The sequence below is a fragment of the Mangifera indica genome, chromosome 3, assembly GCF_011075055.1.
Source record: "Mangifera indica cultivar Alphonso chromosome 3, CATAS_Mindica_2.1, whole genome shotgun sequence".
NCBI classification, from domain to species: domain Eukaryota; kingdom Viridiplantae; phylum Streptophyta; class Magnoliopsida; order Sapindales; family Anacardiaceae; genus Mangifera; species Mangifera indica.
The window spans coordinates 15,199,043-15,343,221 of NC_058139.1; the positions used below are offsets into that span (position 1 = coordinate 15,199,043).

Consider the following 144,179-nt stretch of genomic DNA (forward strand, 5'->3'; position numbering starts at 1 on the left):
AGCTTTTACTTAATTTAGCTAACTCTTGCTTCCACCTAATAGTATATCTTATGTCACACTATGACTTAACTCTTAGGCATGTGGGTTACTATTGTGCACCTGAAATCTTTGTATTGTTACTTGGGACGACCCTTAAATCTCTAGCCTAATTCCTTTGCTCTTTTCTTTCTTCCACCTTATACATATGAGCATGTACTTTTTAGCACATGAGAGTGTGTTTATTTACTTTACTCATACATGATTGTTTCCTCATGGCTTTTACCTTTATTTCACTATGTGCTCAATTTAACACAGGTGTGTACTTTATTTAACAGAGACATATGCCCTTTCAAATATTTACTTCACTTTCCTTCTTAATTCCTTTCTTGATTGTACTACTTCTCAAAGGTATTCTGTTCATTTCATCCCACACACGGTGGTGCTAAAATTACATATGGAAAGTCCATGTGTCTTAGTTGACCACTAACTGGTCAACGATGTTTGACAATTATCAAAGTGCTAAAAACTCTCCCCAAATTATAGAGATCGCATCAACAAATGTGTGTCTTATACCATCCTAAGCATGCAGAATGTGTTTCTAATATACTCATATCATTTTTTAAGCATTCACTCAATGCAAATCAAAATCATTACATCACAACTCAAAGTAAAGCAACTTAGGGCACTAAAACATCAACACAAGGAACCCTCACTCTATTTAAGTCATTCAATCAATAAACATATTTCCATCCTAACACGGGCTATCAAATTAATTAAAATGGCATAATATAATAATGTATATGTGTATATGTATATATATAATCATGTTAAGGCATTTAGCATCAATTATTAGGGTTTAATCATCCCATATTCATCAAATAAACATTTAAACCTCAGCTATCATAACAGAACATAAAATTCCCATTTAATCATTCTAAAATACCATTATCAACATTCATGTACGCTTATGAATTCAACAAATCCATCTCAATAAAAATGGTAAAGGAAAACAGGTCCTACTTACCTCTGAATGTAGCAGCTATAATGGTTCCTAAGGGAGGCCTCTTTTCTCTCCTTTTTCTTTCACCACATCACTAGACAAAAGTTGTCAGAAGTTATCCATGGAAAGTCAGGAGATTAGACATCAAACTTTCTCTTTTTTGGGGAGTTTTCATGGCTTATATAAAAACTGAAATTGCATTCAGCAACACACAGGCCTGTGTCTAAGGCACACAATCGTATGTCACTTAAATTTGAAATTTACGCGGAATCAATCTAATCCAGCTAATGTGGCATGACACACAGACATGACCTCTCCACACTTGGTTGTGTGTCTCTCAAAACTTGCACTTTGATTTAGAAATCACTTTTAATTATGCTTATATCATATACTCATTAATAAAGACTATTTTACCCTCACGATGTACCTGTGGGTGTTACAAAAATGTTAGAGATTATATACGTAAAATCTATATTCTTCTACCTCTAAAAAATTCTCTCGAAAGCTTATAACTCATACATTTAAGAGAAAAATTGTACCTCATTTTTGTATCATCCTTTGTAGAGACATTTTCTTTTTAATCTTGTGTAATCAACTTGTTAGGTGAAATATTACATCACTATTGTTAGACATAATCTCGATTAAATTAGCATAATTAGGCAAAATTCTGGAGAACTATTGTAAAATAGAGTTATCTTTGCAAGTGGAATTTCAAGCCAATTGTTTGAAGAAATAAATGTAAGAGGTTTGGGTCGAAGAATTCCAAATCACTATAAATCTTGAGCATTCCCTTTCTCTCATTTTTTTTAAGTTCATTATTTGTGTTGATTATATTTGACTACTCATGTAGTTTGATTCTGATCAATTATATTTGTGCGAAAAGTTTTTAATTTATGTTAAGTTTTAATAATGTTATGTGTACACTTTTTTTTTACACAATTTAAATATATAAATAATATGTTATTATGTGATTAAGTGTTATTTTAACTTTAATTTAAAATTATCTAATTATATGATCACACATCACCTATATATCCAAATTGTGTAAAAAATATGTGTACATATAGTTTTATTATAATTTTATTCATCCCCTCTAGGATTGCATTAACCATTAAGGTGTTTTCCATTAATAGATTCAATAAGTTTTATTAAGGAGTTATGTTAGGAAAACATTTCTAGACATTTTTGAAATTGATTACAATTTCAAGTTGAAGTTATTTTAAAAAGATTTAATTGCTATTTAATGAAACGAAATAGTTCTAAAGATTTTGAATGCTTCACACTTTGATTTTTATATTAATTTTAAGTTATGTACATTTTCAAATACAAATTTCTAGGTGTAAATCTACTAAGTTCTCTTTTGGGAATACTTAGATGGTATCTGATTGGAGAAGAGTTTTACATAGTCCAAGTCTCAAAATGAGGAACCATGTTCTTTTAATTTTAAGCAAAAGACTCAAAACCAAAATTGGATGTCTTTGGATAGGATAAGATTGCTAAATTGAGTAATATTAAAATGGGAAGGTTTCCTCATAGCAAAAATTGTTCTAGGGGCCAATGATTTTGTTGCTTTAACATTATTAGATCCGATCCACCCATGATGGATTGATCCGATCCACCCATAATGGGTTGACCCTATCCATTAGGGCTACAAAAGACAAAATTAACCTTTATAAGTGATAATGACCTTTTTGTCTTTGATAATTATTGAAGTTAATTATCATTCTCCCTTTTAATAAAAAGTAGCGTAACTTCTATTGGAACTGTCTCTTACATTAAACTCACAGAATGCTCTCTCCTCCAATATTCTCTTGATCTGTAAGAAATTTTTTTAGAAAATAAGAAAGCAAATCCAGCAAAATATGTTGTGGATTCCAATAGAAGTGCATTAGATCACCAATCATCATCAAAGTTTCCGATTTCTAAACCGGGTATGTTTTTCTATGATCTTGAACCTTTTTAATTTCCGCTAACATTAGTATTAGACCTTGCTTTATCTGTGCAATTGTGATATTGGTGACATAAACATGATTTAGAAGCATGTTTAGAAATTAATTGACATGAACAGTATATTATTTTTTATTTAAATGCGTACGGATGTATTTTATTTTTTAATGAATCATTGTGATTTTGCAAAATTGATGCGTAGAATCATGTTAGGATGCATTCTGGATATGAGAAGCATGTTAAGTTATGAAAAATTGCATCAAAATTACATGAAATTGAACGATTTCAGTAGCAAATTTTTCACCCAAAACCAGGATGTTCATGCATCTAATTTGTCGAAATCTGATGACTTTTGCATCGGAACTTTCATGAATCTAAATCTGTGAGTCACGGGCTTCAAAAGCCCTATGCAATCATCGTCGTTCGATGGTTGAAAGATGGCCAATTTCATCATTGAAAACCTAAGGTTTATAATGCTATCGTGGGTTACAATTGGGTTGGAAAAATCTGATTGTCTGATAGATTGGTCAATGGATTAGTCAAGCCCATCAGTAAACAAGTCAAACCATTTAGTCAATTAGGTTGACCCATAGATAGACCAGTCAATAGTCAACGGTCAAACAATTGACCAGTCAACAGTCAATAATTGACTGGCACGTGAGGATAGTTCCCAATGCTTAATAGTGCGTGATGACTTTTGCTGGCGCATGACAGCGCGTGAGTGATGTTCTCTAGTGTGTGGTAGTGCGTGAGCTAGTTTTTCAACACGTGGGAGGACGTGCGCTAATTTTTCAATGCGTGGGAGGACGTGCATGCTTTCGTTTATGTCTGGTTTCTTGTACAAACTCAAATTCTATTCTGTGTAATCCGTTTTTGCATGAATTGAACACTTATAAGTGTTAATTGGATCATGGTTTTGAATTATACATTCCTAAATATGTGAACATGTGTTGTTTATATTATTATGCATGTGTAATTTATTATTGTTCGTTTGTTGGTCATATATAAGGTGAACATGTTGACTAAGGACTATTATCTGAACTATAAAATGAATCTAGTGCACAATCTTTTCACTCACCTTGGTGTCATAAATGTGAAATATTATGATTTAAAAGACAAAGGCATAAAATTAACTGAAATTGAGAGGATATCTGGACTACTATGGTCATTGTCAAATTATTAGACTACAATAATTTCTAAACTTGTCTAAGACAAGAAATTCAAGAAGTATTGGCAATGTGTGGATGAATTACAACTCGCTAAAGAACGTAGAATTGTAATGAACATAAGAAAATCAACATCTCTCTCCATTTTCCCAAATCAATGAAATGCGAGGCATATTGGCTATCACAAGCATTATAATAATTTTATCTTAAATAAAGTTACTCCAAATATTATCAAAAATAGAGAAAATGTCTTTTCTTAATCTGATTGGTAGAAATCAAATCCCTATAAATATGAAGAGCGTTTGATTGTCAAAATACCCTGTTTTAAATCATACAAATCTCAAGCCAAAGATAGTTTAGAAGTTGGTCGTAGTCATTGAAATGTTTGAATTTCATGTTCATATTTACTTTCATGTTTAATTGTTTATTTGTTAATATGTTATTGTATTGAACCTCTTTGAATTATGGATATATTGAACCATGTGTTGATTTAATATGTATTATAATTATTTATGAGAATTCTAAGACTGGTAAAATTTAATTATTTTCGTCTAGAATATACATTGACGCAATTGGATTAATTATTAAAATATGAAACATTTGTGTCATAGACGATGATTGGGAATATAGTGAATTTTTTACTTTATGTCTTATGTGAAATATTTTACTTTTTAATGCACAATCGCGGCAATAAAAATGTGTGTATATCTTATTGTTGGTGTTGTGTTGCATATCTCTATAGTTATATAGAAATGGCTTCGAAAAACATTATTGCCGATTTGAATAAGGGAGAAAGACTGAATGAAGACAATTATAAAATATGAAAAATGAGAATGCACTATATCTTAGATAAACATGATGCCTTAGAGGTTGTTAATCAGGTCATGGAAGAGCCTCAGCTAGCTTAGGGGCGAAATCCTAATAATGTCTAACATAAGCGTGACATAGACGTTTATAATGTCTAGAAAAAGAAAGATTCGACTGCTAGAGGTATTCTTATTAGCTCAAAGAATGATGATATTGCTTATTAATATGAGCAATTTGAAACTGCAAATGCTATATGGGTGGCATTGAAAGAGAAGTTTAGAAGAACGACCATCTCCAAACTAAGGCAATTGACTATCAAGTTTGATATATATAAGAAATTTCTAATAAACTAACGAAGCAACATCTAAGGGAAATGTCAAACACGATAACTGAGCTGAAGAAAGTTGGGCATAATTTGATTGAGGAACAACAAGTGTAGGTTGTTATACGATCTCTACCTGATAGTTGAGAGCACATGAAAGTGAATATAAATTATAATGACAACATTAGGACTTTTGATGACATTGCTCGCCATCTTGAAATGGAAGTTGAGCGCCTAGAGGTTGTGGGACCAAATGCTCATACATATGTTGCTAAGTCTAGTTCGAGGAAGTTTTTTGGCTATAAAAGAAAATGACGAAAATCCAAAAAAGGGAAAAAGGTCATCCAAGAACCTATGAACAAGAATAAACAGTTCGAACACAAAAGAGGCAAACACTCTAGGAAAAGAGATAAGACAAAACTGACTTGTTATAACTGTGGGAATAAGAGTCATTTCGCCCGTGAATGCATAAAGTCTAAGAAGGTATTACCTTATCTTGTCTCAAATTGTGAGATTTATTTTCCAGTACCGTTTGCTTAATTGAATCTCATCCTTTATGGACTATAGACTCAAGAGCCACAGACCATGTAGCTTGTAATAGAGACGCTTTCGTGACATTTCATTGAATCCCAAGGGAAACATGGTAGATTTATGTAGGTAATAATACTAAAGTTGAAATAAAAGGAATGGGCACATGAAAATTGGTTTTGCGCAGTGGTCAAACCTTATGCTTACATGATGTCTTGTATGCTCCAGAAATTTGACAAAATTTGGCCTCTGTAATGGTTTTGTTAAAACTAGGATATTGCTTAATTTTCTCTGGGAACTTGGTTAAACTTTATTATGATAATATGTTTTATGGATGTGGATTTCTATCTGAAGGTTTTATGGTGCTAGACACCTTATTTTGTAATAATGATAATTATTTTAGTTTTTTGTTATTTACAACTCTTAGTAGTCTAGATATAGATGTAAATAAATGGCATGTTAGATTAGCGCTTATTGGCCAAGAAAGAATGAATAGACTAGCCCATGAAGGTTTTTTAGGACCTGTCACAAAATTAAATCTGTCTATTTATGAGCATTGCTTAGTAGGAAGAACTACTAGAAAACCTTTTGACAAAGCTATTAAAGCTAAAATTCCTCTACAACTTGTACACTAAAATATTTATGGTCCTATGAATGTTAGAGCTAGAAAAGGAGCATTTTATTTTATCACTTTCATAAATGATTATTCACACTTTGAGTATGTCTATTTAATCTCTCATAAGTCAGAAGCAATAGATTGCTTTAAACATTATATAAATGAGGTTAAGAATCAGTTAGATAAAAAAATAAAAACCTTGAGAACTGATCGATGTCGTGAATATTTATTTATCGAATTTAAAGAATTATGTAGTGGAAAAGGAATTATGAGGCAATTAACGATTCTAAGAACTCTGCAACAAAATGGTGTAGCAAAGAGAAATAACTGAACTCTATTAGAAATGGTTAGGTCTATGATAGCGCAAGCGAATCTTTCAATTTCGTATTGGGGAGATGCCTTATTAATTGCCACTTATATACTTAACCAAGTGCCCATTAAGTCAGTAACTTCCACTACTTATGAGTTATAGACATGTAAGAAACCTGAATTAAATATGATACGACCTTGGGGGTCTGCTATATACATCTGTGACACATTCCATAAATTTGAAAAATTATGACCAAGAGGTAAGAAATGTATCTTTACAAGATACTCTAAACACTCTAAAAGGTACGTATTTATAGTAGAGGACTTTGATGGAAGAATGACTAAAATAGAATTTAAAGATGCGACATTCATAGAAGACGAATGTCCTAAAAAGGTTGATATTGATAAAAGTCTTCATCTGTATGAGATGAAAGAGGAATGTGGAGAAATTCATTTCAACGACCATTTGTTGTGTCATAAGAAATGATGTCTTTACCTATTCAAGATAGTGAGAGCAATGAGGTTAAGCTCCAACCTATTTCAGATAGTGGGGTGAAGATCTTCAATTGCGTAGGAGCGAACATCGTCGAATCCCTAAGAGACATTTCAAAATTGAAAATGAAGTTTTCATAATTGCTCCTCCTAAAGGTGATGAGACTAAAAATATCAAAGAAACTTTATCATCTCTCAATAAGGAAAAGTGGCAAAAAGTATTAGAGGAATAAATGAAATCCATGGAAATTAACTGAGTTTAGAGTCTGGTGGACTTATCACCGGGTCGAAAACCCATTGAAAATAAATGGATTCTCAAAATTAAATGGAAGGCAGATAACTTAATCGATAGATACAAAACTCACCTAATGGCAAAAGGCTACACCCAACAAGAAAGTATAGATTATGAAGAAATTTTTTCCCCTATTGTGAGGTTTACTTCAATCTGTATTATTCTAGCTATCGTAGTACATTTAGATCTAGAATTGTATCAAATGGATGTCAAGATAGTTTTTCTCAATAAAAAGCTTGACAAAGAAATCTAAATGAATCAACCTGCAAGTTTTGTGGTAAAAGGCCAAGAGCGCAAAGTATGCAAGCTCCAAAGATCAATATATGGCCTAAAACAGTCATCAAGATAATGGTACTTAAAATTGCATAAGGTAATACTGTCTTATAATTTTAATATGTTAGAACAAGACCATTGTGTCTATGTGAAAAAGTTTGATCACAAATTTGCAACTCTATCTCTTTATGTGGATGATGTGTTTATAGTTGGAAGTGATTTGGAGTATGTGATGATCATTAAAAATTGGTTATCCGTAAATTTTGACATGAAAGATATGGGTGAAGCATATTATATTTTAGGTATTAAAATCAAAAGAGATCGTTCTAAGAGACTTTTGGCTCTGTCACAAGAACATTATATCCAAAAGATTCTAAAACGATTCGATATGGCAAACTGCAAACCCGTAGATAATCCTATGCCAAAAAGTGATTTGTTGAGCCAAGATTTGTGTTCAAAGACTCAAAACGAAAGAAATGAAATGTCTCTAGTACTTTATTCAAGTGCGGTTAGAAGTCTCATATATACAATTATGTGTATTTGCACCAATATATGTTTCACTGTCGGGTTGGTTAGTCAATATCAATTGAATCTAGGAAGAAAATACTAAAAGGTTGTCAAGAGGATATTGAGATATCTAAAAGACATTGTGGATTACTGTTTATGCTATCAAGGAAAAGATTTGTGTATTGTTGGCTATTCGGATGCCAACTAGAGTAATGATTGAGGTCAACGCAAATCAACTTCTAGTTATGTTTTCTTACTCCAAAATGGTGTCATATATTGGAGCAGTAAAAAACATGCATAGTTTTATCCACAATGGAAGCAGAATTTATGACATGTTCTGCAATAGTACAAGAGGTTGTTTGGTTGAAAAGATTTTTTGAGAATTTGGGTGTACTGGACGAAACAGTTGGTCTTATAGTTGTGCATTATGATAATCAAGCTGTGATAGCTTTCACAAGAGATCCCAAATTTCATAATAGAATCAAACATATCAATACTAGATAAAACTTTGTCAGAAACATCATTTCGAAGAAGAAAGTGATGGTACAGTATATTTGTACATGTAATATGGTTGTTGATCTTTTAATCAAACCAATTTCAAGAAATGTATATCTTGCACATGTTAAGTCTCTTGGCTTGAGTATATATTACTTGTAACACAATGTTAGAACATCAAAGAATTTGAAATTATTTTATTTATGTGTTTAAATTCTTGGTGTTTATCCATATACACATTGTTTTTGAAAACTCAACAAAATGATAATGTCACACAAGTTTGATTGGCTCTCTCACACGAGCAATCGCCTTTGACGCTGAAAAGAGTGTGCAAAGATGAGACATATTTCTTGAGATTATACCGCTAAAAGAGTGCACTTAAAAGATGAGAGTTGTTCAAGAAATGAATTATTGGATATATCATCTTGATAATTAATCAAGATAAGGTCATGATTTAATGAATTTGAAAATGACTGATTTGAATTCCCCACGTCCAAATAACTTGTGAATGTCAGATGTGAGTTCTTAATATATAGTGATGCCTGCAAGATTAGAGAGATAATTAAGAACTCAGGTTAGGTGCTGAGTGCAGCAATTGAACTAAGATCTGTACAATGTTGTTAATGACATTTTAAAAAGATACATATTATAGCATATGATTCATACTATGTGTGCATAAGTAAAATGACTATTTGATGTAGTGGAAGGATGAATCCCTGCTCCTTCACTGTGTAAGACATTATGAGGATTACCTCAAATTAGTATCCTTTGACTCTTTACTGTTATTTGATGTTTATTCATAGTGTTACTATCTTAGCTTGAAACCTATGACCATGTATGATTTGGTCTATGAAATATGATTAGAAAAACAGCTAAGTTTAAATTGAGAATTTCGAGTAGAAGAGGAAGACATATATTACGTGTGTCCATTGGTCGGTCGATTATTTTACTCATATGGGAGATTGGACTTGATTATGGATACATAGAAATATAACATAATAATAAATGAGGAATTATATGGAGTTAGTGTTATCGAGCAAGTCTGAGGTACTGCGAGACTAACGCTTTATTATTTTTTGGGTTGAAGCGACTATGTTATTCCTAACAGATGCATAGTAAATTAGCTCCTAAGTGCAGATTGCTCGCAAGGCCGCATGACATATTTGCTAGTATAAATTGCTTTGTTTTGTAAGATTTTTATGGAAGAGTTTTGTGATTCGGATCACCCCATCATGTGTGAGTGGAAGATGAATTCGGTCTACCCATGATGGGGTTAACCCGATCCATTAGAGCTATGAAAGGCAAAATTAACCCATATAAGTAATAATGATCTTTTTGCCCTTGATAGTTATTAAAGTTAACTACCATTCTCCCTTTTAATAAAAAGTAGTGTGACTTCTATTGGAATTGATTCTTACGCTAAACTTACAGAACATTCTCTCCTCTAATATTCTCTTCATCTATAGGAAATTTTTATAGAAAATAAGAAAACAAATCAAATAAAGTGTATTGTTGATTCTGATAAAAGTGCATTAGATCACTAATCATCATCAAAGTTTCTGATTTTTAAATCGGATATGTTTTTCTATGATTTTGGATCATTTTAATTTTTGCTAACAAAAATGAAGTTTAAGTGGCAAAACCTACGCTAAGATTTGTGTTGTTTCTTTGATTAGGCCTATGTTGATGGCAATGCGCGCGATTGTTGTTGGTAAAAGAGAAGAGACTTGAAGACAAAATAGTAAAGAAATTGTTTGTGGGTTGCAGTAATAGTGAAGAACATTTTCGTCTTTTCCTTTAATAACAGTAATTTTGTCTTTTTCTTTGTATCGTGCTTAAATGTAATAAATTTTATTAACAGATGTTGATAAAAGGTGAAATTTGTCACTAATTAAGGTGAAGGATTCGAGTACTATACGTACACATAATTTAGGCAACCCTGATTGGAATAACACAAATTATCCATAACAAAAGACACTACTCCATTCCAGATGAAGGATTCGACTCATCCAACTACCAAACAACAAGGCGCGCGTGTAGTTGAAGTCAGGTTTAGACTCTATGAAGGTAGTCCTGTTGTTAGTAGTATATTCAGGGTTGAACAACCGTCAACCCTAATCATTTAAATACCCAGACACAGTTTCTTCATCTCTCTAGACTCCAAACCCTCCACTCCCATTCAGCTAAGGGTTTAGATCATTCTTCATTAGCATACTTCAATTCTCTCTTAAATAGCATCAACATGGATTTCCCTAGCCTTGCCCTCGTCCTCCAAGCTGCTCTCAGTCCCAACCCCGATGAACGCAAAGCCGCCGAGCAAAGTCTCAATCAGGTCCGTTCTTTTTCAATCTTTATTTTTTTATTGTCGTTTAGATTTGAATTTTGTTTCTTAATGTTTTTTTTTTCATCTGAATTGTTTGCGTAATTTGATTGATTGGATGAAATGGATTAAGATATTAACTTAAATTTCATAATTTGTGTTAAATTTCGTCAAGTGTGTTTTTTCTTTATGGGATTCAGAGATTGATAAGTTTTTTGTTTTGTGTTTGATTTGTTTGTTTTCAGTTTCAGTACATGCCTCAGCATCTGGTAAGGCTATTGCAGATCATAGTTGACAATAACTGTGACATGGCAGTGAGACAAGTGGCCAGCATTCATTTCAAGAATTTCATTGCTAAAAATTGGGCACCTTATGAGCCAAGTATATAGATACATATTATTTTGTTGGTACTATTATTTTAAATTATTTCAAAGATTGTTAGTATATGTTGCTTTGTTGTATATGTAAATATTTTATGTAGATGAGCAGCAGAAGATCTTGCAGAGTGATAAAAACATGGTGCGGGATCACATTCTCATATTTGTTGCTCAAGTTCCCCCATTGTTAAGGTGCCAATTGTTGTTTATTTATGGTTGGAAGATATGTTTTTGACTTACTAGATTCAGTTTTACATTTGGACTTGATTCATGATACTTTATAGGGTACAGCTAGGTGAGTGTCTGAAGACTATTATCCATGCTGATTACCCGGAGCAGTGGCCTCACCTTCTAGATTGGGTGAAGCATAACTTACAAGATCAGCAAGTTTATGGAGCTCTATTTGTGCTGCGGATTCTTTCTAGAGAATATGAGTTAGTACACACTTTTTCCCCTATATATATATATATATATATATATATATATATTTGTAAAAAAGAAAAAAAATTTGGGTGATATCTGGAGATCAGAACCTGATGTGATAGTTTATATCATCCCTAAATTTCAAAATAGTTAGTTGCTTTAATATTCTCAATAGTACATAATTCTATATGGAATAGATACAATTAGACATTCAACTGTTTTAAACAACTCCTATGCCTACTTAGGTACCATGCCTCAGCTATTGCTTCTATAAAAGTGTATAGAAACTATGGGTTAGTAGGGCTGTAATGCTCTGAATTAGGTTGAATTTTTCTCTTTGTTCATATATAGATAGATAATATGTTGACCATTTTTAATATAAATTTCAGTACTGTAATTTGCTTTAGTTCTCTATCATAAATGTACTTTTAGTTCAAGTTTGGTTTAGCAGCAGTTAAGCTGTGTAGAATGACATTAATCAGTCCATATTAAAAAGTATTGATTTGAGAGTTGTATATTGTCTATATGATCTTTCAATGAGGCAACCTGGGCACTTGCTTAATTTTTTTTATTGGGACGGGGTGGGCTTGAGACAAGACACCAAATAGATGCGTTGAAGGCTTCAAGGATAGGTAACCATTATGAGGAAATGGTTACTTAGCTGCCGTTGTTCGCAAAGCTAACAATTTTGAAGGAGCAAAATTCCAATCGATATACATTTTATTGTGATGTTCTGCTTCTTGATAAGAATAAATCTTATTGGGAGTGTTACGGCCAAAGTTACCAATTTTCTTGAAAATTTTTTGGAATTTGAGTTTCTTATCATCAATTCGAGATAAGGGTCTTTTTGGAAACTGAAATACCCTTTTGCTTGTTTGTTGCCCTAAGTTGTATCTTCTTTTTTGTCCTTTTCTGGTGTTTTAAGTATTTTTTTGGTTTCTGGAAAAAAAGATTGAGATACACTTTATTTATGTGTATATAAAAGGCATGAAGCTTGTTGTTTACAGTATTTTATTTATTTTTTTGTTGTTTTAGGTTTAAGTCGGATGAGGGGAGAACACCAATTCATCGAATTGTTGAGGAAACATTTTTTCATCTTCTTAACATATTCAACAGGCTTGTCCAAATTCCCAACCCCTCATTGGATATTGCTGACTTGATTAAGCTTATTTGTAAAATATTCTGGTCATCTATATATGTAAGTTCTGATACTTGGAGTTTTTCAGCCCATCTTTTGTCAGGATTATGCTGTTTACTATGTTTGATTGGGTGTTTTAAGTCCATAATCTTTAAATTCTTGTTGATACTTTTATCTGGGTCATATATTGCACATGATATATCAGTTCAATAAGTTTTCCATTTCTTTTTTGCTGCTTTTAAAGGTAAACCTGTAACAACTATGTGAAATCATGTGTTGCTCAACTATAGTTGTCATTGCATAAGACGTACTGAATCTTGCTTTTATTAGCTTTATAGACTGCTTCTTAAAAAAAAATTATTATTTTTCTTAGAAAATTGTTTAAAGAACTTAATTGGGTGCATATACTACTATCAGTCTACTTGCATTTGCTTTTATTCTTGTAACTTTATGAAGTTATAGATCTAATAATTGCCTTATTCAAGTTTATATGTTGTATTAAATATTTGGCCAGAACATTCTAGTGGTTGTAGTTGCTCTCACAGTGAGATAACTTTCATTTTTTTGCCTCTTAATGTAGACAGAGGCATACTGTTTTCCAGGAGTGATTTATTGGTACATTTTCTTGCATTGTTTTATGTGAGTGGCCGTTATCCATCTGTAATTCTGAGAAATTTTTAATGTTGTTTATGTGTTTTCAACAACCCTGATGTGCTTAACATTTTATTTGTATCAAATTGTGTTTTACTATCCTTATTGATTTCTATATCTATTTTCAGTTGGATATTCCAAAACAGCTTTTTGATCCAAATGCTTTCAATGCTTGGATGATTCTTTTCTTGAATGTTTTGGAGAGGCCTGTTCCCTCAGAAGGTGAGCCTGCTGATCCTGAGCTAAGAAAATCTTGGGGGTGGTGGAAAGTGAAGAAATGGACAGTTCATATATTGAACAGGCTGTACACTAGGTAATTTCTTAATCTTTGGAATGAATTTTTGAGTAAAACTTGTATAAGCCTTGTTGCTTAAAGGGATCTGCTGTCCATTGTACTTATCAGGTTTGGAGATCTCAAACTTCAAAATCCTGAAAACAAAGCTTTTGCTCAAATGTTTCTGAAGAATTATGCTGGGAAGATCTTGGAGTGCCACCTAAATCTGTTGAATAGGATCCGTGTAGGTGGCTATTTACCTGATAGAGTGACTAACCTTGTTCTTCAATATTTGAGCAACAGGTGCAATATGATTTCTCATTATATAAGTTTCTGTATTTTAATTTATTTTTCTTTTCTTGAATCCAATAATTCGTGGAAACAGCAAATTTCAATGAATATTGTTTCATGTGATGTTAACAGTTTCCAACAACACACATGATAATTTCATCAAAAAATTCAAATTTTGATTATATGAGTGCATTCTAGAGTGTGTGTGGATATGGTTCATTAATAAATCATAATTTTGTCTATTTATGGTTTTATCTTTTTGTCTTTAGGGAGAAGGGTTTTTTATCAATATCTAAAATATTATGTTTCAGGCAGCCAGTAGATGTTTCCTGATGCATTTTTGGTGGTTAAGCAAGTTGCCAATATGTAAAATAAACTTTTTGATATATTGAAAAATAAGTAATTATGTTGTAACTTAAGAAAGATCATAAAATTTATAGGTAATTCATTTTTGTTATAAAATAGACACTTAGACCAAATTGTTCTGCTCATGTATATCATCGCATCATTAAAATAATAGGATTTAGAGAAGCACAGAAAATCAGATTGAAAACAATGCCAGTGTTTTAGCTGCATCTTTATACAGTATTGAGGGCTTAACCACTGTTAAATGTAGGTTCTGGATTTTGGTTCATATATTTAAGATTTCATACAGTTTAGGAATTATTGCAGCACTTGTAATCATTTATTTCTACTTGTTGAACAAGCATTTTCTCATTTTGCGTCATTTGTCTTTTAATATTAGCATAGTTTTTCTCTTTACTGTTTCATTTTTGACTTATTAGGTTCTAGGGTTCTTTGTCCCAAAAGACTTTCAGTCTTTAATGAATGGGGATTGACAGGATTCACCATCATTTTTTGAAGTGGCTCAATTCTATGAATATATTTTCAATTATATTTGAATGATTGAAGTAAGTCCTTGCTATATAAGTAATTTGAAACATAATCTAACTTGGGAAATAAACAGAAATGTAGTCTTATTTATTAAGCTCTTATTCAAGATGTGGTTGTGAAATTCTTGCATATTTCTTATGTGCCTTTACATTTAATAACTCTGCTTACTGAATGATCTAATTTCATCATACATGTAGCATAAATAATATTTTACTGCTATATGAAAATTTTATGCTAATTTTATTTTGTCAACTTATGCAGTATCTCAAAGAATATTATGTATAATTTGCTGAAACCACGGCTTGATGTCCTTCTTTTCGAGATAGTTTTTCCTCTTATGTGCTTCAACAACAATGACCAAAAGCTTTGGGATGAAGACCCTCATGAGTATGTGAGAAAGGGCTACGGTGAGTTTTTGATATCTAGCTATTTTTCTTCAGAAGCTTGGGATCAGCAAACGTAGCTTATGTGGTTAATTGCCTTGATACAGATATTATTGAAGATCTGTATAGTCCCAGGACTGCATCTATGGATTTTATCAGTGAGTTGGTTAGAAAGTGTGGAAAAGATAATCTTCATAAGTTTATTCAATTCACTGTGGAAATATTTAAGAGGTATTCTTTCACATATGATGTTTACTATGTGACCTACTATGATTGTGTAAATGGATTCATTTAGACTATTTTCTTTGGTCCAGATACGATGAATCACCCATCGAATTTAAACCTTATCGCCAGAAAGATGGTGCACTGCTAGCTATTGGATCTCTTTGTGATAGACTGAGACAAATTGAACCCTACAAATCTGAACTGGAACGCATGCTAGTGCAACATGTTTTCCCTGAGTTCGGTAGTCCAATTGGTCACCTTAGAGCCAAGGTTGGCTGCTTTTGCAATTTCATTGCTTCAATTTCTGACTTTCATAATTCTTTTATCAATTTGATACGTCACATGTTATTCACCTTAGAGCCATTCAATTCACTGGAGTGCATGCTGCATATTTGATTGAGATTGAATTTCAAATATAAGTGTTGAAGTTTATTCCTATTGCAATATTTGACTACTGATAGATAATGACTTGTAATTTGATAATTGCAGAGATCCAATAGGGTGTCACCATGCACAGGTGATAATTATATTTTCTGTCATTTGTTGGACGGAGAGCCTGTGTGGGACTATTTTAATTATTAGATTGTTAAGATGTGTACAAAACGACCTAGCGTTTGAAGTAACTAATTTTTTGAATTGTAATTTTGATTTCGGTGAATAGTGTGATGAACTGTAATTTGTGTCTTGGAAGTTGGATTTATCATATCATATTCTTTGGGTTTAAAGATTACAATGCCTTTGGTGATAGTTCCTTGTCTACTTATAAACATGAATGTAAGTTTTTTTTTGTTTTGGGATGAGATTTGGGTATTTCTCATAATGTGGCCTTGATATTAGGCGGCATGGGTTGCTGGACAGTATGCTCATATTAACTTTTCAGATCAGAACAATTTTCGCAAAGCACTCCACAGTGTGGTTTCTGGATTGCGTGATCCAGAACTTCCTGTTCGTGTTGATTCATTATTTGCATTAAGATCTTTTGTTGAGGCTTGCAGAGGTATATAGTCTACCATTGTTTTTGTGTTTATTATGTGTGTTTTTGTATTATCCTTTTTTGTCTATTGAATTTTAAAGCTAAGGGGTTTGATAAACTATTTTGTTCACATTCAGATTTGAACGAGATTCGCCCAATTCTTCCTCAACTTCTTGATGGTAAGTAGTGTGTTAAATATTGAAATTTATCGGTAACATACTATTTTGCTTGTTAAATTTAAGATCCTTTTCTTAGTTGATCTCATTGTATCGTACATTTTATTCCTGCAGAATTTTTCAAACTTATGAATGAGGTTGAGAATGAGGACCTTGTCTTCACTTTGGAGACTATAGTTGACAAATTTGGAGAGGAAATGGCACCTTATGCCCTAGGATTATGCCAGAATTTGGTATTACATGCTTTTATTAAGGTCCCAATATACTGCTACACACTGCTTTGTTATGTCTTCTTGGGTTTCTCATTGTTGGCTACATTTTCAGGCTGCCGCATTTTGGAGGTGTATGAACACTGCTGAAGCTGATGAGGATGCTGATGATCCTGGTGCTTTAGCTGCAGTTGGTTGTCTGCGTGCTATAAGCACAATTCTTGAATCAGTTAGCAGGCTTCCACACCTTTTTGTCCAAATTGAGCCCACACTCCTTCCTATAATGCGCAGGATGCTGACAACTGATGGTCGGGGTATGCATACTTAATAGGCTATTTTTTAACTGCCTTTTTGGGTCTGCCCATAACTTGTTGCTTATGCACAGTGACAATCATTATTCTAAAACAGGACTATTTTGATCTTTTTAAATCTAAATTTAGGTTTTAGGTGTTCAAAGATTCCTGGTTTAGACTACTGCATAATTTTCAAACATTACAATTCTGTTCCCACATGCACAATTAACAGGGCACCAAAACTATTTCTCTATATTAAAAACTGATTCAACCCAATTATTTATGACTTAATCTTCAAAATCATCAAGATTGGATAATTTTTTTACATGCTTGTCTTGGTTAAGTTCTAAATATTTTTCAAGGATGAAAATTTGTGTTGGAGAATTTAAAATTTAAAAGAAATTCTGATTTCTCTTGGTCTGAGTTGCGGACTGATTGACTCAAAATCTGCAATTTCTTGTGATCAAGCTTCATGGGAGAAATGTTAGATTTGAAGATGTTTGAAGGAGAAAATTAAAAATTACTAAGGTGTGAAATTAAGACAAAATGTGGGAGGAAGCTATCAATATTTACCAAAATTTTTTTAACTGAGTTGTTGTCTAAACAACTAAGATCCTATATGTGTGATGGGAAAAAAGTAGTAAATTTCAGAAGAGGTCCTTAAAACCCTTCCAGCTTAGCCTAAGATATGTATGTAGATCCTGTAATGCCCTGCATCAGCTCATTTGCATGTTTGATTCAATAATTTCATCTCCATTCTATCTGTATCTCCACAATCTAATGATGGCATAAGCAATTATACCATTTAAAGTTTGCACTCATCAAAGCATTCTAGATGTTTACTGTTCTTAAAATATTCTCTATTTAAAGTTTTGCACTCATCAAAGCATTCAAATTGGATACTGTTCATTGTTAACTATTATTTATTTTATCCTACTTGAATGTTTAATGCTTTATTTCATATTTTTTTTTCTGGAAGACTTATGTAGAGCTCATGTTCTCAACATACTACACCATTCAGTTGCTTTATTTGCTTTAAATTCAGTATTTTATTTACCACAAGAAGTTTCTTGTCAAATGCACTTTTTTTATCCCAGGGAATATTAAGTAATTATTTCACTATTTCTATTAGACTTGTGCAAACTTCACGTTCTTCATCTAGGTCCATCACTTAATTCAATTCTAAAAATCATTAATTTATTCAGAACAAAATTTTCTGGTTCATTTATGCAGAGGTTTTTGAGGAAATTTTGGAAATTGTTTCGTATATGACTTTCTTTTCTCCAACAATATCTCTGGAAATGTGGAGCCTTTGGCCTTTGATGATTGAAGCATTGGCAGATTGGGCCATTGATTTCTTTCCAAGTAAGATTATGTTTCTTTGCATGATCTTTTAGTTATATAATTTATTAGGTTTGAGTATATATTATTAGTTGTTAATTATTGTTCTGTCCTTTGTTTTTGTCATCTCTGGCTGGATGTATTTCATAAATTTCTTTTTTGATTGTTGGATTAAAGATTTCTCTTTTTATTTCTGCTGTTTGTAGAATATCATTCACCTCTATGAGGTTGTGATAAACATAGCTGATTTTAACTGAAATGGAGATTGCACAAATTAATAGAATTTTCAAATTTTGCATTGGAGTTATTTAGGTAAATTGAGATTATTGTATCACAATGCAGATGTTTCTGGATACAAATCTGTTAGAGCATAGGTATATGCTCTGCTTCTCATAGCATTTTAGTAATGCTATTCATTGCAGTGAAGTTATTATTATGCATATCAATTTAGAAGCTTCTCTTAACAATTTTAGGGCTTTGTTAGTCATTATTTTTTTGTGTTTCTCTGTACTATTTTTTTACCTTTTCTTTCTCCATTGTTTTCTGGTTTACTAGATTGTATGCTGTACAGTTCTTTCTCTATTTGAAGAATTATTGTTTACTTATCAATTAAAAATAGTTTTCTTTTGCAATAACAGCAATTAATGACAAAATATATCCAGTTTATAAGCTTAGTCCAAGCTTCTTGATCCTGAATCATTTACACCTAACTTTGTAATGTTTTTTGCAAAATAATGCGTGTGCCTAAGATCTAGGGATCTGCACCATACAAATATTGGGTCCAAGTGGATCTTGTGATTCTCATGTAGAGGAGATGGTATAGATTCTTGCAAAATCTGAACAATATGCTGCATAGGACGTGTTCTCTCCATCTTTAATACTGAATTTGATGGAATCTTTGCAAAAGTTATATTGTAAACATGTGCCAATTTCGGTCCTCAAAGATTTTCATTTTCATGCAGATATTTTGGTTCCTTTGGACAACTATATTTCCAGGGGAACTGTGCATTTCCTTAACTGCAAGGAACCAGATTACAAGCAAAGCCTTTGGAATATGATTTCTTCTGTGAGTTCCTTTTTCTACTTACTACCACTTTTCGACTTCTTCATAGTTCAAGTGCAGCATTCTATATTTATATATAGGGTTGGGATGTTTTAACTTGAAAAATTGATACAAACGTTTGGCCGTTAATTCTGTTTAATCCTACAGTAGAGGACTATTACTTATTTACTTCATTGATGCAGTTGGGAAGCTTAGATGCCTAGGATTTTTGTGAAGATTTTGGAGTAGGGTTTTTGATGTTTTGCTTTGGTGATTTTGGAGTAGATGTGTTTTCCATCTTGTTTAGTCTGTGAGCATTTGGTTTCCTGGGACAGCTTATCCTCTTTTTGTTTACAACTCCACTCTAGTATATTTTGTATTCTAATATAGTATTTCTTTTCCCTGGAAAACTATAAATTGAATTTTAGCATTTGCCAACTCAGCGAAATTGCAAACCTTTGAATCAAGGGACACTAATGGTCGGAAATTTTTTGTCAATCTTTGAAGTCAAAATTTTAGGTTAAACGAACGTGTCTTACATATATTTTAAAGAAAAGGATTATTAGTGCTTTCTTTCATTTCATCTAATTCTTCCTCTATTGACATATCCATGTTTTTTATTAATGCAGATAATGGCAGACAAAAATTTGGAGGATGGTGATATTGAACCAGCTCCGAAGCTCATTGAAGTAGTTTTCCAGAACTGTAAAGGACAGGTGGATCAGTGGGTTGAACCATATCTGAGAATCACTGTTGAGCGGTTGCGTCGAACTGAGAAATCATATTTGAAATGTCTTCTGATGCAAGTGGTAGGTTTCTGGGAGTTTGTTAATTCTGCTTTGAGCATACTCTTCTTTTCCCCTAAAGTAATGTGTGAATAGTCTTTTGATTTTCTAAGGCTATTAGTAGATACCTCATTGAGTAAAAAATATGCTATATTTTGTTGGTCCTGTTCTGTACTTGTGTTTCATGGGAAATGGTACGTCAATTTTTGTAGTTCTCTCTTTATCTCAACATATGAGTAATCAACCATGGGATTTCCATGGGGATATCATTAGAAACCAGTATAAATTAATATCGGTCAATACCTTCCTAATTAGTAAAATTCTAAACAGATTAAAATAAAATTTGCTCTTCCTTTTGCTGTTATAGCCTTAAGCGATGGGATGAAGTTGTTAAAGCTCTCTAAATGAAGGTTGTTATCTCCTTTTATAAGAATTTTAGGTTGTTATTTTCTTTTAAATGAAGTTTAGGCTGTTATTTTCTTTCAAAAGAAGTCCCGGCTGTTATTTTCTTCTAAATAAAGTTTAGGCTGTTATTTTAAAAAAAAAATGTTTAGGTTGTTAGTTCTTACCTCTTAGGATATGTTCGAAATAAAATTTCTATTCTTATATAGTTGTTTTGACATTGAGTTATATTTTGAGTTGAAAGTTTTACCGGAGTATTTATGTGTGTCTATATGTATGTTTTTGCAGATTGCTGATGCCCTTTTCTACAACTCATCTTTGACACTTGGCATATTGCACAAGCTTGGTGTTGCAACAGAAGTTTTTAGTCTTTGGTTCCAGATGTTGCAACAAGTGAAAAAGAGCGGTATCCGGGCTAATTTTAAAAGGTGATTGTTAGATCTTTGTTGTCTTGCTTCCCATCTCACTCAAATATATATTCTTAGCTGCAAGTGATCTTGGTGATGCAGAGAACATGATAAGAAAGTTTGCTGCTTGGGGTTGACCTCACTACTTGGACTTCCTGCAGACCAATTGCCAATGGATGCTTTAGGACGCATTTTCCGCGCTACCCTTGATCTCCTAGTTGCATACAAGGATCAAGTTGCAGGTCTCCCTCTCTCTCTCTGTCACGTCTGTCTCATTCTATATGTTACTTTAACAGTTACTCATTATTTTTGTCTGTTGTGGACTTATTCACAGAAGCTTCGAAGGAAGAAGAGGCTGAAGATGATGATGATATGGATGGTTTCCAAACTGAAGATGAAGATGATGATGGTGATGGTTCAGACAAAGAAATGGGTTTGGATGCTGAGGATGGAGATGAAGCTGACAGCATCAGACTTAAAAAATTAGCTGCACAGGTGTGTACATTATTGTATAATTTTGAATGTGTTTTCTGGTTGAAAGGAATCATTTCTTGAATGCTTATAATATTTTTAAACTGTCCCAACCAAAAAAAAAAAGGGAGAGAGAGAGAGAATGGAATGGGATTGACCAAAGTGATTTAATAGCACTCTATTCCAATTTCTCTATCATAACCTCCCAATTGCCATGACACAATCCAGGTGAGGCATTCAGAGAGTAATGCTTGGATATGTATAGGATTCCATTTTATCTAGGACTTGATATGACCGATGGTATCACAACCTATTTCATCAGTCAGTGTATGTTATTTCAATCTCAATGTACATCACGGAGAAATAGTGAGCATCCCCTTCATATTTGAATTGACTAGGAAACTAACTTTTCTCAAGGGGCATGTTGTAATTTGATGAGTACCTGAAGCATTATCAATGGGAGCTGCTGCTGTCTGGAAGCCTTCCTCACTTAATAATGTGGTGAACTGCAGATTCTGGTGTGAACTGCAGTTGGATGTAATATAGTTTTTGTGTGAGTTGTTAAAGAGTTGATGATATTGATTGTAAATGCTGTAACACAGAGGATCAATGTAACATAGACGCCATGTATTGGAGATTTTACTGAAATGAAACAAAGAGATTTTACATCAAAAGGTTCCCTCAATAGTACTCTGTTACCATAATTCTCAACACACCAATTCAACAGAATTACAGAGCACAAAACCAAAATCGCAGAAAACCCTAAAAACAACTCCCAGCTTTAAAAAGGCTGGCTCTCTCCCTCATCCACATTCTACAATGTTTTTCCCTGCCCTCCTTTTCCACTCCAGGTCTCTATTTATTTCTCCCTTTCCACAGCATTCCCAATCCAGCATTGCCACCTCATCTTGGGCTATCTTTGTGGTCCCACATTCTAACTGCATGTCCTGATCTGTTGGCTTCTGCGGCACCGTGCTGCATGTTCCCTTGCAGGTTGAGTGTTTTTTTCTGCAAGTTGACTTGCTGGTTGAGTACCACCTGGTATCCTCCCAGCCTTGCCACTTGTGTTTCTCCTTTTCTTAACATAAACATAAGCTCTAACATAATTCCTCTTCATCTTGTACTTGTAGCTGAAATATGGAGGTTGATGTCTTAATAGAAATGCGTTGATAAAATGTGATAATTTTTCGGAAACAGTATTGTATGAATGGTTAGAAAATTCACTTTCCTGTGCCTCTAGAGTATCAGATTATATATAGATGTGGTGTGTGGTGGAATTAGGTATGAAGAGGATCTCTGTGACAGTGCAATATGCAGTTGGAGAGGAGCTATTCAGAGAATTATTAAAAGTTTTCTACTTAATTTATTGATTAAAGAATGGTTGTAGGAATACTTAATATTGTTTGTTGCTTTATTATTGTCTCATGCTTCTAGTAGATCATTTAATTTTATTGATGTTTTCAGACTCATAGATATCTTACCTAATGATTATTTTAGGCAAGGGCTTTCCGCCCCAATGATGAGGATGATGATGACTCAGATGACGACTACAGTGATGATGAAGAGTTGCAATCACCAATTGATGAGGTGGATCCATTTATTTTCTTTGTGGATACCATTAAAGGTAATAAATTGAACTTCAGCTTTCATTCTGTTTTGCTAAATTCTAGTTATTTTTAGTATTGTTAACTCGGTAACTTACCTTTGTTTGGTCCTTTCTCTAAAGCTATGCAAGCATCAGATCCCTTCAGATTCCAAAACCTTACGCAGACACTTGAGTTCCATTATCAAGCACTAGCGAATGGTGTTGCCCAGCATGCTGACCAGAGGAGAGTAGAGATTGAGAAGGAAAAAATTGAGAAAGCATCTGCTGCTACCACTTCATGACTTGAGCTTTGAATACCACTGTTGTTCAAATATTGGTTTGCATTTGCCATTCATTGCTTATTTAATTCATTTGGTAATGCGCAAACCCTGGGAGCATTTTGTTGGTTCAATTGTGAAGGATGCCTGTCAACCTGATGAGATTCTTATTTTCTGGATTGAAGCACTTGGAGCTTTGAATCCCCAATGATTGGTGAGGTCCTGGTAATCCCCAAGAAATTTTGTGGTTGATAAGTGCTTGGTGCTTTTTATGTCCAAGTTCCCACCTATAAGCATATGATGCAAGACAAGTCTGTAGCTGCCTGTTGTCTGGTTGCAGTTTATATCAGATGCCGGCCATTCTATAGCAGAAGATGCCTGTCTCTGCCAGTTTGTGTTGCCCTTTTTGTTCTTTTAGTCCAAGTCAGACAGTATTTCATTGGTCTTTTCTTGTTTGGTTCTAAATTTCTCTTTTTCTGGGTTATATTATTTGGAACCTGAGTCTGCCTCATAGGTTGACAGCAAGGAGGGTCTCGTGAGTAAATAGGTCGGTCTTTGATGTGAATTTTATGTCAATGTGGTAGTTGTTTATAATTTTTGGAGAGTACCGATACGTTTTATTTTTCCCTTTTACTGGTACAGCACGTATATAACATTGGTTTATATGGGTCTGGAGTTTTGGGTTGATTGCAGAGTGGCTTAAAGCGTAGCTCTGCTGGTGATTGTAAAACGGTTATATACTTATTCTTTGTACGATAAGTTTATGGGGAGAAATAGTTTTATTGATTCTGACTGTACTGATTTATTATTATTATTATTTTGTTTTGTATTATCTTACAGGAGAGACCACTTGAACATGATTTGATTCTGATTTGAAATTTTATTCATCTATTCCAAACTTCTACACTTTAGGATTGCGGTTTGAATGAATATCAGTGGGTATGTTGCGGTTTGAATGAATATCAGTGGGTATGTTGCGGTTTGAATATCAGTGGACTGTGCTGTCCAGTCTCGCTCTCTTTACTAGTGTCGCTGAATCATAAAATTTTGTTTTTAATATTTGCGGCGTTACCGGACAGAGCTTCAATAGATTATATTTGATGAAGGCTTTGCATGACAACCGACGTACATCTATCTCCATGAATTTTTACTTCCGTCGGTTATGGCTCGTTTTATCTTTTGGAAGACAAACATTTTGTAGCAGCAAATAGGAAAATGTTATTTGTAATTTATGTTTGATAGGGGAATTTTTTCCTGCATTTTGGCTGTCTTTTTTTCTTTAACTTTAATTCCTGTACGAGATCACAAAGATGTGGTAGGAGTACATTTGAACCGAAGAAAGTCTGAACATCGATTAGTCTAGGTTTGATTGGAATGATTTTATAGGTAGTTAGTGTTTGGTTTGAGTTTATTGAGTTAATCATAATGAAGGTTCAAGTTCGAGTTCGACGTAGGAGAAAATTTTAAGAATCGTAGCTCAATTCGAATTTGGTGTTCAAATTTGTGGCTTTAAGTTTTTAACTTGAGTTTGCTAGAAGATATTTAGCACCAAAAAACTTTGGTGCACCATCGGTAGTGACACAAAGAGGTGTAACTGGAGTTACAGCCAGAGAAAACAAATTCTTCATTGGCGAACCGAAGAGACAATAAGAAGAAAGGTTTGAAGAACGTATATGACAATTGATTTAAGCTTTTTGAACACTTTCGGTCTCAAAATGGATGCTTAAAGAGCAGAAACGATGAAGGATACTGGAGAGAGAAAGTTAGGGATATGAAAAATGGTTCTGTAACTGTATGTGTGAAGGAGAAAGACATAGAGAATGTGACAAAAGAGAAATGAGGAAAATGGTGGAGAAGAAAGTTCACAGAGAGAGAAATTTTGATATTTGATGGAGAGTCAAAGGAGAGTGGAGGAGTCAGAGAGTTAAAAGCTAGGGCAGCCAGAAATTGCAACGAAAATGGTGAAGATATTTGATGAGAGTGGCAACAATTTTTTAGGCAGTTGAGCCGGCTGGTACGGGCCATAACTCACTCCGTCTAAGCTGACTGGCAAGTTAAATTAAACTGAATTCAATTTGATTTAAGTTTAGTTCATTTTTTTTATGGCTCAGATTTGGTATAAGTTTGTTAAAATCAAATTTGGATCAGATATAGACCGACATAGAAGACATTTGATGCAGAGGATGAGAATTATTGTAGAATACCCTTAATCTGTTTTGATTATTTGTAATTTGTGATTTTGTTGAACTTTTTGTTTGCAAGAAGAAACTAGCCTAATATAGAAAAATCAGGTAGGATTGCGCAAGAGTGTTGGCATTGGCAGTGTATATGTGTGCTGTTACTGGCCCAACCAAATTTCAGTTTCTGTTTTTGAAACCATTTTGTGCCTTTCTCAAACCAAATTCACAAGGTTACAAAGTGTAATTTTTCAATGATTTATATATTCTTGAAACATACTGTTTGGTTTTCGTCAGTTGGTCCTATTATATCAGATGAATTTTCTTTTAGGATCTGTAAATTTCATGAACATGCGCCACTTGTTCGGTTGTAAGGGGAAACTAGCGTTATTATTGGGAATGCTCATTCCCCAAATATGGGGGAACCCAATTACTTCCAAAGTCTTGGAAGTGAAGGGCATCCCATGGGCATTGAACAATATTAAATTCCATCATTGCCTAAGTTTATGACTATTAGTAGCTACATGGTAAAGATAGGCCTAGTCATAGTTAGTTGTCTCACCCTACAGTTGCAGAGTAGCTACACATGGTCTTAGAGGTGGCCCCTAATAGTTGGTTTAACAAGCGTTTAATGTGCTATTCAATGACTTGAGATGGTAAAGACACCCAATGATTCAATAATGTTGCTTTGATAACACCTACAAGGATACATGTTCCCTTGCTAGCAATTGATGTGAAGTCACACACCTCATGTACAAACTTTCCAAATCCCCTAGAGGGAAGATAGTTGTCGTCTTGGAAATGAGATGAATGTCCCTTGTCGAACATGTAAAACATAACTTATGCATCAAACCTATCGTATCTCGTCATGATATTGATACCCCATGTTGATTCATGATATATAACCTTTAACTCACATCATGATTGGGAAAACTTTTGGTTTGTAGAGCATGTCACACGTGGGAAGTAACAACCTCTAGTTTATCCAAAATAACTCATGTCAATGCAATATCGATAAGCGAAGTACATGCTTACACCACTACAAAGCCAATTTGTGGCACGTGAACCTCGATCAACACCTTAATGACATTACCCAAAGACAAGAATGATAGTAGTTATATTATTAAAACTATTAGTATACATAGTGGAATGAGAATGGCTAATATTGATGTGACAACGATAACTTTAGCAATTAGATTGGAATTGATTATAGCAAAAGTTTGTGAAAGAAGGTAATTCCCAAGAAGAACTAGCATTCTTAACAAGGAATAGTCATTCCAAGCTTGAAGACCAAGTAAAGGCAGAATGATAACATTGATTTATGTTAATAGCTGAACAACTAAATTTTGTGTAATCTAATGTGTATGTGTTGATCTATGTTAATGTATCGTTGTTTGGTTTCAATTTAATCGATTAATTTGAATTATGTTAGTTGAAAAATAAATTATTTTTATGTTTATAAGTGTTTGACTATCATTTATATAAGTGAATTAAATAAATTAAAAGTTTAATTTTGATATGTCAAAAAAAAAAACCTTAAATTTATGTTTTTTTATAAATATTAAATAAAATTTAAACTTATATTCTTTTATGAATGATCTTAAGATATCACTAAAAAGATTTAAATTCAAATTTTTTTTTAGATAAAATTTTTTGTTTTATAACTTAAACTATCCTTTAATGCCCAATGCCAGTGTTCATGGCGACAGCATATTACATAAAAAAAAATTGCAAGTGGGCTGTTCTATGTGTGCCTGCCTGCCAACAGTCAGTCGTACGAAGACTTGCATTGCAGTATCACCACTCACCAAGTTGTAGCGAGTGAAAAAACCAAAAAAGCCCAAAGATTCTAATCATATATTCTTGAAAGACAATGAAACATTGAATCAACCAAATTTTTGTCAAAGATCGACTTTGCTACCGTGAGGGCCAATTCAATTGTGGCTTTCTTCTTTGAAGTTGCAAATACAGTGGCTCTTAAGTTATCCACGTGTCTGCCTCTGCCACCATCTCTGGCATCTGGCAGCTGAATTACTAACTGAACTGAAGATAATCAGCATTTAAAGAGATGTCAGATACGTAACTACTGTATGTATATAGATTATACTTTATTCAAAATATTGGTTTGGTTGGACCATCTGAATCAATTGACTTGGGGCTGGGGCTGCCTTTCTCTGTTAAATATGACTCACAATTTTGGTGAAGTTGTGAGTGGGTGCAATATCTATTCATCCACTGGATTAATTTATGTGGATTCATATGCTTCATCACTCTCTCCTGTACTCAATAGTAAGGTCTTTTTAAAACCAAATAAATGATCAAATCAATTATTTTACTGATTTATGATTCAATCTGTTTGATCAATTCAATTAATTGATTCAATTTTGGATTCAAATATGACAGAAGAGAGGATATTAGAGTGCTTTGGGTGAAAAATGCCACAAAATCAAATGTTAAGGACCAAACTGAATTTCTGGTTGTAAAATGTAAAAGGGCCAACAGAATTTTTCAGTATAGTACAAATAAGCAAAAATATTTTGACTTTTAATTAATTAAATCATTTTAATCAAATTCGTCTCTCCATTCTTCCAGAATAATCTTTTCTCTCTTCTCTCCTCCTTTGTTGCTTAATTCTCTTTTTTAATGGGAACAAACCCTGGAATCTAATCTAATATGATCCCGACCTTTAAACTTCTTGTCACCCGTGACACACAGAAACACCAACCCGTGAATTCCTACTTGACACGTGTCAAGTCTTCCTCAGTCTTCTTAAATGGCAGGCCCCATGACCATCAAGATCCAATCATAGAGCCATGTGGCCCACTGAAAACATTTAATCAGACATTTGTGGCGCATCCCACAGCCCAAATCCACGTGTCACGATGCAAACCACAAATACCAACACCGTCGGACAGAAAAGTGCACCAAAATCCTCCAACTTAGCCACCCGTGAGAGTACACACGTGACAGACTGAGACAAAATACATGCATGCGAATTGCCAAGGCAAAACCTCTATAAAAACCTCCTTAAACTTAGCGTATTCTAATATAAGCAAACCAGTCCAGCCAGCTCATTGCTTTCTCAATTTCCCAAGCTCCATAAACCCACCGCCGGCGAAGACAAGGTAAAAAGTGAACTTAATATATATACTTGTTTGCGTAATTTTTAGTTATAGTTGTGGTTGTTTTGATAGTGTTTGATGTGGGCAATCACATGAGAAATAAGAGTTGCTTTGGTTAGGTTGTTTTTCTTATGATTTGGTAAGAATTGAAAGTGGGTGTGTGATTGGTTTATGGACCCGTGAATAGTTTAATTCTATTGTCGAGAACCCACTACATGCTTCTTATAATGTGGTTTGTTTCTATGGCCACAAAGAGCTAAACAACAATAAAGAGTCACGAGATGGCTCTTTGCTGACATTTGATCAAACTAAGTTGAAGCATACTTGCAATATTCATTCATTCATTCATTTTCACTTGATGTCTTCATCAACATTACCAACATTCACCAAACGAGTGTGATCAGATCAGATTTAAGTGCAGGACCTCACATGGCTGGCTGGCTGGCTGGCTCGCTCCCTGGTTTTTATTACCATTTTGGTCTATGTTTTTCAGATGGCTGACTGGCTTTTAACTTATTGTGTAGAATTGCTAGAGGGAATTATTTTATAATATGATATACATCTGTCTGTATTTGAAAATACAAGCCACTTAGAGAAAGTTAAAAAGGAAGAGAGATCACTTTAATATTTACTTATATAGCTGGAGATCCCAAGTAAGTAAAGTAAAGTAAAGGGTAAAAAAATCAGCAATTTCTGTGTAGTCTCTTTGCCTTTTTTTAATTTTTTTTTTATGGGCTTTGAAATTTGGAATGATCAGTTCTTGGCATATCATTCTAGGAATCTCCTCTTAAAAGCAATTCACAAGAACTTTCTGTACACTGCAACTGTTTTTCAATAAAAATAAATGTAAAAATAAATAAATAGGTATACAAGAGTTATCTGGACATCAAATAGGAAATTGTCACATAGAACGAACCAAATAAAATAAAATAAAAAATGAGAGATTTTGATTAAAAAAACTTAATCAAAAGCTGCCAACAGTATTCCGAGAGGGAATGACTTTTGAGTCAACCAGAACTTGACACGTGTCGCTCTCTGTCGTGTTCATGCCAATAGTTTTTTATAATTTGAGCTCTCTCTCAAACTGCCTGACTACCTTCTTTGCTTGACCTCTTAAGGTTTAACTCTCTTTTTATTTCTTATTCTTTTCCTTCTTCATCTTCTTTATTAAAACACCCTTCCAAATTTTCAAGATTTTCTCAGATATTTGTTCATGGAGCTCGTTCGTTGGTTGTTGATCCTCATTTGCATTACGGTTACCCTTCTTTTGCAAATTTCAAGCAATGTAGAAGGAAGATATCATCACCACAAAAAACAGAAGGAAAAGAGCTCCCCTGTTTCACCTTCCCCTGTTTCTGACCCTGCTCCTCCTCCTGGGAAACCCATCACTTCGTCGCCATCGAATCCTCCGTCTGTTCCTTCCGAACCCTATCCCAATGATCCACCGAACTCCCCGGACTGCATTTTTGACGTCAGAGATTTCGGAGCAGTGGGCGATGGTTGTGCCGATGACACTGCCGCATTCAGGGAGGCATGGAAAGCAGCTTGTGCTGTAGAGTCAGGGGTTGTTCTGGCTCCAGCTGATTATTCTTTCAAAATTACTTCAACAATCTTCTCAGGACCATGCAAGCCAGGACTTGTATTCCAGGTAAGCTTTTCTCATAATTCTAGTTCATTTCTGCAAAGACGTTTGCACAAGTTACCTTAATAATATCAATAAATTAAAAATGCGGTATGATTTAACATTGATTTTTAGATTTCTGACGAGTGTGATTTTTGTAATTTTAAAGGTGGATGGTGTTCTAATGCCTCCAGATGGTCCTGATTCTTGGCCCAAAGCAGATAGCCCCAACCAATGGCTTGTGTTTTACAGACTTGATGATATGACTTTCACAGGGAAAGGAACCATTGAAGGGAATGGACAGCAATGGTGGGATCTTCCTTGTAAACCTCACAGGGTAATTAATTAATTTCCCTTTTGTATAATCTGCTTAAAAACAATTCAATCTTATCAGTCTTTAACTCTGTTTAACAAAATTTAATATTAGCAACTAAAATATGATTTCAGGGTCCCCAGGGATCAACTGCGAAAGGACCATGTGACAGTCCTGCTGTGAGTATAATCATCTTAAACTCAACTCAAAAATTGAATCATAAACTGAAATTTGTAACTAAGTTCATGTTGTTACTTGTTCAGTTGATTAGGTTCTTCATGAGCTCAAATTTGGTAGTGAGTGGCTTAAGAATCCAAAACAGCCCGCAGTTTCATATGAAATTCGATGGTTGTGAAGGTGTTCTAATAGAAAAGTTGTCCATTTCTTCCCCTAAACTTAGCCCCAACACAGACGGAATTCATATAGAGAACACAAAGTCTGTTGGCATTTACAATTCCATGATAAGCAATGGTAGGCCAAAAGGCCCTTGTCATTTACAGGATTTGACAGTTGTTTAACAACTCTTTCAATGAAAAAATAATTAATAATGCAAGTCACAATTTTAACAGGTGATGATTGCATCTCCATTGGAACTGGATGTGCAAATGTGGACATTGAAGGTGTCACTTGCGGGCCTAGTCACGGGATAAGGTACATACATATTCCCTTTTCAATATGATTGTATTATTACCTCTCAACTACTGCTAACCAACAACTAAGTAACTTTCTGAAAAATTCAGTCACATCTTATGATATTCAAAAACTTTCTGAACAAGAATTTTGAAAGTTTTTCATGTTAAACTATTGGTTGTGAGGCCAGCTACCAACATACCAGGTCCTTCATAAATTAATTGTCATTTCTTGCTCACGAAATACAAACCAAAATATCCTAATTTTTACCTTATTTTCTGCAGCATTGGGAGTCTAGGAGTGCACAATTCGGAAGCATGTGTTTTGAACATAACTGTGCGAAACACAAACATAAGAGAATCAGACAATGGGCTGAGGATCAAGACATGGCAAGGAGGATCAGGCTGTGTATCAGGAATATCATTTGAGAACATACAAATGGAGAACGTTTTAAACTGCATAATCATAGACCAATACTACTGCTTATCAAAAGAATGTCGAAACCAAACCTCAGCTGTGTATGTCACTGGTGTCACATACAGAAACATAAAGGGAACTTACGATGTTCGCCAACCGCCAATCCATTTTGCCTGCAGTGATACAGTGCCCTGCACAAATATAGTAATGGCTGAAGTTGAGCTTCTGCCGCAAGAAGGAGAATTACTGGATGATCCATTTTGTTGGAACGCTTATGGTACTCAGGAAACTGTGACTATTCCTCCCATTAATTGCTTGCAAGATGGGCAACCTCAGAAATTGGTAGAAGCCTCTGCATACGATTGCAGCAGCTGATTGATTAATAGCTTTGCTTCTATAAGTTCTACTTTATATTTATATAGACTTATATATTATTGCATAAATTACAAGACCTTGTATCATTAAGGGGTCTTGATTATTATTTGCTTAGGCTTCATCCCTTTTAGGGTATTTTTTCCCCTTATTGTGTGATGAAATATAGTGCAAAATGGGTCAAGTTTTATTGGCCTTGTATTATAATAGATTGGATGATGTCATCACGTTAGTACAAATATTCAATATAGTTCTAAATGACTTGATCTTTTTGATGGAGTATTTAGTTTATAACTGAGATGTCAATGTGTTGTTCCTGATGTTGCTTCAAGTTCCTCTTTCTTCAAACCCACGGTATGTGCCCATGGAAGTCTTAGTTTCTAATAGAATAATAAAAATCAAACACTTGACTGCACCATCGGTTCTAGGGCTGGACTCGAACCGAGCCTATTCGAGCCCGAAACGAGCTAGCCTTATAAAAGCTCGGTCAAGTTCAAGCTCAAGTTACTCGTCAAATTTTTTAATTAAAAATTTTAATACAAAACAACATCGTTTTGATCAATATGTATTAAAACGATGTCTTTTTAATAACAAAACAGTTAAAAACTCGAGCTCAAAAAAATTTGAATCGAATTCGAGCCGAGTTCCAGTTTGACTTCTACGAGCTCGAGCTCAAACTTGAGCTTTGCTATATATAAATTGAGCCGAGCTCGGCTCGGCTCGAATCCAACCCGAATCTGTTCTATGCTTATGATATTTCATTTTGTGGTTGTATAAGACTTATATTGGGTCTAGGTTTGCCCATGACGAGTCAACCCAACCTGGATGCCTACATTAACTGCCAAAGGTAGTTGGAGGGGGAGTCATTGGCAGTTGACACCTATATAAATGTTCAAAACACTGCATCCCCTCCTCTGATTAACGTAATTTATTTACAGAAGAAGAAAATCTTCTTCTCTCAGACACCAAAGCACACAAAAATGTCTCCTAAGGATTGTAATACTTACACAAATGGAATCATGAAAATGACTCACGTTAGACCCTCGAAGCGTAATTAAATGAACCTTGCAATCAGAAATCGAATCTGGGTACACTTTTTAGTTTACAGAATTTGATTTATGGCATGTTTTAATTTTCCAACATTGATATTAGAGCTTAGGTTATGAATATGTCTATTGATTCTATGAATTATAAAATCTGAATTTTGGTTTTTGTATGAATATTTATTAAAATTAAAATTTTTTTATTCAAATTCAATTTGTCCCATATGCATGAAATTAAGGATTGGAAATGTGTTTGAATGTTGCTTAGAGTTGTTTTACATGCACCAAATTAAAAAATGCCTAAAAACGACATCAGAATCTATGAAATTCGACCAAAGATTGAGACCTAAAACCATGTTTTTCTAATCATTTATCACCAGATTTCGACGAAGTTAAAGGATGACGTTGGTCTAAGTAGGACAGTCGGACTAGGAACTTTAAAAGCCCTATGGTCGAAAGATGGTCGAAAGATGATGAATTGAACGACCAAGATCTAGGGTTTTTCACTGATTTAGGTTCCATTGGGTTGGGAAAACTCGATTGTAGCGGGGTGTCCAAACTTACTAGTCAATTGGTCAACCCATGGTTAATTGGGTTGAACCTGAATTGGTCAACACCCATCGATGAGTGGCAGCGTATGTTGCTCATCCCCGATGCGTGAATGCACATACATATATTTTTTTCGGTGCATGAAAGCATGTAGGGTCATGTTTTGGTGTGTGAGAGCGTGTGAGACACTATTTTTGACACACTTAGGTGTGTGAAACCCATTTTTCATAGCATGACAACTGTGTGATGCTCTGATCTCTATGTAAACTGTATTCTATGGGTCCTATGATACATAAAGGCATGTAATACATCATTCCAATTCCTGAAAACACATATCGATATTTCAAAACATATATTTTTAATTCATGCAAATTTGTTGACTAGGAACCATCACATTAAGTATATGATGTGATCGTCTAATGATCTAATGGTGCATGTTGAAACTATATATGTACAATAAAGATTTAGACTTAAAAGAGAAGTCGTACTCTCTTAATTAAAAAAGAGATGGTACATAATCTAATCATATTCATACATGACCATTAGTCCCCATAATAAATGATCTTGTTCGAGATAAGAATACAAATTTTTTTAGGACTAAGTGGAAACATTATAGTTTGCTAAAGGGTGACACATAGTAATGTCTGTGAGAAAATTCACTGTTTTGACACTATTCCCAAAATTAATGAAATACAATGTATTTAACCTATCATAAATAGAGTGACTCTAAGAATAATATGAGTTGATGAAATGGTTATAGTCATAATAAGTGATTCAATTGTTGTATTACATATTATATATGTTAAATGTGAAAATTCTAAGATAGGTAGAATTTAGTGAAATTCTTATCTAGAATTAATATTGATGCAATTAAATTAAATTTTAAAATGTTAAGCATTTGAGTCATAAAAGATGATTGGGAACATAGTAAACTTTCAATTTTATGTCTTATGTGAGATATTTTAAATTTTAATACATAATTATGACAATTGATGTGTATTTTAGATTGCACTGATTTAGTTGTGTCTGATATATGTCTTCGTGATCTCATTAACCATAACAACATAAAACATAATGGTTGATTTGAATGAAGATGATATTGAATAGGGATAATTATGATGTATGATATTTAAAGATGAACAATATCTTAAATAAGCAAAAGGCTTTGGAGGCCGCAAAATTAGGTTATGATTGAGTTACAACTGACTAAGGGATGGAAACCTGAATGGTGTCTAACACAAATGTGATGCAGACACACATCACACATGTAAAAAGCAAAACTTACTACATAAGAATGGTTTTTGATAAAAAGTTTGGAGAAATTGTAGTCTCCAAATAAAGACAGTTGATTATTAAATTTGATAGAATATCAAATATGATTATGAAACTGAAGCCAACTAGGTGCAACCTAACAAATGAGCAACAAGTTTATATAGTAGAATGATCTCTTCTTAAGAGTGGAAGCGTATGAAAGTGCATATGGTCCAAAATGAGAATATAAGGACTTTTATTGATAGTTCTCACCACATAAAACTAGTAAACAAGTGCCCTTGAGATAGCTAGACTAGTTACTCATGCATACGTTACAGAGTCGAGTTTCAAAAATTGGTTATGATTTCAAAAGTAAATGACTTAAGTCTGAGTAAGATAAGGAGGTCCTACAAGGCTCAAAGAACAAGAATAAGGAATTAAAACAAGAGTGACAAATGTACTAGAAGAAGAGACAGAAACAAGAAGAATTATTGCAATAGAAGCAACGAGAGTTATTTCGCTCATGAATGTATATAGCTAAAAATAATATTATCTCATTCTACATAAAATGATGAAACTTTAGTTTCCAATATTGTGATATTAATTAAGTATTACCCTATGTGGATTATGGACTTAGAAGTCAATGACCAAATAGCTCATGACAGAGAAGCTTTAGTGGATTTCTATCTAATTCTGGAGAAAATGAGTTAGATTTATGTAGGCAACAACATAAGGGTTAAAGTAAGAGGGATAAACATGAGCAAATGAGTTTTACAAGGTAGTCGAATCTTATACCTATATGAAATTCAATATGTTCTAAATATTTGATAAATCTTGATCAAAGCACTTGTTATTTTTAAATTAGAATATAATTTGAATTTCTCTGAGTGTTCTATCAAAATATAGTAGAAGTGATTTTTATGGATTTGATTTGTTGTTGAATGGTTATATGGTGTTTGTCACCCTTTATTATGATAATTTTACTTTTTCATTATTTGCTTCTCTTATATGTATGGATGTGAATGCAAATATATGATATGCTAGATTAGGACAAGTTGGCCAAGATGGATTGAATAGATTGGCCTATGAGAGTTTGTTAGGGACTTTCATATAAATAGAACTACCTACATTTGAGCATTACCCAACTAGAAAAACTACTAGAAAACCATTTGACAAAGTTGTAAAAAGTTAACTTCTTTTGCAATTTATATACTTAAGTATATGTGTTTTTATGAATATAAATTTGAGAAGGTGTCTTATATTTCATTACTTGTGTTGATGACTACACTCGATTCGGTCCTGTCTACTTGATTTCCCATGAGTCAAAAGTAATAGAGTGCTTTAGACAATATATAATTGAGGTTGAGAATTAATTAGACAAAATGGATAAGAGTTTCAATAATTGACCAAAGTCTTTGGTATTTTTCTAAAAATTTTGAAGAACTGAATAATGAAAAAGGAATAGTATGGCAGTAATAATTCCAAGAACTTTGCAACAAAATGATGTAATGAAGAAAAGAATTGAATTCTATTGGAAATGATTAGGTTAAAAATGGCACATGTAAATATTTAACATCACTTTGTGATGATGTAACATTAACTATTGTCTATGTACTTAACCCAGTGTCTACTAAATTAGTTATTTTCACTCCTTATGAGTTATGGATAAGTAGAAAACCTAAGTTAATAGATTGCAACCTTAGTAGTTAGCAGTGTTTATCTATGACTTTTTCCCATGAGTTTAAAAAACTGGAACCGAGAAGAAAGGAATGTATCTTTATCAGATAGTTTCAACATTTCAAATGGTATGTGTTCATTAGAGAGAATTTCGTTGGAAGATTAACTGAAATTATATTAAGAGATGTTATATTCATAGAGAATATTTTTCTTAATATGAACGATATTGATAAAGGTTTCATCTACATGAGATGAAAGAAGAATGAGGATAGGTATACCTTAACGACCATTAATTGAGTCCTAAGACATAATACCTATGCTTATTCCAGATAATAGGAGCAAATGTAATTCAACTCCAACCTAATTTGGATAGTGGGAGCAATGATTCTCAATTGTTTGTTTCATCAAGCTTAACCTAGTGTGAGTATTGAGATTAAGCTTCAATCTATTTCAGATAGTAGGAGCGTTGATTCTCAATTATATAAAAGTGGATGGTTGAAAGTACTTTAGTGATGTTTTTTAAATTGAAAACAAGGTTTTCATAGCCACTTCTGATGATGATGAAGGACTTAAAATCTTAAAATGAGTTGTCTCATCCCCTGATAGGAAAAAATGATAAGATGCATTAGAAGAATAGATGAAATAGATAAAAACAAACCAAATTTAGAGTTTGGTTGACTTACCATCAGATCGAAAACCTATTGGAAACAAATTGACTCTTTTAATCAATTGTAAGGTGGATGACTCAATAAATAGATACAATTTTATCTTGTTGCGAATAGCTATACTCAATAAAAAGTATAGATTGTATAAAAAAAGGTTTCACCAATCACAAGATTTACTTCAATCAAGTTAGTTCTAGTTGTAGTAACATATTTGAATTTAAAATTACATAAGATGCATGTCGAGACAATTTTCCTTAGTGTAGAACTTGACAAAGAAATTTACATGAAACGACGTATAGATCTCATTGTTATATGTTAAAATCATAGAATGTGCAAGCTTTAAGAACGTTACATAAGATTATTATGTCTTATGACTTTAAGATGATTAATCAAGACCACTATGTCTATATTATGAAGTTTGATGACAAATTTATAATTTTGTCTCTGTATGTGTGATGCATAAATTACTACAAATGATTTGAAGTAAGTGATAATCATCAAATGATAGTTGTCCAACTTTTGACCTAAAGGATGTGGGTAAGTAGATTATATATTAGGAATTAAAATACAAAGAGATTGTTCAATGAAACTTTTGGCTTTGTCACAAGAGTATTATATTCAAAAGATTCTAGAATGATTTAATATGGTAAGTTATAAACCCGTTGATACTCTTATATCAAATGGTGAATTATTGAGCTATTAGACATGTTTCAAAACTCAAGATAAAAGCAGAGAAATGTCAATAGTTATTGGATGTATTATGTATGCTATAGTGCGTACATGCCTAAATATTTGCTTTTGTTTCGAGTTGGTTAGTCAATGAGTCAAATACTAAAAAGAGAACTAAAAGATTGTCAAGAGGATATTGATATATCTGAAAGGCTCTGTGGATTATTGTTTATATAATTAAAGATCGAGTTTGCGTTTGATTGACTATTGAGATGCCAATTAGGGTGGTGATTTAGACTAACGCAAATTAATTTCTAGCTATGTTTTCATACTCCAAAAGGGCTCATGTCTTAAAGCGATAAGAAATAAACATATATAGCCTTATCCATATTAGAGGTCGAGTATATAGTCTGTTTAGTAATTATGTAAGAAACTATTTGGTTAAGAAGATTCTTTATGAATTTGGGTCAACAAGATGATATTATTAGAGTAATAGTTGTCCATTGACATAATTTTGTCTCTGTATGTGATGATGCATAAATTACTAGAAATGATTTGAAGTAAGTGATAATCATCAAATGATAGTTGTCCAAGCTTTTGACCTAAAGGATATGGGTAAGTAGATTATATATTAGGAATTAAAATATAAAGAGATTGTTCAATGAAACTTTTGGCTTTGTCACAAAAGTATTATATTCAAAAGATTCTAAAACGATTTAATATGGTAAGTTATAAACCCGTTGATACTCTTATATCAAATGGTGAATTATTGAGCTATTAGACATGTTTCAAAACTCAAGATAAAAGCAGAGAAATGTCAATAGTTACCTATCCAAATGTCATCGGATGTATTATATATGTTATACTGTGTATATGCCTAAATATTTGTTTTTGTTTCGAGCTAGTTAGTCGATGAGTCAAATATTGAAAAGAGAATTGAAAGATTGTCAAGAGGATATTGATATATCTAAAAGGCTCAGTGGATTATCGTTTATGTAATTAAAAATCGAATTTGCGTTTGATTGACTATTGAGATGCCAATTAGGGTGGTGATTTAGACTAACGCAAATTAATTTCTGGCTATGTTTTCATGCTCCAAAAGGGCTCATATCTTAGACCAATAAGAAATAAACATATATAGCCTTATCCATATTAGAGGTCAAGTATATAGTCTGTTCAGTAATCATGCAAGAAACTATTTGGTTAAGAAGATTCTTTGTGAATTTGGGTCAACAGGATCATATTATTAGAGTAATAGTTGTCCATTTACAAAATTCTGTCTCTGCATATGATGATGCACAAATTACTAGAAATGATTTGAAGTAAGTGATAATCATCAAATGATAATTGTCCAAGCTTTTGACCTAAAGGATGTGGGTAAATAGATTATATATTAGGAATTAAAATATAAAGAGATTGTTCAATGAAACTTTTGGCTTTGGCACAAGAGTATTATATTCAAAAGATTCTAGAATGATTTAATATGGTAAGTTATAAACCCGTTGATACTCTTATATTAAATGGTGAATTATTGAGCTATTAGGCATGTTTCAAAACTCAAGATAAAAGCAGAAAAATGTCAATAGTTATTGGATGTATTATGTATGCTATAATGTGTACATGCCTAAATATTTGCTTTTCTTTCGAGCTGATTAGTCGATGAGTCAAATACTGAAAAGAGAACTGAAAGATTGTCAAGAGGATATTGATATATCTAAAAAGCTCTGTGGATTATTGTTTATGTAATTAAAAATCAAATTTGCGTTTGATTGACTATTGAGATGCCAATTTGGGTGGTGATTTAGACTAACGCAAATTAATTTCTGGCTATGTTTTCATACTTCAAAAGGGCTCATATCTTAGATCGATAAAAAATAAACATATATAGCCTTATCCATATTAGAGGTCAAGTATATAGTCTGTTTAGTAATTATGCAAGAAACTATTTGGTTAAGAAGATTCTTTGTGAATTTAGGTCAACAGGATGATATTATTAGAGTAATAGTTGTCCATTAACATAATCAAGATGAGATGACTTTTATAAAAGATCTCGAGTTTTGTAAAATAACCAAACATATTGACACTTGACTAATGTTTTATGAGACATCATTTTTAAGAGAGAAATGAATGTACAATATTGTTTTATGCATCGTCTGTCAACATGGGGCACCACCGAAAATGCTCTATCTCTTATGAGAAAGGTAAAGAGGAGGACTGGGGATCCAACATACTTGTGTACCTAACAGTGTTCATATACCATAGTATAGCCTTCTCAATCGGTGAAGGTTGGAACGAAAAAGTAACATCATCTTGCTCATTCAGATATATAATTAAACTTATTGTATTAATCAATAAATCAATTAACTATTACATACCTTATCACCGGTAAATACAGTTCCTATATGACTTCAACCAAGAACATCTCGCGTATGCCACCTAAACATCCATAAAGACGCATAGATATCAACCAAGTTCACTCAATTATACAAGGTGTCTATCGTTTCATATATCTAATACTACAATATAAACATTAATGGTTAAATTCAATTAATTTTTTTCATTGCCAATCAATGTATATAATCAACAAATATACACTCACCTAGAATGCAAAAGAGAATTTGTAAATTTCATATTTAAGCATGTTAGACATTTGGTTGGAGCATATCTTGTCATTTCCCACACTCGAACACCTCGTGAATAGAAATTTAACCTATCCAAGTGATCAACCAACTAAAGATACTCTGTAGATACCTCATTTCATCGGTCAATCCCTAGTAACACCATATTCAGACAATACAATAAGACCATTTTGATGGCGTCGATATCGTCATACCCTCATGGCCTAGTCAGAAAAACATGCTTTAAATCATGATATTGCATTTTCTGATATCTTTGAAAATAGGTATGCCAAATCCTATCTCTAAATCTGTGTGAAATATATGATGAAAGTGCAGTGATTTGATTGAATGGTATGTTGGTCATGAAAGCACACTTGAATGGATTGAATCTCACGTCAACCCTATTAATCTTGAACCAAAACTCATCTTTGCCTAAACCCTGATATAACTGTCATAGTAGAAATGAGTGCGCCAACATTCCAATGAACTTGGTATTTGGTAATTGAAAGAGATGCCCAAAGTAGGTCCTCTCAAACAACCGTAACTACTTCGGTGTTAATGTAGATCTAATATTTAATATGGTGGTTCACTGGATATGACATGCAACCTCTACTCAAAAGTATCGTGCCTCATCCAAAATTCTTAATTCACTATCATCACATTTTTCTTTTATGAGAAATATCTAGTAAAAAAAATTTAAAGTTTATGAAAATTTCATAGAAAAAAGATATAAAATCAGATACAAAAAAATGGTACATGAAATTTAAAACTACATGTTAAAATACTTTAGAGTAAAAAAGATAAAAAATTCGATTTGAAATTCGAAAATTACATGGTGAAATACCTTAGAATTCAAAAAAAATTGAAAAACTAAACTAAAATTTGAAAATTATACGTCCAAAAATCTTAAAATGAGAAATATCGAAAAAGAGGCCTGAAAATTATAAACTACACATTAAAATACTCTAAAATGACAAAAATAAAAAAATCAATCGAAAATTCAAAAATTACAAATAGAAATACTCTAAAATGACAAGAATAAAAAAAACAGACTTAAATTTCGAAAACTAAACGTTAAAATACTCTAAAATGATAAAAATCGATAAATTCATTTGAAATTAAAAAATTATATATCAAAATACCCTAGAATGACAAAAATAAAAAAACTGAACTAAAATTTGAAAACTACATGTTGTAATACCTTAGAATGACAAAAATAGAAAAATCAATCTGACATTGAAAAATTACATATCAAAATACCTTAGAATTCAACAAAATTGAAAAAGTGAATTAAAGTTTGAAAACTACATGTTCAAAAACCTTAAAATAACAAATGTTGAAAAACAGACCTGAAATTGGAAAGCTACAAGTTGAAATATCTTAGAATGATAAAAACAAAAAAGTCAATCAAAAATTCGAAAATGATAAGTCGAAATATCCTAAAATGATAAAGATAAAAAAATGGGCTTAAAATTTGAAAACTAAATATTGAAATACTCTAGAATGGCAAAAACCAATAAATTGATTTGAAATTCGGAAATTACATGTCAAAATAACCTAGAATGACAAAATTTGAAAAACTTAACTAAAATTTGCAAACAACATGTCCAAAAATTTTTAAATGACAAATATAAAAAACGAACATGAAATTTAAAAACTACACGTTACAATACTTTAGAATGATAAAAACAAAAAAATTATTCGAAAGCTAGAAAATTACAAGTTGAAATATCTTAAAATGACAAAAAAAAAAGACCTGAATTTTGAAAACTAAACGTTGAAATACCCTAGAATAATAAAAACTGATAAACTGATATGAAATTAAAAAATGACATATCAAAATACTCTAGAATGACAAAAATCAAAATACTAAACTAAAATTTAAAAACAAAATGTCCAAAAATCTTAAAATGACAATTATAAAAAAACAGACCTGAAATTTGAAAATTACACGTTGGAATACCCTAGAATGACAAAAGGTAAAAAATCGATCAAAAATTTGAAAATTACAAATCAAAATACTCTAAAATGACAAAAATTAAAAAATGGACCATAATTTTAAAATTTAAACATTGAAATAGTTTAGAATGATAAAAATTGAAAATCGATTTATAGTTCAAAAATTACATTTAAAAAAGCCTTAAAAAGCATAAAAATCAAGAAACAAACCTAAAATTCGAAAATTATTTGTTGAAGAACCCTAAAATAGGAAAAATGGATATAAAATTCGGAAATTAAATGTTAAAATAGTTTAGAATAACAAAAACTAAAAAATCGATTTGAAATTTGAAAATTACATCAAAAAAAAGGCCTAGAAAACACAAAAATCAAGGAACAGACCTGAAAATCGCATTCTTCCCTCTCTCATGTAGCGTCGTTCTAATTCAAGGGAGATTATTCACTCTAGGAAATCCCAAAGTCCCTCGGGGTTAGACATGTCAATAAGGCAAGCCAAATGGAGACCCGATCCTAAACACCAAAAAAAAGCTTGACATAAGAAAATCCAGTTCGGCATGTAGTGTGTGGGGCCAGGGCCATGGGCCTGTTGGGTCGGGTTAACGTTTTAATATTAAGTCTATGGGCTCTCTTGACCCGACCTAACACTGTGTAAAAAATAAAAATGAAAAAAATATTTTTTTTCTTTTGTCTTGGAGGAGCAAAGCTTTTGCCACTTAGCAGAAGTTGCTTTTGCCAGGGAGAAGCTGTTGGCCTTGTCAATGACTTTTTGCCAAGTTGCTTAATTTTTTTTAATTAATTTATTTTTTCTATATAAACCTATTCAATTTTTCTTTATTTTCATTTTCATTTACAAATTTCTTAATCTCAGTTATTTAATTATATTTTCAATCTCATTTTCTCTCATCAACTCTTTTTTAAAAAATATCTGAATTTACAAATAATAATTCTTTATGTTTATAATTTCACTTTTATTTTAATTTTATCATTACAAAATAATACAAATAGATCCAATATCAAATGAATTTAATCTATTTGAATATTATCATTACAAAATATTAAATGTTATATAATAGATATATTTTATTTATGTTTTGTAATTTATACTGTATGTAAATTAATTTATTTATACTATGCTATCAATTTATAATATTTTTCATCATGTAATTACGGTATTTCTCTATCACAAGTGATAGATTATAAATAAAATATTCAAAGTACTGTCTTTGGTTTTAATAATTAAAAAATAATTTGTGTTTAAAATTTTAATTAAAATTTTTTTAAAAAATATTGATTAAATGGGCAGGGCTGGCTCGGCCCGATAAGACCCATTATTATATGGGTTGAGCTTTGGACCTTTATATATCAATGGATTGGCCTGACCTGAAGGCCCATTACTGTTTGGGTTCGGGCCCGTAGCCCATTAACCCAATAGGCCGAGCTAAAGCCGACTCAACTCAGCACGACCCATTGACATCTGTACTCGGGGTGGATCTCAGACCAAAAATTGTCATTTTAACCTCAAATTTTAACAAAAATCAAATCTACACATCCTATAACATAACAGCCATAAAAAAATTCAATCAAAACAAGCAAGAATCAACATATTTTATACATTGTTTAAAACCAAAACCCTAAACATTCAATACTCAAAATCTTCATCAAATTGGAATAACCCTAATAATAAAATAATTCAAACAAAAGGAATGATATACTAATCTTCTTTGTTATTTTCGTTTTTAAAAAACATGAAAAATATTGAAAAATTTTTGAAGAAGTGGAACAAACAATGATCTCGTGGGAGACTCATGATTTTCTCTAAATTCCAACAATGAATTCGGGAGAAAATTTAGGAGGTATATGAAAATGTTTTGGTTTATATATAAGAATATTTTGATCATTGCGGTGAAATAGGATATTTTTACTTAATCTTAAATTTTTGGGATAATTTTGCTTGGCCGCTATTGATTAATTTCCCATTCAATTAAATGTTAAAAAGTATATAACTGTAATTTTATTCGGTTATATGATGTAAAGGCCAAAATATTAATAATCATGGAGAAATAAACATGTGTTTAAACTAAAATATTAAAAAAAAAAAAAAAACTACTCAATGAAAAGAACAAAGCAATTGATTAGAGTATTTTAATCATATTATTAAAAAATAAATGAAAATTTATAATGAAATTAACAAAAACACTAATAAAAATTGGTGGTAGACGCGTGTATGAATTTTTCTAAAATTATAAAATTTTGTAAATGGGCTAAAATTTGTGTCGCAAATAGTATTTTGGCCATGTTTTCATTAAACGAAGTTAAATTAAGGAAGGCAAAATCGTTGGAAAAATGGTATGTGAAAGTTCAGATGCTATCATGATAGCATAATTAATGACTTTTTATCTAAAATTAAAACTCTATTAATAAAATAATAATATTAAAAAATAAATTTATTATTTTATTTTTAAAATTATTATATATCCTAAACTAATAAAAATAAAAAATAACATTTTAAATATTCAAATTATATAAAGAGTTACCTTTTTTTTTTTTCATTCACTCTCATCTTTTCTTTGTATTTTTTTATAAATAGTGATCTCTTTATTGTATAATTATATATATTAAAAGAAAAATTATAATTTTTAAACATATCATGGGTTTTTATGAAAATTTAAAGGGGTTATTGAACATTGTAAAAAGGTTTGGGCTCTTTGAAAAATCTTGATATACCATTTTGCCCCCTAATAGTTTTAAAAAAGATAATTACATCCTCAAAAAATTGAATAAAATACATAAATGTTTTTAAATGTTAAATTATTATCTTTATAATGTTAGTTTAATAGAAATTTGTTGTTTTTTATTTTTAAAATTAATTTATATTAAAATTATTTTTTTATAATTTACTGTTAGGTTTTTTAAGCGTATTTAAGTTTGAGTGGAAAAATATTATTTATGAAAACTAAGAGGGATAAAGTGTTTTTAGACTAAACCTCGAGTGGGATGAGGGTGTTTACTCCTTTAAATATGATGCATTTCCCAACGTGGCCTCTAACACCAAAAGCACTCGAAATTTCTCCTACCTTCCATTCCATCGCTTTCTCCCCTTTTTTGTTCTCTTTTTTTTGACTTAACCGAACACTCTCCTGCAACCAACAGAGCTTCGCTGCGAGATTGTTAGTCGGTGCAACTGTGGCATAAGAACCCCATATGAAAAACGGATGGCTATGGAAGCCAAGGTCGCCGCTCCAGAGTTAGCACTTGCAGATACCGACATCAACTGGGACAGGTAAGCTTCCTTCTATATCTTTCTTGTTGAGTTGTTAAAATATCATTACACGTTTCGTTTTTCTTTTCTTTTTTGCTTTATTTGTTTCGTAATGGTTATTTAAACATTAAGATGATCATGATCATGCCTCTACTTGGTTAACGAAATTTTGTACGGCTTAGAAAATTCTCGAGACGATTTTTAAAGCAAAGTTCAAGACCGTGGTTGAGCTTAAATTCTTAATTATGGATTTTGAAGCATCATTATTGCAGGGTTGAGTTCCGTTATTGCATAAAGCTCTCGAACTTTGGATTTTTAATTTTTATCTTTAATTCCTGGGTTGTACTAAATGTATAAGCGGCAGCAGACATAGGATTTTTGTTGAGGGGGCCTTCACGATTCTACCAAAAACACCTATCATTGAACAATGTAAATAATATAAAAAGAATACAATAACATAAATAATTTTTTACGTGAAAAAATCTGTTTGATGTAAAGAGAGAAAAAGATCACGGGATCTAATAATCCACTTAAATTCAATATAATCAAAATTGTTTACATTAATTATAATCTACAAAAAATATTTCACAGAAATTTAGAGTTCAATCACAATTCTAACACAAGTAAAATACATAAAAAGTTTACAAAAAAATAAATTAAAATTATTAGAATTAGTCAATCTTCAGGATTTATAACTCCAAATCCAATTGTTAAAATCAAACTTAATAATCTAGATTAAAGATCCACACATCTTGTTATGCACTAATCAAATAATCAAGTTAAAATAATAAAAAAAGAAGATTTGAATATTTAAATATCAATAATTTAAAGATGAAAGCAAGTTAGAATGATATTTCTAAAAATCTTTAGTCTAACATGATTTTTTGCTTCAATATATTCTGAAAGCGTTTAACAATATCTTCATCGTTAATTATAGCAAAAACTTCCTTTTCAATGTAAACCATCAGACAAATGTTCATCCATTCATCACCCATTTGATTATACAAACAATTTTTCACAAGATTTATTATAGAAAACACTCTTTCAACTGTTGCAGTAGTCACAAGTACTTATAGTACCTGAAGAAGGTTATCTAAGGAGAAAAAAAGAAAAAAAGGTTTATGAATTCTAATGTTTTTTATTCAGAGCACAACTTCTATTATGTAAATATGTTAAGATGAGGTATGATAGAAATTGGGGTTACCTACATAAGCCAGGCTTTTAATTAGTTAGTGCAGGAGATTATACATTTTTATTTTAATTCCGTTTGTTGTTTAATTTCTCTATTCTTCTTTAAAGAAAGATCTCCTTGACTGTTGTTTCTGTAAGTTTTAGTGCGTAAAGGATAGTTAAGAGGAAGGTCCATGGTTTGTATTATGTGAAGGTGTCTTGGCTATGTATTTTCAGTTATGTCTTGTACAATAGTTGTGTAAAATCAGTATGCACTATTACAAATACAATTAAAACATGGAAAGAGATAAAGTGGCATGTTTTAAATGTTATTGTTGAGATAGAGACAAGGGCCTACTACAAATATGTTTGTCTCTTCTTTGTCTCAGACTTCTGAAAGTTACATTGCAATACTTTTTCTATTCTTTTAAGATATTTAGTGTTAATTAATATATTTCTTAAAGAAATCTAGACAAATTTCTATTGCAGAGTGTAAACTATAGGCAACAATTTGTTACTGTAAACTATATCTAATTGTCAAAGAAGAACTTTGCTTGGACCAAACAATTATAGAAAAACTTATGGCGAATTGGAGTGAATCCGAAACAACTCTGTATTGAGGCTTTCTACTAAATAGAAAATAGCAATTTACTCAGCCGATTAATCAGGTAAGTACTGCCTAACTGAGTAAATGATTCATAAACATTATGAAAATAAATGAGTGATAAAAGGACGGTAAGACAAAACATTTAGAACACATTAAACAACACAAATCAAAATAGAACATTTCAATATTTCAGAATTCATTCAATTATTCAGAATCAATATTCCATGAATTCAATCAATTATGCAAAATCAATTCGAAATCCCAAATGAGGAAAAAAAACCTAACAATGTATGTAGACAGAACAATTTGAATATATATTAGATACAATATTTATGAAAATGATGGTCTTTGTTGTGGGAATAATTAGAGATACCAATCGACACCTTTGATAGTCATCAATAGGCGCCAGAAGTCGCCACCCATTGTGATTATTGCAATCGTGGAAAATTTAGTCGTCAATAAAGTGGCTGGAAAAGCCGAAGAATGGAAGAACTTTTCTCTGGTGGAGTTGAACTTGAAGATGAGATCTTGTCTTGGTCGAGGAAGGAAGCAAGAGAAGAAATTTTCTTTGGCCTATTGTATTCACGTTTAGAGGACGAAAGTATTTTTTTTCTTAACATTTTCTATTAACTTAAAAAGTTATTGTTTTATGTCCAAATAAGTTTATTTAATTTTTTTTTTTAAGTAATTTGAGTTGGGAATCTATCAAAAATTAGATTTTATAGATATGTCTACAAATTTGGAAAAACATTATTGAAAAGTGTTTTACTTTTATTTTAGGCCCAATTTGAGAGTGGACCTTTATACCTTTTTTTTAAATTTTGAAATGGATTTAAACACCGACATTCATATTTTCTAAATCAGAGGGTTGGCCTGGGCCTTCCCTCACAAAGGCCTGGGTCCGCCCCTGTGTATAGGAATACTTGAAGTAACACTAGCATTTGCAGAAACTATAAAATTATATGTACCTATTTTGGATACATAAATGTATACATATTTATATATATAATCACAAGATTGAGTAATTTTGAATTAAAGATAAAAGAACATCCAATTATGTGATGACACATATAAGTGTGTAACTAAACTTTTGCATGATCTTTCAAAATAGGCTAGACAAGTCAAGATTTCATACTACTGGGGCAATCCTCTTTACGGCTCAGTCAGCCTTATTACATCCGACTGCAGTTGTGAAAACTAGAATGCAGGGTAGCTGGTTCTGGTTACTCTCAAATGGGGGGGATATCAGTATTTAGTAATATATTGAAGAATGATGGAATCCCTGGTATTTTTAGAGGTTTCGGCACATCTGCCATTGGGTCAATGCCTGGTAGGGTCCTGTGTTTGACATTGCTTGAAGTATCAAAGGATATGATGATGAAATATAATGAAGGTGTAGAGATGCCTGAAGCAACCCGGTTTGGAATTGCAAATGGAGTGGCTGGCATGGTGTCAAATTTAGTTTCTTGTGTGTACTTTGTGCCTTTGGATGTGGTAAGTGAACTGGTTCTTTCTTATCTTTATTTGTTTTCATTTATTTTGCTACATTGATGGGAACAACAATCCTGAAGAGAAAACAAAAATCAAATGTCTGGATCTGGGCCAGTGTAGCAAATATCGTTTGAACTTTTTTGGGTGCTTGAGATTGATTATCCTGGAGTTGCTTTAAGGAAACCTGTTTAGTACTATGCCAGAGCACTGATAATATCTTGCAGGCCATGTGTGGTCCATTTTCCCTACCAAGAGCAGAGTTAGGATGTCTACATCCCTTTATATATACCTTTTTGTAATTGGATGCTTTCTTAGATTTGTCAGAGACTAATGGTGCAAGGGCTTCCTGGGACTACGTTCTACAATGGGCCATTTGATGTTATACGCAAGGTAATAAAAACTGAAGGGTTGCGTGGTATTTATAGAGGCTTTGGTTTGACGGCGTTGATCCAATCTCCAGCGTCTGCACTTTGGTGGGGTGCATATGGTGCTGCCCAACACATAATTTGGAGGTGTCTCCAATTTTCCTAAATGTCTATTATATCCTGTTACCGTTCAAATGTTGAACTGAATGCCTTGAATAAATTATTTTGCTTTTCCTATTTTAGGAGCTTGGGGTATAGGGATGAAGCGGAGAAGAAACCATCTCATGTGGAGATGGTGACAGTTCAGGCTACGTCAGGAATGGTGGCTGGGGCTTGTTCCTCTGTAATCACCACCCCTATTGACACCGTTAAGACACGACTTCAGGTGATGTGATGAGTTGTTATTTATTTCTTTGTGCCAATATGCCAAAGGAAAAGAAACCTTTTTTTGATTTGTTTTATGATGAATAATCTTTATGATTTGGATCTTGAGACATGTTATATTCAGAGGAACTCTAATTTAATTATCTTCTGACTATCTCTCTCTCTCTGCTGAAGGTAATGGATGACTTTAGTGTTGGAAGACCATCAGTAGTCAAGACAACTAAGAACCTCCTCAGGGAAGATGGATGGTGGGGTTTCTATAGAGGTTTCGGGCCTCGGTTCTTGAATATGTCACTCTATGGAACGACAATGATAGTTACCTATGAACTGATAAGTAAGTATATCTCCCAGTTAATCATCTTGAAGGCTAACAAACTTAGAGGTTAACTATAGCAGCAAATGCAATATGCAGCTAAGTCCTTAGGTGTGACACTTTGTGCATGTGGAAAAATATCCTTGATTCATGATTTTAAACTAAAATAACATGTATACTCTTTTATATAAAATTTCTGACATGTTTAATAGTATTCAAAAATCTTTCTGTTTGGTAGACAATGTCGACTAATCCCTCTGTACTCTGTGGGATGGAGTGGATATAGCATCATATTTGTTAGTTCATTGATGGTGTACATGTTTTGGTTCAAGTCTTGTTCTTAATAATTCTAGGAAAAGAAACTGTAGCTCTGCCTTGCTTGTGTGCTTGATTTCCTGATATATCAGTTCTAATAACTGAAAGTTCATTCACTGTTCCTTTATTTGCTTTCCATCTTTTGACAGAGAGACTGTCTGTGAAACAAAATTGATATATATTGTGGAAAGTTTTCTGTAATACTGTGGTTTTCTGATGGGAAGAGATGGATTCTGACAAGAGATTCTTTTAATCAAAATCTTGACAATTATTGTATGATGGAGGCATTTGCAAACCTAGATCAGTTAACATACTCAAAAGAGATTGTCTTTTGATTCATTTCGTCCTTCTATGTGGTTTCATGAGAAGTTATTACTGGAATTTTGTAAATGTAAGGGAGCTTATGAATGACACTACCTTTTCTTCTGTTTTGGGATACTACTTTGAGAAAAACGTTTAGCATATGAATGAATCATTCTTTCTTCCACTGGCGTATGAATCTTCTGTGCTCATCTTCTATTAATTTAAGACGGGTTGTGTTTTGTTGCTCGATGAAAGCAAAACTCAGCTCAATCCAGAATTGCGTAGCTGTGTCTTTTAGATGGTAGTAAATTGCCAAAATGCAGCACAGCTGCCCATCTTTAGAACGTCTTAACAGCAAAGGCTGTTGCTGTTTGTAAAGAATCATGGATTAAAAATTTGGTATTTTGAGGTTATAAACCTTCCAAGAGTACATATTTTAGATGGACGACATTTGAATTGCTTTTTGGAAGAAAAAATGTTGCCGTATAAGAATCGTTACTCGGTTGACGATCTTTACACTGACTCCGTGGAAAATCTGAAGAAAAAAGTCATTTCCATTTGCTTGCTTGCTTGTTTACTTTATATCTGGAAACACGTGGAAGCAAGGGGCGCCCTCCAAGTTAAAATCTATTGCTAAACGGTGATCCACGACTCTTTTTCAATTCAGATCTCAAATTATTTGTAATGTGTATATGGATGGATTTGATTTGAGTTGATTTTAAATAAGGATATGTTCGAGTTTGGTTTGGAGTATGGAAGGAGTAGGTTGAGTTTGACTTGTAGATAATTTGTATAGTTTAAGTTCGAGTTCAACTTAAGCAGGGCTAGTTGGTAATTTGCATAGCTCAAATTCAGATTGACGTGAATGATCACAACTCGACTTCAGCCCCTTTTTGGACACAAGACATATGGAGAGATGTTCCTCAAGGTGCTTATTGGCATTTTGCCTCGCTATATTTGCAATTGACAACTTTTCTTGTAGCAACTCATTTTGCTCTTGGAAGGGCAATTGAAATATGTAACAATGGACCACATACATAATATATGTTACACCAAACAAAATAAATAAATAAAGGAAAACAAAGATAATAGCCAAATCCGAGAGAAAATTGCAAGCTTCAAATTCATAAAGCAAAAGCACATCAAAAAGTAAACAATGCAACATCTCTTCAATTCTTCTATTACAAACTAATATTCTAAACACTGAATTCAGTAGATACATTATCAAGCCAAAGGGATTCATAACAACAATAAAACAAGACTTAAGTCGATCAACAAAAAAAATAATAAAAAGCTATTAGGAATCAAAAACTTATTTTCTAGAGATTAGTGATGGTCTATGACACCGAACCAACTACATCTATTTTGTGTGTTTATGTCAACACCAAGAAGTGAACAAACAAACACAGGATTTGAAGGAACCAACTTCCTTATTAGTGTATTGGTAATGAAATCTTAATTTCACTATCAACCTAGTGAAAATAAATAAAAAAAAGTAAAACTTAGTATATCAATCATTTAAAAATAAAAACATGAAGAAATTTGAACTATAGATGAGAGTGAGTAAAAAACTACATTTTTAGGTTTTTTCATCGATCTAATCACACCACCCCATAAAGAAGCATGTCTAGACCTAGAGATGCTTTATAAAAATCAATTACTCTTGAATCAACATTAAATGCTTGCTCCAAAGTTGCTTGATTGATGCCATAGTAGTATTTTTCTACGTTGCAGCATCAACCTTCTGTTGACTTCATGTCGCAACATCAACCTTTTGTCCACTTGATGTTGTGACATTCAAATTTTGTTGTTGTGGCATCAAACTAAATTTATGCACTTTCTAACAAAAACATCCAATTTCAAACGTGTCAATCACATTCACCAAAGGATAGAAACAACCTCTCATAACTCTTTAAACATGCATAATTGCTCCAATTCCTCAAAAATTAATCTTAGTTTATACAAAACATAATATCATCAATCGCATTCAACAAACACAGTCTATACCTTAATAACATCACTATCCTTAATCAATAATTTTCTATAGAAGTTACCATCATAATCAAGCAAGATTTGTCTCTTTCCAAGAAATCCTAACAATTAACATGATTGAAGAGTCTAGAATAATATACAATCATGCACGTTAACCTTTAATTCTCATTTCATTGAATTCTATCTTCCTCCTATTAGTTCTTCTAAGAATCAGCTCATTTGTGAAGAACACATTAGATCGATTATTGAAGACATTTTACTCTTCTAGGTGGTAAAAATAGTATCCTTTCGTTTTCTTGGGATATCACACAAAAAAACACTTTTCTGATCTACAACTCAACTTGTTCAAAGTCAATATCATAACATAAATCTCATTGTTGTAAAGCCTTCAAGTAACTCAGAATGGGTTTTCACCAAATCTATACCTTACAGAGAGTTTTGCCCACATACTTAGACAAGACTTGATTTAGTGTATAGGCTACACTTTCTAAAGCATATTCCCAAAAAGACGTGAGTAGGTTCGTAAAACTCATCATCAACCTTATCATATCTATTAAAATCCTATTACTTTATTCAGTACGCTATTATGTTTAAGTGTACTAAGAGGTGTAAATAGAGACATTGTCCCACACCCTTTCAGATTTTCTTTGAACTCAATACTTAGGCATTTAAAGGATTTTAATTTTTTTTTCCTAATTGTGGTTTTTAATTTTTTAGTATAATTTTTTGAATTTCTTAAAGCATTCAAACTTATGTTACATAAAAAAACACATAGCTATGAATTGAGAATATTGTTTTTCTTATTATTTCAGAGTACAGAACATTACAATATATACAGTTTACAGAGAAGATATAATAGGAAATGAATCAAATCAAATCCCTATAAATCAAATCAAATCCCTAAAAATATATTATATCCTAATATGTACTGATAACCTTCCTAATATAATAGAATCAAATCAACAATATATGCTCTGATAACCTTCCTAATATAACATAATCAAATGGAATAATTCAACACTCCCCCTCAAGCTAGAGCATATAAATTATATGCACCAAGCTTGTTACAAATGAAATTAATTCGAGGCCCTCGAAGAGATTTAATAAGTATATCCACTAGCTGATCATTTGAACTGACATGACTTGCAGAGATACAACCAGACATAATCTTTTCTCTCACAAAATGACAATCGATTTCTATATGTTTTGTTCTTTCATGAAACACAAGATTTGAGGAAATGTGAAGAGCAGTCTGATTATCACAAAATAATGATATTTGTGATATTTCTGTAAACTTTAATTCTTGGATCAACTACTTCAACCAGATAAGCTCACAAGTGACTAAGGCCATAGCACGATATTCTGCTTCTACGCTAGATCTGGCGACAATATCTTGCTTTTTACTTTTCCATGATACTAGATTTCCTCCAACTAAATCACAATACCTAGAAGTAGATCGTCTGTCAGATGGAGAACCTGCCCAATCAGCATCTAAGTACCCAATGATCTGAGTATGTCCTTTATTCTCATATAACAATCCTTTTTCAGGTGTCCTCTTAATGTATCTCAAGATTCGAATAATTGCATCCCAATGACTGTCACATGGAGACTGAAGGAATTGACTTACCACACTAACAACAAAAGAATATATGGTCGTGTGATGGTGAGATAATTAAGTTTTCCAACGAGTCTTCGATATCTCCCAGGATCTGCAAGTGGCTCCCTCTGTCTAGGTAAGAGCTTAGTATTAGGATCCATAGGAGAGTCTATAGGTTTGCAATCCAACATCCCTGTTTCCTGCAGAATATCCAATGCGTACTTCCTTTGAGAGATGACAATTCCAGATTTAGACTGGGCGACTTCTATACCAAGAAAGTATCTGAGTGGACCTAAATCTTTGGTTTGAAAATTACTAAACAAATGCTTCTTTAATTGTTCAATACCCTCCTGATCACTTTCTGTAATAACAATATCATCAACATAGACCACTAGATAGATACATTTGTCGTGTGGAGTATGTCTATAGAATACTGAATGATCAGATTCACTTCGTAGCATGCCAAATTCTTGAATAACAGTACTAAACTGACCAAACCAAGCACGAGGAGATTGTTTTAAACCATATAAAGAACGACGGAGTTTACAAACCAATCCAGACTCCCCCTGAGCAACAAAACCAGGAGGTTGCTCCATACAAATTTCTTCTTGCAGTTCACCATGAAGAAAGGCATTCTTGATATCTAACTGATGCAAAGGCCAATGGCGAATGACAGCCATAGAGAAAAATAGGCGAACAGAGGACATTTTAGTAACCGGAGAGAAAGTCTCATAATAATCAAGACCATATGTCTGAGTGTATCCTTTAGCAACCAACCGCGCTTTCAACCTGTCAACCTGACCATCAGGACCAACTTTAATAGTATAGATCCACCAACATCCAACCGTTGAGTGACCAGGAGGCAAAAGAACTAGTTCCCAAGTATTATTAGCATGTAGATCAGACATCTCATCCACCATTGCTTGTTGCCATCCGGGATCAGATAATGTCTCATGAACAGTAGCAGGGGTAGATATAGAGGATAAAGTGGACTCAAAGGCATAGTATGGTGAAGATAAACAATGATAACTTAGAAAATTATAGATGGGATGAGGATTACGAGTTGAGCGCATACCTTTGCGAATAGCGATAGGAAATTGATCATCAGGAGGTAAGACCGGAGAAACAGAAGATTTTGGAGTAGGAAGCGAGTGCACCGGGTCTTAAGAGATTGTCTCACCTGAAAGAGAAGCAAGGCCGTCACCTGTAGAATTACTAGTGGGTGTAAGATCTGTACTAGTCGAAGATTAATTAGTTAAAAAGTGTGAATTTATTAGGGGAACAATATAGGACACAGGAAGAACTTCTATAATAGGAGACTTGTCTAGTTGAGAAGAAGACGAAAAATAAAGAGAAGACTCAAAAAATGTAACATCTGCAGAAAAGTAGTAGCGACGTGTAGTTGGAGAATAACATCGATAACCTTTCTGAAGGCACGAGTATCCAAGAAAAACACATTTAATGGAACGAGCAGACAATTTATCTCGATTAGGAGATAAGTCGTGAACAAAACATATACACCTAAAGACACGAGGTTGAAGAGGAAACAATGACTAATCAAGATATAAAATAGAGTGAGGTACCTAATCCTGCAAGACTGAAGAAGGCATTCTATTAATCAAGAAACAAGCAGTAAGAACAGCATCAGCCCAAAAACGAAAAGGTGCATGACTGTGTAAGAGTAAAGTATGGGCAGTTTCAATAAGATGCCTATTTTTACATTTGACAATTCTATTTTGCTGAAGAGTATGAGCACAAGAGGATTGGTGTAGAATGCCCTTAGATGCCAGAAATTTAGTAAAGGGAGCAAAAAAATATTCATTAGCATTATCACTACGAAGTGTACAAATAGTAGTAGAGAATTATGTTTCAACTTAAGCACAAAAGGATTGAAAAATAGAAAATAATTCAGATCTATTCTTCATTAAAAATAACCAAGTACAACGCGAATGATCATCAATAAATGTAACAAAATATTGAAAACCTAAAGTAGACACGACTCTACTAGGACCTCATACATCGAAATGAACTAATTTAAAAGGTAATGTAGCCCGATTATTAACACGTCTTGGAAAGGATATATGAGTATGTTTTCCAAGTTGACAAGACTCACAATTAAAGGATGATAAATGTGACAAACCAGGGACTATCTACTGTAGTTTTGATAAACTAGGGTAACCCAAACGATTGTGAAGAAGCATTGAAGACTCAGTGATGGCATATGCTATAGAATTAGGTGGATTTAGTCGGTAAAGGCCCTATGACTCATGTCCTATGCCAATCATCCGACCCGTACTATGGGCCTGTATAAGAACAGAGTTATTAGTAAATGTAATTGTACAATTTAGGGAACGGGTAAGTTTGCTAACAGAAATAAGATTAAATGGACAGTCAGGGAGGTAAAAGACAGACTCCAAAGGCAAGAGTGGAAGAGGATGAGCACAACCTACTGCTTTAGCAGTAACGATAGATCCATTAGCTAATGTTACAATAGGTAAGGAAGTAGTCTTAGTAAAGTGAGAAAGTAGACGGGGGTTACAAGAGATGTGATTAGAGACACCAGAATCAAGGATTCATGACTCGAAAGAAAAAGAGTGAGTGAGACATATAGTTGAATTACCCAGATGAGCAATCGAAGCAATAAAAGATGAAGATTGTTTTACGTTCTGATATCAAAGATAATCTTCAAGATCAGTACCTGTGAGTGTCAAAGATGGTGGAGACTGCACTCTAGAGGAGTCAATAGGAAAATCATAAGTCTGAACAGTATTCGCAGTTTGAAGAGGACGACCATGGAGCTTATGACACTTGTTTCTGATGTGACCCCATTTGTGACAACAATTACACTTTGGTCGATTTTCACGGTCACTGCGCTTACCTGGTTTGGAGCTTTCAATGGACACGGTGAATCACGAATCAGAGAATAAAAGAAGATTTTTGGAATCAAGAAAAGTGAAGATCCAGAGAAACCGAGGTCGATAAACTGATTAGAAGACTGTTGAATCTAGAAACAAAGCCTTCGGAATGTGTGAACTATTCTATGACATCACCGATGGCTCGTGGCGTAACTAATGGAGATGGGTCTTCAACAGAACTAACCACCGACATTTATTGAGTCAATTGGCAACAGTAGTGTAGTTCCATGTGCGTCGGAACAGTAGATCGGAGCTTATGTTTCAAGCGAAAAAATGGTCAACGCGTGTAAAAGATTTCAACGTCAAATGACTGTAAACTCACCACAGATGGACTCGTCGGTGTCGAATACAAGTGAATTCGAGTGCACACTGAGTTCAGCTCACGTCCGTCCAGTTTATGAATTTATAACATTAATAAAACTTTGACAGAATCAGAAAAAAAAAAAAATCATCAAACACGTTAATTTTTATGAATCATCAAATTCATCTTTATTGAAAATCATACCCTTTTAAAAATCATATTGAATCAATTCAATCGGACAATAATTTATAGCCTAATCTGGTGGTCATCAAAAATTAATTTGATTTAAGACTAGATTAAAATTGATGAATTGGGTAAACCAATCGAGTCAAATTTTACAAAGTCTTGTTACCGTAACCTTTTCTTCATCAGGTGATATTTATACTAATTATTCATAGATATGTCATTTTCAATTGAAGAATTTAGATATCTATAACATCATAGAATTTTATGAAACTGTAGCTTTGATTATAATATGGACGGCACATGCTGCTTCAGTAATCTAAAGAATGTTTTTAAGTTTTGTCTGTTCTCACCTCTCTATAAATTGTGGCGGCTGTTTCATCGTTGTAGAATTTTCAACTGCATGCATGTGCTATCCTTTTTGCATTCTTCGATCCATGTGCCATCCTTTTTGTATTCCATGAATTCAATCAATTATGCAAAATCAATTCGAAATCCCAAATGAGGAAAAAAAACCTAACAATGTATGTAGACAGAACAATTTGAATATATATTAGATACAATATTTATGAAAATGATGGTCTTTGTTGTGGGAATAATTAGAGATACCAATCGACACCTTTGATAGTCATCAATAGGCGCCAGAAGTCGCCACCCATTGTGATTATTGCAATCGTGGAAAATTTAGTCGTCAATAAAGTGGCTGGAAAAGCCGAAGAATGGAAGAACTTTTCTCTGGTGGAGTTGAACTTGAAGATGAGATCTTGTCTTGGTCGAGGAAGGAAGCAAGAGAAGAAATTTTCTTTGGCCTATTGTATTCACGTTTAGAGGACGAAAGTATTTTTTTTCTTAACATTTTCTATTAACTTAAAAAGTTATTGTTTTATGTCCAAATAAGTTTATTTAATTTTTTTTTTTAAGTAATTTGAGTTGGGAATCTATCAAAAATTAGATTTTATAGATATGTCTACAAATTTGGAAAAACATTATTGAAAAGTGTTTTACTTTTATTTTAGGCCCAATTTGAGAGTGGACCTTTATACCTTTTTTTTAAATTTTGAAATGGATTTAAACACCGACATTCATATTTTCTAAATCAGAGGGTTGGCCTGGGCCTTCCCTCACAAAGGCCTGGGTCCGCCCCTGTGTATAGGAATACTTGAAGTAACACTAGCATTTGCAGAAACTATAAAATTATATGTACCTATTTTGGATACATAAATGTATACATATTTATATATATAATCACAAGATTGAGTAATTTTGAATTAAAGATAAAAGAACATCCAATTATGTGATGACACATATAAGTGTGTAACTAAACTTTTGCATGATCTTTCAAAATAGGCTAGACAAGTCAAGATTTCATACTACTGGGGCAATCCTCTTTACGGCTCAGTCAGCCTTATTACATCCGACTGCAGTTGTGAAAACTAGAATGCAGGGTAGCTGGTTCTGGTTACTCTCAAATGGGGGGGATATCAGTATTTAGTAATATATTGAAGAATGATGGAATCCCTGGTATTTTTAGAGGTTTCGGCACATCTGCCATTGGGTCAATGCCTGGTAGGGTCCTGTGTTTGACATTGCTTGAAGTATCAAAGGATATGATGATGAAATATAATGAAGGTGTAGAGATGCCTGAAGCAACCCGGTTTGGAATTGCAAATGGAGTGGCTGGCATGGTGTCAAATTTAGTTTCTTGTGTGTACTTTGTGCCTTTGGATGTGGTAAGTGAACTGGTTCTTTCTTATCTTTATTTGTTTTCATTTATTTTGCTACATTGATGGGAACAACAATCCTGAAGAGAAAACAAAAATCAAATGTCTGGATCTGGGCCAGTGTAGCAAATATCGTTTGAACTTTTTTGGGTGCTTGAGATTGATTATCCTGGAGTTGCTTTAAGGAAACCTGTTTAGTACTATGCCAGAGCACTGATAATATCTTGCAGGCCATGTGTGGTCCATTTTCCCTACCAAGAGCAGAGTTAGGATGTCTACATCCCTTTATATATACCTTTTTGTAATTGGATGCTTTCTTAGATTTGTCAGAGACTAATGGTGCAAGGGCTTCCTGGGACTACGTTCTACAATGGGCCATTTGATGTTATACGCAAGGTAATAAAAACTGAAGGGTTGCGTGGTATTTATAGAGGCTTTGGTTTGACGGCGTTGATCCAATCTCCAGCGTCTGCACTTTGGTGGGGTGCATATGGTGCTGCCCAACACATAATTTGGAGGTGTCTCCAATTTTCCTAAATGTCTATTATATCCTGTTACCGTTCAAATGTTGAACTGAATGCCTTGAATAAATTATTTTGCTTTTCCTATTTTAGGAGCTTGGGGTATAGGGATGAAGCGGAGAAGAAACCATCTCATGTGGAGATGGTGACAGTTCAGGCTACGTCAGGAATGGTGGCTGGGGCTTGTTCCTCTGTAATCACCACCCCTATTGACACCGTTAAGACACGACTTCAGGTGATGTGATGAGTTGTTATTTATTTCTTTGTGCCAATATGCCAAAGGAAAAGAAACCTTTTTTTGATTTGTTTTATGATGAATAATCTTTATGATTTGGATCTTGAGACATGTTATATTCAGAGGAACTCTAATTTAATTATCTTCTGACTATCTCTCTCTCTCTGCTGAAGGTAATGGATGACTTTAGTGTTGGAAGACCATCAGTAGTCAAGACAACTAAGAACCTCCTCAGGGAAGATGGATGGTGGGGTTTCTATAGAGGTTTCGGGCCTCGGTTCTTGAATATGTCACTCTATGGAACGACAATGATAGTTACCTATGAACTGATAAGTAAGTATATCTCCCAGTTAATCATCTTGAAGGCTAACAAACTTAGAGGTTAACTATAGCAGCAAATGCAATATGCAGCTAAGTCCTTAGGTGTGACACTTTGTGCATGTGGAAAAATATCCTTGATTCATGATTTTAAACTAAAATAACATGTATACTCTTTTATATAAAATTTCTGACATGTTTAATAGTATTCAAAAATCTTTCTGTTTGGTAGACAATGTCGACTAATCCCTCTGTACTCTGTGGGATGGAGTGGATATAGCATCATATTTGTTAGTTCATTGATGGTGTACATGTTTTGGTTCAAGTCTTGTTCTTAATAATTCTAGGAAAAGAAACTGTAGCTCTGCCTTGCTTGTGTGCTTGATTTCCTGATATATCAGTTCTAATAACTGAAAGTTCATTCACTGTTCCTTTATTTGCTTTCCATCTTTTGACAGAGAGACTGTCTGTGAAACAAAATTGATATATATTGTGGAAAGTTTTCTGTAATACTGTGGTTTTCTGATGGGAAGAGATGGATTCTGACAAGAGATTCTTTTAATCAAAATCTTGACAATTATTGTATGATGGAGGCATTTGCAAACCTAGATCAGTTAACATACTCAAAAGAGATTGTCTTTTGATTCATTTCGTCCTTCTATGTGGTTTCATGAGAAGTTATTACTGGAATTTTGTAAATGTAAGGGAGCTTATGAATGACACTACCTTTTCTTCTGTTTTGGGATACTACTTTGAGAAAAACGTTTAGCATATGAATGAATCATTCTTTCTTCCACTGGCGTATGAATCTTCTGTGCTCATCTTCTATTAATTTAAGACGGGTTGTGTTTTGTTGCTCGATGAAAGCAAAACTCAGCTCAATCCAGAATTGCGTAGCTGTGTCTTTTAGATGGTAGTAAATTGCCAAAATGCAGCACAGCTGCCCATCTTTAGAACGTCTTAACAGCAAAGGCTGTTGCTGTTTGTAAAGAATCATGGATTAAAAATTTGGTATTTTGAGGTTATAAACCTTCCAAGAGTACATATTTTAGATGGACGACATTTGAATTGCTTTTTGGAAGAAAAAATGTTGCCGTATAAGAATCGTTACTCGGTTGACGATCTTTACACTGACTCCGTGGAAAATCTGAAGAAAAAAGTCATTTCCATTTGCTTGCTTGCTTGTTTACTTTATATCTGGAAACACGTGGAAGCAAGGGGCGCCCTCCAAGTTAAAATCTATTGCTAAACGGTGATCCACGACTCTTTTTCAATTCAGATCTCAAATTATTTGTAATGTGTATATGGATGGATTTGATTTGAGTTGATTTTAAATAAGGATATGTTCGAGTTTGGTTTGGAGTATGGAAGGAGTAGGTTGAGTTTGACTTGTAGATAATTTGTATAGTTTAAGTTCGAGTTCAACTTAAGCAGGGCTAGTTGGTAATTTGCATAGCTCAAATTCAGATTGACGTGAATGATCACAACTCGACTTCAGCCCCTTTTTGGACACAAGACATATGGAGAGATGTTCCTCAAGGTGCTTATTGGCATTTTGCCTCGCTATATTTGCAATTGACAACTTTTCTTGTAGCAACTCATTTTGCTCTTGGAAGGGCAATTGAAATATGTAACAATGGACCACATACATAATATATGTTACACCAAACAAAATAAATAAATAAAGGAAAACAAAGATAATAGCCAAATCCGAGAGAAAATTGCAAGCTTCAAATTCATAAAGCAAAAGCACATCAAAAAGTAAACAATGCAACATCTCTTCAATTCTTCTATTACAAACTAATATTCTAAACACTGAATTCAGTAGATACATTATCAAGCCAAAGGGATTCATAACAACAATAAAACAAGACTTAAGTCGATCAACAAAAAAAATAATAAAAAGCTATTAGGAATCAAAAACTTATTTTCTAGAGATTAGTGATGGTCTATGACACCGAACCAACTACATCTATTTTGTGTGTTTATGTCAACACCAAGAAGTGAACAAACAAACACAGGATTTGAAGGAACCAACTTCCTTATTAGTGTATTGGTAATGAAATCTTAATTTCACTATCAACCTAGTGAAAATAAATAAAAAAAAGTAAAACTTAGTATATCAATCATTTAAAAATAAAAACATGAAGAAATTTGAACTATAGATGAGAGTGAGTAAAAAACTACATTTTTAGGTTTTTTCATCGATCTAATCACACCACCCCATAAAGAAGCATGTCTAGACCTAGAGATGCTTTATAAAAATCAATTACTCTTGAATCAACATTAAATGCTTGCTCCAAAGTTGCTTGATTGATGCCATAGTAGTATTTTTCTACGTTGCAGCATCAACCTTCTGTTGACTTCATGTCGCAACATCAACCTTTTGTCCACTTGATGTTGTGACATTCAAATTTTGTTGTTGTGGCATCAAACTAAATTTATGCACTTTCTAACAAAAACATCCAATTTCAAACGTGTCAATCACATTCACCAAAGGATAGAAACAACCTCTCATAACTCTTTAAACATGCATAATTGCTCCAATTCCTCAAAAATTAATCTTAGTTTATACAAAACATAATATCATCAATCGCATTCAACAAACACAGTCTATACCTTAATAACATCACTATCCTTAATCAATAATTTTCTATAGAAGTTACCATCATAATCAAGCAAGATTTGTCTCTTTCCAAGAAATCCTAACAATTAACATGATTGAAGAGTCTAGAATAATATACAATCATGCACGTTAACCTTTAATTCTCATTTCATTGAATTCTATCTTCCTCCTATTAGTTCTTCTAAGAATCAGCTCATTTGTGAAGAACACATTAGATCGATTATTGAAGACATTTTACTCTTCTAGGTGGTAAAAATAGTATCCTTTCGTTTTCTTGGGATATCACACAAAAAAACACTTTTCTGATCTACAACTCAACTTGTTCAAAGTCAATATCATAACATAAATCTCATTGTTGTAAAGCCTTCAAGTAACTCAGAATGGGTTTTCACCAAATCTATACCTTACAGAGAGTTTTGCCCACATACTTAGACAAGACTTGATTTAGTGTATAGGCTACACTTTCTAAAGCATATTCCCAAAAAGACGTGAGTAGGTTCGTAAAACTCATCATCAACCTTATCATATCTATTAAAATCCTATTACTTTATTCAGTACGCTATTATGTTTAAGTGTACTAAGAGGTGTAAATAGAGACATTGTCCCACACCCTTTCAGATTTTCTTTGAACTCAATACTTAGGCATTTAAAGGATTTTAATTTTTTTTTCCTAATTGTGGTTTTTAATTTTTTAGTATAATTTTTTGAATTTCTTAAAGCATTCAAACTTATGTTACATAAAAAAACACATAGCTATGAATTGAGAATATTGTTTTTCTTATTATTTCAGAGTACAGAACATTACAATATATACAGTTTACAGAGAAGATATAATAGGAAATGAATCAAATCAAATCCCTATAAATCAAATCAAATCCCTAAAAATATATTATATCCTAATATGTACTGATAACCTTCCTAATATAATAGAATCAAATCAACAATATATGCTCTGATAACCTTCCTAATATAACATAATCAAATGGAATAATTCAACACTCCCCCTCAAGCTAGAGCATATAAATTATATGCACCAAGCTTGTTACAAATGAAATTAATTCGAGGCCCTCGAAGAGATTTAATAAGTATATCCACTAGCTGATCATTTGAACTGACATGACTTGCAGAGATACAACCAGACATAATCTTTTCTCTCACAAAATGACAATCGATTTCTATATGTTTTGTTCTTTCATGAAACACAAGATTTGAGGAAATGTGAAGAGCAGTCTGATTATCACAAAATAATGACATTTGTGATATTTCTGTAAACTTTAATTCTTGGATCAACTACTTCAACCAGATAAGCTCACAAGTGACTAAGGCCATAGCACGATATTCTGCTTCTACGCTAGATCTGGCGACAATATCTTGCTTTTTACTTTTCCATGATACTAGATTTCCTCCAACTAAATCACAATACCTAGAAGTAGATCGTCTGTCAGATGGAGAACCTGCCCAATCAGCATCTAAGTACCCAATGATCTGAGTATGTCCTTTATTCTCATATAACAATCCTTTTTCAGGTGTCCTCTTAATGTATCTCAAGATTCGAATAATTGCATCCCAATGACTGTCACATGGAGACTGAAGGAATTGACTTACCACACTAACAACAAAAGAATATATGGTCGTGTGATGGTGAGATAATTAAGTTTTCCAACGAGTCTTCGATATCTCCCAGGATCTGCAAGTGGCTCCCTCTGTCTAGGTAAGAGCTTAGTATTAGGATCCATAGGAGAGTCTATAGGTTTGCAATCCAACATCCCTGTTTCCTGCAGAATATCCAATGCGTACTTCCTTTGAGAGATGACAATTCCAGATTTAGACTGGACGACTTCTATACCAAGAAAGTATCTGAGTGGACCTAAATCTTTGGTTTGAAAATTACTAAACAAATGCTTCTTTAATTGTTCAATACCCTCCTGATCACTTTCTGTAATAACAATATCATCAACATAGACCACTAGATAGATACATTTGTCGTGTGGAGTATGTCTATAGAATACTGAATGATCAGATTCACTTCGTAGCATGCCAAATTCTTGAATAACAGTACTAAACTGACCAAACCAAGCACGAGGAGATTGTTTTAAACCATATAAAGAACGACGGAGTTTACAAACCAATCCAGACTCCCCCTGAGCAACAAAACCAGGAGGTTGCTCCATACAAATTTCTTCTTGCAGTTCACCATGAAGAAAGGCATTCTTGATATCTAACTGATGCAAAGGCCAATGGCGAATGACAGCCATAGAGAAAAATAGGCGAACAGAGGACATTTTAGTAACCGGAGAGAAAGTCTCATAATAATCAAGACCATATGTCTGAGTGTATCCTTTAGCAACCAACCGCGCTTTCAACCTGTCAACCTGACCATCAGGACCAACTTTAATAGTATAGATCCACCAACATCCAACCGTTGAGTGACCAGGAGGCAAAAGAACTAGTTCCCAAGTATTATTAGCATGTAGATCAGACATCTCATCCACCATTGCTTGTTGCCATCCGGGATCAGATAATGTCTCATGAACAGTAGCAGGGGTAGATATAGAGGATAAAGTGGACTCAAAGGCATAGTATGGTGAAGATAAACAATGATAACTTAGAAAATTATAGATGGGATGAGGATTACGAGTTGAGCGCATACCTTTGCGAATAGCGATAGGAAATTGATCATCAGGAGGTAAGACCGGAGAAACAGAAGATTTTGGAGTAGGAAGCGAGTGCACCGGGTCTTAAGAGATTGTCTCACCTGAAAGAGAAGCAAGGCCGTCACCTGTAGAATTACTAGTGGGTGTAAGATCTGTACTAGTCGAAGATTAATTAGTTAAAAAGTGTGAATTTATTAGGGGAACAATATAGGACACAGGAAGAACTTCTATAATAGGAGACTTGTCTAGTTGAGAAGAAGACGAAAAATAAAGAGAAGACTCAAAAAATGTAACATCTGCAGAAAAGTAGTAGCGACGTGTAGTTGGAGAATAACATCGATAACCTTTCTGAAGGCACGAGTATCCAAGAAAAACACATTTAATGGAACGAGCAGACAATTTATCTCGATTAGGAGATAAGTCGTGAACAAAACATATACACCTAAAGACACGAGGTTGAAGAGGAAACAATGACTAATCAAGATATAAAATAGAGTGAGGTACCTAATCCTGCAAGACTGAAGAAGGCATTCTATTAATCAAGAAACAAGCAGTAAGAACAGCATCAGCCCAAAAACGAAAAGGTGCATGACTGTGTAAGAGTAAAGTATGGGCAGTTTCAATAAGATGCCTATTTTTACATTTGACAATTCTATTTTGCTGAAGAGTATGAGCACAAGAGGATTGGTGTAGAATGCCCTTAGATGCCAGAAATTTAGTAAAGGGAGCAAAAAAATATTCATTAGCATTATCACTACGAAGTGTACAAATAGTAGTAGAGAATTATGTTTCAACTTAAGCACAAAAGGATTGAAAAATAGAAAATAATTCAGATCTATTCTTCATTAAAAATAACCAAGTACAACGCGAATGATCATCAATAAATGTAACAAAATATTGAAAACCTAAAGTAGACACGACTCTACTAGGACCTCATACATCGAAATGAACTAATTTAAAAGGTAATGTAGCCCGATTATTAACACGTCTTGGAAAGGATATATGAGTATGTTTTCCAAGTTGACAAGACTCACAATTAAAGGATGATAAATGTGACAAACCAGGGACTATCTACTGTAGTTTTGATAAACTAGGGTAACCCAAACGATTGTGAAGAAGCATTGAAGACTCAGTGATGGCATATGCTATAGAATTAGGTGGATTTAGTCGGTAAAGGCCCTATGACTCATGTCCTATGCCAATCATCCGACCCGTACTATGGGCCTGTATAAGAACAGAGTTATTAGTAAATGTAATTGTACAATTTAGGGAACGGGTAAGTTTGCTAACAGAAATAAGATTAAATGGACAGTCAGGGAGGTAAAAGACAGACTCCAAAGGCAAGAGTGGAAGAGGATGAGCACAACCTACTGCTTTAGCAGTAACGATAGATCCATTAGCTAATGTTACAATAGGTAAGGAAGTAGTCTTAGTAAAGTGAGAAAGTAGACGGGGGTTACAAGAGATGTGATTAGAGACACCAGAATCAAGGATTCATGACTCGAAAGAAAAAGAGTGAGTGAGACATATAGTTGAATTACCCAGATGAGCAATCGAAGCAATAAAAGATGAAGATTGTTTTACGTTCTGATATCAAAGATAATCTTCAAGATCAGTACCTGTGAGTGTCAAAGATGGTGGAGACTGCACTCTAGAGGAGTCAATAGGAAAATCATAAGTCTGAACAGTATTCGCAGTTTGAAGAGGACGACCATGGAGCTTATGACACTTGTTTCTGATGTGACCCCATTTGTGACAACAATTACACTTTGGTCGATTTTCACGGTCACTGCGCTTACCTGGTTTGGAGCTTTCAATGGACACGGTGAATCACGAATCAGAGAATAAAAGAAGATTTTTGGAATCAAGAAAAGTGAAGATCCAGAGAAACCGAGGTCGATAACCTGATTAGAAGACTGTTGAATCTAGAAACAAAGCCTTCGGAATGTGTGAACTATTCTATGACATCACCGATGGCTCGTGGCGTAACTAATGGAGATGGGTCTTCAACAGAACTAACCACCGACATTTATTGAGTCAATTGGCAACAGTAGTGTAGTTCCATGTGCGTCGGAACAGTAGATCGGAGCTTATGTTTCAAGCGAAAAAATGGTCAACGCGTGTAAAAGATTTCAACGTCAAATGACTGTAAACTCACCACAGATGGACTCGTCGGTGTCGAATACAAGTGAATTCGAGTGCACACTGAGTTCAGCTCACGTCCGTCCAGTTTATGAATTTATAACATTAATAAAACTTTGACAGAATCAGAAAAAAAAAAAAATCATCAAACACGTTAATTTTTATGAATCATCAAATTCATCTTTATTGAAAATCATACCCTTTTAAAAATCATATTGAATCAATTCAATCGGACAATAATTTATAGCCTAATCTGGTGGTCATCAAAAATTAATTTGATTTAAGACTAGATTAAAATTGATGAATTGGGTAAACCAATCGAGTCAAATTTTACAAAGTCTTGTTACCGTAACCTTTTCTTCATCAGGTGATATTTATACTAATTATTCATAGATATGTCATTTTCAATTGAAGAATTTAGATATCTATAACATCATAGAATTTTATGAAACTGTAGCTTTGATTATAATATGGACGGCACATGCTGCTTCAGTAATCTAAAGAATGTTTTTAAGTTTTGTCTGTTCTCACCTCTCTATAAATTGTGGCGGCTGTTTCATCGTTGTAGAATTTTCAACTGCATGCATGTGCTATCCTTTTTGCATTCTTCGATCCATGTGCCATCCTTTTTGTATTCCATGAATTCAATCAATTATGCAAAATCAATTCGAAATCCCAAATGAGGAAAAAAAACCTAACAATGTATGTAGACAGAACAATTTGAATATATATTAGATACAATATTTATGAAAATGATGGTCTTTGTTGTGGGAATAATTAGAGATACCAATCGACACCTTTGATAGTCATCAATAGGCGCCAGAAGTCGCCACCCATTGTGATTATTGCAATCGTGGAAAATTTAGTCGTCAATAAAGTGGCTGGAAAAGCCGAAGAATGGAAGAACTTTTCTCTGGTGGAGTTGAACTTGAAGATGAGATCTTGTCTTGGTCGAGGAAGGAAGCAAGAGAAGAAATTTTCTTTGGCCTATTGTATTCACGTTTAGAGGACGAAAGTATTTTTTTTCTTAACATTTTCTATTAACTTAAAAAGTTATTGTTTTATGTCCAAATAAGTTTATTTAATTTTTTTTTTTAAGTAATTTGAGTTGGGAATCTATCAAAAATTAGATTTTATAGATATGTCTACAAATTTGGAAAAACATTATTGAAAAGTGTTTTACTTTTATTTTAGGCCCAATTTGAGAGTGGACCTTTATACCTTTTTTTTAAATTTTGAAATGGATTTAAACACCGACATTCATATTTTCTAAATCAGAGGGTTGGCCTGGGCCTTCCCTCACAAAGGCCTGGGTCCGCCCCTGTGTATAGGAATACTTGAAGTAACACTAGCATTTGCAGAAACTATAAAATTATATGTACCTATTTTGGATACATAAATGTATACATATTTATATATATAATCACAAGATTGAGTAATTTTGAATTAAAGATAAAAGAACATCCAATTATGTGATGACACATATAAGTGTGTAACTAAACTTTTGCATGATCTTTCAAAATAGGCTAGACAAGTCAAGATTTCATACTACTGGGGCAATCCTCTTTACGGCTCAGTCAGCCTTATTACATCCGACTGCAGTTGTGAAAACTAGAATGCAGGGTAGCTGGTTCTGGTTACTCTCAAATGGGGGGGATATCAGTATTTAGTAATATATTGAAGAATGATGGAATCCCTGGTATTTTTAGAGGTTTCGGCACATCTGCCATTGGGTCAATGCCTGGTAGGGTCCTGTGTTTGACATTGCTTGAAGTATCAAAGGATATGATGATGAAATATAATGAAGGTGTAGAGATGCCTGAAGCAACCCGGTTTGGAATTGCAAATGGAGTGGCTGGCATGGTGTCAAATTTAGTTTCTTGTGTGTACTTTGTGCCTTTGGATGTGGTAAGTGAACTGGTTCTTTCTTATCTTTATTTGTTTTCATTTATTTTGCTACATTGATGGGAACAACAATCCTGAAGAGAAAACAAAAATCAAATGTCTGGATCTGGGCCAGTGTAGCAAATATCGTTTGAACTTTTTTGGGTGCTTGAGATTGATTATCCTGGAGTTGCTTTAAGGAAACCTGTTTAGTACTATGCCAGAGCACTGATAATATCTTGCAGGCCATGTGTGGTCCATTTTCCCTACCAAGAGCAGAGTTAGGATGTCTACATCCCTTTATATATACCTTTTTGTAATTGGATGCTTTCTTAGATTTGTCAGAGACTAATGGTGCAAGGGCTTCCTGGGACTACGTTCTACAATGGGCCATTTGATGTTATACGCAAGGTAATAAAAACTGAAGGGTTGCGTGGTATTTATAGAGGCTTTGGTTTGACGGCGTTGATCCAATCTCCAGCGTCTGCACTTTGGTGGGGTGCATATGGTGCTGCCCAACACATAATTTGGAGGTGTCTCCAATTTTCCTAAATGTCTATTATATCCTGTTACCGTTCAAATGTTGAACTGAATGCCTTGAATAAATTATTTTGCTTTTCCTATTTTAGGAGCTTGGGGTATAGGGATGAAGCGGAGAAGAAACCATCTCATGTGGAGATGGTGACAGTTCAGGCTACGTCAGGAATGGTGGCTGGGGCTTGTTCCTCTGTAATCACCACCCCTATTGACACCGTTAAGACACGACTTCAGGTGATGTGATGAGTTGTTATTTATTTCTTTGTGCCAATATGCCAAAGGAAAAGAAACCTTTTTTTGATTTGTTTTATGATGAATAATCTTTATGATTTGGATCTTGAGACATGTTATATTCAGAGGAACTCTAATTTAATTATCTTCTGACTATCTCTCTCTCTCTGCTGAAGGTAATGGATGACTTTAGTGTTGGAAGACCATCAGTAGTCAAGACAACTAAGAACCTCCTCAGGGAAGATGGATGGTGGGGTTTCTATAGAGGTTTCGGGCCTCGGTTCTTGAATATGTCACTCTATGGAACGACAATGATAGTTACCTATGAACTGATAAGTAAGTATATCTCCCAGTTAATCATCTTGAAGGCTAACAAACTTAGAGGTTAACTATAGCAGCAAATGCAATATGCAGCTAAGTCCTTAGGTGTGACACTTTGTGCATGTGGAAAAATATCCTTGATTCATGATTTTAAACTAAAATAACATGTATACTCTTTTATATAAAATTTCTGACATGTTTAATAGTATTCAAAAATCTTTCTGTTTGGTAGACAATGTCGACTAATCCCTCTGTACTCTGTGGGATGGAGTGGATATAGCATCATATTTGTTAGTTCATTGATGGTGTACATGTTTTGGTTCAAGTCTTGTTCTTAATAATTCTAGGAAAAGAAACTGTAGCTCTGCCTTGCTTGTGTGCTTGATTTCCTGATATATCAGTTCTAATAACTGAAAGTTCATTCACTGTTCCTTTATTTGCTTTCCATCTTTTGACAGAGAGACTGTCTGTGAAACAAAATTGATATATATTGTGGAAAGTTTTCTGTAATACTGTGGTTTTCTGATGGGAAGAGATGGATTCTGACAAGAGATTCTTTTAATCAAAATCTTGACAATTATTGTATGATGGAGGCATTTGCAAACCTAGATCAGTTAACATACTCAAAAGAGATTGTCTTTTGATTCATTTCGTCCTTCTATGTGGTTTCATGAGAAGTTATTACTGGAATTTTGTAAATGTAAGGGAGCTTATGAATGACACTACCTTTTCTTCTGTTTTGGGATACTACTTTGAGAAAAACGTTTAGCATATGAATGAATCATTCTTTCTTCCACTGGCGTATGAATCTTCTGTGCTCATCTTCTATTAATTTAAGACGGGTTGTGTTTTGTTGCTCGATGAAAGCAAAACTCAGCTCAATCCAGAATTGCGTAGCTGTGTCTTTTAGATGGTAGTAAATTGCCAAAATGCAGCACAGCTGCCCATCTTTAGAACGTCTTAACAGCAAAGGCTGTTGCTGTTTGTAAAGAATCATGGATTAAAAATTTGGTATTTTGAGGTTATAAACCTTCCAAGAGTACATATTTTAGATGGACGACATTTGAATTGCTTTTTGGAAGAAAAAATGTTGCCGTATAAGAATCGTTACTCGGTTGACGATCTTTACACTGACTCCGTGGAAAATCTGAAGAAAAAAGTCATTTCCATTTGCTTGCTTGCTTGTTTACTTTATATCTGGAAACACGTGGAAGCAAGGGGCGCCCTCCAAGTTAAAATCTATTGCTAAACGGTGATCCACGACTCTTTTTCAATTCAGATCTCAAATTATTTGTAATGTGTATATGGATGGATTTGATTTGAGTTGATTTTAAATAAGGATATGTTCGAGTTTGGTTTGGAGTATGGAAGGAGTAGGTTGAGTTTGACTTGTAGATAATTTGTATAGTTTAAGTTCGAGTTCAACTTAAGCAGGGCTAGTTGGTAATTTGCATAGCTCAAATTCAGATTGACGTGAATGATCACAACTCGACTTCAGCCCCTTTTTGGACACAAGACATATGGAGAGATGTTCCTCAAGGTGCTTATTGGCATTTTGCCTCGCTATATTTGCAATTGACAACTTTTCTTGTAGCAACTCATTTTGCTCTTGGAAGGGCAATTGAAATATGTAACAATGGACCACATACATAATATATGTTACACCAAACAAAATAAATAAATAAAGGAAAACAAAGATAATAGCCAAATCCGAGAGAAAATTGCAAGCTTCAAATTCATAAAGCAAAAGCACATCAAAAAGTAAACAATGCAACATCTCTTCAATTCTTCTATTACAAACTAATATTCTAAACACTGAATTCAGTAGATACATTATCAAGCCAAAGGGATTCATAACAACAATAAAACAAGACTTAAGTCGATCAACAAAAAAAATAATAAAAAGCTATTAGGAATCAAAAACTTATTTTCTAGAGATTAGTGATGGTCTATGACACCGAACCAACTACATCTATTTTGTGTGTTTATGTCAACACCAAGAAGTGAACAAACAAACACAGGATTTGAAGGAACCAACTTCCTTATTAGTGTATTGGTAATGAAATCTTAATTTCACTATCAACCTAGTGAAAATAAATAAAAAAAAGTAAAACTTAGTATATCAATCATTTAAAAATAAAAACATGAAGAAATTTGAACTATAGATGAGAGTGAGTAAAAAACTACATTTTTAGGTTTTTTCATCGATCTAATCACACCACCCCATAAAGAAGCATGTCTAGACCTAGAGATGCTTTATAAAAATCAATTACTCTTGAATCAACATTAAATGCTTGCTCCAAAGTTGCTTGATTGATGCCATAGTAGTATTTTTCTACGTTGCAGCATCAACCTTCTGTTGACTTCATGTCGCAACATCAACCTTTTGTCCACTTGATGTTGTGACATTCAAATTTTGTTGTTGTGGCATCAAACTAAATTTATGCACTTTCTAACAAAAACATCCAATTTCAAACGTGTCAATCACATTCACCAAAGGATAGAAACAACCTCTCATAACTCTTTAAACATGCATAATTGCTCCAATTCCTCAAAAATTAATCTTAGTTTATACAAAACATAATATCATCAATCGCATTCAACAAACACAGTCTATACCTTAATAACATCATTATCCTTAATCAATAATTTTCTATAGAAGTTACCATCATAATCAAGCAAGATTTGTCTCTTTCCAAGAAATCCTAACAATTAACATGATTGAAGAGTCTAGAATAATATACAATCATGCACGTTAACCTTTAATTCTCATTTCATTGAATTCTATCTTCCTCCGATTAGTTCTTCTAAGAATCAGCTCATTTGTGAAGAACACATTAGATCGATTATTGAAGACATTTTACTCTTCTAGGTGGTAAAAATAGTATCCTTTCGTTTTCTTAGGATATCACACAAAAAAACACTTTTCTGATCTACAACTCAACTTGTTCAAAGTTAATATCATAACATAAATCTCACTATTGTAAAGCCTTCAAGTAACTCAGAATGGGTTTTCACCCAATCTATACCTTACAAAGAGTTTTGTCCACATACTTAGACAAGACTTGATTTAGTGTATAGACTACAGTTTCTAAAGCATATTCCCAAAAAGACGTGAGTAGGTTCATAAAACTCATCATCAACCTTATCATATCTATTAAAATCCTATTACTTTATTCAGTACACTATTGTGTTTAAGTCTACTAAGAGGTGTAAACTGAGACATTGTCCCACACTCTTTTAGATTTTCTTTGAACTCAATACTTAGGTATTTAAAGGATTTTAATATTTTTTTCCTAATTGTGGTTTATAATTTTTTAGTATAATTTTTTGAATTTCTTAAAGCATTCAAACTTATGTAGGAACATACACTATGAAAGATTGTGCATACTTGATGCATGCTTATTATTGATAGTGCAATTTCAACCCATGCACAAGGATGATTGGAATTATTCACATCCTCATGCACTCTTATTTTTAGGCTATTCATGAGGAAGAAGTTATTGTGCATGCCTCCTCATTCAATCCAAAATAGAGTCAATGTAGGAAAAAGTCAAAGACTAATGCACGACCGTGCATGATAAAATATGAAGACTCACAGGAAAAGCTTCATGTTCATCATCATCATGCAAAGTCAAAGTCAAGGTCAAGACTTTTCAAGTTAGGCTTAACACATACTCATTCACACAAAATGCGTACACTCGTGCATCCTTGGCAAAAAGGAGTCACGAGGAAGTTCCTTGTGCTTGGAGTAACCTTGCATTATGAAAAGTACAAAAGCAAAGTCAATGTCCCTTATACTTAAACCTTGCTTGTCCTCAAGTAAACTAAAGTTTAAAGCTTCGGGAAATTGTACCCATGTTACTTATCTCGATTCATTTCCAAGTTCAAGTTTTTATGCAACCAAGAGAAAAAAAAAAAGAAAATAGTAAATGAAAATGGTTTCCTACAAAGCTTAAACTTTCTAGCACTCAATTATAATGTCAACTGTCAGCCTGATCTCCCCAATTGTCCTTATAAAATTCCTTGCATAACCTTGCTCCCAGTTATTTTGCACTTAAGATTAGGTATATCCATGCCTTATATCCCCTCATGAATTTTACCGCTAGACCTTAACCTTCATCAATGAAAAAAGTTCTTATACGATTCCAAAAACTACTTTTAGGAAGAACCTTTATTGTATAAACAATGCTATGATGAACTTATACAATGATGCATGCTTGAAAATGAGATATATAGCATACTGATTCATTGTCATTCCTTAGAAATAGGTGAATAATTTAGTATATTCAAAAGCATAGCAAAGGCATTACAATGCAGATTTTATTAGCCCACAATGTTTCAAGATACATGGAACTTTGTGAAGAAATGCAATCACTGCCAAAGGATATGGAATATATCACGGAGAGACAAAATGCCCTTTAACACAATTTTGGAAATTGAATTATTCAATGTATAGGGGATAGATTTCATGGGACCATTCCTAATGTCATATGGAAATTATTACATTCTAGTGGCAATGGACTACGTATCCAAATAGGTGAAAGTCATAACAACGCCAACAAATGATTTCAATGTCGTAGTCAAATTCTTTAAAAAACACAATTTTACTCGTTTTGGTACACCAAGAACACTAATAAGTGATGGACGCTAGTATTTCTATAACTACTTAATAGAGAAGGTCCTTAAAAAATACATTATGACTCATAAAATCATAACCCTTTACCATCCACAAACTAGTAGGCAAGTTTAGTTATCTTATCAAAAAATTAAATCTATATTGGAAAAGACCATAAATGCTTCATGAAAGGATTGGAGTATATGATTAGATGATGCACTTTGGGCATATTGCACCACATATAAAACACCAATCAAAACATAATTCCATTGTTAGTATACGGGATATAATGCCACTTACCCATTTAGTTGGAACACGAAGCATATTGGGTCACAAGATACATAAACTTTGATGCAAATTTGGTTGGAGAAAAAAGACTCTTACAATTAAACGAGCTTGAAGAATTTCATTTGGACGCATATGAGAATGCTCACATATAGAAGGAAAGAACAAAGAAATGACACATGACAAGCATATCATTAAAAAGGAATTCAAGTAAGGAGATTCAATACTTTTCTTCAACTCTAGGTTATGTTTTTTTTCTAGGAAAATTGAATTCATACTGGTTAGGTCCATTCAGAGTTGCCTAAGTATATCCACATGGTACAGTAGAAGTTTGGAGTGAAAATACAGACACTTTCAAAATAAATCAACAATCTTTTAAATCGTACATGTTGGACAAACCTAATATAGTAGGATTATCATGCCCGTTATCTGACCCATCCCCAACCTAAGCTACAAAAGATGAGCATTAAGTTAAAGACCATAAACAAGCATTACTATGAGGCAATCCAAGATTTTTCATTTATTATCGTCTATATTAGTATATCTTCACTTTCATTTTTGGTTTTATTTTTTTTATTCATGTCTAAACAAGGAGGAATGACCCTTAATCTAATTAAACAATTCAAACAAACTAGCTTCAAATACAAGTAATCATATCACATAGACAGGGAAATTACTTCACCCCACTCTATTTCTTTATAACTTCCACACATATATGTTGCTTGTTTTGATATGTATTACATAATTCGGGTGTTGTTATCACTAAATCTAAGTAAATATTGTGTATTTACTATGAACAGTTCAACACTCAATTTTATGGGCGACTCTCTAACAACTGCTAAATTAGGGATAGGTAGATAATTGAGATTAAAAAAATCACCACAGGTAATTAAGGAAAGGATAAGTTCATCTATGATGCTAACAGACACACATCAATTTGGAATTATTGTGATGCCTATCATACCTTTTTTGCAAGGTGCATCACTTCACTTTCTCCCAAACTTGGTGCCTAATATTACTCTCTAAGGTTCTTACTTTCCCTCCAAACTACGCTAATTTGAGCCTATATAAACAATTCTTTCATCGTTCATTTTTCATAACGTCATTTTAACAGCAATTCAAACACTTAACCATGACCAAGAAACCTACCATTTCAAAATGACCTTCATCCTCTAATATTGAAAAGTCATTTGTTTCACCATTTCAACCTCTACCATCTCGAGTTCATCAATGGTCAACCTTACCTCCCCTCTCAAAACTAGCTATGTCAAATTTCTCAACCCTATTTAAGAACAACGTTACTTGAAAATGCAAAAATGCACCTTGAACCCACCATATACCTCAATTTCAAAGCCCTAAAACACCTTAACATAGGCAGAAATGCTAGATCGAAGTTTTGAATGTAGAGCTTTACTTGAGAAAAAGCTCCCTGAGATCAAAGAACAACATGGTATAGTAGAAGAAGAAGATATAACTAACCCCGATCCATAAATAAAATAACCCTCTTAAACTATTCCCCCACCAATGCCAATGCACATGCTTGAGAAAAAGCTCCTTAAGATACAATGCCAGATCAAAGTTTTGAATGCAGAGCTTTACTTAATATAGGCAAAAATGATCAAAATAAGTAGCATGTGTGAATCCATCCAATAGAAATTCGTGAGAAGGAAGAAACAAGAGAATGATGATGACTTTTAGGATTTGGCATAAGGTCAAATATGCTTTGTTTTGCTTAATCCACAAGGTGGCTCTAGGGTTTAGCATTTTGTTTTATGATTAGTTTGGTTTTGTTTTGTTGCCTTTATGGTTGTTTTGTTTTTTATACTCGTACCTTCTTTTTTGTGCACTTAAATGAACAATAAGTATTCATATATTTTCTCTAATGTGTTTTAAATATGCCTTTATAATATGATCAAGCAAAAACAACCGCATAAGACAATAATCACCAAGGCGCATATTGGCATTACATACACAAGGAATACTCTATACCTTATTTATTATTATTTTTCCATACAATAAGGATATTGTAATGTTCAAGTGTGAGGGAAAGATAATATTAAATTTCAACCTTTAAATGACCTAAATTTAGTTTTTTTAAATTTTTTTTCATGTAGTTATGATTTTTTCTACTTTTCATATTATATGTTAAGAAATTGAAGCACATGCATACATGCCACTATAGACCTAAAGAATACATGACTAAGCACCAAACATATATATTTCATAGCCTGTCTACATAAATTGAAAAAACTTGCATGAAACTTACGAACCCATTCCTAACTTGATGCCAAGGATATAATGTGACCAAACAAAATCTGTATTTGCAAAATCTTTAATCTTACAAGGCCTAGACCCAAAGGCATCAAAACATGGCAAGGCTAGAAGCAAGATCTACGATTTCCAATCAGAGAAGACCTCAAAATGACTGATTAACTAAGGAAGTGAATGTTTACTTAGAGAAGGCTTATATATGTTGAGTAAACCGATTCGAACCTAAACCACCATAAAACTTGCTAGGTAGTCTTTTGAGATGAAATCCTAGTATGAACATCAAGAAGGATGTGATATAAACACCATTTTTTAGCCTAAAAAGCTGATTAATATATGCCCTTCACTGCCCTGGGCGTATACATTGTCAATCGCCAACCCTTTGAGCCTTGATTATATTATATTATGGCTTATGCAAATTTTCTTACATAACCCGCATATACCTAACCTAGTCGTTAAGAAAAGCCTTACCCTTACATAAGTACATGATTGATGACAAGTGATAGACGCAAAATTCATCTATTCTATCCAAAGAAGAAAAATGCAAAAATCAATGGAGCTCCCCTATAAAAGTTACAACCTTGAATGTATAAAAAAATAAGTGTAGGGGAGAAAGAAAGGGTAGGCAAACAATTGCTTCAAATAATTTAAAAAAAAAGAGAGAGAAAAGAAAGATATGAGCCTTGCCTTACTAAATGGAATAATACAAACTCTATTACGAGAAGACTTTTTCAAGTGGTCAAGTTAATACATTCGAATGTTTTGACTTTTCTTCATTCTTGTGCTTATGACTTTGTGAAAATATCCTTATATCCCTTCATTTCATAACTCATACCATAGCCACATTACAACCAAATAAAAAACCTATTGATCCTTTAAGATGTCGCATTTACATCAATACAGATAGGTTGTTTGGTTTTGCCTATAGGGTTAGAAAACAACTTATCATATACCAAATAAGTTTCTATGTTTGCATACCATAGACTACTATACTTGGAGATTGCCATCATGTTATAATATTTGTCTAAGATTTGTCGATTATTAAATATTAACAAAAGAAAAAAAACAAATAAACAACACAAGTGAATAACAAACTCCATCTTGTTGAAAACTAACCAATGAATTGAATTAGCAAGAAACACTTCTACATCCTATGCATCTAGACACAACTGACATTTAACTAATTCAAGGCTTGCTCAAATTTGTTAACAGATATAGGTTTAGTGAGGACATCAACTGGATTATCTCCAGTTGCAATCTTCTCCAAGACCATTTGACCTTTACTCAGTATATCCTTGATGAAATAAAGCCTTACATCTATGTGTTTTGTCCTCTCATGGAAAACACTATTTTTTGACAAGTGTATTGCACTCTGAGAGTCACAGAATACCATTGGAACATTAGCACATAACCCAAGTTCTTGTGTTATTCCCTTGAGCCATAATGCTTCCTTCATAGCCTTAGTAAATGCCACATATTCTGCTTATATTGTAGAAAGTGCCACAATATGCTGTAAACAACTTTTTCAGCTTAGTACATTACCTCCAAATGTGAAAATGTACCTTATTAGTGATCTCTCTTCTCTAGATCTACTGTATAATTTGAATCACAATAACCTTTCACAAGAAATTGTTAGAACCATTAGTACAAAAATTTAAACCAAGATTACATGACCCTTTTAAATATCTAACCATTTTGTAGCATTCCAATAATCCTTTGTCGGTTTTCCCATAAATCTGCTTACCAAACCAATTGCATAGACAATATCAGGCCTGGATCCTATCATTGCGTATATCAAGTTGCCTACAATATTAGTATAAGGAATATTTTTGCATATATTCAAATTCAGCATTAGATATATCATGTGAGACAGACTTTAACTTGAAATGTGCACCCATAGGTGTATTAACAGGCTTAGTATTCAGCATACCAGATAAATCTAGGACTTTCTTTATGTACCAGATTATGATAAAGACAAATTACATTATCTCTATCTTTTTTTATGTTCATTCCTAGAATTCTTTTGGTAGGCCCTAAGTCTTTCATTTCAAACTCAATTTTTAGTAGTTTTTTCAAGTTACTTAACTTATTCTTTTCTTTTGAAATAATAAACATGTTATCCACATAGATTAATCGATACACATAATTTCTAGTATCATATTTCAGAAAGTACACACAGTGATCAAAACTGCATCTTATGAAGCCAAGAGATAACATATAATCATCAAATCTCTTATACCATTGTCTAGGAGATTGCTTTAATCTATAGAGAGATTTTTTCAGTAAACATACCATATCTTCCTTACCTGGCTTAATAAACCCCTTATGCTACTCCATATATATTGTTTCTTCCAAATTTCCATAGAGAAATGTAGTAGTCACATCAAGCTGCTCTAGTTCAAGATCAAATAAAACTACAATAGAGAGCATTAATCTAATATAAACATGTTTTACAACTGGTGAATATACTTCATGATAGTCTATTGCTTCTACTTAGGAAAACCCTTTAGCCATAACTCTTGTCTTAAACCTGGCTAGTTCACCTCCAAGAAAAGCAGGCTTAATTTTATAAACCCACTTACATCCTATAACTTTTTAATTAACAGGCCTCTTCATTAAAGTCCAGGTTTCATTCTTTTGCAAAGAGTTCATTTCGTTTTGCATGGCATTAATCCATTCAACTTTGTTCTTACTTTTACAGGCTTGTTTATAATTCAAAGGTTTATTTAATTCAATTGCATCCCCTATATGAAATGCATATGCAATTAAATCAGCCTGTGCATAACTAGAAGGTAACTTAATAGACCTTATAGCTCTATCTCTAGCCAGTTGATATTTAGATAATTCAGTTTTATCAACATCTAAATTAGAATGACCCCAACTTTGTAATGATTATTGGTTCAAACCCTTATCTTCATACTTTGAAGTATGAATTTGATTTGAGCCCAAACCAGGTTTATCACTTGACCTTTCAACATTGTTCTCACGCAAGTCAAAATACTCTACCTCAAAGGGGACATATTTAGACAATTTATGACTAGAATCAAAAAGATCTTTATAAAATATCACATTTTTAAGAGAATTTGTTAGAACTAGAGAGATTATAAATCAGAAAACACCATCAGCAAATAACATTATTGACCGCAATGACTAAGGCAATGACACTGAAGCAGCTAGATCATCATCTTGAGAATATGGGTATGTGACACAACAATGAATGACTTTAGTTCAAATAGGAGTTTTGTTAGTGTATACTTTAGAAACCATTCGTGTTATCAATTTCAAGGCATTTCATCTTGTATACAATCTTCTAAATAATTTATTAATAAATAAGTTGTTTTTTTGTTCATATGCATAAACTATTTCTTTTATTTACAATAATATAAAGTATGTATCTAAACTGTCCAAATGACTTATTTAATACAAACTAAATCATCAAATTATTCTTTACGAACATGATATAACTTAAGTATTTATATCACATAGTAGACATATGGAATACCTTCGTTAAATGTCATGAGATGATATTAGTACGAGTAATGATGATAGTCATGTTATTAGGGTATTAGTATGAATCAACAGTTTTCGAACTGGTTTTCAAACTTGATCAATAACGATAAGTTGTATGGTCATTAAATTGTAGTCAATGACTTATCGTATGATCATACTAGTGTACGAAGTAATCTTTCGATCTGAGACATCATGGTCGAATCTTATATGAACATGTGTAGTTTATAAGGTGTATGAATACAAGGTAAACCATATTCCATACGAGAAACCATATTGGTCATATATTATTTGTATATGGAAACAAATGATGCTCAAAATGAGATTTGTTGACTCATAAAGTATTGAGTTCTAAATATCTACTAATTCGACTTACATATGAGTTTCGAAGCGAACATCAACAAATATTAGAAATCAAAATCTCTAGTCAAAGTATAATGTAAGTCATACAAAGGATTTTCGTAATGACATGTTCCAAATATTTAAATCAACGATTTATGAAGAATCGAAATTAGGATTTTAACAATCCATGAGTCTGAAATCAATTTGGATTGAAAATGGAAGGATATTACCTACACAAAACATATGATCGGAGATATTAGGTTTGGTAGAATATTTATTCATTGTGGTTTAGGAGTTATGACACATTACTAGATGTTTATCATAGTCATTGAGTTTTCAGATACACTTTCAGATCATCTGAAAAGAAACTCACGACTATGTCATAGTGAACCTAAAATGTCGTACTAATAAACCAAGCTTATAAGAGGGAGAATTAATTATCCGAGGTTGGCTAGCACCTTCCGAAGGATAATAAGAATCATATAAAATGTTATAGGAGTACAAAGATAATATCTTGTTAAGGTGTTAGTGAGATGAAATTAATGTGACTAATAGATATATATATATACACATGACAAATCTTCATATCAACATTTTGATGGGCCAAAAGTAGAATTTTAAAAAACTACAACCAGTCACCATTATAAAAGAATGAAGTTAGTTCATTAAAAGAAAAAAAAGAGTTAGTCCATTTTTAAAAGGAAAACTCTCTCACTAAAGTCACAAACTCTTTCCCTTCTCTCTTCCATATTTGGCCAAGGCTTGGAAAGGTTTGGTGGTGGACTTTCTTTGATGGTTTTGCAAATGAGAGACTTATCTCATCATCCTACATTCATATAGGAGGCAAAAGAGTAGGTAAAATGTTTATCTTTTCTCTCTTTTACAAATGTGTGTTTTAATTTTTTTTCTCTTGACATGCATGTTTGTTTTGTATTTATTCTCTTCATCCAATCGTTCAGTTTCTAGATAAAAGTTTCTTTGAGGTCAAGTGTAAACCTTAGTTTTAAGTAGTTGTTACAAAACTTGGTTTTTAATTTGCTTTACTTATTTGACTCTGAAAGTTGGAAAGTCTTAATAGCTTAATAATTTTTTTTTTTTTTTCTGGTAATGTTGCTTGAAATTAGAAGGGCTTGAAGTGGTTTTTTTACTACTTCATTAGTTTATAATTTTATTTATTTAATTTGAAGCAATTAATTGGTTTATATTTATATTTCTTTTCCAATTTAAAAGTTGAATATATTTTGTAATGTCAATTGGTTTAGATTTTATTTATATTAATGTAGGTTTGTAAATACTTCTTTGAAGAAGTGGAAAAAGTATGCAATTGTTGTATTTTTTTTTTTTAAATACAGGTTACTATATTTTTTTATAAAAAAATTGATATTTATAAAAAATTCCTATATTTTTAATATTTTATGTTTTTTCATATTTTCATTTCTTATATTTTTCGGCAAATACATTTCCCTTTTTTTGTTTCCGTGCTACTTAAAGTGAAACCTCAATCATTTAGCAAGTTGTGTGGCCATCACTTTTCCTCTGTCAACAATAGGAACTGGCATCTCTCTGATCTGCTCCAACACTAAAGGAGAAGTTCAAGTAATTGATATGAATGCCTTAACTACACCACTGGATGTGCTAGGCCCTCTGCGATGTACCTGTCTCCTAAGCTTCGAATGTTAAGGGCATGCATCTACTGATTTTGTTCATATGGCAAGAAAATAGAAAACCATTAATCAGTTATGTGAAGAGGAGGAGGGAGAAAAGTTACTTTCAAGAGAAGCCTTCCATCACCTTTTCTTGGCTTTGCAAAAAAGGATTGTTTCTACATTAAACAAATTTAAGATGACGACTCTAGTCCGTCAAAGACATAAAAACTTCATTAGAATTTCCAAAACGAGTGTCACTAAGAGTCGACATATTGACGATGCTAGATTTGTGGGTCTCTAAGCTGTGGATTTAATAGTATGAGCTAAGTTGCTAAGGTTTCTTGATAAATTAAAGCGAGAGAAATGAGAAGAACATTCTAAAAAATGGCTTGTAGTAAGAACCTAGTTAGCAAGGGAAATGGTAGATAGCTTTGGACCATTGTCTTAACGTGTCCGAAGGTGTTACCTTCACAGCTTGACAATTGTACTTTTAACATGTAAAATCTAAGTGTTTTAGTCTTCATCATTCCTGTATACTCAGTATGAGTCGCCCATCCTTGTGGATGTGGTAGAAATTTTTTGAATACCTACCCATATTTAAAAAGCAAAAGGGTTGTAATTCTTGTGTGGATAAACACACCCCTCAAAGACCACCTCAGCAAATGAATTTAGTAACACTAGTGAGACAATACGACAAAGCAAACAGTGGTTAAGCGTATTGCCTAGGAGCCCTATAACCCAAAGCATATGAAAGTGAATTGGGATACCTACACGATGGGTAGAGCAAGGTCACCCCGAGTATTGAGAAAGTTTGATTTTCCAAGCTAAACCACTTGTATCTTATAGAGAGAATTTGTGTCAACTTCCACCAAAAATGAAAATTAAGGTGTAATCATCATCACTATGACAATCCTATCATCATGATATCATATTTAATATAACGTAATAATATCATTACTCATTAAATTTTTGTCTTTACAATAAAATCCTCCCCTTATTTCATTGAGGGGAAAGAAATGAAAGGTAGAATATATTAACTCTTTGGGAGAAGATCTTTGGATCTTCTTTTTTGGCTTTGACTATGGGATCTTTTATTATCTCTTGTTAAAATCTTGATAAGCCAACACAAAAAACATTATTTGAATGCTTTGCAGTAGTCTCTTACTTATTTATCAACCATTTTTGTAACTGTTCTTAGAAAACATATTGTAAAAAAAATTAATTAAACTATAGTAAATGTAGGTTTTTCTTAGACAATCAAATCACTTAAAGGTTTTTTGCTTCAAATTCTGCATATTCATATTTCTCTACGTTCTTGGAAAGTAATAAAAATAGCTTAATTGATCTATGGTGTATCTGATATAGATAGTGTGATCCCTGCAATGCTAACATAAACACGCGACAACCAAAAATGTTCAATGCTTTTGGTCTAATCAAAGGCACATACATAAATACGAACAGAGAAAGAATATTTATACCGTCCTTGTCACGAATGATAACAACAAAATAAAGAGATACATTGATTTGACAACACTCAGCTTTCAAGTCTACTTATATTTAAAAAGGAAGCAAAGCTAATATTCCAAACCTTAGAAGAAGTTTTTCAACATTGAGCAAGCATCTATTCTATTCTTGGTAAAGTGAACCAACTTGACCCAAAAAAAAAAAAAAAACCAAAAGAATTAGTCCATATACCTTTCCTTGGACATCATTCAGTAGGTTCAATAAAAATGGTTAGTCCATGATAATAGCACATTAAAACTTGGTATCAAGTAAATATACTCTCTCATATAGAGGCATAATAATAATAATAATCTAGCATGTCTAATAAATATGTTATTTCAATGCATATATTGACATAAGAACAGGTGATGACATTTTTACAGGTACACACACACACACACACACACACACACTCAAAGGAGAAAAATTTAAAGACATTTTTGAGGACGTGTTTCCAGTGTGCCTTTGTTGAAGGCAACATATTTCTTGTGATTTGGAAAGCGTAAGCCCTTTTATGGTGGGTTCATTGATTAGCTTGCATACGAGGGACACTTTCTTTGTCTCTGCTTTTCTACATTATAATTCAAAGGTTTTCAAGGCAAGGCCTACAAAATTGGAATAATTCCACCCTAAGCATATCTAACGTAACAAACGAGACAATTTTCCCACATTTGCAGCACTTACATTTTACCCCTTGACACTCCTACTGCATCTAAGGAAATATCTAACTCTCATAATTTGACTTCATCTACAGCAAATTGTATTTATTCTGTCTATGAATAAATACAATTTTTTTTTTTTTTCAGCTTATTCAGTAGAGAGAAAAACTTAAGCCAAGAAAAATCATCTTCCTCAGCGAGTGTGTATCACTAAGTGAAGGTACTGCATTTCATGATGTGTATGTGATCACACAGTATTCTCAAATGTAAAATATATGGTTTTTATTGATAACTTTTGGAAAATATACAGCCTTTCAAGAGTTTAATGCAGAGTCACATTCTAGTTTTTAAAGGGGGAAATTGCGAACTAAGCCAACTCCTTACAGTGCACCAGAAATTCCGAGGACAGTCACCTCCGCTTCTACCACGCAAACATCTTTCACTAGACAACCAGTGCTTGTATTATTTAAGTAAATGAATGACATGAATCGTGGCCAACCATATTCCCGCTGTGAGGTGCTGAACCAGTGCTTAGCTGTAAAGGAATAGGAATGATGATCAAATCTAGATGTGGTTATAGCATAGTGGCTCAAATTAACTTTGTGCAGTACAGACTTACTAAAAGAAGAGAAATTGTCATGTTTTAGGAAAGACAATATGATAATGCATACCTTTACCACTTACGTGCATGCCCTGCAATTGATCCTGGATACGCAGCACAAACTCTACATATATTTTAGAACCAGGAGTTAGTGTAGATACATTTGCCAAAGCTAAGTACAGAGACAGATGAGTGTTAGTTCCATGATGTCTTCCCTTTGGATAGAGCTGTATTTTCCTGAAACAAAAGAGAAACAATTATTATAAATTTCTATCTACAGTTCTTTCTAGTTGAGAGCAATAGCAATCTGTCATTTACAAAGCAATTAATCACAAGAATGTATAATGAATCATAATATAGTACATCATTTTTCTTTTTATATTGTTTGATTCGAAACCTAAAAGACCGATTTTTTGTTGTTCTAGATTTTGTGGGTGAACAAGTCTCTACATCACCTACTAAACGTCATTTCATGATTTAATAAATGAAATATGATTTAAAGTTATCCAACAGTCCTTGAAAATTGGATACCATTTGTGATCTCCAGCAATGAATACTTCTGAGTCATAACATTCTTCATTTGGATACCATTTGTGATCTCCAGCAATGGATACTTTTGAGCCAGAACATTCGTCATGTGGATAGCATTTGAGATCTTCGGCAATGGATCCTTTTGAGCCAGAATATTTGTCATGTGGATAGCATTTGAGATCTTCGGCAAAGGATACTTTTGAGCCATAACACTCTTCATTTGGATACCATTTGTGATCTCCAGCCATGGATACTTTTGAGCGATAACATTCTTCATTTGACTTTGAAAAGCTTTCAACCTTCCAGACATGCCTAACAGGAGGTGCATCTTTGATCATTGATAAGCACTCTCCTTTGCCTGTGATTGTTTCTTTACAAACAAAGACCTCTGCTCCAAACACACACGAGTCCTCCACAAGGTACCCATTAGAAGCATCATTAAATACTGTGAGCGGAATATATTGATCAAAACCCAATTCAAGCTTCAATCTGTGAAAGTGTCTTTCCCTCCCCGGAGCATCTACCAATAAAATTGACCAAATAATTAGTCAGAGGCACAAGATTTGCTTGCCGTATGCTAAATCAAGAAGGCAATAGAAGGAAAAATGTCCCTAATGCAAGAAAGAGATGAAAAAAATGCTTTAATGTTCAAGAGCAACTATTTTAGACACCAGAAGAACTCAACAAGTAAAAGCTGACAATTCTTCCCACAAATTGTGCCAAAAAATATACGCAAGCGTAAAGTAAAATTAAGTGGATAAATGATGTGTCCCAACCAATAAATTAAACTAACCTTGAACTATCAAGTAGTTGTCCTTATTCTGATCAAGCAAAAACAAACGGACAACAGCATACACCTGCCAACCATGAGTGAGAGAACTTGCATCTGCTATTGCTAAGTAGAGTGAAATATGCTCTTTTACATTCTTGCTTTTATTACCATTGGGGTAGAGAACCAGTTTCCTGCAAGGGTGGGCCAAATAAGTTCATGGAGTTTGAAAATAAGAGGACAATATCAGTAATGTAGAGATGGTTGTGCGTGCTTGCTACTGCAACCAAAATCCATCAATATGTTCATACATAGGGTACACTAGTTTTCAGGTATGAAGTCTGAAATCCTAAACTTTTGGCTTTTATCTTAGTTGAAAAGATCTGAAATATTTGCCTCAAATTAATTCTTAAAAAGACCTATAAAATCATTCTATTTCTTACCTTCATAAATCCCATTTATATGTATAAACAATTGAATTAAATTTTCTCAAACTGATGAACTGCTAAGACTTATATTTAGACATTGAAAGAAAATATCATTAAAATTTCAGTTAAATTCGGATATTTAACTTCAAACAACATAACAAATTCCACCTAACTAAACATGGCTTCGGTTTTATGGGGAAAAAAAAAATACCATTTGTAGCCTCCGGCTTCAAATACCCCAGAATCATATTTCTCCACTACATTCTTCAAAAGTACAGAAAATAATTGTATTTTGACAGTGTAATGAGTTGGTGGTGCATCTGATGTAGATCTTATGATCCCTGCAATTCTAATGTTAATGAGAATATATTCTAAACAAGAAGAAGAACCTGAGGCAAGAGCTGAAATTGTTTAACGCATATAATAGCAAGTAATTGCCCAAAAATACACACATAGAGAGAGAAGAGCATACCATCCTTATCAGCAACAATTCCATCCATGGCAATTTGCTGAATTGTAGAGATACAGGTTACACCAATCAGCTTCATAGTCTTTTATAAGGAACAGAAGGAAGCTAATATTCCAATCTTGAAAGTTTTATAAAGGTAAAACCTTATCCTTTGCTTAAGAGAGTTACTTTTTGAACATTTATTAAGTATCTATTCTATTCTTAGAGCTCTGAACAAAATTACAAATATTCATGATCAGAGTATACCATGTGCTTTACCCTTGCAGATAACTCAGTAATTATAACTGATAAAAGAGAAGTATAAAATTGTCAGCCAACAATTGCAGCAATAAATGCAGTCCAACCGATGGCAACCCATAAGAAAGTTTGGGTGATGTATTGAGTTCCTGATGGCTGCATCAGACAAAAAGTTGGCATGCTGTGTTGGGTTACTGAAGAATACAACGTCATTATAATGATCAATTTGTGTTGTTGATCCAAAGGGCAGCATTGCATCATCAATTCCACACAAGAGATTACATTATAAATTGCATAAAGTTTCAGCAGAAATCACATCAGTCAGAAACAGAAAAAAGCAGCAACAATAAAGCATATAAATGCATAGGGACAATTGTTTATGAACTGCACAGGGGAAACTTAAAATTTTCTTCATAACAGCAACCTTTCTTGAGTAACAAGACAGTGCTCCTACTAAAGGAATAAGCTAGAGCTAATGACAACTCAATTATAACACCTCCAAATCACTGAATATAAACTATTGAAGAAAACAAAACAAATTACTATCAGTAGATCAGTATGTGGGTACTGATTCCCCTTAAATAAATCCTAGGTTCCAACAGGAGCATACACCATAATGGCACTTCAACCACCAAAAAGAAAAATCCCTCTCTTTACTATGAATATTTTGGCCTTGTATACCCCAAACTTATCAGCTTCCCCACCAACTTCTTCTCCGCATTTACCTAAAAACAAAATAAATATATATATACATATCAGCAACAATCTCTAAACACACACTACAACTAAAAAAAGTGAATCGCACATAACATAGTCAATAAACAAAACATAAACATGAGAGACAGAACCAAACCTCAAGCATAGGACTATTCTTAGGTATATTGCAAGCCAAAATCACATTGAGACCAGTCTTTAACACTGCCACAAATATTTATATCAGCCAACACAAAAATTTTTACAGCTATAAAACATGTTATCCAATTCACAAACACAATATATACCTAATCTTCGAGCAATGCCTGATCCTGTATTGTCAGAAACTCCTCCTAGTATTGAACTAACACTCACTGTATTGTTCTGCAACAACAACTACTATAAGATCAATGTCATTTACTTTTCTCTTTAATAGTAGCTTCATACCACATTACAGAAGAGCCTGTTTTCATTTACATATATTGTTGGTGAAGATCATTAACAATTTTAAATTAGTTTAGAACTATGAGGATCTTCATAATTTCAAGCGAAATATTTTATGAATTTCGAATTTAAGAAATAGATATATAATTACAATAAACTTACAGGTGGAGTAGGGGCAGCTGCATATAAGCGTCCAAATTTAGCAGAGTTACAACCAATCCAAGCATATATCTATTTTGTTGAACAAAAATAAAAGTAAAATTGTAACTCTCTAGCACGGTTATTATTTTACAGTTATGTAGACAGAAGAAGTAGTAGAGCAAGAACCTGGTTAGGAAAACGGATTATCTGAAAATGGAGAGTGACGTCATCGACGAAGTCTGAGAAGCATGTGATTTGCAAGCTGTTGTCGCTAGAATCAGCATGAGCGTTGCCCTGACTCGAATTTTCATTCATTGATTCGATGGAGTGAAGGACTTGATCTAGAGCTGAAGCTTTATCCGCCGTTGAAGACAAACTAATCGAAATAAATTGGGGGTTTCAGGGCAACGCAACTTTACCTTGCGGTCCTCTCCTCTCCTCTCCGTGCTGTTTCAACATTCAATTATTTCTACGGGATAATAAATAATTACCCAAAATTATAGGGACTTAAGAAAAATTGCCAAAATTCAAGGGTTTAAACAAAAATACCCCTTTTTACAAATGCCAAAAATACCTTACACTATTTTTATATAAACTCTCACCAACATACCTTCTTCACACCATTCAAAGTTTTAGTTTTTTGAGTTCCAGTAAAAAAAATTTATTCATAATAACAAGGTATTTATACGAATCTTAATTAAAAACTTAATTTATTTATTAATTCAAGTTCGTATATTTTATATACTTATATAGAATTGTATCATAAAATGAATATTAAGAAAATATATGAAATATTTTGATATTCAATAATATATGAGGGGGTTAAAAAAATGATAAGAAAATATAAGGGGCATGTTGCCATTAAATAATGTATGAGAGTATCAAATGAAATGATAGAAAATATCATCGCATTTCCATATTAGAGAGTGCATGAGGGTGGTAAAGAAATATAAGAAAAATATAAAAGATATTTTAAAATTAGATAAAATATGAGGGTATTAAAAAGATACGATAAAATTTAGAGGGCATTTTAATATCATGTGAATGTGAAGTTCTTATATTTTATAAACTTACATATAATTGAACTGTAAAATGAATATTAGAAAAATATAAGAATATTTTAATATTTGACAATATATAAGGGGTTTAAATGAAATATTAGGAAAATATAGAAAATGTTTTGATATTAAACAATGTATAAGGGTGTTAACTAAAATATGCCAAAATTTAAGGAGTATTTTCATACGAATTTTATAAGGTGTTAATATAGATTTTTCTGCTAAATGTTTTTTCTTACCAATATTACTCATTGTAGTATTGATTATTGAAATGACAAATTATGTTGTTCATTATGAAGGAGAATGAATCCAAAGTGGATCAAAACATAATGAAATATAAAGGAGGTCATAAAAAAGTGTTTAAAATTTGATGTGGAATAACATTTGAGAGATTTATCCAATTATTGAGTGAAAAATGTGATACCAATCCGATCTGAAACAATATTTAGCTCTGCATAAAACCAAAATGTTTCTAGCTAAACTACCCTATAAAAATCGAAAATGGGTAAGGGATTATGGTATTTCAATTAGTTCCTCAAGTGGTTGATGAGATGCATCATATACACACCCGTGGCAGGGTTTACCCATGGTAATTTACAAAATAGTCTCGTAGCTAGGCATATATGATAAGGGTGAGACTAAGACTAATTTCTTATGTGACCAAGGTATCTAGCTAGTTAGCTTGATAGTCCGACGACAAGTGCACAAGGTACAATAGTTAGTGAACATATGACATGTTAATTGCTTTCACTAGAGCATTAGATATGTCAAGATTAGCTTAGGCCTTAGTAGTTTGTATGAGATGACTTATTTACTTAAGGTACAAAGGTATTGAAAGTAGATGGATGGGCTAAGGAGAGTGTCATTAAACATCCTCTTTAAACACATAGAGACTTAGTGTTGAACGTTTAGTTTAAGATTTATGTTTTATGCAAGAGGTTAAAAGGTTACCAATTTATTGAATGTTTTTTACTCAAACATTCCTTTTTGTGGCTTTATAGATGAATGTGAATAGCAAGGCATGCAAAGGAGTTAGCAGTCTAATTGGAGTAGTTGCATGAGGTTGAAAGGCATTTTCATCAATTCTCATTTATGGCTTTTTAGTTTTCTAGTGTGGACATTGTTTCTATTTATGCATAATTATATTGAATATGGATTTATGAACACTATATTTATTTAAATATGATGAATTTATAGTGATGAATTTCATATGTTTGTAATTACACATTTTTGCATGCATTTAAGTATAATTATTTAATTACAAGTTCTATATTTCACTATTTTGGTTAAGAAGTCAAGTTATTCATGTATCTTCTAGTCATATTCTGTGTAAGGGTATGTATCTGAAGAGAGTCCTTAAAAACAACCTTATCGAAAAATTATGACAGTTTTAATATGTTAAAGTTGTTTGTTAATGACTTGGTGCAACACATGAGTACACATTATGGACATGTTCATCAAATAGACCTGTAAAAAGGATTCTATATGGATAGTTACTCTAGTATCTATGGAATATATCCTTCTAGTGAATAAAAGAATATGTGATCCTTAGATTTAAGATCACCAGACTGTCTTATGTAAGGATCTATATGGTTGACACCAACTCAATGTAGTTTTGTTAAAGGATTGCCAAAAAGGTGGTGACTGGCCATATTAGGATATGTATAAAGCTTATGATGAATTAATAGAGAATTCATCACTCCCAAGCATGGGAGTTTGATATCTCAATTAAAACCCTATGACGGATGGTGATAGCTAATTAAACTTATGACCACTATAGAATTAAGTTGATACTCAATCCAATATAATCTGGTTATTAACAGAAGTTTGTCTATAAAGTTTGAAAATCCTTAAGGGAGACATTTCATCTATACCTTGACATTGAAGAGATATTGTATAACGAATGAATCGAATTGTGTGAGTAATCACATCAGTAATAGGTTAAAAAGTCACATGCTAACCTTTCACTAATCAGATGACCATGATGTCTTACTAGAGGCTAACCTTGCACTGTATCCTAATAGACGTTAGGTTAAAAGCCTAACAGGAATTTTGTCACTACCAACTTAGTAGAAAACTTATGGGTCACACACAAATGGAAATAATAAACTCTAGAGGCATAAAATCATCCAAGTTAGATCTAGTCTAGATTTTAGATAGAGGATTTAGAGCCTTGAAAAGGTCTATTGGCTTGAAAGTATATTTTGTAATATTTCAGGACCTTAGCATAATAATCTTGAAAGGCTACAAGTGTTTGCGAAAATAGCTAAGATTGGATTTATCCAATTAGATAAATCCAAGCCTAGTCCAATTAATTTGAATTTTAAAATTATGTAGGATAAAATTTTATCCTATCCCTATCCATCCCCATGATTCAGGTTGATTACCTAAAATCATGGGAGGGAATTAATTAGTGTACACTTAGTCCAAGCACCAGGATCGAACATAGTAAACATGCATAGACATGAATATGAGAGAAAAACATCGGTGTACACCTGGGTTGGTGCATGGGCATGGTATAAATGGTTAAAATGTAATGTACACCAGGGCCTTGCACTTGGACTGGGTGTACATGTGTGTATATGATAAATACACTTTTTCTCTCGCTTTTCTAATGCTTTTGCATGATATACACAAACATTAGTCGCTCAAAGAGATTTTCACCATTTTCTTACAAACCATAAATTGTCTTCAGGTTATAACAAGCCTTAAGCACAATTCCTACCTCCATTCGAGTTGTTGTTTCATGTGAATACCAAAAGCAGGCCTATACTTGGTTTTGAGAGCATGAATTCATAATTTCTCACCATCAACAAAAGTTGAGGGAGTCATTTTTGTAGGTATGTTCAATAAAGACCTTATATGTGTATTATTAGATGTTGTGAATTAATTATCCTATGAGGGCAATTCAAAGTAGGATTTATGGTGATGTTTGTTAAAATTTTATTATTGATTCCACTGTCGAAGGCCAAAATCCCTACCATGGACAAAGTGATATTATTTTGATAATTGTTTGACATAATCTAAATTGAATTGTGAATCAAGTTTGAACTAAAACAAACCATCCCTCGACTTGTGAGTTAGACCAAGTCAAACTCCTTCTAGTTTGAGTTTGATTCAGTTTGAAAAATAAGCCAATTTTCTTAAATCGAACTTGAATCAAATACGAGCTAAATGAATTCAAATTGAGCCAAATAGAGCTAACTAGATTTGGGTCTAAGAGTGTAAAACAAATTAAAAAATGAGCGAGTGACAAATCACTTAGTAAGTATAGACATCTATCTTACGAGTTGGTATAAGAGCATGATTTGGTACCCAAAGAATGTTCCCTCATGCTACATTAATCACACATGCAGTTGACCACAATAAGGTAAGTTTAAAGATTCTTACCTGTTAAGTTTATTTTGATGTTTATTAATGTGGGTTTTTCAGGATCATGAAGAGATCTTAGAGGTTGAATGGAATTGACTAAGGAAATAACCCACATGAAGCATAAGACTTTAGGAAAACATCGTCAGTCCCCTATTGATAGTAGACCACATCATTTAGCTTGAGAAAGGAAAGCAAAGGTAAGTCATGGAAATAAAAAAGTCAATAAGACATGGAAATAAAAAAGGTCAATGAAGAGAACAGACAAGAGGAAGATTGGGTGGAAGAAGCGAATGAAGAGAAGAATGTTGTTAATGACATTAAAGACTCATGACAAGAGGCTGGTAGGGTGGAAAGCATTGAAAATGATGAAAAAACAAGCCAAAGTAGAGATGATAACATGACACATGATATGGTAGCCAAGAATGACATGGTAAAGCAAGGTGGCATGATGTGTCATATTTCCTAGTTATAGAGAGTTTAATTCAATTAAACTTTCCTAATGTTATTTAATCTTTAATTTAAAATCAATTTCCTATTATTTTAGGTTAATTATTAAGTCTTAAAAGTGTCCTATTTTGATTTAGGAAACAAAGAGCTTTTTAGAATTATTTATCTAGGAAAGCTTAATTTTAATTAGAAGTCTATTAATATTATTTCCTAGAATTATAGTTTTTTAAGATTTGGAATTAATTAATATTTCTAATTCTAGTTAAACTATTGTCCTATTTTAATAATTTTTCTATACTAGTAGAATTAGGATATCCATTTTAATTAGGTTAGTTGATAACCTATATAAAAGGGCTTAAGTCTTTATGATCAATTAATTATCATATTATTAATAAAATTCAGTTTAAGTTTTTTTTAAAATTTTTATACAATTTACATTGAATTCTTGTTTATCCCTTTGCGTCTATTGAACGATATCAACCTTAAATGTCCTTGTTAACGATATCACAACTCTATTAGCGCTTGTTTTATATTAGGTGGTATCAGAGCCTTGTCTTATGATGGTTAGGCATGAAGAAGATATGGAGAGAAGTTTGTTTTACACTCCTACATAACCCTAATGACTCAGAAAGTAAGAAAACCTCTCAGCGAAAGTGCACAATTAATGGTAAGGTGTGTAAGCTCATGATTGATAATTGTAGTTGTGATAACTTTGCATCTCATAAGTTTGTAGAGTATTTCAAGCTAGAAACTAGACCTCATCTCACTCCTTATAGTATTGGTCGGATTATGAAATGTCCAAGTATGCGAATAATGGAACAATATAAGGTGTCTTTATCTTTAGGTAAAACCTACAAAGATGAAATTTTATGTGATATAGTAAAGATGGATGCATGTTATGTACTTTTATGATGTTCATGGCAATATGATGTGGATGCTACATATAAGGGTTGAGACAGTACTTACTTTTTCATATGAGGGAAAAAATGAATCATCGTACATAACAAGGTTGAAAAAAACATTCCAAAGTAAGAGGAGAAAGTTTTGATTTCCATACCATTGAAGGGAATGAATTCAAACCTGGAGTTGACAAAGAAGTTGAAAAATTGAGGAAACTCTATGTCAAAAAAATATTCTCATCAACGTAGAAAATTATAAAATCAAAGAAGATGATGAGGTTAGAGCTAGAGTTGTTGATCAAGGTGAAGAAATTGAGGCAAAAAAAGAAAAGCTACCCAAGGATGATAGACAAATCAAAGAGATGATTTAAATACCTTCATTTTAATAAAATCTTCATTCCTTTCATGAGAATTTTAAAATCAAAGGCATTGTTCCAAAAGATGATCTCAATGTTAATCAAGGTGACTCCATGATATTTCTTTAAGACAATTACACGGTGGTCAATCAACTTAAGAGACATACTAAATTTTCTTCTTCGAATGAAAGTAAGATTCAAACCTTGGTATGATACTTATTTAGATGGTTCAATACATGATAATGACTTGAAGGCAAGTCTATTTTTTTAATGGCGGTGAATGATGGGGGACCAATTCATTCAGCTCAAGGAAGGAAAGCAAGGGTAAGACATGGAAATAAAAGAGGTCAATGGAATAACAAAAGCAAATGGGAGGTTAGGTGAAAAAAGTGAATGAAGAGAAGAATATTGTTAATAATATTAAAGATTCATGACAAGAGGGTAGTAGGTAGAAAGCATTGAGGATGATGAAGAAACAAACCAAAGTGGAAATAGTGGCACGACACATGATGTGGCAAAGCGAGGTGTCATGTGGTGGCATATTTCCTAGTTATGGAGATTTTAATCTAGTTAAACTTTCCTAATATTATTGAGTCTTTAATTTAAATTCAATTTCCTATTATTTTGGGTTAATTATCAAGTCTTAAATGAGTCCAATTTTGATTTAGGAAACAAAGAGCTTTTTAGGATTATTTATTTAGGAAAACCCAATTTTAATTAGGAGTCTATTAATATTATTTCCTAGAATTATAGTTTCATAGAATTTGGAATTAATTAATATTTCTAATTAAACTATTGTCCTATTTTAATAATTTTTCTGTTTGAGTAGAATTAAGATTTCTATTTTAATTACAAGAGTCAATAACCTATATAAAGAGTTTAAGTCTTTGTAATCATCAATTATCAGATTATTAATAAAATTCAGTTTGAATTTTATAAAAGTTCCTTTACAATTTGCATTGAATTCTTGTTTATTCTTTTGTGTTCGTTGAATGATATTAATCCTAAATATTCTTGTGAATGATATCATAATATATATATATATATACACACACACATATATACATTTTGTTAAGTGTCATGAAGTCACCTACTTATTAAGTGTGTTTCATTCATGTATTCCTTTTATGGTTTTACAAGTAAGATTATAGAGCAGTAGGGTGGTGGCAATAAAGTCAATAGGTCAACTTGAAACAACGCATAAGGGTAGAGGTATTTTGGTCTTTTTAAATGTTGGAAAATGTTTATGTGTTTTGGATTTATTTATGTTTCTTTATGCACTATGACTATCATTATTTGGTTTTCAAATTTCTGTTATTTGTTTTATGAATTAATAAATGCACTTTTGGGATTGTGGGATGTTAATTTATTATGTATGTTTTTTCTCCAAATCTTATGTAAGAATTTTTAAGTTATCACACCTTTTTGGATGTATATTCCAAGTAGAGGTATATACTTGGAGATGAGTGTTACATGCCCTTAACTTACAGTTTTCATCTTTTTAAAGATATAAGTCCAAAGATTGACGAAAAATGACAACAAATATGTAATGTGCCTTACGTTTCAGCTGTAGACAGACTTATGTATGCAATTTTATGTACAATACCTGATATAACATATGTCATAAGTATTACGAGCATATATCAAGCTAATTTTGGGGAAAAACATTGGCCTATTATAAAATTGATCCTTAAATACTTGAAAAAAACTAAGGATCTCATTCTGAGTTATGGATGTTCAGAATTAAACATTTAGTGATGCTCAAATTCTAATTTCCAGTCAAACACTGATTATAGAAAGTCTACGTCAGAGCTTGTTTTCATATGTAATAGGGGTATGGTTAGTTAGAAGAGTTTTAAAAAATCAATCACAGTTGACTCCATTACATAGGTTGAATATATCGTTACTTTATAAATAGTAAAAAAGATTATATGGATGCATAAGTTCATGGTCGAACTTGGTGCGTTTCTAAACATGACTTGTTTGATAACTATATTCTGTGACAATATGAGTGCTTTTACATAAGCAAATGAACCATGACACATAAGAATTCTAAACATATTCAGCAAAAGTATCATATTTTAAGAAAATTCATTAGAATTTGAGAGATACTGATATGAAAGACACCATCAACAGAGAATATTGCTGACCTACTAAGGCAATGACATTGAATCAGTTAGATCATCATTTTGAGAAGATGGGTATAAGATACAACAATGAATGACTCTAGTGCAAGTGAGAGTTTTGTCACTGTATGCTCTAAAAATCATTTGTGTTATCGGTTTTAAGACATTTTATCTTCTATATTTATGATTATGATTTAATAATAAAAGAAGCATTCTTTTGTTCATATGCGTAAACCGTTTCCTTTATATACTTAAATATAAAGTATGCATGTGAATTTTTCAGATAATTCACTTGGTAAGTATAATTGAATTATCGAATTATTCCTTACGAACATGATATTAGTGAGGTAATAATATCACATAGTAGGCATATTGAATACTTCTACTGAATATCATGAGATGATATTAGTGCAGGTGATGATGATTGTCATGTTATTAAGGCATTAGTATGGATTAATGATTAGTGAACTGTTTTTTGAACGTGACCAATAATAATAAGTCACATGGTCATTGCAATGCAGTCAATGACTTCTCGTATGATTGTACTAGTATACGAAGTAATCCTTTGACCTAAGATATCATGGTTATATTTGATACAGATATGGATGGTTCACATGATGTATAAATATGAAGTTATTCATGTTTCGTATGAACGACCATATTGTTCATGCATTTTTTGTATATAGAGACAAATGATAATCAAAACGAGATTCGTTAAGATAGATTTTTTGGATTTAGAGTATCCATTGTCTTAAGAATAATCCCGTTCCAAGTTCTCGAATGAATGTTGATAACTATTGAAAATTAAAATATCTGGCCATACCAATATAAGTCATACAAAGGATGTTCATGATGACATGCTTTGAATATATCGATTGACGATTTGTAGAATATCGAGATTAGGATTTTAATGAACTATGAACCCAAACTCGATCAAGATTAGACAATAGAAGGATTTTACCTATGTTGAATGTATGATTAAAAATTAGGTTCAATGGAGTGTTTTTTTATCATGGTTTAGAGACTATGACATATTGCTAGATATTTACCATAGTCATTAAGTCTGTGGACATGTTTTTCGAATCATCCAAAAAAAGGGCTTACGAATAAGTGACGATGAACTTGAAGGGTTATACTAATAAATCAAACATTTCAGAGATTGATAACTGATTATTTGGGGTTGGCTAGCATCTTTTGAAGGGTATTAAAGGTAAAATCATATAAAAGTTTTATATGGGTGTAAAAATAACATTTTAAGAGTTAAAATGTTTATGAGATAAAATTAAGGTGGCTAATGTATATATATGATGTACGTGTATGACTATTGTTTAAATTAAGAATTTACAAAGGTCATGCAATAATTAAATAATTGCTAACTAAGTCCACCAATAAATAAAACCAAAATTAGTTCATTTTTAGATGTGAAATCATTTTGAGCTAAAACACTTTTCTTACTTATTTCTCACTCTAAAATTTTGGCCATGAAAGAAAAAGCTTGGTTTGGTTTTATTTTTTAGAGGCCTGACAAGTGTGAAGCTCTTTTCCATCATCCTTCATCAAATATTGAAGTTAGAATAGGTAAAAATCTAACTTTCTTCATACAAGCTTGTATTGCATTGATTCATGTTTATACATTGCATGCATGTTGTTTTTTCATCATTTTCTTCACCATATTCTTTCAATTTTGGTGTATTATAAGACTTAAGAGGAGCATGAGTAGCATTTGAGATTCATGTTGCAATGGTTAAAAGATAAGCAATTGTATACTAAGTTTTCCAAGTGTGAGTTTTGGTTGAATTGTGTGACATTTTTTGGGCATATTGTGTCAGTTGATGGTATCTCAATGGACTCAACTAAGGTTAAGGCTTTATTGGATTGGCAAAGACTCAAAATAGCTAAAAAGGTTTAGTATTTTTTGAGATTGGTAGGGTATTACAAATGATTCATGAAAGACTTTGCTAAGTTAGCCCAACTGTGACTAAGTTGATTAGGAATAATGTTCCATTCAGATGGTCTGACGCATGTGAGAGAAGTTTCTAGGAATTGAAAGAAAGATTGACTTTTACATCAATTTTAGCATTGCTAATTGAGGGTGAGGAATATGACTTATACAAAAATACTTCTCACCATGGTTTGGGAATTGTATTGATGTAAAGAGGTAAGACGATTGCATGTGCCTCTCGATAGCTCAAGGATTATGAAACTTAACACCCTATTCATAACTTATATTAATTTAGCCATAGTTATGTTCGCTTTAAAAATCTGGCAGCATTATCCATAAAGAGTTAAGTGTAATGTGTACATGGATCATAAGAGCTTAAAATTTTTTTTCACCCAAAAAGAGTTGAATATGATACAAAACAAGATGGTTGGAGCTAGTAAAGGATTATGATTATGATATTAAATACCATTCGGATAAGGCTAATGTTATGGCAAATACTTTGAGTAGAAAATTGGTCTTGTCTCAAATCACTACCTATCAAGAGTTATAGTATGATTTGGTGAAGGAGCATATAGAGTTGATTACTAGATTACTGGTTGGATTGAGGATTTAGTCAACTCTTCTGGATAAGATTTGTGTAGCATAGTTAGTCGATGAGTGATATGTATAGATGAGGTAGAGAGCTATCAAGGGTACTAAGGCAAAAAATTGTCAAGTATACTAAGATAGAGTTTAGCATAACCAATGATGTATTGAGATTTTGAGACTAGGTTTGTGTTCCCCATGATATTGATTTAAGAAGTAAGATCCTCATAGAGGCTCATAGTTTCCTTTATTGTACTTACCTTAGAAGTGTTAAGAAGTATCAGGATCTGAAGAGGTCATTTTGGTGGTCTAGCATGAAAAATGATATAGCTGATTATGTTATTAAGTGCTTGGTGTGTCATTAGACTAAAACTGAGCACCAGAGCTATCCAATTTATTGTAGCCTTTGAGCATTCTTAAGTGGAAATAGGAGTACATTTCTATAGAATTTTGTAATACCCGAAGTAATTTCTTAGGCTATTAGTGTCATTTTCAAAAAATTTGTTTCTAATTTGGATCGAATTCAAATCAAAATTAAGTTGGAACCAATAAGTTTATTTTGATGGTCGACTTATATTAGGGAAATCCAGCTATGGATTTTATGTAATTAGTTTCAAATTAAATAAATAAAATAAATTGACCAAATCAAAGCCCTAGTTATACAAGGAATTGTTTTTTTTTTTTAAGGAAGTTATCACCCAAAGTTCGGGATTCTTTTATGCCACTTGTATTGAAGAGAAAAGGAAGAATAATAAGTAACAAAATTAAGGAAATATTGAAGCAAAATAAAGGGATACTCACTACTAGAAAAGAAGAAGAAAAAGAAAAGAAAGAAGTTATCGCACCCTCGCAATCTTAGTGTCCTGGATGTTGGGAAACAAAGAGGAAACCAAGGGAGAAAAAGCACTATCATCAGCCTTGAAGGAAAGAACCAATGATAGCCCCAAAGGGTAGAAAAGAAGTAGCAATGTCAACCTCCTTTGTTGGAAGTAATTAGGTAAGTAGAGATGTCTTTTCCTCCCTTTAATGAGTATGAATTCTTAGTTTGGTTTATATATGTTTAGGGCTAGACTTTGGTCATCGTAGGTATTGGATTTTTGGTTCAAAAATTGCAAGAAAACAATCTTTAAAAGATAGACTGATTGCTTGCGAAACTTGCATGTGTGTGTTAGTAATTGTATCTGACAATCCTTATTAGCTTGCTAGGAAATTCATGGCTTGGCATGATAGTCTTAGCTAGTTTAGTTTTTGGAATTTGGTCCAAAATTATGGAAGATGATGGAGCCAAAATATTGGTGTTTATTTGCCACAAGTGTATGAAGTTTGTGACAGGAATTAATGGCTTGCATATGCTTTTTTTTTTTAAATGATTTTCATGGGTATGTATATTACTTTTTCCATGTAAATTTATGTGTGTTAAAGGGTTTTTTTAAAAGCTCCCATGTGAGAACAAGGCATAGGCTGCTGATATTCCATGAACTTGGAAGATTATAGTATTAGTAAAGTTTATTTGCATTATGAATATTGAAACTCTAAATAGAAGAATGTGGGCGTGTCGTGGAAACCATGAAAATTTTATGTTGCATGTGGTGAAGTTTTAGGGAAATTTACAAGTGTAACCCTTAAATTATATACGTAGCATATATATGGCTCTTGCCTAGAAAATTTCAGAGAGCACGGGCTAAGTTTTAGGCCATGAAATTTTGTTTCATAAAGCTATTGTCATGTACTTATGAGACGATTTTAGACACTTTAAATATGAAGGAATCGTTTTAAAGTTTAGGGTGAGCGAACGTTCAGTATGGTATGAGCATCCATTTATGTTAGCAATTAACAATCGAGGGAAAATACACCTAGTATCATTTGAAGTAGATAAAATTATCCTTTTACCCCTAACTAAGGGAATAATGGGGATTTACATTAAATAACCTAGAAAGGTATAAGAAAGGAAGAACATGGTTAGCTAGCTAATTAATGGTGTTTGACTATATGGACGACGACATTAGATCGCGTATGAATTAGATTGGGGTTAAAAATAAAAAACTCTAGAAAGGTAGCATACATTTAGATAGTCACCAACTCAATGTGTAAGTGCCAAGTTATGTGAATGCAATATGGTTATATAAGAGGTGGATAATTATGAGGATGCATCATGCGCTTAGTGTTGAGGTGTATTAGCCATATAGTTCAGTTCAAGGGTGCATGGTAAAGGAATGGTTTTAGATTTAATTCCTCACATGGTCAGAGATGTATCACATACATGCCTATGGTAAAGGTCACCTGAGGGTGATTTTTAGTTAGTGATCCTATAACTATATGTATGTTGTAAGGGAGGGATTATGATTACATCTGAGTTAGATCCCTATATGACTACAGTATCTTCTAAGTTAGATAGCCTAAAAGTCTAACCGACATGTGCGCATGGCCTAATAGTTAGTAGACACGTAAGGTGTCAAATGCTTTCGCAAGACCTTTGATATATCAAGTTTAGTTTAGACCTTATTAGACTATGTGAGATGGTTTATTTTAGGGTATGAACGTCCCAAGTTATAATCATGTAGATTTTCTAGTATTGGAACACCAATTTTAGTTATGTTTTGTTAGGTGCTAAGAGGTCACTTATTTATTAAATGTTTTCACTCATGTGTTCTTTTTTTATGGTTTTGTAGGTAGAAGTGAGTACTGGTGCATACAGGGGATACAACGATTTAGCTCAATTCATTACATGAGGTGAAGGGGCAAAATCATCATTTATATAATTTATGATTTAGACATGTTATTTTAGACGGTCTCTCATGTTATGCACTTATCGAGGGGTTTAAATATTTTTCAGACATATTATTTTAATTAATGGTGGATTTATATGTTTGATGTTATGTTATGACTATCATATAAGTTAAACAGTTTATTTATTACACCTTTTGCATGTGCATGTTTAATTAAGTGTTTTTAATGCATGCTCTTATTTTATTGTCATGTTATGAAGTTAAATTGTGCACGTCTTTTTGATCATATTTCATGTAGAGGTATGCATCTAAAGAGTGGTGTTACAACTTTGTGGTTGGATTGTCAAGGGTCAAAGGTGGATTTAATGGTTTGTGAGTCATTGTGGACCAGTTGACCAAGTCGGCTCATTTCACCTCGGTTAAGGACATCACTAATACTAATCAGTTAGATCAGATTTATATTAGCGAGATTGTGAGACTCCATGGTGTGCCCAAGATAATTGTGTCAAATAGAGATAGGAGATTTGTTTTAGTATTCAAACAAAGTTTACAGAGGTTTATTGGTACAAGGTTGTAATTTAGTATCTCTTTTCATCCTCAGATTGATGGGCATACTGAAAGGGTGAATAAAGTGATCAAGGACATATTGTATGGATCAAAAGGCAGGTTGGATTAATGTGTTGTCATCGATAAAGTTCGCATATAATAATAGTTATTAGATAACTATTCGATTGACTCTTTATAAGGTATTTTATAAGAGAAAGTATAGATCACCTTTTCATTAGGATGAAATAAGTAAGAAAGATGTATTGAAAATGACTTAGGAAATGATTGAGGACATGAGACTGTTCAGAAAGAGGATAAAATAGGACTAAGATCACTTAAAGAGTTATGCAAATCAAGGAGGCAAAAACTTGGAGTTTGATGTAGGTGATACGGTTTTGTGAGAGTAGCTCTTTATCGTCACATGATAAGGTTTAGACAAAAAGGTAAATTGGCTTCGAGGTTTGTGGGACCCTTCGAGATTCTAAAATATGTAGATAGGGTCGTCTCTTAACTTATGTCGCTAACGAGCATAAACCATATTCATAATGTGTTCCATGTGTCGTTGTTGTGTAAGTGTATCAATGGCTATGTTAAGAGTAGAATATATGGAACTTAAGGATAATTTGGTTTATAAGGAGCACCTGATTAAGATATTTGCTAGACAAGTTAAATAACTCTTAAATAAGCAGATTCTACTTATTAAAACCCTTCAAAAAAACCATTAGGTCGAGAAAGCCACTCAAGAGGTAGAGTAGGACATAAAATATAGATTCCTATAATGTTTGAGTGAATTTCGAGGATGAAATTCTTTTAAGAGAGAGAAATGTAGAACCCATAGGTATGTCTGAAGGTATTATGGTTTTTATCTCTTTTAATTATGCTTATTTATTGTTTATGTGATTTTTTGAGGTTACACTGCCATGTAGGTAGACCACACACCCATGTATGGTTGAATATTGGATACAGATTTGTTTTATGGTGATTTGAAAAACTATTATTAATAGGAAATAACATACATATCTGTGTATGAAGAGTACACGACTATGTATCACATTTTTTTATTAAAATAAAAAGGATAACAAACATATTCAGGCTTACTTTTTCTACATATTTTCTAGAGCCACAAAAAAGGATTAAGGAAATTGAAAAGGTTTTATGAGACTTCAAGCCAAGGGAACCATTCTTTGCCATATGAAGATTTCCTTAGGGCATAGGAAAAGAAGTAAGGTGATGTTTTTTTTGGGTTTCTATGTCAAAATGATTGATGGAATTACATGTTGTGGTATAATTTCTTGTGATTATTAAATATACAAGCCTGAATATGACTGTAAAGTTGTGGTATTGTTGAATGATTGGAACATGAGAATATTTGAGTTCATGTCGAGACTATGCTATTTAGGCTATATGTGTATTTTATGTATTTGGATTGATATATGCTATTATAGCAAGGCGAAATCAAATTAGGGATGTTTTATTAGTGATGATCTATGAATTCACTAAATTAGTGAAGGATGATAATGGACAAGAGGATAAAACCTTAATGAAGGCGATATGTGATGGGTTTATTATGAATGTACCTAACTGTGTGTACAATAACATGAAGGGAATTTTGAGTTACCCAACTATGTAGATGACAACAAAAATTTGAACCGCCAAATTTTGAGTCAAAAACTAAAACGATGTATTAACGTATTCTCACCACTAAGTTATGTATAGTGTGGTTATTCCACCAAGCTTTATGCAACGTTGACTCATCACTGATTATGCGCAGAATGACTTATCATTGAGTTATGTGTAGCATAACTCATCATCGAGTTATATACAGTTTGATCATGCGATCAAGTTATATCCAATATGGCTATGAAAACATTAAGGCTAGTCTGCATAACCATATATATGACCTTAGCCCGAAACCCAGTGACAAGTGTATAAGATACACCATATGAATGACATTTGGAATGTCATATGCTCTCATTAGGCGTCCGAAACATCGACATACATCGTTTGGTCTTAGTCATCTAGGATGACAAACATTTGAGTTTGGGGTATAGGATGCCAAGATATTTGGATGGACATCTAAAATGCTAGTGTAGCATCCAAACATACTACAACTAGATTTGACACAAAATGCCTTGACTTGTATTATTGCTTTACTACTGTATGCATGGGACCGAGAGGTAACATACTTATTGAGTGTGTTTCACTCACAATGTTTCTTTATGATTTTGCAGTTAATAGCCTAAAGTAGTGGGGTGATGACAGAGCCAACAAGTTAGCTTGAGACATTGTATGGGTGAGGACATTTCCATGAATTGCACTCATGGATTTTTATTCATATTTGTTTATATTGATTTTGGGTTTAAAATATCATGCATTTGTTTTTATAAATTTGTTTTTAGACACATGGTTTGAATTAGATTATTTATTAATGTTTATTTAATACATTTTTTGAGATTATAGATATTTAATTATTTAATATACCAAGCATTTATTTTATTATTGCACATATTTTGAGATGTTTTAAGATAACATGTCTCTCCAAGTACAAATTCTAGGTAAGAGTATGTATCAAAAGATAGGTGTCACAAATCCTGACATAGATTTTTTATCATCAATGTTCGATTGGAAATTAGGATCTAAGTATCTCTGAATTTTTAACTCTTAACATATATAAGTCATAATTAGATCCTTAGTTCTTCTCAAGTTTTTAAAGATTGAGCTTACAGTAGACCGATGTTTTTCCCCTGGAAATGTCTGATATGTACTTGTAACACTTACGATATATGTTATATTAGGTTTTGTACATAGTATTATGTACATAAGTCTACCTACAATCAAAGCATAAGACACATTACGTATTCGCCATCGTTCTTCATCAATCTTTTGATCCATATCTTTAGAAAGATGAAAATCGTGCATAAAAAACAATAGTCTTCTTTTTGAGTTTTCCATATTGAATCTCTTCAACACTTTTCTATGTATAACTTCTAAGATAATCCAATTATTTTTTTTCTATCTCTATAGATATGAATTCCAATGACATATGTAACATCTCCCAAATCTTTCATTGGGAAAGTTTCGGATAACCAGATATTGACCTTACTCATAATGCCAATAACATTGTCTATCAGTAGTATGTCATCTAGTTACAATGTTAGAAATGTGATTGCATGATTTTTAACACATCTGTAAACACGAGGTTCATCTGGATTCTTTACTAAACCAAACAATTTGATTATTCCATCGAATTAGATATTCGAGCTTCTTAAAGCTTACTTCAATCCATAAATGGATCGATACAACTTGCATACCTTATGTCTTTCAGTAATGGATACAAAAGTTATGAGATGTTCCAAATATATATTTCCTCAATGAATCCATTGAGGAATTTTGTTTTGACATCCATCTGTCAAATCTCATTATCATGGTATACAACAATGACTAACATTATACAGGTGGATTTAATCATAGCTATGGGCGAAAAAGTTTCCTTATAATATAACCCTTGCCTCTAAGTATAACCTTTCGCTACCAGTCAAACTTTGTAGGTCATTACCTTTCTCACCTTGTCAATCTTTCTCTTAATGACTTACTTACAGCCTATAAGAACTATTCTTTTCAGTAGATTAACAAGTGTCCATACTTGATTAGCATGCATGGATTTTATTTCAAAATTCAAACTTTCAGCCTTTTACTTGAATCAAGATCCAATATAACTTTTTCATAACTTTTAGGATGAAAAAGGATTCAAAATCCTGTTCATGAAGAAATTCGTATCTATTTGAAGGTCTCGATACTCTAAAGATCTTTGATTTGGACTTAGTACATCATATGAAGAGGTTTGCTAAGAAGACTCTCCTAGCTCAATCTATTTGATCTAAGGCTTTTTAAACTCTTCTTTGAGCTTTATTCTTCTTCCTGCACTACCTTTTAGTAAGAACTCCTTTTCTAAGAAGTGTGCTTTTCTACTCATCAAAATTCTTTGATCAGTTGGGAAGCATAAATAATAATATTAACCATCTTTAGAATATCTTATAAACTAACTTTTTTAGATTTGGCTTTCAGCTTATCAATTTTAACTAATTTGACATAATATGCATATCCCCAAACTTTAAGATAATTAATATTGGGAGGCTTGCCATACCACATCTCATTTAGTGTTTTCTAAATGAATTTAGGTTATGCTTTATTTAGAATATGTACAGTAAAGAGTAAGGCATATCCTTATAATGAGCTTAACAAGTCCATAAAACTTACCATAACATCTGGATTTAGGTATGTCAGTAAACTCTACTTCTAAAATTACCCTTTGAGTTGATTTTATAAGTTGTTATTTAAAGAAATTGTAAAGGAATTTTTTAAAACTACTAAGTGAGCAACAATTTTCAAAATGGGTAAAATGATCATTTTAGAAGGATTTAAGGGATAAAGTGGGAATGTAAATTGAATGGTACACTTGAAATTATATGATAGTACTAAGGGTTTTTGGTAATTGTTATACCTTATATAATGAGTGTAAGTACTATTATATATAGTTTAGACCGATCAATGAAAACATTTGATAAACAAAAAAAATAAAAGAATTAGTAAATGTTTTATGAAAGTCATTTGCATTAGAATCATACATGCAAGCTTTTGTGCTTGATAAAGAGTTGAGAAAGATGTACGATCAGAAAATAAAAAAGTCATGACACTTATACATGCATAAATCATAACGTGTGAATCATACTTACATAGTAAAGAAAAGAATAAATATATGAATGAAGAGAATTATGATATATGGTTAATGCGTATTCTGTGTAAATTATCTTGTATGTGACTAGTCATGACAAGCTGAGTATGAAAGAGATTGATACTGGTATGAAATACTTTGAGTATTTAGTATGATTTTCTTATTGATCCATGGGCGCTCTCCATATAATTTAATATTTTATAGGTAAAGATTTGCAACAAAGGTTCCTAGGGAGCACTAGCGAGATATGAGGCTGAGGGAGGAAGGCACCATATTTTTGTCTATTTATATGTTTTGAATGTGTGTGTGTATGTATGTATATATATATATATATATATATATATATATATATATGGTTATAAAGTTCTTGTGGGTGGCAATTTTTCTGATGGTGACTATTAGTTATTTATTCCATTAACTGTGATTAAGTTGATGAAAATTTAGTCGGTTGATAGGATTAGTTTGTGTGAATTGTTAATTGGGAGTGTTATAGGGCATAATAAAAATTCTTGAAACCCTTTAAAATAGGGGAACTCTTACCGTTTTTCTGTAACACACCTATTGGTTAGGAGAGGTTACACATACCATATCTGATAAGGCACAGTTCCTCTTTTTTGATACTCCATTGTGTTGTGGCATATGCAGAGGAGTCAATTAGGATATGATTCTATTTCCTTTAAATAATCTTTGTAAGGCTTTAATTTTCATTTCAGATTGTTTCTTTACTTCATTCTTGAATTCTTTGAACTTTTTAAAGGATTTGTATTTGTATTTCATCAAATACACATACCCATACTTTGAATATTCATTTGAAAATTTAGTGAAGTATTGGATACCACATCTTGTCATTTCACTAAATAGCTCACATACATCTGAATGTATCAATTCTAATAGTTCTTTAGATCTTTCCCTTTTATTTTGAAAAGGTGATTTGGTCATTTTTCGTTGAAGACATGATTCACAAGTTGGATAAGTTTAAGAACCTAATGGATTCAAAATCTCATTTGTCTATAATCTCATTATTTTATTGTCTCTAACATGACCTAATCGATGATGCCAAAATAACCTTAGGTTAATCTTTTATTTGTGACAGTATTTATGATACTTAAGATCATTTAATTCTAAAATATACAAACCATTTGTATTTACCACTTTGCCAACTAAAGAATTTCCAAAATAAATCAAATATTCATTTCTATTAAATTGTATATTATAATCATTTTTTTTACATAGAAGGAATACAAAAATTATATTTCTAGTAGCTTTAGTAAAATGAAGAACTTTGTATAATCTCATAATATGTCCAGATGGAAGTACCAGAAAACAATTCTCCATGGCTTCAACTGCAACCTTTGTTCCATTCACCATCTTCAAAATAACTTCATCATTAGACAACATAAAACTATTCTGCAGGTCTTGCAATGATACAAATATGTTAGATATAGCTGTTAAATCTAATATCTGGGATTGATCATTTGAATTAACAGTTAACTTAAATTCTATCACAAAAGAAGGAAATATATCATAAATAGGACAATTCTTTTTCGAATATTCGTCTTTCTTGCAATGGAAACACTGCCTTTTAGCGTTGGCCTGTTTCATATTGTTTTCAACCTTTTTGAAATTATTTTTCTTTGGTCCAACTTTTGGACCCTTTTAGGGTTTCTTTTACTTTTTTTTTGTCCCACTAGAAGAAGCAATGTTAACTTTTTCGTGCTCTTTCCTTTGTTTGTAGAACTCTTGAATCTTATTCAAAAGCTCCGAAAACTTGCATTCGATTTTATTCATATTATAATTTGTTATAAATAATTTATAACTATTCGGAAGGGATTGTAGAATCAAATTCACCTTGTCTCTGTTGAGCATGATAACTTCATATTCGTCTAATTAACCTAGGATGTTTGTCATCCTTATGATATGATCATTCAGAGGCATTTATTCCCTTGGTCTCATTTCAAAAAGTGTCACACATAGTTTGTATTCAACCACTCATGAATTTTCGTTATACAACTCTTGTAAGGTGACGAGTATATCATATGCATTTTGCATGTTTTCATGTTTCATCTGAAGCTCTTTGTTCATCAAAGCTAACATATAACTTCAAGCTCTCAGAGTATCTCTTGCTAGGTTCAGAAAACTTCTTTTACTTGATCCATGGTATCTAAAGTCAAATCAATTAGAATGAGTGTTTCCAATACGTATCCAACCTCTTCAAAACTGAGAACAATTGTCAAGTTTCTAAGTCAATCCTTAAAATTCGATCCAATTAATATATTGTTATCCAAAATACTCAATAATATATCGTTGGTCATTTTATAGATTATCACAATATATTAGAGAAACTACAAAGAACAAAGTTTTTATTAGTGTTTTGTATAAATTTAAACCTTTAATGTAGAATTATATTAGCTCCCACTATTTTGTTTAAATATCGCACTCTCTTAGACAGGATACGAAAATTTTCGTTAAATTAAATTTCTAGTAGGGAATCAAATTCTTATTAATTTTAATTAACCTCACATGATAAAAATTTTGGTAAGCTAAATTCAACAAGTAGGAAACCATTTCATTTGTATCTCTATATAAGACTCAATTTATATCCTTAGCTTTCGATACCTCACATAATAGAAATATTGGTACCCTCGATTAGTTAAATCTGTACAATCATGTCCTCACATAATAAGATCTTGGTTAAGATGAAAAATATCCAAAAAAGAACAAGATAAATCTAATTCAAAAACATAAATCTTATATCTTTCAGATAATAAAAATCTTAAGATATTAAAATTTATGTTATGAAATTTAGTTATCTCATGATGAAAGACAAAGATTTAATAATTTTATTTAGGAAAGTTTTAGGTTTAAATTAAAACTAATTAAGTCCAATTTTATTTTCACATACATACATCACATATATGCTAAAATTAAAACATGGTGGGATGATCAAAGGTTTTTGAAAATACATTTTAAAAGCAAACTATTCTCCTAGGACTATATCTTTGATCGGATCATCATCCAAATTGTCTTCAGGTCCTCATTCAATCGCTTGAATTACATTTGAAACGTAAGCACATAGGCTAGATAAATTAAAATAAATAGAAAATTCAATTATTACAAACCCATTGATAAGAAAAATATTACATTCCAATTATTTAAAAAAATCACAAATTATACCCATGATCATCCCTAATGACATCCATTAATCAACTAAATTGATATTCATTATACTTTATGAATCTATTCGTAAACAAAAAAAAAATATTAATCACCTAATTGATCAAATCAATAACAAATATAATAAAAATGCATTGATTCAATATATTAACCACAAATGACATAATATATCTTATCCAAATATTTATAATATTTATTTTAGACAACATTTATCTAATTTTAATTCATGATTGAAAAATGGTACATGCAACATTTTACATCCCTAATTTATATTATATCATTATATTCAACATTTTACATGTCTTAAATGATATGCTCTTCATCTTAAAATCAATATAACACAAAAAAAAAAAAAAAAAGAAACCTAGCCAAACCATTTCAGCGTAGATGTACACTACCAAATTAACTTTAAAAAATTGATTTCATGGCAAATCAACAAGAAGCACGGATACTTCATGTCACTGTACATACTCTTATGAATAATTAACATTTATTTAGCTCAAAATTAAATATGCAAGGAGTCTAAAATGGCTCTCATACAATTTGTAAGATGTTGGTGCAGAAAATGATGGGAGATGCACATGCATGTAACATATAAGCATGAATCAATGGAATACAAACATATATGAAGAAGGTTAGATTTTTACCTATTCTAAGCTTGAATATTTGATGAAGAATAATGAAGGATAGCTTCACACTTGTCAAGCCTCCAAAGAAATCCACCAAACCAAGCAAGCTTCTCTTGGCCAAACATTTTGTAAGAAAGGAGAGGAAGATTTTTATTAAGATAAATTTTTTTGCTCGAAATGAACTCATTCATGTAAAATGAACTAAAAGCCATATATTTATATTAGTGACTTACGTAGCAATTAGGTAATTGTTGTATGACCCTTGTAAATTCTTAATTTAAACAATGGCCATGTATGTATATTATACATATACGTTAGCCACCTTAGTTTTATCTCATAAACATATTAACTTTTAAAATATTATTTTATACTCATATAACACTTTATAAAATTTAATCTTTATTACCTTTCGAAAGGTACTAGCCAACCTTATATAATCAATTCTCACTCTCTAAAATGCTTGATCTATTGGTATGACTCTTTAGGTTTACCGTGGTGTGGTTGTAAGGCCTTTTTGGATGATCTAAAAACCATGTCAAAAAACTCAACAACTATGATAAATATCTAGCAATGTGTTATAGTCTCTAAACTATGATGAAGAAACACTCCATCAAACCTATTCTTCCGATTGTATATTTCATGTAGGTAATATCCTTCCATTGTCTTTGAGCTCATGGTTTGTGAAAACCTTAATCTCGATACTTTACAAATCGTCGATCAATATATTCAAAATGTATGATCATGAACATCCTTTGTATGACTTATATTATACTCTAACCAAGGATTTTAGTTTTCAATATTTATTGAGATTCATTTAGAAACTTGAAATCAGATTATTCTCAAGCCAACAAATACTCTAGATCCAGTATCTTTAGGTCAGTGGATCCTATCTTGATCATCATTCATCTTCACATACAAATAACGTATGGTCAACATGACTAGCCTTGTATTTATACATTATATGAACCATACACATTCGTATAAAATCCAACTATGATATCTTAGGTCAAATGATTACTTTTTACACTTGCACAAGCATACGGTAAGTCATTAACTACATTTCAATGACTATATTACTTATTGTTATTGGTCATATTCGAAAAATGGTTAACCAACTATTAGTCCACACCATGCCTTAATAATATGACTGTCATCATCACTCGCACTAATATCATCTCATGATATTCAACGGAGGCATTGAGTATGCATACTATATAATATTATTGTCTAACTATTATCATGCCTATAGGAAACAATTTGATAATTCAATTTTACTTATTCAGTGAATTATCTGAACAGTTCATATATATACTTTATATTAAAATAAATAAAGGAAATAGTTTACATATATGAACAAAATAACTCATTCTTTCATTGATAAATTATTTTATATATATGTGTGTGTGTAAAAGATAAAATGTCCTAAAATTGACAACACGAATGGCTCTTAGTGCATACAATAAACAATTTATGTTTTATTTAGTTTGAGGCTATGTAATGTTATGCATATTTATGTTTGGACTGTTATTTCAAAAACGAGAATTTTATTATGAATGATGATGTTTACTTTCATGAGTATTTATGTTACACCTTTTGCATGTATTTCAAAATAGTGTTTATAAGCAAGCTCATTATTCCATTATATTAGTTAAGAGTTTCAAGTGTTACATACCTCTTCGGGTCATATTTTGTGTAGGGGTATGTATCTGGAAAAGGGTGTTACATTGGTTGTGTGATCTATATATTATGTAGTCCTATTTCCTTATATTGTTGGATTACAAAAACAAGAATGGGCTCTATTATGGGCTAATATTACCCTATTGTAGGAATGGTATACTCTTGCGAATTAATATGCCCTACTATGGGCTATGTAGGAAGAAATGTTTCACAAGCGTGCCCACGTAACAACCTTAGTGAACACATTTGCTCTTAGGAGAAAATGACCTTAAGTGCTAACTAAATGAGATATATTCACGACTAAACATGCTTATAACTAAGAACCACTATCTTAATTTAGGCTTATATTAACTTTCACTTTTCACATCTTACTTTCGTTTCCTTATCTACAAGGCTTCATTCTTTAAACATTGATACATATACTATTATGTACCCCTTATGCCTTCAATATCATTTATGACATTTTACTTGGCCATTTGGAATTACCATGTACCTTATATGTCCTTACAAACATCTAGATTCAACTTAGCTTGAAGCTTGGGTTTTTTACATAACATGCATACTTGGGTTTACAATTGTGCATACTCGAGTGCACAAGCATGCGCTCTTCTCCTCTTGTGCATAGGTTAGCCCTTTAAAAAGATATTTAGGGATGAGTTGGCACACAAGTATGCACGATTGGGTCTATGAGTGTACATCCCTTCCCACGTATGACCTTTTTCTCTTTCGAAATTGTACTAAGTTTCTAAGGGTAAATTTGTCAATCAACTATGTGAATGGTTATACACCTTTTCTATATAGGTGTCCACCGCTACCTTGTCTATGAGTCATAAATGGTTGCATATGTCTTTCATATTATAATGCACACCTTCATGCATAATTGTACGTGACATTGTTTCATAAAGTTTTTACATGTGATAGTTGTGTTTTTCCTTAGGACAATCATGCATAAACATCTAGAACCTGTTTTTTAGTTTATATCATATATGATTTTACACCTAACTGTTTATAACAATTCATCGATCCATCTATCATGTCTTTTACACCTTAGAATTATAATTTAAGTCTGCAAACACAACAGATCTAAACAAGATATGCATTACTTTTTCACTAACGCAAAATTTATCAATATCCTAGATAAAAATCTTACAGCTTAAATATACAATCATTAAAAAATTAGCCTTTTAATTATTATTCATTCATGAGAAAGAAAATCACAATTTTGATCATCAAGATTTAATACTCCTTATACATACCCTCAAGATTATGGTTTCTACTACATATATAGATACTTCTTTTTTGGCATGTTATAGTTATACAACATAACCATAACAAGTCATGTCTTGATAAGCATTATTTCTTGATCATGCATTTTGTACAATCTCAATTAAATTTTGTTGTATCTTAATGTTTTAATGATGATAAAAATGTAAGTTTAATATGTTAACATGTCTAAAGAATGCATAAATGCACTATAAGATGGATAAAGTGTGAAATTTGTAGATAAATCCAAAGCATAAAAATATTAGTTGTATTTCTCCTATGATGAAACCGTGTATTAATCGTTAAGAGTTCTAACAATAAAAATTACTTAAAAAGAGAAAAGGTCCAGTCGTGATATTCTAATCATTCTAGTAGTGACATAAAAGGGTTCATGTGTGAATTGCCCAACCTTGACACATGTAAAGTTGTCTAACTGAGTCACTTCGTCACACCATGAGTCTAAGTCATAACACTTAAATATCCCAATTGGGACAATTAAAAGGAATCCCTATCGTGACACTATTTCTTCATGCATCGTTACCATATGTCGTGTCTAAACAAGTGTCCAGTGCATCGCAACCACTTGTCCAATAAAGCATGACCAATTCACTGCCTTACTGCCATGTTTCCAAGTCATATACTACCCTAGATATCCAGACATGACATTTAAAAAGTGTCCCAACCATGAAACTTTCTCCTCTGTCTCATTGCCACATATGGAAACATATGTGTCCAAGCCATGGCCTCACTGCCACATGTCTAAGCCTATACAAGCAAGTGTCCAAACCTCTAGCTCGCTACCATGTATCTAATACTCTTACATATCCCAGTCGCGAGACTTAAAAAGGTGTCCAACTGTGACACTTTTCTCCAATCATGCCATGCCACATGTCCAAGCCATGCATAATGACACTTTCCAACTTGCCATGTGTTTAGGCGTGATTGCTTACTACCTCATGAACTTATCCAAGCCATGACACATAATGCCAATTCAAGTGTGACACATGTAAATTTGTCCCTATAGTGTAGTTTCTTAAAATCTCCTAGTCGTGGCATATAATTCAATCAAATTGTGATACTTGCAAAATCTTCCCAGTCACATAGTTTTTCAAAACCTTATAGTTGTGTTGCATTCTAGTCTAGCCATGCACTTCTTAAAAGTAAACCCATACTTTAACCGTGCTAAAAAGCTGGTATGTACCCGATCAAGCTTTTGGATTTTTTATCCTAAACATAGAAATAAAGTAAGCCACCCATGACACAAATCTATTACTTATGTTGAGAGCATTTAAAGTTATCCGTTGTAACTTTGATTGAGGTTTTCTTCACTGAATTTTTTAGCTGATTTTTTATGGCAACTTAATTCAACAGAACGCAACCTAGCTCTATAAATTGAGCTTCGATTGAAGAACAAAAGGTTAGACATTTTAAAAAGTGAAAAAGAAAAACCTAAGAGACTTTGTTTTCTTTGTCACTCTTACCAAACTTTCATTTTGATTCATTGGGAGACCAAGTGTATTGAGCTTGTATTTATAAATTTATAGAGGCATTCAATACCTTTATCTTTTTGTAATCAAACATCTTAGGCGTAATCTTATATCAACTAATGTAGTAGGTGTAATCCCAGCTCTACTATGTGTAAAAAATTTTCAAGATAGTGGAACTCTAAAGTGATTTGTTTGGGGAAGTAGACGTAGGAGGCTTGCAAGAGAAAGCCTTAAACCACTATAGATTGAGTTTTTCTTTAACTCAAACTCTTTAATTTTTGTCGAGTGTTTGTTCATTTATTATTTAAATTGTTGCTATTGTTATTGTTATTTATTACTGCTGTAAAATTTATTATAGCTATGTTTTTTTAAATCTTCTTGTATTTTTGCTATTTTCTTGTTGTTATGTGTCCTGTAAAATTTGCTCTAGTATTTATTAATGCCTTGCATAAACTTGGTTGCTAAGAAAGTGTTTCCTTTAATATTTTTTTAAGAACCTATTCCCTCCATTCTAGGTTCATATTAACCATTACAAAAGTGTTTAACAATTGGTATCAAATCTTTGGCTCTAGTTTTATTAAAATCTAACATTTTTTAGAGTAAACAATCATATTTCTTAATAGCTAATACACCTACTTTTATTTTTACTGAAGGGTAATATAACATAGACCTCCCATATTTTGTGGAACAATTACACCCAATGGAAAATTAGAAAGAGGTTTTATGTTAAGTCTATTGACTTTAAATTACGGAGAATTATTGAACATAGTGATTTAGTGACAATAGATTTTAGGACCAATGAACCAAAAAATGAAATGGATTTTAATAATAAGGATGAAAAGATGATGAGCTTAAAAGCTAAAGCTATTAAATCATGTTTTGTGCTCTTGATGGCACAAAATTTAATAGGGTATTAGCTTCTAAATCCATTAAAGAAATTTGGACCATACTCCAAACCATGCATGAAGGAACAAGCCAAGTTAAAGAAATATAAATTAAGCTTCTTTTCTAGGAATACAAGTTTTTTGAAATGAAGCCCAGAGAGAACATAATCGACATGTATAAGTAGTTTTCTAACTTAGTGAAATGATCTCAAAAGGCTTAAAAAGAGATTTGAGATGATCGAATTGGCAAAAAAGATTTTGAGGAGTCCAAGCATCTTAACAAGATGGGAATGGATGAGCTCATAAAAAGTCTCATTACCTATGAAATGAAGAGAAAACCAAAAGAAAAAGAAATTAAGGCTAAAAGAGATATTGCATTGAAAGTTATGGATGAATAGGAAGAGGAAAGAAATTCTTCCATGGATGAAGATGATGTGAGTTTCTTGGTTAGAAAGTTTAGCAAATTTCTATCAAGATTAAAAAGGAACAAAGGAAAAGGGTTTGCTAGACAAAGAGGAACAAAAGAGGATGGCGAAAAGAGCAATAATGAGATAATATATTATTAATGCAAGAGACCGGGCCATATTCACCAAGATTGTCTTTTAAGAGAAAAGAATAAGAAAAAGATATTCAAGAAGAAAGTATTTGCCACCACTTAGAGTGGAAGCGATGACTCAAGTAATGAAAGTGAGTTAGAGTAAGAAAAGGCCAACATATGTTTCATGGTCAAGAGTAATTTGGAGGATGAGGTAAATGATTCAAACTTATACTCTTTGCATGAATTACAAGATGCTTTTGAAAACTTGATGGATAAGTATGAAAACATAGAAGCAAAATATAAATCATTAAAGAAATAATTAATTTGCATGAAAAAGGAACATGATATACTCCTACATGATCATAATGAGTTGCCTAAGAAATATGATATTATTAGAAATGAAAAGGACTTATGCTTAAAAAAATTAAAATGCATGAAAGAGAGACATGAAGAATTAAAGAAAAAGGTATCTAGTTCAAATGAATTATTCGAAAAATTCAAAATAGACATTAAAAGGTTGGATGAGATGCTTACATTTCAAAGAAATGGTTTTAATAAGGAAGGACTAGGCTATAATGGAGGTAACCCTTTTTCAAACTCATATAGGCCTTTAAAGAAACGTCATACATTACATATGAAATAAAAATTTTGTTTATTCATTGGGCATACTATTAGACAGTGTCCAACTAGGAATGGTAAACTTTTTAAAGTGAAGAAGGTTTGAGTTATAGAGGGACACTTAAAACTAATGTTGTTAGACCCATGACCATTTGAGTACCAAAAAGTAAATAGATAAATTTATCTTGTAGACTTGCTTGCAATCTTCCTTGAGGTCCTCTAGCAAGTAATATTTAGATAGTGGATGCTCAAGACACATGATAGGAGATAAGAGTCTATTCTCCTCTTTGAAGGCTAAAGATAAAGGTAATGTCAACTTTGGAGACAACTCCAAAGGAAAGTAATCGGTATCAGAACCATTTGTAACTTTCCTTTTTCAATTAATGATGTTTTACTTGTTAAAGGTTTTAAATAAAATTTATTTATTATAAGTCAAATTGTGTGACAATGGCTTCAAGATTAGTTTTTATTCTTTATGTTGTGAAATTGTTGAAGTTAGCACAAATTTAATTGCCTTCATCGGTCATAGGTATTCAAATGTATACATTATAGACTTACATGGCATTGCATCTAGAGACCTATGTCTCATGTCAACCAATGAAGAGGACATGTGGCTATGACATAGAAGATTACGACATACAAGCATTGATGTTCTTCAAAAGCTTTCAAAAAAAAAACTTAATAAAAAGTTTGCCAAAATTAGTTTTCAAAAAGGATCATGTGTGTGACGCTTGCATTAAAGGCAAACAAACAAGAATTTACTTTAAGCTTAAAAATTATGTTTCAACCTCAAGACCCCTTCAACTTTTACGTATAAATTTGTATGAACCATCTAGAACTACAAGCCAAGGTGGAAAATATTATTATTTTATAATTGTTGATGATTTTTCAAGATTTACTTGGATCTTGCTTCTTGCAAATAAAAATGATACATTCCATGCATTTGTTCCATTTGTTAGGAAATTGCAAAACCAAGTAGGTTATCCAATTGCATGCATTAGAAGTGATGACGAAATTTGAAAATTCAGGTTTTGAAATATTTTGTAATAAACATGGCATTAAACATAATTTTTTAGCGCCTAGGACCCTTTAACAAAATGAAGTTGTTGAGAGAACAAATAGGACACTTGTAAAAAAAACTAGTACCATGTTGTATGAAAATGACTTGTCTAAGTATTTTTGGGTTGAAGCCATTAATACTTCATGTTACACCATAAATAGGGTTATGATTAAGCCAATTTTCAAGAAAACTTTTTATGAGTTATTCAAAGGAAGATGCCAAGTTGAATGAAGCAATTTTCCTAGGTTACTCTCTCTCATCCAAAGCATATAAGAGTCTTCAACAAAAGAACTCTTTTAGTTGAAAAATCTATTCATATGGCATTTGAGGAATCTTCTAAATATGTAGATAATAGAAATAAAGATGAAGTCATTAAGCGTATAGAGGATCTATAAATCAAGGACTCATCTCAACCAAAAGAAGAAGAAAACGATCATCAAGTTGAGGTTAAAGATAAAAAAGATGAACTCATGCAACCTTAAGAACCACAAAGAGAAATCTCATATCTAAAGGCAAAGGGTAAAGTGAAAGAAGAAAGGATTATTAGAGACCTTACCCATGAACTAAAAACTAGAGCTTCATTGAAGAACACATGCCAATTTATGGCATTCTTGTCACAAATGAAGCCCAAGAAAGTAGAAAAAACTCATGAAGATGAAAGTTCGGTGTTTACAATGCAAGAAGAGTTTGACCAATTTAAGAAAAGTAATGTTTGGGAATTAGTTCCAAGGCCAATAAATCATCCTACCATCAACACAAAATAAGTATAGTAAAACAAGGTGGATAAGTCCAACATTGTTATTCGAAACAAGGTAAGACTAGTTGCTTAAGGGTACTATCAAAAGGAATGTATTGATTTCGATAAAACTTTTGCACCTATAGCTAGACTAGAAGCAATTAGGATATTGATTGCATATGCATGCCATTTTTATTTCAAACTATTTCAAATAGATGTTAAAAGTACCTTTTTAAATAGTTCTATTCAAGAAGAGGTCTATGTTGAACAACCTCTTGGTTTTGAAAATCATAAATTTTCAAATCATGTGTTTAGATTAATTTACATGGTTTAAAACAAGCTCTTAGACCTTAGTATGAAAGATTAAGTCTTTTCTTATTTGATAATGACCTTTCAAAAGGAAAGGTCGATACCACCTTATTTATAAAAAGACATATGCAAGATATTTTAATTGTTCAAATTTATGATGATGACATCATTTTTTGTACTAGTAATGAGTCTCTCTGTAGAGATATTTCTAATATGATATAAGGTGAGTTTGAAATGAGCATAATGGGAGAGCTAAATTATTTCCTAGGACTTCAAATCAAACAAACAAAGAAAGAGATCTTGCACAACCAAGCCAAGTATGTCAAAAAACTTCTCAAAAGGTTTAACATGCAAGATGCCAAGGAGTAACCTACTCCTATGAGTACTTCTTTAAAATTGGATATGGATGAGGGAGGTAAAAGTATTGATACAAAAACATATAGAAACATGATAGGTGTATTATTGTATTTAATCGCATCTAGGCTCGATATCATGTTTAGTGCATGTATGTATGCACGTTTTCAAATGAATCTTAAGGAATTGCATCTAAATGTCATAAGACAAATCTTGAGATAACTTAAGGGAACCCTAAACGTTGGTTTATGGTACTCTAAGGGATTCTCATTCGAATAATGAGTATTTTTATATGCTGATTTTTGAGGATGTCAAATAGATAAGAAAAACACAAGTGGCAATTGTCATTTTTACGTAACATGTTTGTCTCTTAGTTTTAAAGAAACAAAATTTGGTGGCAACATCTATTACGAAAGCTAAATATGTTCCACGACTAGTTGTTATGCACAACTTTTATGGATGAGATAACAACTTATAGATTTTAGTTTCTAAATGAAAAACATTCAAATCTTTTGTGACAATACATGTGTCATTCAACTTTCCAAAAATTCTATCTTACATTCTAGGACAAAGCACATAGACATCAGACATCACTTTTTACGTGATCATGTTAGTAAGGGTGATATTTGGATTGAATTTATTGATACTAACTATCAACTTACTGACATTTTTATTAAGCCTCTTGATAAGAATCACTTGTGTTTTATTCGAAGAGAGTTTGGTATAATTAACACAAATCAAGTGAGTGTTTAATGCTCCCATTGATATAAATCTTGCTTGTGTTAACTTTATTATGTTATTTTGATTGATTGTGTGATTTTTGTGCTTGTTAAGATGAATGTGGATATTTTGTGATCATTTGAAAATGCATTTCCGTTCACATTGCATAAACTCATAATGCAAATTCAAGTCAAATCAATTTGAACTTGTGTTCAAAGTTAATCAAATCTTGACTTATATCAAATCTCTTTGATTCATTTAAATTATTCAAATTTCATATTTTTGAGATTTTTGATAAATATACCTTTCTCTACTAAAGACAGTCTAAAATTTTAAGATAGTTTATAATTTGTTTTTTGTTTTCTATTGTTTTTACTATGATTTTCTAGGAAACCTTGATGTGAAAATACTTTAAGAATTTTATTTGATCTACACAGTCATCTATTTATATTCTACAGATGACAAAAATCAAATTTGCTAATTTATGGAAAATGCATATGTTAAAAAGGATTTTTGGCACAGCCGACTCAATGTGATATTTACATTCACAATGTTTGTATGAATTTATTATTTTATTTATATACATGTATTATTCTATTGTTATTTTATTATCATTATTTTATTCTATCACATGTATACATATTTACATATATTATATTATTAATTTTTTTTTGGTCACATGTGTCATAGTCTGCATGCAAAGCATGCCACCCGTGACAATGCTACTTTATGTATTTATATATATAAAAAAAATTATATTTTTTTTATCATTTAGTGTCACATATCATTTTTTATTATTTTTTTAAATCCCTAAATTTTCTATTCATTCTTCTTGTTGAAATACATTTCCTTCTTTTTTGTTTCTCTTTACTTCATTTTGCTCCATTTTGCTTTTTTTTTTTTTCCCATAAAACTCTCACAAGGACAACTCTTATAGCATACTCACATCATATTGCATTTATTCATGAAAGCTCCATGTTAGTAAGTTCTCACAGTTTTCTCTCGGATGAATCATGATTTTAACAATTTTGTGTCATCAATAATTCAAGTCTTTAGTATTGTGATTCATCTTCGTGGCTCTAAGAACTAGACAACCTAGGTCTAAGGATTCAAGTAATTCTCAATCATAATACAATATCCTTGTTGGAAATGATGAACAAAATGAATGTTTGAATGAAATCTGAAATAGAAAAATTTTTGTGGGAAAAAGTGTGTTTTTGCCTATTTTAGAGGAGATTGGTATTGCTAATGATTTTATGGAGATAGTAAATAAGATGAAATGGAGGAACCCATTTTTCATGAGACTCAATATTTATAAAATTCTGGTTTATGAGTTTTATAGTTCTTTGAAAGTGGGAATGGATGTCGAACATTAAATTATATATTCTACTATGAAATTCAGATTGAATGATAATGATTATACTATTACTCCAGATATGTTCGTCGAGTGGTTAGAGTGTGATTGTGGTGGAATATTAAGTGCTCCAAAAAACTTTAATCACTCTATCACTTGGAATGAGTTAGGAGGTTGAGAAATTTATGATTTACATTTATTTAAGTCTAGAAAGTTTGATAACGCAGTCTAGAAGGTACTCCATAAGTTAATTACCTATACTTTAAATGCCCAAACAGACTCGAATGGATCTATTTCAATTCATGGCTTAGAATTAAATTATGTTGCTCAACATGGAATTTAAGTTGATACTGTTCGCTAGCTTATCCATTAATTGTGCCTTATTAAAATTGATGATCATGAAATTCAATTTGGTATGATCATATCCTTCATTGCAATAAAACTTGGATTAAACCTAGTAGCAAAATATCCACATTACCTCATACAATTTGGAGATCCAAACCTTCTTTTAGCTTAGTCCTTGATAAAAATAGAATTGATTGAATAAATTGATCAAAAAGGCTATAGATTCAGAGTTTATTATTCAAGGCATCAAAGAATTATTTATGGTAAAGAAGAACAAGCTCCTCTTAAGTATCAAGTGAATGTTCCTCCAACAAATCATGACACTCCATGATTAGGCTCTTGGACTGAAAAATGACCCAAAATAGAAGGTGAAGGAATAACGAACCCTTTTCAAATTCAATATTCTAACATGATGAGTTTCATAAGTGAAAGATTTCAACCTGTACATCTTTATCTGGATAGAATTCATGAAAGGCAAGATCACATCATACTTGAACAATAATGTTTAAGAGAGGATCACAAAAGCTTTCAGTAAGAAGTTTGTAATTAGATGCATGTCATCCGTGATCATGGATTTTAATATTATAACATTTTGCACTTTATAATCTTGGTTTCTTTTTTTTTTTAATTATGCTTTGATGTTGACTTTTAATTATTATAACATTTTGTTTGATATTGAATTCTGATATTTTTGCTTGTTTGTCATTCCCTATTAATTTTGTATAACATTGTTTGATATTGGTGTTTGATTGCTAAGAAAAACGAGGAGAAATTAGTAAAAGAAATATAAGGGAAACTTTGTCTTCTTTTTTTTTAAGGCTAAAAGTGAAAAGAAGTAAGTGTGATACAAATTTAAATTTCTCACCTTGTATTATATATATTTTTTAAACTAAGTTTTTGTCATCAATCAAACAGAGGGAGATTGTTGTATCTTAAAGTTTTGATGATAATAAAAATGTAAGTTTAATATGTCTAAAGAATGCAAGAATGCATTACAAGATAAAAAATATGTGAAATTTGTAAATAAATCTGGAGCAAGAAAATATTGGTCGTACCTCTCTCATGATGAAATCGTGCATTAATCATTAAGTGTTTTAGAAATAAAAATTACTTAAAAAAAGAAATGGTCTAGTTGTGATGTTCTAATCATTCTAGCCATGACATCAAAGGGTTTCATGCCACATGCAAATTTTCTAACCTTCCCACGTGTAAAGCTATCCAATTGAGTCACTTCATCATGCCATATGTCTAAGCTACAACCCTTAAATGTCCTAGTCCAAACACTTAAAAAGTGTCCCCGCCATGACACTTTCTCTTCATGCATCGTTATCACGTGTTGTCTCTAAGCAAGTGTCCAATGCATCATTGTCACGTGTCTAAGCAAGTGTGGCTAACTCATTGCCTCACTACCACATCTCCAAGTCACATGTTGCCCTAAATGTCTTAGTCGTGACACTTAAAAAGTGTCCTAACCATGACACTTTCTCTTCTGCCATATTGCCACGTGTGTAAGCATATGTGTCTAAGTTATGGCCTCACTACCAAGTGTTTAAGCATGTACAAGCAAGTGTCTAAGCCTCTGCCTTGCTATTATGTGTCTAAGACTCTTAAATGTCTCAACTGTGACATTTAAAAAGTGTCCCAACTGTGACACTTTCCTTCAATCATGTCATACCACATGTCCAAGCCATGCATCATGACACTTTCTAGCTTGCCATGTGTTCAACTATGATTGCTTGCTTCCTTAAGAACTTGTCCCAACCATGACACATAATGCCAGTCTAAATGTGACACGTGTAAATTCGTTCCTGTCATATAGTTTCTGAAAACCTCTCAATCGTGAAACATAATTCATTTAAATTATGGGTTGTGCAGTATTTCAAAACCTTCTAACCGTGTCGCACTCTTGTTTAGTCATGCACCTCTTAAAATCAAAATCGTACTTCAACTAAGCACAAGTTAATATGTACTCATTCAAGCTTCTAGAGTTTTTTATACTAAACATAAAAATAAAGCAAGCCACCCATGACATGGATCTACCACCTGTGCTGAGAGAATTTAAAGCTATCCGTTGAACATTTAAAACTATCCATTGCAACTCTGATCGAGGTTTTTCTTTGCCAAATTTTTCAGTTGATTCTCGATGGTAACTTAATCCAACGGAACGCAACCTAGCTCTATAAATTAAGCTTGGATTAAAGAACAAAACGTTAGACATTTTAAAAAGCGAAAAAGAAAAACCTAAAAGGCTTTGTTTTCTCTATCACTCTCACTAAGCTTTTATTTTTATTCATTGAAAGACCAAGTGCATTGAGCTTGTTTTTTTAGCCTTATAGAGATATTCAATACCTTTATCTCTTTGTAATCAAATATTTTGGGCGCAATCCTGTATCAACTAGTGTAATGGATACACTCCAATATATACTACGTGTAAAAAAATTTTAAAGAGATAGTAGAACTCTAAGACAATTTGCTTGGAGAAGTGGACGTAGGGGGCTTGTAAGAGAAAGCTTCAAACTACTGTAAATGTAGCTTTTCTTCAACTCAAACTCATTAATTTTTGTCGAGTGTTTATTCATTTGTTACTTAAATTGTTGTTGTTGTTATTATTATTTATTCTAATGTAAAATGTATTGTTGTTGTGTTATTGTAAAATCTTACTCTGTTTTTGTTATTTTTTTGGTTTTGTGTGTCCTATCAAATTTGCTCTAGTATTTATTGTTGTCATGGATAAACTTGATTGTTGAGAAAATGTTTCATTTAATATTTTTTTAAGAACCTATTCACTTTCTCTAGGTTCATATTAGTCATTACTAAAGTGTTTAACAAAGTCCCTTTACTTTTTTGGTTTCCTAGCATGCCAAGTTTGTTGTAGTTTCTTCTCCTTTCTCTAAGCCACCAAAATATGTCCTTTTGAACACCATAATCTAGCACTTGGAAGTCAACACTATCAAACTCTTTCCCTTTCACAATAATAATAATGTTGAAAGTATGGTTTTATTGGGTGAGTGTTTAAAGTACGATACCATTCCTTATTTATAAACTTTTCCCATAACATAATGCATAGGCATATGCCCTAAATATGCATGGTTATACACCACTTTTAAACTCCAATGTGCCATATTATTATTTTTTTTGGCGTGGCACTAAATAAACGAATGTACACCCCTCATGTACAACTATTCATTAGTTCAAAAATTCAACCTTAACTTTTGTTATATTCAAATATAATCATAAAACATGTAAAAACACATTTTTACCCTTGTGACATACCTGTAAGTGTTACAACCATTCAAATGTAATGTTGCAATTTTAACCCAATTTTCTCTGTGAATTTCATCTACTTGAAAGAAATACTCTGCCTCAACAACCATCTATCAAGCTCTTCTCCATTGAATTGGGGAAACTCTAGTTTAGTTAATTTACTCTTGAAGTTGTGCCTTCCTTTTTCGTTGAGTCCACCATTTTTCACTTGGACCTAATTTCTTATTGTTGTAAACTCAACCCTTTGATCAAATTCTTAAGTTCATTAATTGACTCTTTGAGCAAACGTTGTTAATGATTTTCTACTTCATGTACTATTTGAATAAACTCCTTTCTAAGCTCTTGGGGTATGGTTCCTTCTACCATTGCAAAATCATAGGCTCCAATACCAAGACTATAACTTCTATAACACAGAGCAAGAATTTTAAGAAAAAAAAGAGAAAAAAAACTTGAAAGAGTACTTCCAGAATTCAATAGAATTAATCATGTAAATTTTAATTCATGCATGATGTTATAATGGCCCTCCTATTTGAACAATAACTATAAATTAATTAAAATTTCAATTCATACTCCACTCTATGCTTACATGCCATCTACACACACACATTTTCTTTATAACATATTTATAACAAAATTTAAAGGAACATAAGTTTCCTCCACAATGTCGTTTATGTCCCTTTTTTAAAATCAAGCACAATGTTTGGTTATTTATTAACCATTGCCCAATGAAGTTTCTTTTACATCTCTAATCGACATAACTTTTCTATTGATCTTAGGTATGTCTCATCCTCTGTTTAGTCAATTGGTATCAATCATTCATTAGGTCAACTCTATCCTAAGTGACTAAACCAACGTATCCCTCTCACCCATCTCATCCAAGTGTAAAGGAAACGACACCTCTGACCATGAAATACCTTATAAGACACCATTTTAATCATCACTTGGTAACTATTATTCTAGGTTGAAAAACCCCAAATGGTTAATAATCCTAGAAGGGGGTGAATAGGATTATTTAAAAATTTTAATCAAATAAAAATCTTGAACAAATTTATAATCAATCACAAAAAAAAAAAAATTAAATTCAACAAGATATCTAAACAATTAAGAATAAACTATATTTAGGAACTAATCAAAACATGCAACATATATGTAAGTATAAAGTAAAAAGAGAAAGGAAAGGAAGCGCTCAACAATTTATAGTGGTTTAGAGCTTTCTCTTCCAAGCCTCTTACATTCATTTCTTCAAGCAATCCACTTGAAATTCCACTAGTAAATTATCCTCTCTTTACAATAATTCTCCAGGATTTTATCCACATTCACTAGTTCTTTGGGATTGTACCCACCACAATAGTTTATCCGGGATTTTGCCTACCACAATAGTTATTCAGGATTTTGCCTAATTGTTTGAATATAGAAAACAATGTTTGTGGATATCTTTACAAGGTTGATACAAGAAAATGAGCGCAAATAAATCTCTTAAGAATTTTGAGTTATGAACTTGTGTGAGAGGAATTGGAGAAGAAAAGAGTATAAGCTTTTTACATTATATTCTTTAACCTATTCCTCATCAAAGAGCTTCAATTTATAGTCTTTGATGGTTGGAATGGCTTAAATGATCATTGGTTGGGATAATGTATTTGTTAAGGTTCAATAATAATGTTTTGGCCTTGAAAACATGAAAGGATGGGTATCCTATTTTGAGGGATGGGCATCCTCTTACACATTCTGACTTTGATAGCTTTGAAATAGTCGTCTAATGGTCAAATTCTTAAATGCACCACTCTATGGATGAGTGTCCTTTTTTCTAGGATAGATGTCCTTTTTTGCACCTTCAGAATTCAATTTTAGAAGCTTCAAACATAAAGGGACTAGTAGGAGACTGCTAAAGTAATGGGCATCATAAGCATGGGAATAGGCGTCCTCCGCATGGGAATGGGCGTCCTCCTCATGGGAATGGGCATCTTTATTTTGGAGATGGGTGTCTCTATTCATTTGACAAAAGTTCCCAGAGCTCCAGACTTGTAAGGATGATCATGGGACAAGCAAAGGAACCGACGTTCGATAGGGGATGGGCATCCCACATTTGGAGATGGGAGTCCTATGTCTAAAAATATGAAAAACATACATTTTGCCTATCTTTCTGTAACAAGAATTTTATGTCATGGACTTAATTAGCTCAATAAATATAAATTAACAACTTTAAATTTAGTTTTAATATAATCAAAACACCTAAGGGTCTAATAATCTCCCACTTTTTGATTGATGATAAAAGTATTAAAAAACAAGAGAAAAAAGATTGAAAATCTTTTGCTCCCTTTTACTTACAATACAATTCAATTTGCAATTAAACCATTTCAAGTTATAGACTCATTTCATAACTATTTAAACTTAACCAATCTCTTCTCCTTTTTGTCATAAATAAAAGATAACATTAAAAGAAAGATAAATTAAAACTTAATTTTTCATTTAATTTCCAATTTAAGGCTAAAACAATACAAATTTGAAAACTTTCTCCCTGTTAGTCAATGCCTATATGCCTCCCCTTACTTTAACAAAAATATTTGCCCAGCTTTGGTGTTAAAACAAGTTCATTTAGTAATATTTTGGAAAACTTTTGACTTGGTGTCCCCTATATTTTTGATAAATCTCTTTTTCAAACAACAAAAATTACATTTCCATATAATCCATTCAATTAATCAAACTTCTTTCCAAGCACCAAACTTCCATTCATCTTAAACAATCAACTCAATGTTTAAAATTATGATTCCAAAATTTATTTAATCAATCATCATCAATAAATATAAATATGATACTCAACTAAATATGATAACCAATATAAGAATAAGTTTGAGTACTATAAAAAGAACATATTCCTTAAAGAGTCATGATGTTCAAAAACTTAAATTTGAGAAATCATTAGCATTTTGTATAAAATGATTTGCCAAAAATCATGATTAAACATTTATGTAAAGAGACATATGATCTTTCGAGAATTTTAAGTTGAAAAACAATGTAATGAAACACATAAATTATACACCAAGTCAAAACACCTCAAGATACAAATCTTGGATATCTTGATCCACTTTGAGGAGAATTTATGTAAATTAAGTTATGATCAATTTTGAACATAAGTTCACATCGATTTGACTTGATTCTATAACGAACATTAAACACTTTTAGATACTCAAACTTATATCAAATGTTATACAGATACCAATTGAAAAATATATCTATATCATCACATATTTACCAAGATACATATGAAATCATTCAATCAATTCAATGCATCATTCAAATATTATCAACATCATATAAATGAGCACTCAACCAAAAATATATCAAAGAATATATATTCAAACAACCAACCAACCAACAATCAAACTCATATGGTTATTGAATTAAGAGAGAAATTTATGTACTAACTTGACATCCTAAGCTCTCATCTTGAAAAAATTATAATTTTGCGACATTTGATTCCAAAGCTATAAGACACACCTATAAAAAAAAAAATTTAAGTCTTCTTTGGTACCTAAATGGTTTTGGATCCATCAAGGTTAGTCTTTAATTTCTCTTTAGGAACTTAAACCTTTTGTACTTTAAATGGTTTATCATTCCTAATTGGACACTTTCCAACATTATGACCAATAAAAGCACAAAATTTGTATTTTAAGTGCAATGAATGATTATTCTTTAACGGCCTGTATGATTTTATAAAAGGATTATTTCTATTACACCATAGGCTTTCCTTATTTAATGCATATCTTTGAGATGCAAACATCTCATCTAATCTTTTTGTGCATATTTTGAATTTATCCAAAATATCATTTGAGTTAGATATTTTCACATGTAATGTATCATTTTCACTTCTAAGCTTTTATAACTCATTTGATGCTAAAGTTTTTTCTTTTTTAACTAATTCAAATTCTTTCTTAATTTTAACGTGGTCACTAATGATATTTTTATGATCATTCTTAACGCATGTCAATTGTTTTCTTAAGGATTTATTTTTAGCACACATGCATTTGTATTCATCCATGAGATAATTAAATGCTTCTTGCAATTCACTAAAGGAGTAAGAGTTAAAGTTGTTACCTTCTTCCTTCAATTCACTCATGGCTATGAAGCATATATTGACTCTTTTATGCTCTGACTCACTTTTATCACTTGAATTATCGCTTCCACTTTAAGTGGCTGCATGCACCTTTTTTTTGAACTTCTTCTCTTTCCTCCTCTTCATGAGTTTAAGACACTTTTGTCGAATGTGACTAGACCTTTTGCATTCATAGCATATAACTTCACTGTCACTATCCTCCTAGTATTTTGTTTTGGAAACGTTCTTGCTTTTGCTTCTTGAAAGAAACTTATTGAATTTCCTTGCAAGAATACTCACATCTTCCTTATTTGTTGAAGAATCATCATTATCATTTTCTACTCTTAAAGAAGTGTTCTTTTTAGGCTTACTTTCCTCCTCCCTGGGCTTTCTTTTCATCTCAAATGTTAATAGGCTTCCAATAACCTCATCCATACCCATTTTGCTTAGGTTTTTTTATTCTTTAATGGGGGTCATCTTCATGCTCCATGATTTCGATAATGATCAAAGTATCTTCTTCATAAGCTCAATGGTCTCAAACTTCTTTCCAAGTCTTCTAAAATCATTTAGCAAGTTTAAGAACATCTTATATATATCGGTTACATTCTCTTATGACTTCATTTCAAACAATTCATACTCTCAAAAGAGAAACTCGATTTTGGACCCCTACACTTGATTTGTGCCTTTATGAGTGGTTTGCAGAATAATCCATACCTCTTGGGATAAATCACATAAGGAAACACGATTAAATTCGGTTAAGTCTAATATGCAAAGTAACATATTCATAGCCTCTGCATTTAGACTCATCAATTTTTCATCTTCCTTATTAAAATCCTCTTCATTCTTAGGCAAATTTGCTCTAGGATCCCTAGGCACAAAGTTACCACTTTCAATGATTTTTCATAACTTATAATCAACCGATTGAATGTGAAGTTTCATCCTAATTTTCTATTGAATGTAGTTTGACTCACAGTAATACTATGTCTTTAACCAAAAATAAGGGTAGATGTACTAGCCATTCTAAATTTGATCTTAAACTTTAAAATTCATTGGAATTCATAAACCTAAAGTCCAAGCTCTGATACCAATTGAAAAACCCCAAATAGCTAATAATCCTAAAGGGGGTGAATAGGATTATTTAAAATTTTTAATCAAATAAAAATCTTGAACAAATTTATAATCAATCATAACCAAACAAATAAATTTAACAAACTGTCCAAACAATTAAGAACAAACTATAGTCAAGAACTAATCAAAACATGCAACATATATGTAAGCATAAAGTAAAGAGAGTAAGGAAAAAAAGTGTTCAATAATTTATAATGGTTTAGAGCTTTCTCTTTCAAGCCTCATACTTTCACTTCTTCAAGCAATCCACTTGAAGTTCTACTAGTAAATAATCCCTTATTTACACTAGTTCTCCGAAATTACACCCACCACAATAGTTTATGTAGGATTTCGCCTATCATAATAGTTATCAAAGATTTTATCCAAGTGTTTGAATATAGAAAATAATGTTTGTGAATGCCTTTACAAGGTTAATACAAAAAAATGAGCACAAATGAATCTCAAGAATTTTGAGTTACAAGCTTGTATGAGAGAAATTGGAGAAGAAAATAGTATAAGCTTTTAACATTTTATTCTCTAACCTATTTTTCATCAAAGATTCTTCAATTTATAGTCTTGGATGGCTAGAATAGCTCAAATGACTACTGGTTATGATAATGTATCTGTTGAGCTTTGATAATGATGTTCTAGCCTTAAAAACATGAAGGGACAAGTGTCCTATTTTAACAAACATCTTCTTACATATTCTAACTTTGACAACTTTGAAATAGTTTTTCAATAGTTGAATTCTTGAAATGCACCAGTCTAGGGATAGGCGTCCTTTTTTGCACCTTCATAATTCAATTCTAAAAGCTTCAGACATGAAAAGACTAGCAAGGGACTGCTATTGGAATAGGTGTCCCTAATCTGGGAATGGGCATCCTTATTTTGGGGATAGGCTTCCCTATTCATTTGAAAAAAATTTTCTAGATCTCCAAACTTGTAAAGACAGTCATGGGACAAGCAAAGGAATCAATGTCCTATAGGAGACAAGCGTTTTACATTTAGGGATAGGAGTCTCATGTTTGAAAAGATGAAAAGCATACATTTTGCCCATGTTTTGGTCATAAGAATTTTATGCCACAGACTTAATTAGCTTAATAAATATAAATTAACAACTTTAAATTTAGTTTTGGCATAATCAAAACACCTAAGGGATCTAATATAGGTAAACTCAATAAAAAGATAGCAACTCATCAAACTTGCCTTATAGTCCATACAACATGCTTTTAACATGTCATTTAACACTTAGTTGGTCTTTTCCTTTTAACTATTTGTCTATAGGTGGTATGTTATATTGAAGGTCATGTTCATGTTAGTGTATACCCTAGGAACCATTTATGTTATCGGTTTTAGGGTGTTTCATCTTGCATATAATCTTTTAAATAATTTATTAATAAAGAAGTAGTTCTTTTGTTCATATGCATAAGTTGTTTCCTTTATTTTTCAATAATATAAAGTATGTATATGAACTATTTGGATGACTCACTTAATACAAATTGAATCATCCAATTGTTCCCTACAGACATGGTATAACTTGGACAATTATATCATATAGTAGGCATACTGAATACTTCGTTGAATGTCATGACATGATATTAGTACGGGTGACAATAATGGTCGTATCATTAGGGTATTAGTATAGATTAATAGTTAGAGAACCGTTTTTCAAACATGACCGATAATGATAAGTCATATGGTCATTAAATCATAGTTGATGACTTATCATAAGATCGTATTAGTGTATGAAGTAATCTTTTGACTTGAGACATCATAGTCGGATATGATATGGATATGTGTGATTCATTTGGTGTATATATATGTGGTTAACCATATCTCATAAAATAAACCATATTGGTCATATGTTATTTGTAAGTAGAGAAGAATGATGGTTAAGATAGGATATATTGACTCGAAAAGTATTAGGTTCTGAATATCTACTAATTCTACCTAGATCTGAGTTCTGAAACGAATATCGATAAATATTAGAAATCGAATCTCTGGCTATAGCATAATGTAAGTCATACGAAAGATATTTATTATGACATGTTCTGAATATTTAAATTGATCATTCATAAAGAATCGAAATTAGGACATTAACAATCCATAAGTCCAAAATCAATTTGGATTGGACAACGGAAGGATATTACCTACATAGAATATACAATTGGATATTTTAGATTCGATAGAGTATTTCTTCATTGTGGTTTAGAGGCTATGGTATATTGCTAGATGTTTACTATAGTCTTTGAGTTTTCAGATACATTTTTAGATCATTTGAAAAAGAATTTATGGCTATGTCATGGTGAACCTAAAGGGTCACACCAATAAACAAAAAATTACAAGAGAGAGAATTAATTATCCAACGTTGGCTAGCACCTTTTAAAAGGAAATAATTATCATATAAAATGTTATATGGATGCAAAAATTGTTAGAATATGCCCTAAAAACCAATCGTTTTAATTGGTTTTAAGGGTTATATATCTTGCATATACATTATTAATAAAAGAAGAGTTCTGTCATACTTCACATATTTTCTACGTCACTTTTATATCTATGTTGTAGTTGTATATTACATACATATTAGCTACATGCATATGACATGTGAAAGGTCCCAATGAGTTTTAACAAACGTCATCAAATCGTTCCCTGCATAGACAATCTGTTTGGGCAATAGTATTGCATAGTGGATGTATGCTATATCACCACAGTATATCAATGGATGATATTAGACATGGTGGATATACACATGGGTAAACAATGGAACTATTTGATGGTTAGAGAACTGATCAAAGGTTATTCTATTATATTGTTTATCGAACATGACCGCTGAACGATGATCACATGGGCATTAATATGTAGTCAATGATACATCGTGAATCATACTAGTGTATAGATCCTTTGACTTGAGATATCACAGTTATGCTTCGTTCTGAAATGTATGGTTCATATGGTGTATACCATGAGGCTAATCATGTCTCATTCAGAAGCCATTTTGATCATATGTTGTTTGAGCGAGAGGACAAGTGATGATCATACAGGGATCTGTCAGCTCGACTACTCCCGAGTTCCCATACGAATATTGAGAAACATGAAAATCTAAGACACTGGCTAGTGTAGATAAAAAATCACATGAAGAGAGTTTCGATGTGGCACATTATGATGTATTACTTGATATTCGAAAAGATTAAATATTGGATTTTGACATTCCATGAATCCAAGTTTAATCGGGATGTAATGACGGAGGGATTGGACTACATGGTAAATGTGAGTAAAAAAAAAAAGGTTCATTTGACATTATGTGAAACTTGTACTTCATTGTGATATAGGGGTTATGAGACATTGGTAGATGACACCACATGATCAGTGGGAGCTTCGTTTTATAGTGGAAAATGAAGTATATCGGTTAACAACAGTTTTAGGTTATATAGTGATATAATGAAACGTATCGTCTAATATGGGGCCCGCGGCTACGTCACTATGAACTTTGAAGGTCTACCCATATTTCAAGGAAGAAAATGGTGTTATAAAGCTGAAAATATTTATCCATAGTTAGCTAGCACTTTCCGAGGATAAAAAAATGCTTTTTGAATAAGATTCGGAAAAGGGGCAAAATTGTCATTTTACACCTTTTAAATTGTTTAGAAAGTTAAAATGAATAATTTTGGGCACAAATTATTTAACATGTGTCAAATTCCAATTTCTCTTATTTATCAACCAATGAGAATTAAGCGCATGTTGTAACTTGATAAATATCAAGTTTTAATGTAATAAATGTGAGGCAAAAATGAAGAAAAATATACATTTTCTTTTCTTCTTCTTCTTTTGCCGGAAATAGCTTCTCTTTTCTTCCATTTTTCTTCCTTGAAGGGTGCAAGTCAAGAGATCACTTATTTTAGTGATTCAAGGTTCCAAACTTCAAATCAAATTACAAGGTACAAGGTAGTTTACATGTTTCTATGTTTTATTTCTTGAAACAACATGTAAATTTTATATTACCATTGTTACATATGATGTGAACATAAATTAAAAATTTTAATTTTCTTGCCAAAATCCTTCAAATGGTATCAGAACAAGAGTTTGATCCTTGAATGACAAGAACATGTCATAATTTTAGGTGTTTAGAAGTGTTAGTGATCAAAACCTAAGATATAATTTTTGTTATGTGTGATTGGTTGAAACCAAGTGTACATATGTTATTAGGAATGTCTAAATAGCATTGGAGAAGCTTTCAATTGTTGAAATTGTGTTGGATAACTTTTGACATAATTAAAATAAAAAAAAAAACCCTAATTTTAGAAATTTGGGTGATTTTTAAATTAATGGTTTAATCATGATTTATACATGATTGTTATGATATATACATGAATTTTAATCTTGACTTTACATGGGAATGTGTTTTTTAAGAAACTTAGTTTGTGAGACTTGGTGAAGGGCATGAACAAGTTGACATGATTTCCATGTGTTTGGTTGATGGAAATAACATTCAATGTTGATTGAATTGTTATTAATTCCTTAAACTAGTGCTTGACTTGGTTTGATTGAGAATTGAATTCTTAATAGCTTGGATTGGATAAATTACCTTATGAGTAACCATATTCATGCTTGAATAATTATTATATGGTGAGATGGATTATGTTTGAGTGATGAATGATTCATATATGTCATGATTTGTGAAATGCATGACACTTGTGAATTTGGCTCATATTAGGCATGTGTTATGTATTTATATTACAATTTGTCATTCTAAAATCTATTCATGTTTAAGTATGAATTGAAACATGGTTAGTGAGATATTGGTGAACTTGGTATGTGTTTTGGAAACATCAAGAGTTAGGGTTTCATGGTTGGTTTCAAGAAAAATGCAATATAGAATTTTGGTTTAAATTACTTTGTTTACTTGTTATGGTTTGATCTTGTAGACACCAAACATTAGATGTGTTTGTATTTTAGCAAACTTGAATAAAAAGCATGAAATATGGTAAATTATTTGTTAAGTTTACCAAATTACAAATTTAATTTATATGTTTGAATGTTTGACTATGGTGTTACAAATATTAATATGATGCCCAAAATGTCATGTCATTACAGGTATATATGATAGTATTAATGTGTGACATGTGTATGCTATATATATGAGACATTGTAACATGGTAAACATCATGCTTCTAAAAGCTTAATATTATGTATGCTAGATTGAAATGGACTTAACATATTATATGTGTTTATTGTCTTAGATACATAAATAAAAACTCAAGTTTGCAAATCTAGGATTAAATTATAAGATATTGGATGTCTTATATGCAAGATCAACCTAATGTACATTTTAGATATGTGATGTGCTAAGTTGTATGAAAATATAATTTCTTTTGATTATTGAATAATATAGTTGATATGTGTTCAATAGCATGCCTAAGTTTTATGTTTTATATTATCATGTAATTTATTTATGACATATAACACATAGTTTTGTGTTTTAGAGAACTAAAACTTTTAGGCATGAAATATTCTTACAATACCATTGAGGATATTAGAAAAGTTTTCAATGGCATAAATTATAAGAATATGGTTTAGTAACATGTCTTGGGTGACAAATACGTATCCAAAGATATATACTAGACTACCTAAGATATAAAATGACTCTTATTAATAATAATAATAAAATCTTCCATAAATTTTCAATATCAAATTCGAGCCTTCCATTGTGGGTTGATTAGGGTTACATCATAAGGCTAGAAATCCTAGATTTCTATTATGTGACGGATACTATGTCATATGACGTAAAATTAGTCGATTGGTGTCTAGAGTACTATTTCTGTCATTCCCTGGATTTTATTATGTGCGGGAGTGATGAGATATTATATCTGGAAAGCACGATGGGTTAATTTGACTAGTTTAGAATGCTTAGATCTATTATGTGCGGTGCTCAAAGCTAGAGGCTCACATGAATCATAGCTTGCATTTAGAATGTAAAAGGAAATTGATTCCTACTTATTGAGCTTGACAGACTTAGATATATTATGTGCGGTTTGTCAAGTTTGATAAGAACTTGATTCCCTACTAGAAAGTGATCCAATGAACTTTCCGAATCTTCAACCAAGGAAGTATAAGATTTGAATAAAATAGTAGGAGCTAATAAGATTAGGTTTATTGGTGATTTCTAATGAATTTGTTATTTCTTGCAGTATTCTCTCTTGTGATCTAGAATCTCAAAATGTCAACGGCAAACAATATACTCCTGAAATTGATGGACTCGCATATGCTTATTGGTCCTAATTTTAAAGATTGGCTGAGAAATCTGACCATTGTTCTCAATCTTGAAAAGTCAGCTTATGTCTTAGAGGCACCCTGAGGCAGAGCAAAGGGCTTATGCTGAATGGGTAGATGCTGACTTACAAGTTCACAGTTATATGCTGGCATCAATAAACTCTGAACTTCAAACTCGATTTAAGAACGTGAAGAGTGATATGAAATTATCACTACTTTAAGACAATTATATAATGAAAATGCTCGAGTGAAGGAATATAATTTGATGACTTCACTATTCAGCATGAGGCTTAAGGAGGGCATTTACCTAGATGATCATGTCATTAAAATTATTAACAAGACTAGAGAGTTACAAATTATGGGCACAGATTTGCCACATAATGTTCGAGTGAATTTGATTCTTCATTCACTCCCTCCAACTTTTAAGTCGTTTATTACAAATTATAATCTCAATAGGATTGAGCGCACTCTCCCTGATCTTCTCAATGATATTCAAGAATTTTACAATAATGAGAAGAAATGTAAAACACCAGCTAAGTTGCTAGCTACCTTGCCATGAGAGGCAAAAAGAGGCAAGCTCAAAAGCCTTGGTGGAAAGGTTCACAGGTAGGATCTGGTGGACCAAAAGTACAAAGAAAGGGTTTTAAGAAAACCACTACTAGACCTTCTAGGATGAAAGTTTTTAGCATCGGGGTATCACGTTCTCAACCTCTATGACCATCTATTTCACAGAAAGAAAAAAAGCAAGAGAAGAGCAATTGTTTTTATTGTAACCAAGAGGGGCATTGGAAGAGGAACTGCCTTCTATACCTTGATGATCTGAGAAAAAGCAAAACAGGTACATATCAATGTTATGTAATTGAATTTGAATTAAATGTTAATTCAAACATTGATTCCTGGATATTAGATTCTGCTGCAACTTCATATGTTTGTGCTTATTTACAACATCTGTAGAATAGTTTTGCCTTGAGACGTGATAAGATCACACTGAGACTGGCCGATGGGACACGAGTTTCTGCAGAGGTTGTAGGTGTATGTAGTATACAGTTACCTATTAGGCATGTAATAACTTTGTATAAAACTTTATATTTTGCTAATGCCACCAGGAATATCATCTCTATTCTAGTTTTGTGGAAAAATGGTTATCACTTTACCTTTAATGGGAATGAATGTCTAATTTATTTTGGGAATAGATTAGTAAGAAATGCTATCAATACAAATGGTTTGTATGTGGTAGAGCTTGATTTACATAGCACCATGTATTCAAAATCATCTAAAAGAACTAGGGAACATATAAATCCAATAGTTCTATGACATCATAGATTTGGTCATATTGGAGAGGATCGGATTCGACAATTAGAAGAAAGTGGATTTTTAGGTTCATTGGGTTCAGAACCCTATCCTACTTGTAAATCTTGTCTTCGAGGAAAAATTATCAAACTTTCGTTTAAGAATAAAAGGGAGTGAGCCAAAAATATATTAGAGTTGATACACACTGATGTGTATGGCCCCTTTAATGAAATGGCCCGAGGAGGTTTTTCATACTTCATTACCTTTATCGATGATTATTCTCGATATGGGTATTTGTATTTAATAAAATACAAATCTGAAGCTTTTGAAAAGTTCAGAGAGTTTCAAAAAGAAGTAGAAAACCAGACGGAAGAGAATATTAAAGCTTTATGTTTAGATCGTGGAGGTGAATACTTGAGTACAGAATTCCAGGAGTTAATAAGAGACAAAGGAATACTATCTCAGTTGACTTCGCCATTCACACCACAACATAATGGTGTGTATGAATGGAGAAATCCTACTTTATTAGATATGGTACTATCTATGATGAGATTTACTAATTTACCAGTTTATTTATGAGGATATGCTCTTCAGACAGCATTACATGTGTTGAATAAAGCACTATCAATGTCCATTCGAAAGACACCATACGAATTATGGTATAGTAGACTTCTAAGTATAAACTACCTAAAAATCTAGGGATGTTCTGCATTTATCAAAGTGGTTAGAACTGATAAATTGGAGTCCCCAGCAGAAAAGGGTCGGTTCATCGGGTATCCAAAAGAAAGTTTAGGATATTATTTCTACTTTCACTCTGATCAAAGAATTATGGTCAGTAGAAATACACATTTTCTTGAGAAAGTGTTCTTAGAGGAATGTGGTGTAGGAAGGAAAATCGTGCTTGAAGAAAAGTCTGGAGAGCCCGTAACCGAGCCTATTCAGGTGAATCCTCTAGGTATACAATCACATATACCAACTACAATGGCTTAAATAAGAAAGTCTGTTAGAGTGTCTCGACCTCTCGAGAGATATGGATTTCTGACAGAAAGAGATTTTGAATCTCTTCTAATGGGAGAAACTGAGCATCTAGAGGATCCAAAAACTTACCAAGAAGTAATATTGGATATGGACTCTAGTAGATGGCTAGAGGCAATGAATTCAGAAATTGAATCTATGAATGCCAATCAAGTATGGACACTCGTTGATCCACCTGATAGAATAGTTTCGATCGGATGTAAATGAATCTTCAAGAGGAAAATTGGCAAGGATGGAAAAGTTAAAACTTATAAAGCTCGATTGGTAGCTAAAGGTTATACTAAAAAACAAGGGTTGGATTATGAGGAGACCTTTTCACTAGTCGCGATGCTTAAATCCATCAGAATCCTACTAGCCATCGTAGCACACTATGATTATGAGATATGGTAGATGGATGTTAAAACTGTTTTTCTCAATAGGTATATTAAGGAGAATATCTATATGGAGCAGCCAATCGGTTTTGTATCCGTTACCGAGAGGCATAAAGTGTGCAAACTGTATCGATCTATATATGGATTGAAACAAGTTTCAAGAAGCTAGAATATTCGATTTGATGAAATAATTTGAGTATTCAGTTTTATTAAAAATCCAGATGAGCCGTGTGTTTGTAAATTGGATAGGGATAAAATTGTCGTTTTCCTAGTCTTGTATGTAGACGACATATTATTAATTGGAAACGACATTGGCACTATAATTGACATTAAGCTATGGCTAGCGAAATCTTTTTTCATGAAGGATCTTGGAGAAGCAACCTATATTCTAGGTATTTGCATCTATAGAGAAAGAGCGAAAGGATTAATAGGTTTATCTCAAAAGTTGTACATAGAGAAAGTGTTGAAACACTTTCATATGTAAGACTCTAAGAAAGGTCTACTACCGTTTCCTCATGGAACACATCTATCAAAAGTTATGTGTCCAAAGACTGATGCGGAGCGACAACGAATGTACGAGGTGCCATATGCTTCGGCAGTAGGGAGTCTCATATACGTCATATTATGTACATGACCAGACATTGTTTTTGCAATTAGTACAATAAGTAAATATCAGTCAAATCCTGGAGAAAGACACTAGACAACAGTAAAAGCCATATTGAAGTATTTAAGAAGGACCAAAGAATTGATACTGGGTTATAGGGGTTCAGAGTTGATGCTCAAAGGATACTCATATTCTGATTTTCAATCAGATGTAGACGATAGAAAGTCTACGTCTACATTTATTTTTGTTTGTAATGGAGGTGCAGTCAGTAGGAAAAATGCCAAACAATCGACTACTGTAGACTCTACTACAGAAACTGAGTATATTATCGCTTCAGAAACTACGAAAGAGGCTGTTTGGATAAGTAAATTTACCACAGAGTTGGGCGTGGTTCCTTAGATGAGTCAACCAGTAATTCTATTTTGTGATAATACTGGTGTCATTGCATAGGCAAAAGAACCAAGAGCACATTAAAAGTCAAAACATGTTCAATGAAAATATCACATCTTGAGAAAATTCGTTGGAGCTAGAGATATTGTCATTTAGAAGATTGTTTCGATAGACAATCTTACAGATCCACTAACTAAAGCACTGATGCAAAGACTGTTGGACCAACATCTGAAGAGGATGGGCATTAGGTACTACAGCGATTGGCTTTAGTGCAAGTGGGAGTTCTTGTTAGAATATGCCCTAAAAACCAATCGCTTTAATTGGTTTTAAGGGTTGTATATCTTGCATATACATTATTAATAAAAGAAGAGTTCTGTCATACTGCACATGTTTTCTACATCACTTTTATATCTATGTTGTAGTTGTATAGTACATCCATATTAGCTACAAGCATACGACATGTGAAAGGTCTCGATGAGTTTTAATAAATGTCATCAAATCGTTCCCTACATAGGCAATCTGTTTGGGCAATAGTATTGCATAGAGGATGTGTGCTATATCACCATAGTATATCAATGGATGATATTAGACATGGTGGATATACATATGGGTAAATAATGGAACCATTTGATGGTTAGAGAACTGATCAAAGGTTATTCTATTATATTGTTTATCGAATATGACCGCTGAACGATGATCATATGGGCATTAATATGTAGTCAATGATACATCATGAATCATACTAGTGTATAGATCCTTTGACTTGAGATATCACAGTTGTGCTTCGTTCCGAAACGTATGGTTCATATGGTATATACCACGAGGTTAATCATGTCTCGTTCAGAAGCCATTTTGATCATATGTTGTTTGAGCGAGAGGACAAATGATGATCATACAGGGATCCGTCAGCTCGATTGCTTTCGAGTTCCCGTACGAATATTAAGAAACATGAAATCTAAGACACTGGTTAGTGTAGATAAAAGACCACATGAAGAGAGTTTCGATGTGGCACATTATGATGTATTACTTGATATTCAAAAAGATTAAATATTGGATTTTGACATTCCATGAATCCAAGTTTAATCGGGATGTAATGACGAAGGGATTGGACTACATGGTAAGTGTGAGTAAAAAAAAAAAAAGGTTCATTTGACATTATGTGAAGCTTGTACTTCATTGTGATGTAGGGGTCATGGAACATTGCTAGATGACACCACATGATCAGTGGGAGCTTCGTTTTGTAGCGGAAAATGAAGTATATCGGTTAACAACAGTTTTAGGTTATATAGTGATATAATGAAACGTATCGTCTGATATGGGGCCTACGGTTACGTCACTATGAACCTTAAAGGTCACACTCATATTTCAAGAAAGAAAATGGTGTTATGAAGCTGAAAATACTTATTCATAGTTGGCTAGCACTTTCTGAGGATAAAAATTGTGCTTTTCGAATAATATTCGAAAAAAGGGCAAAATTGTCATTTTACACCTTTTAAATTGTTTAGAAAGTTAAAATGAATAATTTTGGGCACAAATTATTTAAC

At 32.4% G+C, this 144,179-nt stretch overlaps 4 protein-coding genes and 3 pseudogenes across 12 annotated transcripts; 5 read left to right on the plus strand and 2 right to left on the minus strand.

Annotated features, from left to right (window-relative positions):
• Window positions 1-10,802: 10,802 nt before the first annotated feature.
• Window positions 10,803-24,457, plus strand: LOC123211321 (importin beta-like SAD2). 5 transcript variants are annotated; one of them, XR_006501386.1, is made up of 23 exons: window positions 10,808-11,065; window positions 11,299-11,434; window positions 11,535-11,622; window positions 11,715-11,864; window positions 12,889-13,051; window positions 13,771-13,955; window positions 14,046-14,219; window positions 15,363-15,508; window positions 15,592-15,715; window positions 15,799-15,979; window positions 16,547-16,706; window positions 16,820-16,861; window positions 16,973-17,091; window positions 17,183-17,381; window positions 18,594-18,725; window positions 19,664-19,767; window positions 20,373-20,552; window positions 21,219-21,358; window positions 21,440-21,579; window positions 21,672-21,832; window positions 23,306-23,432; window positions 23,535-23,768; window positions 23,857-24,457. XR_006501386.1 is itself a non-coding variant. In XM_044629960.1 (22 exons), the coding sequence occupies exons 1-22, from the start codon at window positions 10,976-10,978 to the stop codon at window positions 23,693-23,695; spliced, it is 3,102 nt and encodes a 1,033-aa protein (XP_044485895.1). In that variant the 5' UTR covers window positions 10,809-10,975; the 3' UTR covers window positions 23,696-24,457. The 5 variants fall into 5 exon arrangements, 4 of the variants coding, with proteins under 4 accessions (XP_044485896.1, XP_044485897.1, XP_044485898.1 ...); XM_044629960.1 differs by having other exon boundaries at window positions 10,809-11,065; window positions 23,535-24,457; XM_044629961.1 differs by lacking the exons at window positions 23,306-23,432; window positions 23,535-23,768; window positions 23,857-24,457 and adding an exon at window positions 22,037-22,197 and having other exon boundaries at window positions 10,803-11,065.
• A 4,361-nt stretch (window positions 24,458-28,818) lies between these two features.
• Window positions 28,819-32,602, plus strand: LOC123210557 (polygalacturonase At1g48100-like). 3 transcript variants are annotated; one of them, XM_044628991.1, is made up of 7 exons: window positions 28,819-28,973; window positions 30,174-30,618; window positions 30,761-30,928; window positions 31,039-31,083; window positions 31,168-31,375; window positions 31,474-31,555; window positions 31,819-32,602. In XM_044628991.1, the coding sequence occupies exons 1-7, from the start codon at window positions 28,834-28,836 to the stop codon at window positions 32,324-32,326; spliced, it is 1,596 nt and encodes a 531-aa protein (XP_044484926.1). In that variant the 5' UTR covers window positions 28,819-28,833; the 3' UTR covers window positions 32,327-32,602. The 3 variants fall into 3 exon arrangements, with proteins under 3 accessions (XP_044484926.1, XP_044484925.1, XP_044484927.1); XM_044628990.1 differs by having other exon boundaries at window positions 31,039-31,375; XM_044628992.1 differs by having other exon boundaries at window positions 28,890-28,973; window positions 30,164-30,618; window positions 31,039-31,375.
• Window positions 32,603-45,781: 13,179 nt separating this feature from the next.
• Window positions 45,782-51,145, plus strand: LOC123212273 (annotated as a pseudogene).
• Window positions 51,146-58,437: 7,292 nt separating this feature from the next.
• LOC123209919 lies at window positions 58,438-61,540 on the plus strand (annotated as a pseudogene).
• A 7,292-nt stretch (window positions 61,541-68,832) lies between these two features.
• Window positions 68,833-71,935, plus strand: LOC123209938 (annotated as a pseudogene).
• A 14,297-nt stretch (window positions 71,936-86,232) lies between these two features.
• LOC123212557 (MATH domain and coiled-coil domain-containing protein At3g58400-like) lies at window positions 86,233-89,263 on the minus strand. Of its 3 annotated transcripts, none has more exons than XM_044631736.1 (6): window positions 88,769-89,263; window positions 88,508-88,637; window positions 87,893-88,062; window positions 87,328-87,619; window positions 86,639-86,805; window positions 86,233-86,502 (listed from the first exon to the last, which is right to left on the minus strand). In XM_044631736.1, exons 1-6 carry the CDS (start codon window positions 88,842-88,844, stop codon window positions 86,348-86,350), a joined length of 990 nt encoding a protein of 329 aa, XP_044487671.1. In that variant the 5' UTR covers window positions 88,845-89,263; the 3' UTR covers window positions 86,233-86,347. The 3 variants fall into 3 exon arrangements, with proteins under 3 accessions (XP_044487671.1, XP_044487669.1, XP_044487668.1); XM_044631734.1 differs by having other exon boundaries at window positions 87,157-87,619; XM_044631733.1 differs by having other exon boundaries at window positions 87,100-87,619.
• Window positions 89,264-89,398: 135 nt separating this feature from the next.
• On the minus strand, window positions 89,399-90,748 carry LOC123212558 (proteasome assembly chaperone 4). Its single transcript, XM_044631737.1, has 5 exons — window positions 90,467-90,748; window positions 90,302-90,370; window positions 90,004-90,079; window positions 89,856-89,920; window positions 89,399-89,727 (listed from the first exon to the last, which is right to left on the minus strand). The coding sequence occupies exons 1-5, from the start codon at window positions 90,593-90,595 to the stop codon at window positions 89,659-89,661; spliced, it is 408 nt and encodes a 135-aa protein (XP_044487672.1). The 5' UTR covers window positions 90,596-90,748; the 3' UTR covers window positions 89,399-89,658.
• Window positions 90,749-144,179: the final 53,431 nt, after the last annotated feature.

Bases quoted from the DNA above. Each gene is read 5' to 3' on its own strand.
- LOC123211321 (XM_044629960.1), top strand. From the start codon at position 10,976: ATGGATTTCCCTAGCCTTGCCCTCGTCCTCCAAGCTGCTCTCAGTCCC. The intron at 13,956-14,045 runs GTAATTTCTTAA...TGTACTTATCAG, and splicing joins TTGAACAGGCTGTACACTAG to GTTTGGAGATCTCAAACTTC. The intron at 15,509-15,591 runs GTGAGTTTTTGA...GCCTTGATACAG, and splicing joins GTATGTGAGAAAGGGCTACG to ATATTATTGAAGATCTGTAT.
- LOC123210557 (XM_044628990.1), top strand. From the start codon at position 28,834: ATGCATGCGAATTGCCAAGGCAAAACCTCTATAAAAACCTCCTTAAAC. The intron at 30,619-30,760 runs GTAAGCTTTTCT...GTAATTTTAAAG, and splicing joins AGCCAGGACTTGTATTCCAG to GTGGATGGTGTTCTAATGCC. The intron at 31,376-31,473 runs GTAGGCCAAAAG...CAATTTTAACAG, and splicing joins CAATTCCATGATAAGCAATG to GTGATGATTGCATCTCCATT.
- LOC123212557 (XM_044631733.1), bottom strand. From the start codon at position 88,844: ATGAAGCTGATTGGTGTAACCTGTATCTCTACAATTCAGCAAATTGCC. The intron at 88,063-88,507 runs GTATTTTTTTTT...CCACCCTTGCAG, and splicing joins GAAGCCGGAGGCTACAAATG to GAAACTGGTTCTCTACCCCA. The intron at 86,503-86,638 runs GTATGCATTATC...ATTCCTTTACAG, and splicing joins CATGCACGTAAGTGGTAAAG to CTAAGCACTGGTTCAGCACC.
- LOC123212558 (XM_044631737.1), bottom strand. From the start codon at position 90,595: ATGAATGAAAATTCGAGTCAGGGCAACGCTCATGCTGATTCTAGCGAC. The intron at 90,080-90,301 runs GTAAGTTTATTG...TTGTTGTTGCAG, and splicing joins CAGCTGCCCCTACTCCACCT to AACAATACAGTGAGTGTTAG. The intron at 89,728-89,855 runs GTTTGGTTCTGT...TTTTGTTTTTAG, and splicing joins AGAATAGTCCTATGCTTGAG to GTAAATGCGGAGAAGAAGTT.